The 135,447-nt window shown below is 39.2% G+C and overlaps 1 protein-coding gene across 1 annotated transcript; it reads right to left on the bottom strand.

Moving 5' to 3' along the window:
• Nucleotides 1–14,435: 14,435 nt before the first annotated feature.
• Nucleotides 14,436–109,024, bottom strand: ARHGAP20 (Rho GTPase activating protein 20). The gene is made up of 15 exons (XM_070943925.1): nucleotides 108,926–109,024; nucleotides 89,497–89,585; nucleotides 53,996–54,166; nucleotides 44,346–44,495; nucleotides 42,473–42,514; nucleotides 41,373–41,457; nucleotides 37,330–37,407; nucleotides 33,686–33,752; nucleotides 27,453–27,641; nucleotides 26,187–26,365; nucleotides 22,771–22,932; nucleotides 20,694–20,803; nucleotides 20,179–20,368; nucleotides 17,625–17,739; nucleotides 14,436–16,168 (listed from the first exon to the last, which is right to left on the bottom strand). Exons 1-15 carry the CDS (start codon nucleotides 109,022–109,024, stop codon nucleotides 14,436–14,438), a joined length of 3,459 nt encoding a protein of 1,152 aa, XP_070800026.1.
• Between the last annotated feature and the right edge of the window lie 26,423 nt (nucleotides 109,025–135,447).

The raw sequence follows: 135,447 nt of genomic DNA, 5'->3' as shown, positions 1-135,447 counted from the left end.
CATTTGATTCGCACCCCATTCCCAATGCTTCTAAATCAGCTTTCGCTAAGAGTTGTTGAACTCATAGTTTATCAGTCCACTCTTCAATAATGACTGAATCTGGAGGGTTTTCCTTCATTCCAAATCTAGTACATCCATTTTTGAAATCCCCTTGCTGAGTGGTTGGATTCAAAATAGTATTGTTCAAAACACGGTTGTTTCATCCTCTTTTGAACAATAGACTAAGATTTCCATTTTTGTTTGTTTTCCAAATGCTTTGCAGTTCCTTGCCCTAATTGATTAGCAGAGGGAATCATGTCCTGTAGCCCATTTATGACCTGATGCCCAAAAGCCATCATAACAGATGTAGCCCTGATTAATCAGTAAAAAGGAATCACATTTGCAAGATTCTGTTACTATAGCCAATATCAATAAGTTTGAGCCTTCTTGGTTTGGTCTACTTAGTGTAGCTCTCTACACTATGATATTAGAATAGCTCTCAACATCAATGGGACACAAAAACCTCTCACATAACTATATGGCATCCCATCATCATCATCATCATCATCTTCCTACACGTCAGGGAAACATATGCTTCGGAAATAGAACAGAAAAAAACATTCCAAGACTGCTTTGAATGTGGTTATACAATTAATAGTGGGTGACATTGTCCATTTCTGGTCTTCAGAAAGAGTTGCACGCCCATTCTAGTGACAATGCAACTGGGCAGAGTAGATAAGTCCTAAAAGATCTGTTATTGTCAGTAAATAATAACTTCCATTTTGCCACATGTCTGATTCAAACATCTGATTGGAAAATGCATTTGGTAAAACTTGTCTATTATCTTGGAGGTCCATAGGAGACAGCAAGGAGATACAAATAACCTCATATAGGTTATGGCACCATGGTGATTTGTAAGAAATGCATAGATCAGGTTTCATTATTCTTGGAGAAATAAAAGTCAGGAGCCATCATACATTTATCATATAGATTAGATTTAACACATGCTTCCCTAATCTCCTGGCTGTGCTTGGATGGTCATAATCAGATTGCAGCCCAGCACTTCTGAAGCCCAGCAGGCTGGTTGATTTAGAGGTTAAATTAAGATGGCAAGGCTGAGCTGAAGTCACATGTGCTGTTCTTGAGAAATTACTTCTGACTTTCAAATTGCTTTCCTCCTCAAATGCTTTCCTCCCCTGCTGCCACGTGCTAATGAAGGAAATATTTCCATATTAGAATATCAACTAACACAACGTATTATTTTAAATCTATGTTCTAAAATATGAAATTAAAAGGGGAGGCATTTTCAAAGATTTTGTCCACATACTTGTTTGGGAAGTAATTCTATTCATTTTGGTTGTATGGTCCCTGTCCCCCCCACAATATATTACATAGAAAGAATTGCATTTGCAGCCAAAATTAAGCTTTTAAAAAAGATCCATGCTACATGCAGCTGTAAACATCTGCTATGACCAAAAATACCTACCAGTTTATTTAGTACCTCTTTATTTCATAATGCAACACAGTTTCATACTATTTGCACACTTGGCAACTAGCAGTGTGGAACAATAGAACTTTGTGACAGTACAACACAAGGCAAGATCTACAAGCAGTTATGGAAATGCATACTCTTCTGCCTCATTTCAACTCCAGCTGGGTTAGCATAATTGCACTCTAAGTAGGGATTTCTAATGCTTAGGAGATAAATTTTCCTCCTTCAGCTAGAATTTCTGTTCCCCCGCTGTGCAATCACTATTTATGAAAGCCATGCATAAAACGAGAAGGCTGACAAGTTATGATACATAGTTAAAACCTAAAAACTCAGTATCACGACCTACTGAATCTATACTAAGATAATATATGGATTTAATTATTCAAAGATTAATAACTGTAAATTAACATTGACAATGTAGTGACATTGCAAGAAGAAATTGAAAAAAAGAAAGTAGACCATGGATAAGCAACTGGAGTAGAACCATTGAAACACTGAAATACTGTAGGAAATTTGAATGCCATTTCAGAAGACTGTTTGCGTGGCGTGTCTTCCCATTGTTGCTTTCCCATAGTTTGCCACTTACCATGTTTTATTCAATGAATCCATTTTTTAAAATGTTCATACAGCTCATTAAACTCAAAATAATTAGATTGGCTGTGTTTGCATAACACACTTGATTCCTGTGTCATACAAGTATAGTCCAAAGCATTCTGACATTATGCTAAGACTCACTCGCTGCACCTTGGCCATTATCATAAAACATAGCATAGCATAGCATAGCATAGCATAGCATAGCATAGCATAGCATCGCATCGCATCGCATCGCATCGCATCGCATCGCATCGCATCATCATCATCATCATCATCATCATCATCATCATCATTCAAGATTTGCCCTACGCTAAGACAAAGTATATGAGTTTTGTATATTAGCCCTGTTCACACAGCACTTATTTAATTAATGGTATGGGGAGTTAGCATATAAACAAGTATAATTAATGGGGTGGGGGTGGGAGTTAAGAGGATCTGATTACTCATTTTGCCCTGATCAGAAACAAAGAACTATGCAAACAGGCAAAAGTGGGTTGATGGAGATTAATTATCTTGCCAGGCTGTAGAAACATAGATGAAGTCGTTTGGAGTCACTGCAACTCTTATGTTCTACCTTTGGGCACCTGGGATGTGGATGTGACATCCTAACTACAACTGGGGTGATGCTTGATGGCAACTAGGTCAACACAACTAATTTTTTGATCCAGGGGAAAACAAAAGAAGCGACACTTTCCCAGCCTCCTTTCTGGTGCTTGCAGTGTTGAGGGAAAATGCCTTCTGTTTTTTTATTCTGTAAAGCAGGTCATGGATGACGCGATCAGTTATGTTATGAGAACATGGCTGAAAGATTGTAGGCTCAGTACAGGTAAACAAGTCCTCGACTTGTTTAGTGAACGTTTGAAGTTACAATAGCACTGAAAAAAGTGACTTATGACCATTTTTCACACATATGACCTTTGCAGCATCTCCATGGTCATGTGATCAAAATTCTGACACTTGGCAACTGACTCGTGTTTATGATGGTTGCAGTGTCCTGGGGTCATGTGATCACCTTTTGTGACCTTCTGACAAGCCAAGTCAATAGGGAAGCCAGATTCATTTAACAATTGTGTTATTAAATTAATAACTGCAGGGATTCACTTAACAACTGTGGCAAGAAAGATCGTTAAATGGGGCAAAACTTGCATCCCTGGAATGCCATATGGTATTAATAATTCTCCTTAAGGCAAATGGTACAAAAGGAAAAAGTTTTATCTGGATAAAATGGATTAATCACATCTAAATGAAGTAAGTTTGCCATTTATTTTAATACTGCATCCTAATTCATCTGTGAAATGCAGCCTTCTTGTCTTTAAATGTTTTCATTTGCTAAATTGAAAAGTCTGCACATATGGACCTAATTTCCAGTAGAAGACATATGTGTGGTCTACACCGTTGGGGAAAAAAAGTGGTGGTTATAAAAATATTAGGCAAAAAAGTGTATATTCTCTCTCTCTCTTTGTCTCTCTCTGTCTCTCTGTGTGTGTCTTTCTCTCTTTCTCTCTCTCCGTGCATGCATGCAATATATCTTTTTCGGTTGTAAATAATATTAGCAGAATTTGACTGTTGCCATGTATTTTTAAATTTTATTTATTTATTATTAGATTTATATACCGCCCTACTCCCGAGGGACTCAGGGCGGTGAACAGCCAAGAGATAAAACACACAGAATTACAAAATTTGAAAACAGTATAAAACCTAATTAAATAAATTTGGCCCAGAACAGATTAAAACACCCCTAAAATTTTAGACAAATTTAAAATTTACAATTAAAAATTAAAAAGGGAGGTTAGGCCAGGCCAGCCTGTTGGAATAAAAAGGTCTTGAGGGCGCGGTGGAAGATGCGTAAATCCGGAATCCTCCGGGGGGAGCTCATTCCAGATAGCAGGTGCCCCCACAGAGAAGGCTCTTCCCCTGGGGGCCGCCAGTCGACACTGTTTGGCCAACGGCACCCTGAGGAGCCCCTCTCTGTGACAGCGTACTGGCCGGTGAGAGGCTACTGGTGGCAGCAGGCGGTCCCGTAAATACCCGGGTCCTAAGCCATGGAGCGCTCTAAAGGTGGTAACCAAAACCTTGAAGCGCACCCAGAAGACCATTGGGAGCCAGTGCAGCTCGCGCAGGAGAGGTGTTACATGGGAACGCCACGTCGCTCCAATAACCACCCATGTGGCCGCACTCTGCACCAGTTGGAGCCTCCGGGTGCTCCTCAAGGGGAGCCCCATGTAAAGAGCAATACAGTAGTCCAGGCGGGAAGTGACGAGGGCATGAGTGGCCGTGCGTAAGGAGTCCCGATCCAGAAAGGGACGCAACTGGCGAATCAGGCGAACCTGATAAAAAGTCCTCCCGGCCACAGCCGTCAAATGCTCTTCTAAAGACAGACGTGAATCCAGGAGGACACCCAAGTTGCGAGCCCTATCCGTGGGGGGCCAACAACTCACCCCCAATAGTCAGTGATGGCACCAGCTGACTATATCAGGACACCGGAAACCATAGCCACTCGGTTTTGGATGGGTTGAGCCTGAGTCTGTTTCTCCCCATCCAGATCCGCACGGCCTCCAGGCACCGGGGCATCACTTCAAGGGCATCATTAGGATGGTCCGGGGTGGAGATGTACAGCTGAGTGTCATCAGCGTACTAATGGTACTTCACCCCAAAACCACGGATGATCTCACCCAGTGGCTTCACATAAATGTTGAACAGAAGGGACGAGAGGACCGACCCCTGCGGCACCCCACATATAAGGCGCCTCGGGGTCGACCTCTGCCCCCCTGCCAACACAGACTGCGACCGGTCGGAGAGAAAGGAGAAGAATCACCGTAACACAGTGCCCCCACCCCCAACTCTTCCAACCGGTGCAGCATGATACCATGGTCGATGATATCAAAAGCCACTGAGAGATCTAATAGGACCAGGACAGAGGAGCAACCCCTGTCCCGAGCCCTCTAGAGATCATCAACCAACGCGACCAATGCCGTTTCCGTGCTGTGCCCAGGCCTGAAGCCCAACTGGAAGTTTTCCCTTTCCTATAGAAGCCCCATGTTGCACACAGAAATTCAATATTAAACATGAATTTGGTGCAATTCTTTTAAAAAGGCACATAAAACAACCTAGCAAAATTGTGAAATTTAATTCAGTATTGCCATTGCTAGTAAATAAAAGGTAAAGTTGCAGGGTCATCTGCAAGATAACAAAAAAAAAAATCAAGATAGCAACTTCAGTTGTGATCTGGACACCATCTGGGCATCTTTTTTGACCCCCCTTGTATATGACCTTCACATCTGCTAGTTAAGATGAGCTAATTAAGTTCTGAAGCACTAAACATGGATATTTGTACCACACTTGTACCAAACTGCAGGTAGACCTCAACTTGTGGCCACAAATGAGTTCAAAATTTCTGTTGTTAAGCAAGGCGGTTGTTAAGTGAGTTGTGCCCCGTTTTACGACCTTTTTTGCCACAGCTGCTAAGCCAATTACTGCTGTTGTTAAATTCAAAGCAGATATGGATAAATAGCACCTCTTGACAACCTTTTAAATCAAATACGATTTTTCCCCTGATCACATTTTGTTTGTCTTCTCAAGAAAAGACAATCTCTTTAGGGAATTGACTTGGAGTTCACACAATGTCCAAAACACCCTTTTCTGTCTAACCCAGAATGCTATACAGCTCTAGAGTTTAAATTAGAACTATAACTTAGAATGAAATTAGAACTATATGTTAAATGACATGTTGCTAAAACTATGCTGATAGATGTAGACAAAGAGTATCCAAAAAGAATGTGTATTACTTTAGAAATAATGCATTTTGTTTATTAACTCCCATGTTCAATTTTAGTCTAGTGTTATCAAGGAAAATGTAGTGACTGAAGCAAAGATAAATAAAGTAATACTGCAGTATCTAGTAGTATTTGATGGGTCTTAGTACACCAAGTAATTCCTTAAAAAGTATTTTTAAAAACTTTATTTTGTTTCCTAATCTTTTCTAAAATGAGCTGTCCCTGAATTGGACTTTGAGTCCAAAACATTCAGTTCATTTTCTCAGCATTGTATACCATAAATGGGTGGAAGACATATTGATTTACACAGCCTATAAATCAAAAGTAAACAAGCACAGAAACTACAAGTTCAGGACTGTAATCTTGATGAACTGTTACACCTCTTTCAATTTGAGGATGTACTTTCAGTGACGATATCCATTCTCTGTTTTATAAGAATTCTGCTTTCTATAAACTGACAGGGAAATGGTCTTCTCTTGAAGGATAGGGTAGAGATTCATATACAGTAAATAAAAATAAATAATAAGACTGCTTAAAGATAGAGAAAATGAATGTTGCTTTTTGAAAGGTAAACGATCTCCTGATTTGTAGTTCAAGGTTCACAAGGGAAAAAAAACATTTTCCAGCATGTGAATCTCTTATCTAAGAGCTGTGGTGGCGCAGTGGTTAGAGTGCAGTACTGCAGGCTACTTCTGCTGATTGTCAACAGTTGGGCAGTTTGAATCTCACCAGGCTCAAGATTGACTCAGCCTTCCATCCTTCCGAGGTGAGTAAAATGAGGACCCAGATTGTTGGGGGCAATAGGCTGACTCTGTAAACCATTTAGAGTGGGCTGTAAAAGCACTATGAAGTGGTATACAGTCAGGTCCAGAAATATTGGGACATCGACACAATTCTAACATCTTTGGCTCTATACACTACCACAATGGAGTTGGAATGAAACAAACACAATGTGCGTTAACTGCAGACTGTCAGTTTTAATTTGAGGGTATGTACATCCAACTCAGGTGAACGGTGTAGGACTTACAGCAGTTTGCATATGTGCCTCCCACTTGTTAAGGGACCAAAAGTAATGGGACAGAATAATAATCATAAATCAAACTTTCCCTTCTTAATACTTGGTTGCAAATCCTTTGCAGTCAATCACAGCCTGAAGTCTGGAATGCATAGACATCACCAGACGCTGGGTTTCATCCCTGGTGATGCTCTGCCAGGCCTCTACTGCAACTGTCTTCAGTTCCTGCTTGTTCTTGGGGCATTTTCCCTTCAGTTTTGTCTTCAGCAAGTGAAATGCATGCTCAATGGGATTCAGGTCAGGTGATTGACTTGGCCATTGCATAACATTCCACTTCTGTCCCTTCAAAACCTCTTTGGTTGCTTTTGCAGCATGCTTTGGGTCATTGTCCATCTGCACTGTGAAGCGCCGTCCAATGAGTTCTGCAGCATTTGGCTGAATGTGAGTAGATAATATTGCCCGAAACACTTCAGAATTCATCCTGCTGCTTTTGTCAGCAGTCACATCATCAATAAATACAAGAGAACCAGTTCCATTGGCAGCCATACATGCCCACGCCATGACACTACCACCACCATGCTTCACTGATGAGGTGGTATGCTTAGGATCATGAGCAATTCCTTTCCTTCTCCATACTCTTCTCTTCCCATCACTCTGGTACAAGTTGATCTTGGTCTCATCTGTCCATAGGATCTTGTTCCAGAACTGTGAAGGCTTTGTTAGATGTTGCTTTGCAAACTCTAATCTGGCCTTCCTGTTTTTGAGGCTCACTAATGGTTTACATCTTGTGGTGAACCCTCTGTATTCACTCTGGTGAAGTCTTCTCTTGATTGTTGACTTCGACACACATACACCTACCTCCTGGAGAGTGTTCTTGATCTGGCCAACTGTTGTGAAGGGTGTTTTCTTCACCAGGGAAAGAATTCTTCGGTCATCCACCACACTTGTTTTCCGTGGTCTCCCAGGTCTTTTGGTGTTGCTGAGCTCACCGGTGCATTCCTTCTTTTTGAGAATGTTTCAAACAGTTGTTTTGGCCACGCCTAATGTTCTTGCTATCTCTCTGATGGGTTTGTTTTGTTTCTTCAGCCTAATGATGGCTTGCTTCACGGATAGTGACAGCTCTTTGGATCTCATCTTGAGAGTTGACAGCAACAGATTCCAAATGCAAATAGCACACTTGAAATGAACTCTGGGCCTTTTATCTGCACATTGTAATTGGGGTAATGAGGGAATATCACACACCTGGCCATGGAACAGCTGAGAAGCCAATTGTCCCATTACTTTTGGTCCCTTAACAAGTGGGAGGCACATATACAAACTGCTGTAAGTCCTACACCGTTCACCTGAGTTGGATGTACATACCCTCAAATTAAAGCTGACAGTCTGCAGTTAACGCACATTGTGTTTGTTTCATTCCAACTCCATTGTGGTGGTGTATAGAGCCAAAGATGTTAGAATTGTGTCGATGTCCCAATATTTCTGGACCTGACTGTATAAGTCTAAGTGCTATTGCTATTATTTCTGAGGATTCATATGAGAAGTTATCTTAGCTTATTGGAGCTGCTAGGGAAGTGAGTTTTAGAAGTAATGTGAGAGGGGTTGATGACATCCATCATTCTTAAAGGAGATGGCGATGGCATAGGACAGGACTGTCAAACTCACAGCCTGCGGTCCGGATGTGTCACATGCTGGCCCCGCCCTCTGCCTGGTTTAGCAAAGGGGAAAAAAGTCCTGATACATCACGTGACACTGCTGTGACGACGTGAGTTTCACACCTCTGGTATAGGAGGTTGTAGCAGCAATGATTCTTGCCACAGTGACATCACATTTGGACCATTACAATTTGCTATGCATGAGGTTGCCCTTGAAGATGACTTGAAAATTATAGCTATTATAGCAGGATAACAAAAGCTGCTGCATTGTCTGCCCATTGGCGTCTATGTCCAATTCATGATGTTGTTGATTACAGTACCAATATTGTGCCTTATTGGTTGTATTTTGGTTGTATTTGTGAAGGCTGGAGATAGAATTTGCATGCCCAATATGAGCAGGGTAAGAAAAGATGCTATATATATGGCTGTGAAGGATGGAGGGTGAAAACTGTTTTTGGTTGTGGCCTAATTGCCGGCCATTTAGTCAGTCTAAAATTCGACTAATTTTAGAAAGGCTGTCAATCCCTTTTAGAGACTTCAAAGCAGAAGGTGTTAAGTATTTGAGGATACTATTTGAAGGTAGTAGGCCATAGGACTTCTAGGGTTATATCTCTGTTGCTTTATGACTGAGATATGATTTACTATACCATGTTTAAAGAAATATTGCATTTTATTGGAATGAAGTTTATAATGGCAAATCATGTAAAACAAACTGAATCCATCTACAATAATGGCACCAGGCAATTCCTGAATTCAAGAGACATTTCTCATGACTGAAGTTGTGATTAAAAAGTCATAAAGAAGTATACATACTTTTAAGTCCATGCAGATCATTCTGTCCCACAAAAGGAAATCAGAAATGTCTGGGGTCAAAGTGGAAAGGCAACAAGTTCTTCTTTTCCCTTTGTAGACACCAAGTAATTTGGAATTCAAGCTGGTAACTCCTGAGAAACTGATCATCCAGAAGCTGTTGGCATACAACTGCTAGCATCTCTGTCAGTAGGTTTACTTTAATGTTCTGTAAATTGGAACTTGAGATCACAAGCATACTAGTTCAATTCCTACAATGGGTTTCAGATTGAGAAAGATGCTCTTAAAAAGCTAGCTATCAGAGGGTCAGCAACCCTTTTTGGGCAGTAATATAGCCATCTGTTCCTAACCATAATGGTGCCAGAAGGACAAAACGTGATGTCATGACACACACTCTGCCCAGGGGTGGGTTCTACTTACCTTTACTACTGGTTTGCACCACGCCTGCGCGCGCTCTACTGCACATACGCAGATCATCTATGATGACGTCCGGGTCAGTGGGCGGAGCCTCCCGCCGGTTTTACTACCGGTTCTTGTGAACCGGTCCAAACCTGGAGCAACCCACCACTGACTCTGCCCTTTTGTATTTGCATTGGCACATGACCTGCAAAGAAAGGGCAGAGTTTGCACTGCAATATCATTACATGCATTTGATCACTTGCCTTCCTTTAGATACCTAAAGACTGAGGATTGTTTGATGATGTGCAGTGTTCTAAAATTCCTCTTGGTAAATTTGAGTTTTATTTATTCGAAACATCTGCCAGTTACAGCTCATGAGGCTATAGAACTCACTGCCCACAGGCATTCTCTGGGTGAAAGAAAACCTTTCAGATGTCCGAGAAATGATGGCTCAGCTACCTTCCCACTTATGTATATGATCCGTATATTTCAAGTTGTAGCGACTGAGATAACATGTTGCACTGCCACATGATTTATTTACAAAACTTTAATTAGTTAAATCATGGCTTAGCACAATGTGTGAATGCAGTCATTCTCAATTAGCATCATCTGAAATGTCATAAATTCTCTAGCGATTCAGGATGGATTTGGGGGTGGGGGTCTTGTAACTGAAAAAAAAAATCTGTTAATTAATTCCAGGCTTTTATTGTGTCATCTTTTCATCCCAACAAAAAAAAATTCTGGTACAGAGATAATCGTGTCTTTTATTTGTTACCTTCCTGTTATTTTCTTCCATTTTTCAGTTTAGAAAAAATATATTAAAGTGGAAAAAATGAAACAGCTGTATGGTATCTTTTGATTCCTGGGCCTAAGCCTTCTTCTCTGGAAGTACTCAAAGTCTAAATTTAAAAATGTAACTAAAGGACTCTTGACATTCTGACATATGTCTGAGTTTCTGGAACAATAAGCAAAGTAGCAAAAATATGTGCACACTTTTGTGATATTGTCTCCCCCATTGTGAAGCGCGCTAAATTTAATTGTGCTGCGAGAGCAGCGGGCAGGCTATGAAGGTGGCAAAAGCAGCAGTGTCAGCCGCAGCCTGGCTAGTGTCTCGGGGCGGACAGCAAGTCATGCGCCTCCCAGAGCAACTAAGGTGCACACAGCACCAATAAGGGCCAGAAGAAGTGCCCGCAAGACCCAGCAAGTACAGGGGCTATACTCCCGCTCTGGAATATGGAGCGAGTCTCCATCCCCTGCCATCGCCCTTACCTTCTCAGGCCAGGCGAGGAGTGACTGGGAGGGGAGGATGAGGTGCGGGGCCAGCCAGTGGTGCGTTCAGCCGACAGGGAGCCACAGCAGGGGGACGAAAGAGCCGCATGCGGCTCTGGAGCTGCGGGTTGCCAACACCTGCCTTAGGTGATACTAGCATTGGTTCATTAACATAAAGATAAGTAGCTGTAGTATCTACTGAATTCAGCCATATTTTCTTGATCTTGTTTTTCGGCATCATGTGTTAGCTTAAAAGCAAAGAAGCAATTAATCTCTGGTAACATAATATGAAGTTCTTGAACAACACTGCAAATATTCTGCTTTCTGAATGAAGTCCTTTGCCTGAACTCATAAAAAAATGGAAGAATAAAGTTTATTATTTTTGGATATCCATTCTGTGAAACATTTTGAAATGTTCAATGTTTTTTGTGTTTGAATTATTTTTGGAAGAGTAGAAATTCACAAAGGATCCAGTTTAAGTTTGTTGAATTCCCTCTTGAAATGAAAAGAGCTTATGACATTTGAAAATTTTATTATACCATATTGCTTTTTGTTGACTGTTGTTATCTGCCCAAAGTCTGTAGCTAAGATGGATACACCATATAACTTTTCTAAATAAGTAAGCTTGAGATTTACTGATAGGGGTTATTTTATAGTACTTACAAGAAAACAAAGATAATGCCATCTCCACGCTATTAAAATGAGCAGTTTTATTCCTGCCACATACAAATCTGACCATCTCAGGTACAATGGATAAACAGTCTAATTGCCCTGGTCCCATTTTTGAACGGGATGCTTGTTAGTGAATCATAGGTTTTTAAGAGACAAGATACCACCTTCCTGAAGTTTATCCATCTGGTTTAAAGGAAACAAACAGTGGTTTAAAATCAATTTAAAAGCAAAATAATTTAAAATCCCAGATTGTGGGGACTCTCCTCTGAAGAGGCGTGACTACTTTTCAGTCGCTCAAATTTTAAAATTACCCAGCATGTTCCGTTATGAACAGATCAATAGAAGTTCCTTCCATATGCTCAGATAACTGTTGGGCGAGAAAACACATGGTATGTGGGCAGCCCTGAGCCCACAAAGCAGCACTACTTCTTGGATGAGAAATTATAATTATTCTTAAATTCTCAATGGTCTGAAGACTATGAGTTTTCCCCTCCACAACAAAACACCAAAGCAATAGGAGCCAGAATTACAGCTTCCCAATGTCAATGTCAGAGCTTTTGTCTTCTTTAGCACAACTTTAAAAAAAAAGAAACAAGCCGAGAAGATGTTGTTTTACTGGCTGATTTCCTGCCTCATCAACTGAATAATCCATTCAAGCAGTTCAAGGCAAGAGTTCACAGTAGAAGAAGAGCTATCCTGAAGGAAACTGGGAATGCAAAAGAAGAAATCACAGGGCTGCAAAAATTAAGACTGATGACCTATTTAAATCGACAACCAGCAAACACTCCATACTCAATAATTATTCCAAAATATGCTGCCAATTTGTAGTTTTCATGTGACCAAAAAAATGAGAATTTTTAAATGATTTACCACATTAACTTTAATTCAATTTAATTTTCTAGTTTGATTTGGTCTTGATTTGATATAAGTTGGCTATGATGGGAACGTCACTGGAAAAGGAAATGGGGGATGGTCGCAGAGGGCGAACAGGAAGTCGGCCATGCTGGGAGGGTCTCTGACATAGGAAAAGGAAGAGACAGAAAGTCCTTCCTGGCCAAAACAAAGGGTGATGTGGTAAGTCACATGGTTTGCTTGGTACTTATTTTTAGTACTCAGTATGACTCTTAGAACCAATTAACAAAGAGTACCAGGGTACCACTGTATTTATAACTGTCATAGCATCCCTGGGTCACGTGATCATCTTTTGTGCACTTCACAGCTGGCTTCCACAAGCAGAGTCAATGGAGAAACCGGCATTGTAATTGCAAGGTGCGGTCATATCAGGGGTGGGTTCTAAAATTTGTTACTACTGGTTCTGTGGGTATGGCTTATTTTATGGGCATGGCTTGGTGGTGGTGGGGGTAATGTGACTGGGTGGGCGTGGCCAACTTTTTAAAAAAATCTTTTAAAAGCATTTTTTCTACAACCTTAAGAGGTTGCAGAAAAAAATGCTTTCAGAAGCCTCTGACAATCCCAGCTGAGCCGTGCGATCATCAGAGGCTTTTTAAAAAAACTTTTACAAGCATTTTTTCGGCCGAAGAGGTTGTAGAAAAAATGTTTTTAAAAATAAAATTTAAAAAAAGCCTCTGATAAGGTGGGTGGGGTAAGCAAGCGGCGACTGGGCCGGGGACCAGTTCGGGGGCGTGGCCAGCCAATGTTATTACCGGTTCTCCGAACTACTACAAATTTTTACTACCGGTTCTTGCGAACCGGTGCGAACCGGGAGCAACCCACCACTGGGTCACATGATATCTCACTTAACAACCACGGCAGAAGAAACGTCATAAGTCTGTTGCAGTCCTGTGATGTTTCACTTAATGTCTGCAACACTTAGCATCAGAATTGCTGATCCCAATTTTGGTCATTAAGCAGGAGCTGCATGCACTTCTGTATTTCAGTGAATGATTTACACATCCCTGCCAGAGCCCACCCACTCAAAAGGTGAGTATTTTCCACATGTACAAAAATACACATTTATTTCAGAACATATACAATAGCAAAAAAAATAATATACCAAGATATATTATACAATCTTGAAGCTTTTGGAAGATAAATGCATTACTTTCAATATATTATAATAAAGACACGTAGAATAATTATGTAAGCTCTGCCTGCAATGCCATCACTACCACCACCAGCAAAATGTAATGCCATTGGAGAGCATCATCATAAAACAAAACAAAAAAAAAATGGAACAAATAAAAATTAATAGCCAAATGGAACACAGAATGGTGAAATACATATAACTTGGACTTTTAAGTTACAAAAAAGTTCAAAAGTCATCCTTTATTCCCCCCACCCCCTTCTTGGTAAGGGAAGAAAGTGACTGCAACTACTGAACAGATTCCTCATAAAACGTTTAAGACATCCTTTCTTGGAGAACAATGAAATGGACCATTGGCTTCAAAAGAGCAATACAATACCAAAGCTATGAAGGCCAAGCTGATCATAACACATTACAGCCAAATCACCATGGACACAAAACATAAATTTACAATGTCCAGAATATATATGAGCTATTTTTAAAAAGTTACGTAGCAAGCACGTACACAAGTGTTTGCTAGTGTTATACAATCAAGTGTTTCTCTTAAATCATTTCATGTGACCTTCCTAGATACCAGGAAATGCCTTTAAAAATTGCAAGAATATAGCTAAGAAAAATCATTCCACTCATCCCTCAAATAGCACAACTTCCCTCAGTTCCCTGATGAGACGATATCCCCTGGGATATTAAAGCAACACCAAGTTAAATTGAAATAACATTCTTTGATATCAGTTGCTCAAACATAGGATTCCTCTGTGAAAAATTTCTGGTCTGTGTCCTTGAATTTGGGATCACTGCACAACTTTTTCAGCCATTCCATTTTATTAGCATCGGTTCCTTCTGGGGTTTTGGAAAAGCTTTTATTACTTGGAGCCATTTGAAATGAACATTCATCCTCATCCTTGACTAAGTGTGAAGAAGCACAACATTCATTTTCCAAGTTGATGTCAGCATCTTTGGGCTCTCTGATCAATGAAGATTTATCAGTTTTGGAATCTGCTGCTTGCTGGACTGCAACTCCTGTGAAACGGGTGGTTTCATTTAACTTTCTCTCAATGACCCGCTGATGGTCAGCCCCCAAATCAGCCTCTGGCTTGGGTTTATTTTGAGACTGTGGTTTAAGACTGGGTTGTTGTTGCTTGTAAGAAACAAACACTGTAGAATTTTCCTCTTCTTCCTCTTCCTTGCTATGCTCTGCTAAAAGCTCCAAGGCCTTTAGCCGTTTCTCCTGGGCTTCCATGGCACAAAAAGGAAGGCTAGTGAGCTGCCCAACTTCCTGAGAAGATCCGCTCCCCAAGTGCCCCGCCACAGAATTGCCATCCATTGCGCAAATGCTGCCCGTTCCTTGTTGCCCCTGAGCTAAATTACTCTCAGAGGGAATTGTTGTTGACTCCAAAGTTATTTTCACAGAAGTGTTATTTTTCTCATTCTGCTTGGAGGCTCTTTCCCTTTTCCGTAGAGTCCAGTTTTTCATGGTGGAAGCACCACTTTTCAACCATGTGCTGGGATGCAGAGTGACCGGGTTTTTGTGAGGAAGCCATTCCAGGTTCTCTTTCTTAATAGGTATCAAGCTGCTGGTTTGGTTATTGTTGGCTTGGTTAGAAAAAGCGCTAACTCCGGATCCAAGGTGAATTCCTGAAAAAGGATTAAAATCAGGAGAAACCTCTCCAAATTTCCTCTGTGGCTGAAAGGCACAGTCTAGAGGAGAGGAAGCCTCGGTTGGGGTAAACACCGAATAGTCCGAAAACTGGGAAAAAGCACTATCAAGAGAGCTCATTGAAGACCCTGATGGGGAAGTTCCTGGTGATGAGAGGCTAGAGCAGCTAGTCCTTGAGCAAATATTTAACCTAAGTGGTGGTGGCAGGAGGAGACGGTTAGAAACATCTTTCTTTTCACCGATATGACTTTCAGGACCATCCTTGTTGCTTACTTCTATCCCCATAACCAAATTCTGATTTATAAGTTTCTGGCCTTCTACTTGGAGAGAACGAAACTGCTCAAGATAGTCTTCATTTGTGTGGGACAGAACAGCATCACAGCTGGCTTTGCGTACAGCGCTTTCATGAAACCCACTGAGTGGTGTAAACTTGGAGTCAAGAAGACCAATCGTGGGCTCTGAACAGCGCCTATGCCGCCTTGAGCTTTTCAGAACATCTGAGATGGCCGTTGATGAATAACCTGACGTGATGGAACACAGAGACTCATTCTCAGAGTGCTCCCGTGACGAAGATTTGTGATGGAAGCCCACAGAAATGGACACTGGCTGAGATTTGATTGGTAATTTAATCTGAGCATCTCCAGCTTCTGGCGAGTCCAAATCACAGTCGCTCAAAGTCAAAACGGAGTCTCTACTCCTGTTCTCTTTCCCTCGTTTTTTAAAAAGGTTGTTAAATGCGGGATCTGTGCAGTCATTTAATTCATTTTCCAAACTATCGTAGGAGGAGTCATTCAGGTGAAAAGAAGAGAGATCTGCAAGAATATGAAAACAGGTGTTACCAAATTTTAAGGTTTCGCCAGCTCAATCTAGAGCAAAAATACTGAATAAAACAACAGTAGGTTTGTTTACAACTTTTCAGAGGTCAATACTGGAGCATTTAGAAGCTGCAGCTGGTGCAGAGTGCAGGAGGGGTAGGCAGTTTTTGGGGGCCCAAGCGTGGCCCATATAACTCCACCGCTCTGCAAACTGCACTGGCTGCTGATTTGCTTCTGGGTGTAATTCAAGGTGCTGGTAATTACCTTTAAAGTCCTTCATGGGATAGGTCCAGGCTATCTGGAGGACTCTCATCCCACTGGAATTGGCCCGCCCCACCCATGCCAGCACAGGAGGCATGCTGCAGGCCCCATCACCCTGAGTATTCCAGCTATTGGGTCCAAGCAAAGGGCCTAGTCTGCCGCTGCTAGCACCTGTTCTCTGGAACATCTTAACTTCCCCTTCCTCTTCCCCCCCCCCCAAAGTGTTGGGCCTAACCCTTAAAGACCTGGTTCTGCCAGTTGACTTGGAGCTTCAACAGAGGGGCTTCATGTTGGGGGTGGCTGATTGATTAACAAAGATCCCACCCACTTCCCCTCTCATTTTATTCCCTCCCCTCATCTTTTTAACTAAGTTGATGTTAAAGGTAAAGGTAAGGGTTCCCCTCGCACATATGTGCTAGTCGTTCCCGACTCTAGGGGGCAGTGCTCATCTCCGTTTCAAAGCCAGCACTGTCCGAAGATGTCTCTGTGGTCATGTGGCCAGCATGACTAAATGCCAAAGGCGCACGGAATGCCGTTACCTTCCCACCAAAGGTGGGCCCTATTTTTCTACTTGCATTTTTTGCGTGCTTTCAAACTGATAGGTTGGCAGAAGCTGGGACAAGTATCGGGAACTCACCCCATTCGTGGCACTAGGGTTTCGAACCGCTGAACTGCTGACTTTTCTGATCAACAAGCTCAGCGTCTTAGTCACTGAGCCACCGCGTCCCTTTTTGTTATAGTGTGTGTGTGTGTGTGTGTGTGTGTGTGTGTATTATAGTTGATGTTATAGTATTATTAATTCTATTATTATAAATTATACAGTGTTATCTTTTAATAGGGTAAGCCAAGTTACCATGTGGCAAGATGGGCAGTTAATAAAATTTACAAACAAACAAATATGCAAATATGCTTTTCAGTTGTTAAACTAATTTTATCTATTCTTAGAGAAATCCTGAGATATGTTCCAGCAGAGTGATGGCTTTGTGTCACCTTCATGGGACTTGTTCCTAGGAATCTCTTGCATTTTTGACCACACACTGACTACCCCCTTTGTGTGATCTGAAATATATATTGCAATCCTGATTTTTAAAAAAATGCCAAAACAACAAGTTGTAAAAACTAGGTTAAAACGCTAGAATATTGCACTCCCCTCCCACTACACTTTTCTTTCTTTCTTTTTTTTTTTAGTTACCTGAACCGTCTTCCCGGTTATCATGTTTGGGCATAATATCTGCAAAGACAGAGATAAGTTCTTCCCCAAAGATCCTGCAGCAATTTTCGATGAGAAACTGTACAAGGACAGAAACCTGTGAACGAAGAAGGATGCTGAGATTAAGGCACGAAGGTCACCATGGCATTCAAGGTAAGTCAAAAGAATTCATTACCAGACTCCAGCTTGCCTCTGCTGGCCCGCCGGGTGGGAAAGTTCACTTTTATTTATTTATTTATTTATTGGTTCAATTTATATGCCGCCCTTCTCCGGAGACTCAGGGCGGCTTACAATCCGTTAAGCAATAGCCTTCATACTTTTATATATACCTGCTTAGTAGGGCTTTCGGCCCCCCCAAGTGGTGTTCTTTTTTATACAAAGTCAGCTTATTGCCCCCACAATCTGGGTCCTCATTTTACCTACCTCGAAAGGATGGAAGGCTGAGTCAACCTTGAGCCTGGTGAGATTTGAACTTGCAGTAATTGCAGGCAGCTGGTGTTACTTAACAGCACTTTAGTCTGCTGCGCCATTTTTACTTTTACTCCTTTCAATTAATGTCGCAGCATTTTCAGTATTAGTATTACATGTTATGAAAAAAAAAAGTGCAGTTATGTAAAACCTTCCAAATGCCCTTTAATGACAAACCTCATCCTATATATAAAACATGTTCTTTCAAAGAAAAAATAATAAAATAAATAAAACCAAGTGAGACTTCCTTCTAGTCCTGCTGTTCCCTTGGCACAGAGCAGGCTTTTCCCACAGATCTGTCGTCAGCTCAGTATTAGAACATTTTCCTTATTATCTCTTGTCAATTATGTGCTCTCTTATTTCTATGCCAGTTCTTTTCTTCCCACACAAATCCTCCTATTGCAACCTGTTAGTTCTAGGCTGCCACCCAATACAGGGCTGGAATCTGAAAATGTTCCACAATGATTACTGATCACATTGGCAAAAAAAGGAGAAATGTAAGAAGATGGCTGCTCTTCATCGGTTAGTACCTAGTGTAAATTCTTGTCCATGGATGACTCCACATTAGCAACTATATTATTGATTTCTGTGGGAAAGCAGAGGGTCACCTGCTTGAGGCAAGCTTAAATATTCGAGCAGATGAATATGGAAAGGCTACGACCTTGAACGAATTCAGATTGGATGCTTAATACAGGAAAGCATCTATGTCTTAACATGCACCAATGCTTGCCGGGAAGACAGAACAGTGCAATGTTGGATGGTAGAAAAAAGTAAGCTCTTTATAGCATGAGACATTTTGAAGCCACATCCCATATTACCTTTAACTATGTACTGTACAGAGCTTTCTAAAGTGGGAGGGATCCAGGTTCACTCAGAAATTGAGACCTACTGGCCTATTTCTTGAGAAAATAGGTTATATGTGAGTAAATCTGCACACTCCCAACCAGTGGTGGGTTTCATTTACCTTTGCTACAAGTTCGCTCGCGCATGCACGCTCACTTTGCTCCTGTGCGCTTTTCTGCGCATTTGCAGAGCATATTTGATGACGTCTGGGTGGGTGGGTGGAGCCTCCTGCTGCCGCTACTACCAGTTCGCCCAAACCGGGGCAAACTGGTAGCAATCCACCACTGTTCCCAACTCTTTTTTCAAAATAGCATGGGGCGCGCCAGGAGGTGGGGAAGGAGGCGGCTTGCCCCCGCTGCGTCCCGCCCTCGCTGCGTCCCGCCCTCACCCAGCCCTCCGCCACTGCCTCCCTTGCCTGCTCGCTCGCTCGCCTCCTCGGGCACCGCTCCAGCCTCCCCGCCCTGTCAGGGTGGCAATTAATCCCATTCAGTTTTTGGGTAATTGCACCTTGGTTAGAGAATGGATCGTGACCATTTCCTTGAAGTATACTTTAAGAAAATAAAACCCGAAGATATATTTTCTAAGAAAAACTCATTTATTTGTTATAAAGAAAATAAAACATCTCACTAGCTAATTAATTACATCTTGGCAAAGCTTCCCGGCCACCTCTCTTGGCCGGAGAACAAAGAAAAGTTTTAGAAAGTGAAGGAATGTGGACATGAGAAGTTAGCTTAAAGATAAGAACTTGGCAAGCTACGGTAAGTCTGAAAGTTCAAAAATAAGAGCTCATCTGGCAAATACAAAAATGCAGTGACATTCGCGCCAGCCTTGCCAGACGCCCCCGACGCCGCACCGGGAAGCGCTGCCAGCTTTGCCAGGGCAGCCGTGGTGGGGGGAGCCTTGCCTTGCCCAGCCGGCCTCACAGTGCCCTTGCCCTGCCTGCCTGCCGGATGCCCCTCCAGCCGCTGCAGCTGCTCCTGCTCCTCCTGCTGCTGCCAGTTGGGGCAGCAGGGCTGCCGGTGGTGGCCAGGGAGACGCGCACATGAAGTTGCTCTGAAGTGAAATCTATTATTTAAAAAAATAGCCTGTACTTATTGTATTTCCCCTCTTTGGACATGATCCAGAATAATTGAGAAGACGCTGTACTCTTGTTCTTCCTCTTCTACTGGTTCCTTAGAATATCTGAAGCGGTTCCAAGAAAAGAACCTGAAGAACTGTGGCTTACCTTCTTGGTGAATTCTCCTTCAGTCCCTGGATTTGCAGGAGCTGGAGGCCAGAGCAAGCTGGGTGCGATGCACACTGCTAAATTGAATGCGGTCATCTGGTTGCCTTCAGACTGCTTTTGTATGCTGTGTAATACTCCAAAGAGGTAACGCAACAGCACTACATTGGCTCTTGGAAGCTGTTCCATTAGTCTAGAAACACAAAATCAAACAGAAAGGGCTTCACAGCTGACTCTCAAAATTCTCCTTTTTAAAAAGCTGTGCTCTCCGTTCTGAAACCTATTTCCCACTAAGTGGAAGATTACTGGAGAAAACTACATATATATTTCCTGCGTCAGTTTTTCAGAAAATATCAAGGGACAGTGGTAGGAAGCCAAACTGTAAAATATGTATCTGTGCGTGTGTGTGGACACGCTCATACACACACACACACACACATTTTACAGTTTGGCTTCCTACCACTGTCCCTTGATATTCTCTGAAAAACTGACACAGGAAATTATACAAGCAATGTTACCTGTGGATGATTTTCATTTGCTGTTCATGGTTCCCTTCATCCATTAAGGAAACCCACTGATCACAGAGCTCGGATGAGAAGATGCTTCCTGGGATGTTACGAAGGAAATCCTTATTGAAAGAGAAGAGAAACATATACATGAGCAATCATTTCAACATATACATTTTTTTCAAAAAGGTTTGAGAGTCTACATGTTCTATCAATTATATGCAGGAGGGAGCCTAGCCTTTCACAGAATTTCAAAGAGAAGTTTCAAATCAAATATTTGGAGGATTCTATGATTGGGAAGATCAATGGGTTACAGAAACATCTCAGCACTAGACTAATACACATGTTGCATGTGCTAGGTCTCCGAATTGTTCGTTAATGTTGTCTTAAATCCCAATTTCAGGTAGTAGGGTTGGGAAAAACTTCCTCTTTTTTTTTTTTGAAAAGTTTTTCAGTTTTATTTCTTATACACGTAATATAAAATGTACATTTTCTTATACATAATTAATCATACATATACACGTTTCCCTTAAAGAAAGCATTAAAATAAGGCATTTTATTTACCGTATTTTTCGGAGTATAAGATGCACCTACCTTTTTTGGTGAGGAAAAGAAAAAAAAGAAATCTCCCTCTGCCTCTGAGCAATTTTGCCTCATTGCAGCAAACAGCAAACAGCCTGCTTTCCTTTCCTTTTCCTTTTCAGCATAGCTTGATTAGCACAAGGAAAAAAAAATCTGCTCCAGCAATTTACCTCTTTGCAGCAAGCAGCAGAGCTCTGCGCAAAACAGCTGAGAGCAAATCAGCTGAGAGTTGGGAGGCCGATCCAATCAACTTATGCTAATTAGGCTGTGCTGAAGCTGAAAGGAGCTGTTTTTTCTTGCTGTTTGCTTGCAAGGAGGTAACTGCTGCGAGGCAGAGGCCAAAAGGTGGGGGCCAATGGGTGGGCGGGGCTACATTCGGTGTATAAGACGCACCTAAATTTTCACCCCCTTTTAGGGGGGAAAAAGGTGCATCTTATACTCTGAAAAATACGGTACATTCGGAGTTGCTCTTCTACCCTTTCTTCCCTCATTTCGCAACAAACCTTCTTCTTCTCCTCCTCTTTCCCTTCCCTCCCTCCTCTCCTTTCTCCTTCCTCCTCTCCTACCTCATCCTACTTCCCCTTCCTTTCTCCCACTCCTCCCTTCTTTTCACCCTTCTCACTTTCTCTCCTACTCCTGTCCCTACCCTTCCTTCCTTTCCTTTTCCCTTTCTTCCATTCCTCTCCGTCCCTCTCCTCTTCCTACCCTCTATTCCTCTCTCCTTTCTATCTTCTTTGCTGTGGAATATTCTCCTTGTTTGGTATCCAAGCAACTCCTATATTCTAATAATATATACTTTCTTTCAATTTCTTTCCAGATTTATTCTATCTATCAGTATTATCATCATAATTGTACATTTATTCTTATTATCTTCTTTCTTTTCCCCCCTCCCATCCCCCTTTTTCATTTACTCTGGTGTCATCTGGGTTTCTATTTCTTTTTTATCCTCTCCCTCGTTTAACTTTCTATTATCTAAATCATTTATCTATCCTCTTATCTTCATATTTCTTTTCCAACCATATATAAAATCTTCCCCATGTCTTGAAGTACACTGATTCCCCTTTATCTCTTATTCTTAGAGTTAATCTATTCATTTCCACACAGTCTAAAATCTTTTTTATTACTTCACCTTCTGACGGAATTTTTTCTGTCTTCCAATTTTATGCAAATACAATTCTTGCTGCTGTTATTATATGTATAATTAAATACACATCTTCTTTACTATATCTCTCTGGGAGAATACCCAATAAAAAAACCTTTGGTTTTAATTCTATAGATTTATTTATGTAATATTTCTTCCAACCATTTCTGGGAATCTTAAATCCCAATTTCAGGTAGTAGGATTGGGAAAAACCTCCTTGTAAGGAGTTGTCTACAAGTTCCTTGAATTAATCTGCAGAGTTCTAGATTATTTTTTAAAAAAGGAACAAGATAATCTTCATATCCAGACAGGCAATTTCAACGGTCAAGTAATTGTTACACAAGAGTGAAAGAGATTCCCATCTACCTTAAACACAGAGGCTATCACAAACACAGACTCGCAAAATAGGTGTACGTCTTCACCCGAGTCAAGCTTCTCTTTCAGCTCTCTGCAGGATTTTGCATTTGCTGAACGTCTGAAAATACCCCGAGTAAACGGTCCCTCTTGATAAAGAAAGCAAAGCATATCCTACAAATGAAATATATAATCAGTACATGAAACATGGCAAGTGATTTTAGCAGATAAAAGCACAGGTTTTTCTTTAAAATTAGCAGGTTTTTCTCTGGCTACTTAATCTGTCCAAATTCTTCTCAGTCCCACTTTATTTATGTTAAATAAAATCAAGGCTGGGTTATATTCAGTTTATTCTTCACATTTTCTCTTTTCTTAGAACTTTGTACTCTTTTCTGAAAATCCCTTGTTAATGGCTTGCTCATTCCTTCCCCATCTCCAAAGTCAGCTCTATTTTTTTTTTATTTTTTTTTACAGATTGAATTACTATTAATTAATTTAGGATGCAGTATCTTTAAGACTTCTGGATAAATGTTTGAAGGTCAGAAGTGCAAATACGTCAAACACACTGGGTCATGCTGGCTGGGGGAATTCTGGGAGTTGAAGTCTATCCATCTTACATGTTGCTGTAGTTTAGAATGCTGCCTTAGGTGGATGTTTAAGAAGACTTCTGAAATGTTCAGTCTGCCTCTTTCTTCCGCCATCTCTTTATCATTCACATTTTGCTATTTGTGTTGAGGTATCCATTCCCTTTTCTTTTTTAAGTATTTGGTACTTTGCTAATCTGAAATCATTCCTCATACTGATCAAATTTTGCAGTGCAACAACCAAAGTAGACTTTATGACCATAATTTTTAGTTACACTTAACTTATCAGAGTTATAAGTTACAAGGTTGTTTAAAAAAAAAAACTTTAAATGTGATATTTTGGAAGGAACCATATGTTGAGGCATGTCTCATTTCCAAATATAGTAACTGTGGGAGTTGTGGTTTATGCACAAATTCCTGTACTCTTAAGGGGAAGATAAGCACAATGCATATGTGTATCTAATTTGTATAAAGCAACATCAAATGGTAAATCTTTGGGAGATCTATGTGTACATGAAAACCAGTAAGGTAAATGGCAAATGCTTCTTCTGCAACCATGGTTTGAAGCCACAGTTTTAAAATGTACAGTTTGAAAGCATGGTTTCAAAAGAAGTTGTATTAACTCTGATACACAAATAATGCAGAAATTTAGCATTTAGTATGAAGAAGAAAAAGGAATAAAGGTGCTCTAAAGGGAAGGGAAATATTTGAAGAAGTTCCTAATTAGTAAATTATCTTTGGCAGATACATGCCAACTTATGCTTTAGCCTTCACTATCTCAACAGAAAGCCTAAATGTAAGAAAATAACAAGTCATAATATTGGTTGCTTATTAAGATAATACCGTAGATATAGTGTACTGGTTTTATTATAGTACTTCTCATAGCTAACAGCATATATTCTCTAACTATGGTCTAAAACAGGGGTGTCAAACTCAATTTCATCAAGGGCCGCATCAGGGTTGTGTTTGACCTTGGGAAGTCCGGGTGGGTGTGGCCAGCTCAACGTCACTCGTGTCGGAGGCGCCTGTGGTGACAACCCTCTGCCAGTGAAAACAGAGCTCGGGAGTGCCAGCGGGCCAGATCTAAGTACTCCGCAGGCTGGATCTACCCCCTGGGCCTTGAGTTTAACACCCGATCTAAAATATTAGGTACAAGTATCAAGTATCTTACATGCTCCACTATCACAGCAATGTCCATGTGTTTATCGATTGGCCAACAAGGACTTTATATTTTAATGAAATGAACTGGGATCCACAAAGTCTAAGATGGTAATAAATTTGTTACTTCAATTTTTGATGTCAAACTTTTCCCCCTCCCCAAAACAGCAACAGAGTTTTTCTCTAGAAAGTCTAACATCCTAGAAATCAGATTTTGTTATTTGACACAAATATGGAGTGAGAAATCAGAAAATATTTATTCCATGATAATCTTATGATAGGAGATGCGATAGTACAAATGATTACATAAAATGCCCATTTACAATTTGAGTTGCAATTTGATTTGTTTCACCAAGTGGGACCTAAGTAAGGCTCCAAACCCCTATTGATTGTTCCTTTGCTCCTCCTGCCAGAATCTTCTTACTCCCTGCCTAGAACAGGGGTAGCAATCTATTGCCTGTGGTTGCCAATGTGTCTGCAGGAACTTTACTTGATGTTCACCATACTCTCTGTCCCAGATTGGCATGTCACATAGGATGCTTTTGAGCCATACAATAGTGGCCAAAATTGTGAAACCTTTTGGGAAAAGTGTATTGTCTAAAACTAGCTAATAACACCACTTGTTTTTGGAATAGTACCATAAAATTATATATCAATGGAGAGATAATTTAATCAAGAATGTAATGCAATAACTTTTATGAAGGATTTGCTATTAGAATAGCAGCTACAGTATAAAGAAGAAACGTGAAACACATAGAAAAAACGAGATCTACAAAAATGATCCCCATGTCAGTTAATACTTAGTTGGGTAACCTTTAGCATGAATTACGGCCTTACAATGTCTTCTCATGGAGTGAACCAAGTCTTTTAGTTCTGTAGCTGTTATAATGTGAAACCAAGATTGATTGAATGATTGCTTCTGTTAACTGGGTTTTATTGCTGAGTCGCTTCTGACTAACAAGTTTCTTTAATCGGCTCATTGGGTTAAGGTCTGGGCTATTCCCAGGCCATTCCAGCAGTGGAATATAGTTATCTTGAAACTCCAAAAAAAAGGGGGTGTTATTAGCCATCAAACCTCAAAAATACACTTTTCCCCAAGGTTTCCACAATTTTGGCCACTACTGTACATAAGGACCCACAGGAGATGGCAGAGCATTTGAAGGATCTAATTTGCCATCTACAAACTAGATTTCCCAAGTCTAGTTTCATGACTGGTCATGTGCACAATGGCAAATAAGGATAGCTCTCGACTTAAAACAGTTTATTTAGTGACCATTCTCAATTACAACGGCACTTATGACCACTATAGCATCCCCATGATCGTGTGATCAAAATTCAGACACTTGCCAACTGACTCGTGTTTATGACAGCTGCAGTGTCCCGCGGTCATGTGATCACTTTTTTTCCCAATCTTATGACATGCAAAGTCAATGGGGAAACAAGATCCACTTAACAACCATGTTGCTAACTTAATTTAATGGCGAAATTCACTTAACAACTGTCTTATTTAGCAACAGAAAATTTTGAGCTCAATTGTGGTCGTAAGTCGTAGACTACTTGTATTTTCTCAATGAAGAGATTGACTGTTACATATTCTCAACAGCCCAAATGTGTTCCAGGGCCACCTGTGCACATCTTTACCCAGAGAGTTGTCATCATTCCACCCGCGATGTAAAAGAGACTTACCAAGATAGGTTTGGGCAGATTATCATTCTCACAGATGGATGAGAGGGAAAGGCCGAACAGCTTTCCTGATTTGGAAGACGTTGGAGATGGCACTAAATGATCCACCGGAGCACCTGTTTCTCGCCAGAAGGCCCAGTTTATAATCGATCTTTTCCTTTTAAATGGCTTTTGGCTTAACTCTAAAGAAAGGCAGGAAAGAAGGAAGAGAGTAAATTTTGCTTTCTGTTTATTTTAGAAGAGAAAACTATTCCTGTTCTGGAAAGCCAAACACTGTGGTTAAGGTGTTAAGATGAGGGTACAGAGCCGTGGTGAGGAACCTATGGCACACATCGCCCAGCTCAGTTCCATCCCGCATGCGCATGCGCCTCCTGCCGGCCAGCTGATTTTCCGGTCTTTGCCGTGCATGCGCAGGGAGGTGACATGCATGCAGGAGTCATGTGCGCATGCCCAGGGTGGGGGGTCATGCGGGGGGGCAGAGGATCATGTGCACATGCATGGGGGGAGGGTGGGAGGTGCAGTGTGACACCCCCCCGCAGCCCATTTTGGGCCTAGCAGGCCTCCCTGCAGCCTCCTGGGATCAAAAATGGGCCGCAGGGGGGTCACACACGAATGCATGGAGGGGGTGGGGGAGCACAGGGGGTTGCACACACATTTGCAGGAGCATAAGGGGTCACGTGCCCATGTGTGGGGGGAGCACACGCATTGCATTATGAATGCAGGCACACACGCATGTTGTTGCGCGCACGCGCTGCTTTCAGCAGGCGATGACAAAAAGGTTAGCCATCACTGGTATGGACGATATCGATACTTGTGCATTTGATTTTTGTGTTCTAAATTAAGAACGTTCTATGTTGAATTTAACTTGAAGCCCGTTTCTCTATTCAGATTGTTCTGAAATTTGTCTTTATGACATCTGCAAATTTGACAAGTGTTTCTTCGAGCTATTGACCCAAATTGTTAATGAAAATATTAGAGGACCCGTTCTTGTGGCCTTGTGGTGCCCCACTCAATACCTTCTTCATCTGAAGCGAAACCATGTACTATTTTAGCATGTTTTAGATTCTCTTACCATTCTATAATATTATGAAATCCTAACGTCCTCGGCAATATACAACTACAAGAGAACAACTGGAATCCACTTGTCATAGGAATCGATAATAAACTCAACAGGCCTTCTGCATGACCTAGTGGGCTACACCTACAACACTACTGGTTGAGCTGGGGGACCCTTGCTGAATGAAACCTTTTGTAAGTGGGAACACTCACCATTCAACTGATGCCCAGTGGCCAGTCGGCTTGGCTTGAGAATGAACTGGCACTGAAGCTCACGGGGCAATTGTTCTATTAGGAAGGCTCCTTGAAGATCCAGAGGGCAATCGCCATCCTTTGACCCCTCTGTCTGGGGCAAAGTGTCACGAATGTGGTTCATTTTAATTCCAAAAGGATATTCATGCCCTGCTCATAAAAGAAGAGATTTTAATTTGCATATATGAAAAACAAAAGTAATACTCCGAAAAACAAGACCTACCAGAACATCACAATAATGTTTATTCTTTAAAAATGGACTGTAATCCCTAGAATAAATGTATCGTACTCACTTGATTTTACACTATGCTAGCCCAAGGGTGCTTTTTGAAAAGGCAACTGGGCTTTTTTTTGTTTTGCTTGAAGATGTTTCATTTCTCATCCAAGACGCTTCTTCAGTTCCAGAGTTCTTCTTCAGTTAAGCGTCTTGGATGAGAAGTGAAATGTCTTCAAGCAAAACAAAGAAAGACCAGTTGCCTTTTGAAAAAGCACCTTTGGGACAACCATGACCTGGATGACTGAAAATCTCCACAGACATTTACACCAGAGGTGGGATTCAGCCGGTTCCGTCCGGTTCAGGCTAACCCAGTGTTTCTCAACCTTGACAGTTTGAAGATATGTGGACTTCAACTTCCAGAATTCCCTAGCCAGCTATGTTATGCTATGTTGGCTAGGGAATTCTAGGAGTTGAAGTCCACACAATTTCAAACTGCTAAGGTTGACAAACACTGGGCTAACCGGTAGTGGCGACTGCAGGAGGCTCCGCCCACCCACCCGGATGTAATGCATTGCACATGTGCAGAAAGTCATGCGCATGTGCGGAGGAGGCACGAACGTGCTCACATTTGCGAACAGGTAGGGAAACCCACCTCTGATTTACATTATGTTATCCTTATGATCAATTATCTGGTACTCGGGATTTTCCAAATCCTGTCCTTCCCTTACTTTCTAGCCCTATTTTAGATTCTGCCTGCTAAAAATGGAAAATTTATGGTGTGCTTTATTTACTGACAGTGCCAAATATGTGGGCACAGGCCAACCAAAACGAAGGGCTGACATATCCAGTGACTTTAAAGTATATCCACTATTATTTCTTAGAACAGCCATTATTATTTCTCCTACACAGGGCAAATGCAGAGCATTATGTGTCAGTCAAATCACCACTGGGCATTGAAAGCCTCGGCTTTTGTATATCTCAAATGAACAGAAATAACAGATTTCTGAGTTTGTAGCCCGAGGCTTGCAAAACGACATCTGGATACCATATGAAAACATGTTATTCTTTTCCTCTCCTCCAGTTTTCCTTGATAAGCAGTATATCCCACAGCGTAGGATAAGTTAGTGTGTATCCTTACAATGGAAGGATTTAGAGTTAAGACTGCTTAAGGAAGCCAACTTTTGCTACTCCAGCATTCATAGCAAGTCTCACTGTTTTCAGCATAAGATTGAGAAGTCCTTATGGTGAACCAGGCAATTGGAAGAGGTTATTAGGAAAGGGAGGCAGATCAAATCATATCAGGGTCAAACCTCAGCATGGGGAACTCTATCTCTGCATTCGACTTATTAGCCTTTTAACTAGTTAAGAAGAAAAACAGTTGAATATATATATATATAAAATCTTCCTCTCTTGAAGGAAAACGTGCACATGTTATTTGAATATTTTCTCACATACAGCCAGCAGTAAATTCACTTCAGATTATTTGGCCCTATTTTGGTCTTTTACCAGAACTTCCAAGAACCATCAATTTGAGGGACAAGTACTTAGAATTAAAATACTGAGCAACAGTATACTCCAATTCAGAAAACAGAATCTGTATTCAGTAGCAGAACTGATCTCAATCCACAGTCTTCCTATGCAACACTTTCCTGTGAAGTTAAACCTAGCCTAGATTCCTGATTGCTGGAATCTTGACTTGTTCTTGGATATTTATAATACATTTGCTTTTAAAGAAGAGTTTAAAACACACTTTGTTCATTTCAAAAGCTAATTTAGGAGCTGCTAAATTTTGCTGTTATAATCACTACACAATTGCGTTTTAAAAATTCTTGCTAAACTTTTGCCAACCATCCGAACATCTACTGAGATATCATGATCTACACCTCTAAGTACCAACAACATTTCACAGCCAGAGGCCATACTTCAAAACAAAATTAAAAGCTGCAAGTGCAAGTTGCAGATAACATGAAAAATATCAGTAAATGAGAGTCTGTCCCTTGCAATGAGGATTGGGCTTTACTTTTAAGTAATAAAACAGATTTGTTAAGTCAAACAGAAACTTAACTCATCTATTTTGCATCTTATTTCACTGAAAAAATATAGTATTTTTGTAGTTCCCAGCTTTTTAATTTTTGGGGGGATGGGGGTGGTTTCCTGGCACACACACACACACACACACACACACACACACACACACACACATATATATAAAATAGGTAAAGGTAAAGGTTCCACTCGCACATGTGCTAGATATTCCCGACTCTAGGGAGCGGTGCTCATCTCCATTTCAAAGCCGAAGAGCCAGCGATGTCCGGAGACGTCTCCGTGGTCATGTGGCCGGCATGACTAAATGTCAAAGGCGCACGGAACGCTGTTACTTTCCCACCAAAGGTGGTCCCTATTTTTCTACTTGCGTTTTTTACGCGCTTTCGAACTGCTAGGTTGGCAGAAACTGGGACAATTGCTGAGCACATTGTAAGCCGCCCTGAGTCTCCGGAGAAGGGCGGCATATAAATCAAATTAAAAAAAAAAAAAAAAGTAACGGGAGCTCACCCCATTACACGGCACTAGGGATTCGAACTGCTGACCTTTTGATCGACAAGCTCAGCATCTTAGCCACTGAGCCACCATGCCCCTTCTTTAAAAAAAACCCATCCAAAATCCTAGCTTTATTTGTCCCACTTGAATCTTTTCAAATGTGTCTCACTGATCAGAGGGCTCCTTCAATTTCTAATTCACTCAAGGGGGTGGGGGCGCTACATGGATACAATTTATGGAATTGTATAGAAAGAGCACAGATGTGGTTTGTCACTGATTTCTTTTAGGATGTGTTATGATTTCCCAGCTGAGCATTCAGCCCAACACTGCTTGGAATTCTCCCACTCAAATATTAATCAAGCTTGACCTGTATATCTTCTCAAGTCAGTCAGGCATGGTTGAAAAGGCTCTGCCACCTGTTCACAGCACATGTCAAATAAAATTGCAATATGAAAAATCATAGATACAAAAGTCGAGATTGTCATTATTTTAGATGGCTTAATAAATTGGGGCAGCACAGTGTCTTGACACTGGGCTTGTTGGTTGGAAAGTTGATGACCCAGGTTTGAGACCCAAGTGCCATGCGACAGGGTGAGCTCCTGTCCTCGCCCCAGCTTCTGCCAACCTAGCAGTTTGAAACAATGCAAATGTGAGTAGATAAATAGGTACCACTTCTGTGGGGAAGTAGCAATGCTTCATGAAGTCATGCTGGCCACATGACCGCGGAAATGTCTTCCGACAGCCCTGGCTCAATGGCCTTGAAATGGAGATGAGCACCATCCCATATAGTTGGCAACGACTAGCGGAGTAAAATCTGCAGGGATTCCTTATTTTTTTGAATATATTGGGATTGGTTCTGTTTTATTTTTTAATAAGCCCCGCTGAATATGTTGCCCACTGCAAGTTCCAATAGATCCAATGGCATGGCCATGCTAACAAGAAGGGATAGTTGTGATTTGGTTTGACTGCTCCAATACTTGGCCATTGTTGATGTTCTAAGTTGGCCTGACTCTTCAGAAGTATTGCAACATCCCAATTACAATTACTTTTTTTGGATCAGAACAAATACGGCCACTGCTAAGGAACTTTATGATGTTGAAGAAAAAGGAGGTATTTCAACATCAAATTCAAATCCAGATTTGTCTTGTTTTAGAATAATCTACTGTAGCCAATGTGCTTCAGTGAAGCTCTACAAAGGCTAAAAATGTTAAAAAATGTATTAAGTCTGTCCGTGGGAGTAATGGCAGTCAAGGAACGAAAAGCCAAAAGGCAACAATTTGCCTTTCAATCTGCATCTGTGCAACACCCACTGCTGATCAGAACAGAGTTGAGAAGAAGAGCCTTTGCTTCCTTAAGTTCATGGGATCTTATCGGAAGATACAGCATCGTACTTTAGCACTTTAAGTGGGTTTCAGAAAGAAAAAACTATGTTCCCCACTTACAGTAGGAAAGGTTTTCTAAACTCATCTTCTTACAAGGCTGTCAAAATGAACAAGAATGCAAAAAAGACAAAAGGAAAAGAAAAGGGAAAGGGGGAAAAAAAAAGACTAAATCGAAGGAGGGATCTAGCATTTTCTTATAAAAATAGCCAGATTACTAGCAATCTGTAATTTGTAATGAGGGGGTTAAATGGGTATTTTCAATAGGTGGTTTATGAAAGCCAGGCCTATCTTTTTGAGCATAACAAAATAAGGCGTTATGCAGGTCGGAATTAGAAATACAGTTCTCAATAGTCTCTGAGATCGCATCTAAATCTACAATTACAACTGGCCACAGTCACATACCCTCATTCACACACGCTCCCAAGAAAATATCAAAGGCAGTTGATAAATTTTTCTGAGAGAACGATATAACCTCAGTCATTATCTGTATTGCTTCTGGTTTTAAAAAAATCCAAACCAAACCAGTCATCATAAAAATTTCTCTTTTCCTTTACCCCAACTTAACTAGCTCAATGTGCCAAAACCACAACACACATATATTTTTTTTAAAGGAAGTAAAAGTGGGATGTTACAGTAAGTTTTCTGAACTCGCAGCACACTTTTAAAGAAAAACATATTTGACAAAATCAGCCAAGAACATGTCATCTTATCTTCAGTAAGTGTGCCAAGAGCGATTGCAGATAAGAATCGCATTTGGAACAACTCCGTTGCTTTTCTTTTAATGTACTACGATAAGCCATGATTTGTCCACAGGTATTGTTGCTGATTTGCACAACATCTGAAGCCGTTTATCACATTTTACAAACCACAGTGGCTGGATATACATACAGCACAGCCAAACCCTAACCATATAATGGCTTCATGCAGTAAGTGACGCCTGTTTCGATTTTTCAAATATGAAATTAAATTCCTGATGAGCCTTCCTGATATTAATAGGCTCCAATTCCCATCCATCCAACAGAAAATCAGAGGTTTCAGAAACGGCGTCCCCAAAACAGGAGGAAATTCCATACTGTTGTTGCAATCTATTAATTAGTTTAAAATACATTTATTCTGATTGTCTACTTAATACAATGCTCACAGTAAATATTTTCTAGATCAGGAGTCTCCAACCCTAGTCTGAGGACTGGCACCTGGCTGCGACATGCCAAAAACCAGTCCATGCAAACAAGTGAAGCCCCATCCACAGGATGCAGGAAGCACACGAAACCACACCCCCTCCGGTCCACGGAAAAAACTTTCTCCACGGTACTAGTCCCTGGTGCCCAAAAGGGGGGGGTTGCTGTTCTAGATGACTTAAAAAATATCCTTATTTAGGCTGTCATTGAATAACAAAATCATGAGTAACATTTAATACTATTTTGTTTTGAGTTTCATCTATTTTGTTATATGTCCTCAACTTATAGCCATCCGTTTCATTACAGTTTGAAATTATAACAGTTCTGAAAAAAGTGACTTACAACCAGTGGTGGGATTCAATTAATTTAACAACCGGTTCTCTGCCCTAATGATTTCTTCCAACAACCAGTTCACCAAACTGCTCAGAAATTTAACAACCGGTTCGCCCGAAGTGGTGCGAACTGGCTGAATCCCACCACTGCTTACAACCAGTCCTTACATTTACCACTGTTGCAGGATCCAAATGGCCATGTGATCAAAATCTGGGTGCTTGGCAACCAGCATGTGCTTATGAAGGTTGCAGTGTTCTGAGGACATGTGATCGCCATTTGTGACTTTCTCAGCCAGTTTCCAACAAGCAAAGTCATTGGGGGAAGCCGAATTCGCTAAAACGACTGCATGAGTCACTTAACCACTGTGGCAAAAAAGGCTGTTAAATCAGGCATGACTGCAGTGGACATTCCCGTTGCAATTGTGGTTGTAAGTCAAGGACTACCTGTATGTTGTTATTGTTTAACTGTTATTGACTCTGAAACCTTTGAAAGAATATAACACAAAGCAAATTCTACACCGTTAGTATACGCTTTCCATACACTTACCAATAAGAGGATAAGGGGCATCTTCTTTTCCAGAATTAACCCACAGCTGATAATCCTTCTCAGAACCCTTTAAAAATACAATCCTACATCTGTTAGAATGAACAGAAAGCTGATTTATTTAACATTATAAATTAAAACATGTGTCCTTAACACAGCTGTTCTAGACTACAGCAGAGGTCACTGACTTTTAACAGAAATCAAATAGCAGAACACTTAAATATTTACACTATTGGCACATCTGTTGTAATATGTGCCCCGGCAGAGCTTCTGACAGGCTCCCTACACATTTGGGTAAAAACACGAAAGGCTGTATTTTGACCAGGCGTGACAATTGTATGCAATCTAAGTGCTGTGGAGAGGGCTCGACTGCAGCTGCTCTTTCCACATATGGAACTCCCCAGACTGTGGTGACATGGCATGACTGTGAACTGAAAAGGAAGGAAATGAAAGGGGAAAGGAGCGAAAAACAGAGCATTTCTTCCATCTTGAAATTTGTTTCCATTCCAATTGATTTCATGCTTCCAGCTCCCCCTTTGCAAAGATTTCCAATAAGCTGGAACATGTCAGAAAGCTCTTTTCTAAAAACAGTATGTTCACGAAGCCAAAACTGAACAACACAAAAGACAGCGAATATGGGGGTCACTAAGCCCCCAGAGAGCAGGAACTACGAAAGAATACAGAGCTACACTAATAACCAAACAAACGAACTCCTAGACTATACCCTGTGCCAATAACCTGCAAGGTTTAATTTACTTTCACTACCAGTGTTTCTATGCTATCCTACTCCAAGCTGGTTCCAAGTTAAACTCCTGATCTGTATCATTCAACTGGACTGCCCTTCTAGTTTTTAGATCAGAATATGAGTGATTGTGGACAGAAAATTAAACCATCTCTCTTTGAATGTGTCCCATTTTCCTCCCGGGCAAAACAGAATTGAAGTGGGAGATAAGGAGGGTGACATTTCTGCTTCTTCTTTTCAGGAAACAGCTGATGAGAATATGGATCGGAGTGTTTGGTGCTCACAATGGGGAAGCTTTCAGACAGTCTCACATTTGAAGCAATGCACCAACAGACAATGGGAGGCCTGGCCTATTTGGATCATAAGCGCTCCATGGCTTAGGGCCAGGGTATTTACGAGACCGCCTTCTGCCACCAATAGCCTCCCACCAGCCAGTACGCTCGCACAGAGTGGGCCTCCTCAGGGTGCCGTCCGCCAGACAGTGTCGGCTGGTGACCCCCAGGGAGAGAGCCTTCTCTGTGGCGGCGCCTGCCCTCTGGAACAACCTCCCCCCAGAGATACGTACAATATCAGACCTCCGGATTTTCCGTCGGGCCTGAAAACTTATTTATTTCAACTAGCTGGGCTGGCTTGATCCCACAGTTTTGGGTTAAATTTTAATTGATTTTAAATTGGGTTTGTTTTAAATTGCAGCCAGAAATATTTAATTATTTTAAACTGTTTTTAAATTTTGTATGTTTTGTTTTTATTTTGGCTGTTCACCGCCCTGAGTCCTATTGGAGAAGGGCGGTATACAAATTGAAACAAATAAATAAAATAAATAAATAAATAAAACTCTGTCGTGGTCCCCCGTCTCCCCGCAGGGATGGCCAACTATCCAGGGGTGAAATCTACTTACCTTCCTTAATGGTTCAGAAGCGCATGTGCATGTCATAGACGCGCGCAGACCTTCTGCGCATGTACAATAAAAAACACATCACTTCCTGGTTAAAACCAGGAAGTAATGACACCCGGCCGGGTGGGCGGAGCATAGCTCCGCCATCACTACCGGATTGTCGAACCACCGGCCAAGATCGCTACTGGATCGGGCAATCCGGTCCAATCCGGGAGCATTTCACCCCTGCAATTACTCATTGAGGAGTCCTTGGTGCTCTCTGAGCTTGGTTGTTTTCTTGCAGACGTTCCAGTACCCAAATATCAGTGCTAATGTTACTAGCACCAATGATGTTAATGACTTTGGGTAATGAAACGTCTACAAGAAAACAACCGAGCACCCCTAATTTTAACCCCGAGCTACAAATATTCTCCTTTATTGGTAACTACCCATTGTCCCAAAGGTGCTTCTTCCAAAAGGCAAATGGACTTCCTTGGTGGTTGTTTTGGTTTGGTTTGGCTTTTGTTGAAAATGTTTCGCTTCTCATCCAAGAAGCTTCTTCAATTCTTCAGCTTCTTGGATGAGAAGTGAAACATTTTCAAATTAAAAAAAGCAAAACAAGTAAATCCAATTGCCTTTTTAAAAAAGGCACCTCTGGGACAACCGTGACCAGGATGGTTGAGAATCTAACCATCCATTCAGAATGATCTGGAGTCTTTTTTTTTTCTTCTTCCTCCATACAAGAAAAATCCATAGTTTCTTAGCATGCCATAGCATTCCAGGATCTTAGGTGACACAAGCTACACTGTTTGGGCATTTTTCGGCACTGGATAAAAATGTCCTTTGAAAAATTGCTTACTTGTTTGAAATGGGGAATTCCTAGAAATTTTGGGGCGGGTGTTCCTAAAATAGAAGCATTATTGAAACTTCATGTAGCTAGCTGAAAGTGTTGTTTTGTATACCGCTGAAAATGGGTGAGTATCAAAAGTACAGTCATTGTACTGCAATCAAAGTCTCCAACTCTAATGCTGTAATCTCACATGTCTCCTTTAGCCTTGAATGCTATCAGCTAGAAGGCAGCAATCAGTTGAGGATCAAACAGCCCATATCTTCAAAAGGTAGAAGACAGCCCAATTCTGAATTTTCCACTATTTTCGAGAAACTATTTTAAAAGTACAAGATGGACTGATTGATGCCTACTGGTTAATCCACTTTTTCCAAGATTTCAGAAACACAAATTAGGTGTCTAGGAACCTGAGCTATACTTTAAAATTTGTCTGTGGATATGCGGGGAACTTCCTGACTTAATAGAGTTTGAGACAGTGGTGAAATCCAAATTATTTTACTACCGGTTCTGTGGGTGTGGCTTGGTGGGCGTGGCATGGTGTGGTGTGGCTTGGTGGGCATGGCTTGGTGGGCATGGCAGGGGAAGGATACTGCAAAATCTCCATTCCCACTCCACTCCAGGGGAAGGATACTGCAAAATCCCCATTCCCACCCCACTCTGGGGCCAGCCAGAGGTGGTATTTGCTGGTTCTCCGAACTACTCAAAATTTCCACTGCCGGTTCTCCAGAACCTGTCAGAACCTGCTGGATTTCACCCCTGGTTTGAGAGATATTAATAAGACAGCCGACAGCCAGTCAAATACTTCCCAAAGTGCAATAGACAAGAAATAGTTTTGGATCAAACACGGGGATGCTAATTGAAGAAATTGACCTTTTACTGTATTGTCCAATTGGCACAGGTTATATAGTAGGAGTGAGTTTGTTTGGTTTTTAGTGTAGCTCTGTATTGCTTTTAAGGAAAGATGGTTTATATTCTCTACTTAACAGAGGAGGGGGAAAACTGAATTCAAGCAATTATTTCCTCCTCGGAATTAAGTACTTTCTTTATCCCAGTAATTATTTTTCAAGCTGGTCAAACTTGTATAAAGCAAAATTATATTTTTCAGGCATCAGGATTATTTTTTAATACTGCAAACGGTGTCATTATTTGCCAACATAAATAAACAGATAAATAATCAATCTCACATTAATTCCAAGCTGTTGGAGGGCCAAGAGGATGACGTCGTTTGCCGTGTCCAGGTTAGTAATGGTTAAGGTTTTTGACTGTGAAGAAGAAAAAGAAACATTAAACCTCTATTGTTGCTCAAAAAAAAAAAAAAAAAAAAAAAAGGCAGATGAAAATGTCAGTCAGAATTTGGGTATGACAACTATATGTAAGCTCGAAGGATGAAAACAAAAACCAGATGCTCTAACTCAGGGGTATCAAATTCACGCCGTCATGGCAGCGTCATATGACGTATCGGTACTTTTTACCCCTTCGCTAAACCGAGCATGGGCATGGCCAGCAGATGACACATCTGGCAGGGGTGGGTTCTAAATTTTTTTACTACCGGTTCTGTGGGCGTGGCTTATTTTGTGGGCGTGGCTTGATGGTCATATGACAATTCTTTAGGATTCAGCAAAGGTACTGGTCTACGCTTTTAACTGCTTGCAGGGCTGTACCAGTCTACCCACTTGTTCTTGGAGTGTTCCGGTCTACCCATTTGTTTTTGGAGGCACTGGTCTACCCATTTGTTTTTCGAGCGCACTTGTCTACCACCACACTGCCTTTTAACACTGATCAGCTGTAGGGCTTCCCTTTGAAGCCCCGCGGTAAGAGTTTAAACAGTTTTTTTCCTTTTAGCCGATCAGCTGGGACTCGGGAGGCAGTGAATAGATTGGGGGTGGGGCCAAATAAAAGGTAAGAATAACGCGGGGGCCAGCAGTTCCCGAACAAAGAGAACCGGTTCAGTGATGTCACCGCTACCGACTCGGCCGAACCGGGAGGAACCCATTACTGGCATCTGGCCCATGGGCCAGGAGTTTGACAGCTGCGCTCTAACTGCATGTAAATTAGAACTAGATCTTGGCAAAGGGTGTTTTTCTTTTTAATATTCTTATTCTGAAATTTTAAATAATAAGGGATTTATTTTACACATTGCCTGTAGTTGCACCTCATGCTATATTTCAGACCAAAGTATAGAAGTAACAGTGGGTTTAGGGCTGGTAGACGTTTTCTACTCTCTTTACAGAAAAAATAAGGAACGTGAAAGTTTTCCCTTTTACCTTCCCTTAAGTAAATGTTTTTGTACCGTCTACTATGACAAAATGCGCTAAGCACTAATGTTTTATTTTTAAAAAATTAATATTATTCCAGGATTTAGCCACAATATTAAGCTTCATTCCTAGTTTGTACTGCATGACACAAAAAGCTCTAGTTAATTGAAAACTTGATTCTGAACTCCTCTAAATTGGTGGAGGTCTCTTCTTTCTAGATTCATTAAATACAATCTTGTAATTGCAGCCGATAGGAGTCTGTGAATACTCCTTCAAATACCACGATCCATAATTTCAATCCCTCTCAGAAAGAATCTCCAACGAGTGCAAAACTCTTAACCAGGAGCTCTTAAGAGGGTTCTTTAAGGCAGAAACATTTCTTTTGGGAGAAAGATTTCCTCTTTTAAATCAACATACATATTAAACGTTTCATAATTAACTTCAAAACCAGCCCTCAAAACTTCCAATTCCAAAATCTCTGTGAGTTTCCTTTTCGCCAGCTGCTCAAAATAGTCTTCCGCCACAAGAGATGGAGAAAATTATACAGTCCGGTGCCACAGAAGGTAAACTGAAGCAGTATGAACTCAAGTCTATTTTTGTTCCAGGATGCACCTGAATAATTATGACATGAACAAAACAAAGCTAACATTTCTGCAAAGTAGTGATATCTGGCACCCGGGAGTAGATCAGCAGATTTGCATACAGCTTGCCTTTGGTGAGAATGTGATAAAAGTAATTTGGGTTGCTTATGTCACCTCCCCCTACACTTAACCCCAATTTGCAGATAAAATGAAGCTGATCCCCTGGGATGTCCAGCTGTTCTAGCTAGGGAAAAAGCAATCCACAAACCAAACATATTTTCAAAAGCCATTCTATTGTCTCCTCACTAGTATTTCTGGTGTTATTACTGTATATTGCACTTTTAAGAATGATCAGTCCTGGAGAGAAATATGCATCTGTTTTGCAGTGTTATGAACTGTTGTGTTTCACAGTGCACTGCCCCACAGGTGGCAAAGGTTACCACCTTTAGAGCGTTCCATGGCTTAGGACCTGGTTATCTACAGGACCGCCTACTACCACCAATAGCCTCCCATCGGCCGGTACGCTCTCATAGAGAGGGGCTCCTCCGGGTGCCGTCGGCCAAACAATGTTGACTGGCGGCCCCTAGGGGGAGACCCTTCTCTGTGGGGGCACCTACTATCTGGAACAAGCTCCCCCCAGAGATACGGAGGATCCCGGATCTGTGCACCTTCCGCTGTGCTCTTAAGACTTTTTATTCCACCAGGCGGGCCTGGCCTAATCTTTTCCCTCTTTTTAATTATGCAAATTTTAATCGGTTTTTAAATGATTGGGGTGTTTTAATCTGTCTGGGCCAAATTGTTTAATTCGGTTTTACTTTGTTTTTAAATTTTGTATCTATGTATTTTTACTGTTTGGCTGTTCACCGCCCTGAGTCCTTCGGGAGTAGGGCGGTATATAAATCAAATAAAGTAAGTAAGTAAGTAAGGTGCTTTTACAAGAGGCAACTGGACTTTCTAGTTTTTGTAGCAGCCCTCTCTCAAAAGAGGGGGAGGGATACGACATCATCTATCTCCAGTCTACAACATGGTCCTTTCAACAGTTCAAAGAAGGCTCCACACCCATTTGCACTATTCAGGTGACCCTGACGACACAGAGAAACCTCCAGGTGGCCTCAACTATTCTCTAAATCAGGGGTGTCAAACTCAAGGCCCATGGGCAGGATATGGCCCGTGGGACTGGCCTGGAAATAATAGGCCCATTTTGGCCGCGGCGCCTCTGCCAGCCAAAATGGGCCACAGGGGGAGCTGCATGCAGCCCCTGCGTAGTCAGTTTTCGGCCTCCACGGCCTCCAGCAGCACTCTGCCAGTCAAACATGGGCCACACAGAGGCCTCGCGGGGCCTCCACATGGCCTGTTTTTGGCTGGCAGAGTGCTTCTGGAGGACTGGGGTCTCCCCACGGCCAGCAGAGCGCTGCAGGATGACTGTAGGTCCATTTAATCTACAATCAACAATCTATATCTAGATCATATCTGCACATGTGAATACCACATTATATCGATCCCTTGCTCACTCATTTCTTCTTTTGTTTTAAATGTTAAATTACAGGGCTTTTACAAAGAATTAACAGTGTTAGATAAAATCCTAACAGGAACAGAAAAGAGGGTAATAAAGAAATTGTATAATTATCTATTGGGTATAAAATTGGAAGAGGAACAAGTAAAAGAGACAATGATAACATGGGCGAAAAACTTTGGTTACACGATAGAATTAGATAAATGGCAGAAATTGTGGGATAGGAATTATAAATTAACAATGTCAACTGCATATAATGATAATTTGTATAAGATGTTTTACAGATGGCATTTACCACAGGTGAGGTTGGCCAAGATGTTTAAAGATAAATCAGGTAAATGCTGGAAGTGTCATCAACTACCTGGATCTTACTATCATATATGGTGGAGATGTGAAGAAGCAATGAAGTACTGGACAAAAATTAAGATATGGTTGGAAGAGATGATACAGCAACATATTGACTTGAAACCAGAAATATTTCTGTTAGGACTTTTACCTGAAGCTTATAATAAAGAGAATGTATATTTAATTATTCATGTATTAACTGCAGCTAGAATTGTATTTGCACAACATTGGAAAAGTGGAGAGATTCCCATTGAAGAGAAGAAGATAAGGAAAATATTAAAATGTGCAGAATAGATTAACATTAGCAATTAAGGAGAAAGAGCAAACTGAATATTATATGATATGGGAAGTATTTTACCAATGGTTGGAGAATAAAAATGGAGTTTGGAAATGAAGGAGACCAAAAAAAAAGCAGAAAATATATTAAGATAGAGATATAAATAAGATGAAAATTGTTAGTTTGTGTATGAAGAGAATAATGATATTTGGGTTAGACACACTGCTCATTCAAACTGGGAGTCAGAAACACTTACATATACACAATTTCCAATATCCTTTGCAAGAATCTTCAACGGAATACTCTTGGGATAGTCTTTTGCTTTCTCTTCTTTCATTCGACTATCGAAGCAAGCAAAAATCGAAATTAGCCTTTATAAGTAAATTCACAAAGCAGAAATGACAATGCATTCAATAATAGCTATAAATATTAAGGGGCAATTTCATCTTTAGCAAAGCTAGCCAAGAAGCTTGTAGGATCTTTCCTTAAAAAATATTATTTCCTTTAAATATATATTATTTTCATGTTATGTAACAAAATAGTATTCAGTAAGAATTCAATCAAATTCAGTCACCTTATTCATCTCTCAGTCTTTCTCACTTGGCTTTATGATTGCATTTCTGAAGACCATAAAATAACCTCATTTAGACTAAATTTAGGGACTACAATGTATCCGCAGACATTTCTCAGCATTTCCCAGATGTTTTTCCCCAACTTGATTTTTTATATTTTTCAAAAATATAGAAGCTGACATAGTACAAAGCAAAGCACTATCCTCAAGCATCAACTTCATTTCTAAGAATGAGCATTTCTAAGAATAAACTCCATACTTTCTCTTCCAGAATAAGAATAATGGAAAGAATGTCTAAGCCCTTTTAGTTTTAGTTTTTAAAGGAAATATGCTTACTTGCCTAGAAAAAGAAAGTAAGCTATGGTAGTACAGAGTAGAGTTGGTGGCAAGAAGCATTTGTTAATTCAGTTCTGTATAACTCTATTCTACCCAGATTTTGAAAGCTGTTCAGCAAGTTCCTATATTCTCAAAATTTCAAATGTGCCCAACTAGCTTAAAAAAAAGCTGTATATCTCTGAACTATACTCACTAAAATGAGAAACTGTCTAAAGTTTGATCTAAATTAGATAGACAAGATTTTGCAACAACTGGTTTGAATTCTGACCTTGCTGGAAGTGTTCCGGACTAGAATGTTAGACAGCGTCAGAATATTTCCAGTTAAGTTAAAAGCAGCTGTTTCAAATTTAAATCAGGATACTTTGTGCTTGAACCTTTTCAAATACAAATTTTGCACCTGGCTAACTTAGCAATGACTTCCTAATATGAATACAGAAAAAGCAAAGTACCTTTGAAGGGAAGTGAGCCACTTCTCTTTTTGCTCGACGGAACTGAAATAATTAAGAACACATTTTTAAACTTTAGCAAATCAATTCCAAATGGAATCTCTTTACAGTGTATAAGCCAACTTAGATAACAGTTCAGAATAGTTGAATAGAGTAGCAAATAAACTACCAGAGTAAAATATGCAAATCTGCTAAGCAGGGAACCAACAGGCCAAGTCTCTTTGAAAATGAAAATGAAAAAAAAAAAAAAAACAGTAAACCCAGACTGCAATTTTATTTATATAAAAAGACCTTCTTTAGGTTTTTCATCCAGAACAGAGCCTTGTTCTGCTACTGAAATGCCACTACAGCTCACACAAAGTGCTTTGTGAGTGGAACTCCACTGTAGAAGAATTTTAAACATTAAAGTGAAAACAACGAAGAATCAAAATATATAATGAGTGGATATTTTGGAGAATGTAATTAATTTCTATGGTTCATTACTATATTCTGCATTGGTTATGACACATTCAGAATGTCCTTTTGACAGACATTCCAACATTTTTAAAGTTGGACTATTTCAAAGTCAAGATGAAAGTCAAGCAAGAATATCCATTAAAAGGTATTTCTTCATTGATACAGGAGATCAAATAACAATCACATTATCATTGTAAATCAGTATATATTTCCCCAAACTGTGAAATAAATTGAAGTAAATCAAACTGTGAAACCTCTTAGTGTAAATAGGTTGTAGATTGTCTCTCTCTGTGTGTGTGTGTGTGTGTGTGTGTGTGTGTGATACTATAGAATATGTATAGTAGGCCACATAGAATGTTTTTGTAGGGACTGACTCTTTTTTCTTACATTCAATCATATCCAATTTATGGAAACTGCCTGGACAAATCCCTGAAGCTTTTTTGGCAAGGTTTTTCAGCTGTGGCTTGCCATTGCCTCATTCTTAGGGCTGAAAGAGATTGATTGGCCCAAGTTCTCTGGGTACTGATATAGTCACACATTAAGCTGTTTGCCTGACTACCAATTTATTTCAGTGTTTTGGTTGTTCAAATCCTAAATGTTATGAAACCAGAATACCTCCAAAAAGCACCTCCTTTCAATTCATATATTGCCCTAGAATTTCACTCATACTTTGATGTTCCACTGTCTTTTCAGACCTTTAAAAAGCTTCTATGACAAGCTCTAGTTTTCATGGGTCTCTTCTGCTGCACATATTGTGTCTCTACTTATCTTTTCCCAACCATCTATCTCAAATAGTCTGGGAGGATAAAGAAGCTTTTAAAAATCTGGGAATATGGCAAAATGAGATGCTTTGATTTGAATCAGCATAACTGCATTCTGCTAAAAGTTAAGCCACAGCTGAATGCAAACTCTGATCCTCATTCTAAATTTTCAGTCATAAGATCAGGAGTACGGATCCACTTTTCTTTAAACTCAATAATTGAATATTAATATGGCTTCAGAATATAGTTTTGACACCCAAGATAACTCTTAAGTGGCGACTCAGTTGGATATTTGCAAAAAGGTAAAGGTAAAGGCTTCCCTGTCAGTCATGTCCGACTCTAGGTCATGGTGCTCATCTCTGTTTCTTGGCCAAGAGAGCCAGCGTTGTACAAAGACAATTTCTGTGCTCATGTGGCCAGCATGGCTATAAGCCGAGGTACACAGAATGCTGTTACCTTCCCACCGAAGTGGTACCTATTAATCTATTCGCATTTGCATGCTTTCAAACTGCTAGGTGGGCAGGAACTGAAGCAAGGAACGCACGGAACTTGGGTCTCGAACCCGGACTGTCAGCTCTCCAGTTGACAAGCTCAGTGTCTTTAACCACCCCTGGATATATGCAACAATAAGAGAAATCAATTAAAAGAATCTCTTGTACCTGAAACTAGCGACGCAGTTGGTTGTGGGCCATCCCAAAACGAAAGATCGGTCAGCATTAGTGCTGCTCTCACAGACCTCTTCCAAGCAAGAAGCAGTCCACATTTCAGACAGGCGGGCCTGGGTCTTCAGTTTGAAATGCAACTGGGACCTGCAATTACAAAAAAAAATAAAAAAATAAAAAAAAATCCACATTTTTTATAGGTAGAAAAATATAAAGAAACAAAAATCTGGATAGCTCAGCAGACTAATGCATTGTAATTTAACTCCAGCTGTCTGCAATTAGTAAGTTCGAATCTTGCCAGGCTCAAGGTTGACTCGGCCTTCCATCCTTTCTAAGGTAGGTAAATCGAGGACCCAGTTTGTGGGGGCAATAAGCTGACTTTGTAAAAATATACAAAAGTATGAAGGCTATTGCTTAACGCATTGTAAACCGCCCTGAGTCTCTGGAGAAGGGCGGCATATAAATCAAATAAAAAAAAAACATACAAGGCCTATGTGCACTCTCTCCCTCCCTCCTCCCTCCCCCCCTTCTCTCTCACATACACATACACAGCTACAAGGCATTTTGGTTGCTATATTTCAATATCATCCACAACTAGTCTATATTGATAAGTAATTCATCTTGTTAAGTTGATAACACTATCAATATAGCAGAAAATCTACATGCAAGATCTCAAACCATTCTTAAAATATACAAATAGGAGAAACATACTTCCCCCTCTGGTGGAGAGCCATTATACATAAAACGAAAATATAACTCTTGACATTTTAATTTTTATATACTGTTTTATATTTTGATGTTTTATTGTATATCGCCCAGAATCCTCCTTTGAAAGAGTTGGGTGGTTCAGAAATGTGAAATATAAATACATAAAAACAAACTGTTCATTGCTGATTTTTAGATTTTTGTTCATACGTTCCAATTTTATAGTTACAACATTAACACAACTCTTATATTATATACCACATACCACAAATAACATGAGGGTACTCATGTTATTTGCAATAAATTGTTTTAATAAATAATCAAGAATGTTTCCTCTGGGCAAGTGAGCATAAATGGAAAACCACATGCAGTAAGCCTTTCTATGTTGTTCTCCTGCCTCTGACCCTTTAGACCAGGGGTGTCAAACTTGTGGTCCGCAGGCCGGATGCATCATGTGCTGGCCACGCCCACCCCCAGTTTAGTGGAGGAAAAGTTGTGATACGTCATGTGACGACAACGTGTCGTCGTGAGCTTGACACCCCTGCTTTAGACTGAAAGCTCACACAACTGCAAGCATGGATCCTGTTTGCCTAGATTTCAGTTAGAGGTCATGCTTTAGATGCTGGCTATTGAATAAATGACAAATAGCTGCAGGAATGCTTCTAAATTTTGGTTTTGGTTACCACCTTTAAAGCGCTCCATGGCACAGGACCTAGTTATTTTTGGGATCGCCTGCTGCTACCGATGACCTCCCATCGACCTGTGCACTCCCACAGAGAGGGCCTCCTCGGGGTGCCATCAACCAAACAATGTAGGCTGGTGACCCCCAGGGGGAGGTCCTTCTCTGTGGGGGCACCTACCCTCTGGAATCAGCTGCCCCCAGAGATAAGGAGAATCCAAGACCTTGGTGCCTTCCGCCGTGCCCTTAAAACTTTCCTTTTCCAGCAAGCCGGGCTGGCTTAAAATTTTTTTAAAATGTTTTTAATTGGTTTGTCACTTTTTAAATTATGGGACCAAATAGATATATATTCTTTTAATTGTTTTTAATGTTTGTATTTTATGTTTCTTATTTGTGGCTGTACACAGCCCTGAGTCCTCCGGGAGAAGGGCGGTATATAAATTCGAAATAAATAAAATAAATAAATAAATGTCAGCTGGCGGGCCCGCAGGGGAGGGCCTTCTCTGTGGCTGTCCCAGCTCTCTGGAACCAATTACCTCCTGAGGTCCGGACCGCCCCCACCCTATTGGCCTTCCACAAAGCGGTGAAGACCTGGCTCTTCCGGCAGGCCTGGGGCCGTTGATCTCATTATAATGATCTTGCGAGACCCAGCCACGAATTGGATAAGGTGACCAGACGTCCCGCTTTTGGCGGGACAGTCCCGCTTTTGAGCAATTTGTCCCACGTCCCGCGGCGTTTCAAAAAAGTCCCGATTTTTCTTGAGCCCCAGCTGATGGCTAGAAGAAAAAAAAACTGTTTAAACTCTTGCCCGGGGCTTCAAAGGGCCGCCCTACAGGCAATCAGTGTAAAGCAGTTTTTTTTTCCCCTAGCTAAGCTTCAGAAACGAAAACGAAACCGAAACCAGGGTCTTTGGTGCAGCATGACAAAATGAGGCAGAGAGAGATTTATTTTTATTTTTATTTTTCCTCCCCAAAAAAGGTAGGTGAAAAACTGCAAACATGGGAAATTTAGGAGGAGAGTTCAAGATTTTAAAACACAAAGGAAAAAAAGCTGTATTTAACTAGGGAATTGTAATAATTGAGATACTATTAATTGTATATTGTGTTGAAAGCAGAAATGGTTAAGTTGTGGTTCGGAGGAATATATGGGAGAAATTATTTGGTTTATTATTATTGGTAAATATAATTAATTGATTTGCAAGAAATTGGATTGCATGGAAATAATTGGAATATTCATGTTCATATTGATTAATATACAAAAAAGATAGTTTTATAACTAATTGATTTATATTAAAATGTTGAATTTGTATTAAACAACTGTATTACATAATTACATAATTAAACAATGTGAGGATGGATATAAAAATAGATGACAATGGGAAGGGGTATAATATAGAATAGAAGGGAAAAATTGAATTTGATTAAGATTAGAGATGAGGATGAAGGGTAATATTGGTTTTTTTAAAAAATAGATGAGGAATAAATATGGCAAAAAGGAAATATAGAAATTGTAAATTTAATTGAAATGACTAACCGCTGTTTAAATTTGTGAACCAGCCAAATATTCTGTTCAAAGAAAATACATTGTATGTTTGTATGTGTGTTTCTAATTATTGCTATTTATTCATATTTGTTCTCTTTTATTCTTTAAAGTTTAACAATTCATTCTTTATCTTAATATCTTTATATTTGCTTGGGGTTGGCTTTCTTCCCTTTCATCTTTTTTATTGTACAGCAATCTTTCTCCTCAAACCTACCACCTCTCTCTTTTCTTTCCTTCTTACTTTCTCTTCCCCCCACCCTCTTTTTCTCCTCCCTACTTCCTCTTTCTTTCTCCTTCTCCTCCTCTCTTCCTCCCTCTCTTACCCTCACTCCTACTCTAATTTCCATTCCTTCATCCCTCTCTATTGCTGTAATCCTTTAATGCATATGGACTACTCAGAGGGCTGAAAAAGTTATTTTTGACTGGTCCTCACACTTTTGACCAGTCCTCGAACTTATGACTGTCCTCACATTTTACATTTTTGCCCTATCTTGTCATCATGGGGAAGAGAAGCAGTTGTGAAATGAGTGACATGGTTGTTAAGAATGCTGCACGGGCATAAATGTGAGGATGGTCATAAGTGTGAGGACCAGTCAAAAGTGCGAGGACCTGTCAGAAATGACTTTTTTCAGCCCTCTGGTTAATCCTTTTGTGCATATGGACTACTCAGAGGGCTGTAAAAGTTATTTTTGACTGGTCCTCGCACTTTTGACCAGTCCTCGAACTTATGACTGTCCTCACATTTTACATTTTTGCCCTAACTTGTCATCATGGTGAAGAGAAGCAGTTGTGAAATGAGTGACATGGTTGTTAAGAATGCTGCACGGGCATAAATGTGAGGATGGTCATAAGTGTGAGGACCAGTCAAAAGTGTGAGGACCTGTCAGAAATGACTTTTTTCAGCTCTCTGGTTAGTCCTTTTGTGCATATGGACTACTCAGAGGGCTGAAAAAGTTATTTTTGACTGGTCCTCGCACTTTTGACCAATCCTCGAACTTACGACTGTCCTCACATTTTACGTTTTTTTCCCTATCTTATCACCATGGTGAAGAGAAGCAGTTGTGAAATGAGTGACATGGTTGTTAAGAATGCTGCACGGGCATAAATGTGAGGATGGTCATAAGTGTGAGGACCAGTCAAAAGTGTGAGGACCTGTCAGAAATGACTTTCCAGCCCTCTGAGTAGTCCCTATACACATAGCCATGGCCACCCGGTCACATGACCAGCTAGCCACGCCCACCCAGTCACATGGCCTCCAAGCCATGCCCACACAATAAGCCACGCCCACAATGGTGTCCCTCTTACCAATGTTAAAATCTGTTCACCTTACCCTATACACATAGCCATGGCCACCCGGTCACATGACCAGCTAGCCACGCCCACCCAGTCACATGACCAGCTAGCCACGCCCACAAAATAAGCCACGCCCACAATGTCCCTCTTTACCAATGTTAAAATCTGGTCACCTTAGAATTGGAGTGCATGTGTTTTAAGGTTTTTAAAGTTTTTAATGTTTTAATGTTTTTCTTTTTAACATTTTTTATAGGATTGTTCGCATTGTTTTATTCTTTGTTGTAAGCAGCCCAGAGTCCCTTGGGAGTTGGGCGGCATAGAAATGCGACAAAATAATAAATAAATAAATAAATAAATAAATAAATAAATAAATAAATAAATAAATAAATAAATAAGTAAAATTTCTAGAGCCCCCCTGCCCTAAACTGACTACTAGTCTCTTAGGAAAGACTGAAATTCTTTTTACCAAAGTATGTTTCATTATGTTTATTGTAGCTTCCTATTTTAAATTCCAGTTAAAACCTTCTTATTTTGGAGTTTTTAAAATTAATATTAGCAGGCCAGAAAGAAACAGGTGCAATCTGAAACAAAAATCAAATTATTCATCCTTAGAGTTATGGATGAATAACTCAAAATGTGTTCTAAGCTACAGCATAGATCTACCATCAATCACATGCAGCTCTTTAGGTCTCAAATATGGATGCATTTAAACTTTAAGGATTTCAGAGGACTGGCTTATATTGATAATGCTTCTATTTTTCTATTTTTCTAAACAATCTTGTTGTAAGTAGGTTCTACCACCCGGAGAAATTGGCAGTAACCCAAATATCCACAGATGCAAATACTAGTCTGCACAAAATTCACTGGCAGCTGCTGCCTGCATGAAATAAAGGAAGATTCAAATACTTTTCTTCTATGACACAATTCCCCTAAATTCCATTCTGGCAATTCCAAATCAATTGTTTTTGGATTAGAAATTCTCCAGGGAGGGGGAGGTGAAGTGATGCAGAATCCTATGCTAATACCCCAATATGGCTTTTACAGATCTTTACTCTGTATCTCACTTATTTGACCATGTAGAAAATCACTTAGGGAAACTTAGGTGAGATGGACGGTTGAGCCCAAAATTTCTGTTCTTAAGTGAGACATTTGTTAAGAGAACTTTGCCCCATTTTACGACCTTTCTCGCCACAGTTGTTAAGTGAGGATGCATTTGACAAGTTAATAGAAATAGAATTCTTTATTGGCCAACTGTGATTGGACAGACAAGGATTTGGTCTGACTTGCTTGTCAGAAGGTCTCAAAAGGTGATTGGGATACAGCAACTGTCATAAATATGAACCCGTTGCCAAGCATTTGAATTTTGATCACATGACCATGGGGATGCTGTAAAGGTCGTAACTGTGAAAAATGTTAAGTCACATTTTTCAGTGCCGTGGTAACCTTGATCACTAAACGAACTGTTGTAAGTCTAGGTCTACCTTGTACTCACTCCATTAGGACAATAAATGATTTTCAAGTCCAAATAAACATTGATGAAGCACGTTCTACAATTATGGGCCAGAGGAATATAATTTTCTTGTAATCTCTCAAGGATTTAATCCCTTTTTTAGGAAAATAAAGGGTGAAAATTCAAATGAAGCGCATGCACTCAAATAAGTAGAGGTTAAAAGCAGGGGTTCTATGAGATAGATAGAAAAGATATGGAAAAGTTTTGCCTCATAGAGCTGTTTTGACTTCCAATCATTGGAGTGCCTATCTTTGAGAGGGGGGAAAGACCCCCTTCCATTGTCTACAATCTAAAGCAGGGGTCTCCAACCTTGGCAACTTTAAGCCTGGAGGACTTCAACTTCCAGAATTCTGGGAATTCTGGAATTTGAAGTCCTCCAGGCTTAAAGTTGCCAAGGTTGGAGACCCCTGGTCTAAAATGTGGAAACAGACTATTTTCTTCCTTCCAAGGTTCCCACAATTCATGTAACATGGCAGCTTTAATGCAGAACCCAGACGTGGCCTCTTGCTTCATGAAGTTGCACTAAAACACTGCTTTGTTGAAACCTTGATTAAAATATACCATTTAAGGCTTCACATTGGCTAATTATGAGGGCTCATGTTAGCAAGGTTGGAAGGAAAGACCATTACATAAGCCAGAGTAGATGTCTTCTGCATTCCAGCATGGGAAATTAGCAGCCAAAAATCCATTTTCCCAAAAGATACAAGAAAAAGATTTAGGATTTACACTCTTGAGCATGACACATTCTAGATTCTGTAGCTATTGTTCTCCTGTGTAGATATGACTCCTGCAATAACAATTAGCCAGTTACTGAATGTGGAGTCAAATAGCTGGAGAATTATGAACGAAGCTTCATGCTTCCATGAAGTCTGATACTTATGAATTAAAACATTGGTGTCATTATATCTCCTTCTACTTTCACAAGGCCAAGGGAGGGAGGCTCATTTGTCTTTAAGGATAATAAGGGAGGGAAAAAAAAAACAACTGATTGTCTATCCCAGGGGTATCAAACTGGTGGCCTACGGGCTGTATGTGTCACGCACAGGCCACGCCCACGTTGGCTCCACAAAGGCAAAAAAACATCATGGTACGTCACGTGATGCGGTTGAGTTTGGTCTATCCCCTCTTGGAGGCTGCAAGGAAGATTTCTGTGTTGAAAAGCACAGGAAAGCCTGAGTACAGAGATATGGCCTTCAGTTGCTCCAAACTGGTCATGATGGAATGAGTCTGCTTCCTTTTCTGGCATTCTAACTTACTTTGTTTTCAACAAAACTTTGTCTTCTGGATTGAGCTGCTGCACAATGTCTTGCCTAGCAAGTCAACTATAGGTATTCCTCAACTTACAATCATTCATTTAGCAACTATTCAAAGTTACAACTGCGCTAAAAAAAAGTGCCATACCACCATTCCTCAGACAAGCATCGCAGCATTACCATGACACATGATCAAAATTTGTGCAACTGACACAAGCATTGTAGCTTTCCAGGGTCATGTGATCACCATCATGTGACCTTCCCAGCCAAGCTTCTGACAAGCAAAGTTAATGGGGAAAGGCAGATTTCCCTTAACAACTGCCGCAATTTACTCACAACGAGTTTCAGTTGTGGTTCTAAGTTAAGGACTACCTATACCGCTCAGAATTGGAAGATCTGATATGAAAGGAGATTAACCTAAAAAAAAATAATAATTTATAATACTTGAGTAAAATGTTCCAAGAGGGAAAGAAGGCAAAAGAACAATGTTTATTAGCATGCAAATCAGAGAAAATACCAGTTCTTAAAATAAAAACTGTGAAAACAAAAATGTCTGCCTAGAAAGATCATCCAGTCCTGTTAACATAACAATTTTTTTTTCACAAAGCAATTTATTAATACTTTGTTAGCAAAGCCTGTGAAGGATAGGGCTCTTATGCTTAGTGCTTCATTGTATATATCCAGTCATTGCTTTAGGAGATAATTACATGTCATTAGACATCAGTGGCTGATTTTTTTTTGCCCAAGGAAAAGCAGTTTCAGGAATAGCACTGGAACCAAAAAAAACCCCCAATCCTTCTGTTCAAATGAAATTGGAGTTCACTTATGGAAAGTAAAACTGGAACAGGGAAAGTAAGCAGATATATAAATCAGTTCTTATTTCGTTTGAAAGAAACAAAACCCTGGTCCTTAACACTGATTGTATCTCAGAAACAGGTTTCTTGGAACTGCAGTGTTTTGTAAGCATGTACATAATGTTTTGTCTTCCTTGTGCTTCTGAATTAACAGAAAGTGTTTGGAAGATGTTACTAAACACAACAGAGCCTGAATAAGCTGTTTATGTGCATTCAAGCTTGACACTGATCTTACGATTATTCATCTGACAATTCAGAATTAAATCAAAGTTATGAACTGGAACTCTGACATATCAACCTCATTGTACTGCAATGTTTATAGCTATAGACAAACTTGGGCGACAATTCATGTGCAGTTATGCATAAAACCTATGAAGGAAAAGCCATAAAAAACCTCTTTTTTTGCCAAAGAATCAGGAGAGGTAGGCTGAATGATTATCTTGAACTTGTGGCCATGCATTCTTCTCTATGAAAAAGCAATTATGTAAACCTGGGGACAGTCGAAATAGAAACTTTCCATGATTATTTGGGGGATAGATTAATAATTAATCTACTTATAAGCTTCATAAAAACATTTGGAGGGCCACTGTTAAAAAAATACAGGACTAGACAGTACCGATCCAACAATGCAATTCTTATTTTGTTCAGTCAACTGAAGGAGAATGGTGTGTACCATGAGTACATGGGGACGAGCCATGCATTCAACACTCCCAGCGTATTGAATTATATGTAAAAATATTTGAATGATGTGTATTTTCCAGTGATAATCTCAATTGCCAAAAAAAAGAGCAATCTGAAACATCTTCCCAACATCTTCTCCTCTGGTTTCAGTGGTAGGTGGTCAAAGTAAATGTTAAAGCTACTTGGGTTTCTCAGTTAATCTAATATCTCTGTTTAGTGAATACCTGGTTGCCTTTATAAAAGTTTGGGGAGGGGCGAAACTTCTCTGAAAGGATGGAGAAGACGTTTGAGCAAACAGTGCTCCCAACGATATGTGACCCCTTAATCACAGTTAAACATCTAACGTGATGTTACCGATAAGACATATTTTCTGAAGCCCTGAAAATATTTGTAATCCTACAGATAAATGCCGAATCTAAATTCTTAGCAGAACACAGCTAGACTGACTCTCTTTGCAAACCATAAAAGGATATTTCCATTTCCAGTAACTTAAGACTGTATAAGGCCGTACAACAGCAAGAGAAGAATTGGTTTCTTTTTTCATTAAGCTACAATTTATGAAGTTACTACCAGTAGTTACTAGTTTGAAGAAGCATTCTCAAAGGTCACGTTAGACACAGATAAATGAAGGGGCTTTTTTGGAGCTCCACATTCAACTACTTAACAGCACTAGCATCATTTAATTTTAAAGCCAAACAAAGTAGAAGGAAAACTGAAAGGTGACAGGCACTGGAGTCCTCCGACTTCCCAGTCCCCTGCAAGTTAATGACCCAGAATTTCACATTGTTTGATTATTTACCTTGTGAAGAAGCAAAAACATTTCACAGCATTCACTCAATCTTTCTGCCCTCGTCATAAATCGAATGGGGCTCCTCTCTTTTTCAGATGAGCACATTGGTTAGTAATGAAAACCCACACAGAATAACAAAGGTTATTCATTTTTGCTAACTTTAGCCCCTCAACCACCCAACCTTCTGCTTGCATCTAATGTCCTGTTGTATAATTTAAAGAAATCTAAATGTTAGTAAGCAAAGCAAAGCAACTTTGAGCCTCCCGCCAACCCCATAACATAAAATACAGTAAGGGATGTTGACTGTTATCAAGAGGACATATTCCGCAAGGAAACTTACTTGGATTTAGCAACCACAAGGATGTCAGTAAAGAGGAACAGGTGTCGTTCCTGAGTCTGCAGGCCCGTCTTCAGTTGTACATGTCCTTCCAATAGGAATGCTCGAGCTGGAGAAAGGAAGGACTGTACCAGTGGACATGTCTCCGGACTGATTGGGGAGAAGCAGCCTTCCCTGTTGCAAAATCAAAAGGAATAATCTATGAGTCAAATTGAAGCCTGTTTCCACCCCCTCCCCGCAGAATATAATGCTCTTATCCAGTGTTGGTCTTCTACAGAAATTTATTAATTCACCTGCATTAATTATCGGCATTTATAACATCTACGGATAAAGATTACAGTCGGTCCTTAATTTTACTGCCTAATGGGGAGGAGCCCCAGTTAACCAATTGTCTATTAAATATGAATAGGATTTTATTCATGGATATTTGACATAGATGTGCGATAAGGCAAATTGATTTTTTATGTAGGCATAACATGGCAATGCGCAGAGGTTTCATGTCTGCTAAACTGGAGTCCATAAAACTGAGAGTTAACGTCTTAACTTTTTTTTCTTCCCCAAATCCCCAAAACATTAACCTTAGACTGTCTACTGTAGACCTCATCCCATTCCTAAGAGGTCTGTACGGGGTGTGCATAAGCACACCAGCGTGCCTGCCGTCCCTGTCCTAATGTTTTCTTTTCTTCGTATTCTTTTCATGTATTTATAATTATGTTTACACTTGTATCTTTCATAAAATACATGCTTGACGAAATAAATAAAATAAAATAAAAATAAACTGTATAAGACCAATTCTAAGTAGTCCATGATGCTGTTACAAATTATGGAGGCACAAATGGATCTTGAAATTTAACCAAAGATATTACACTCTCTATATTAGCTGGAAGGTTAGGGTTAGCTGGATTCCATGAATTTTTTCCGGTTTTCTCCTTCCCCAAAGTTATAAAGAAATCTTCCTCAAAAACAAGCCAGATTCTAATCTAACTTTGATTTGGCTATTGCTACCCTGTAAGACACACAAAATCAAGCGTTATCATCGGAACAAGCCAGTTTTATACATAACTTTCCTTTCCTTTTCTTGCTTTGCATCTGACTATTATACATGGCTCCCAGACCCCTTAAACCTCCCTTGCTTGCTCCTGCTTGTTGGAATGACAGCAATGGGAACAGCTGGCCACCCAAAGAACCTTTCAGGATCTGGGTAGAGAGGCTCATGCTGTGTTTGGCTGCTTCCTAGCTTCACCATCTCCGTGTTTGTTGCAACCCTTGCTGAGTGCAGCTGGAATATTCAGGGGGTCTAATAATATTGCTGACTTGGGAAACCCTGACAGCTGGTGCTGGAAGGACATGAACTTCAGCATGAATATGACTCATATCCACTGGCAGAAAAGCAACTATCTGCAGCCGCCTTGCAAGTCAGCAATAATCCAGATTTATCATCTTGTTTCTGCTTTGTAAAGAACACAGTGCTTTATTATTCAATAATTCCTACAAATGTTTGATTATCTATTGGCTGTTTCCACTAATAAACAAGTGAAAATAAAGGACTGTGAGATATTACTGTAGATCGATATCTATTTTACACTCCAGATACAGTACTGAAATTAAGTGAAATAATCAAATTTGTACTGAAAGTGAAGTCGTTGATCTTTGATTTGGATACAATCTGGATCCAAATCATAGATCATATGATCCTAACACCTATATGCTATGAACCCTTTCTAGTTTCCTTCAAGTAGATAATAAGGAGGTGGGGAATCAAGAAATATTGCCATTTGATTTTACTTTCTTCTCAAAATCATAATGTGAATTAAGAGCAGAGACAATTTCAATGGATGATCAGAATTTGCTTAGACAAAACAAGAAAGTTCTAAGTGGCCCATATATTTCTACAAGAAAGTGTGGCTAAAACCTACATGAAGAACTTTATAACTTCTGAACCTGGTTCATGTCATGGGATTGAAATGTTGCAACATTTTTTTCCTGGTTCTTGCCTCTTGAAATTCAGCCGCTAGAGCACTGCAAAGATCTAAGGAGACACGTTCTGAGGAATACTCATGGTCCTTGGATACTTAATAAGTAGTTGTATTTAATTTGTTGTTAGTTGCGAAGTCGTGTCCGACCCATCGCGACCCCATGGACAATGTTCCTCCAGGCCTTACTGTCCTCTACCATCCTTTGGAGTCCATTTAAGGTCACTCCTACTGGTTCAGTGACTCCACCATCCGGCCACCTCATTCTCTGTCGTCCCCTTCTTCTTTTGCCCTCAATCTTTCCCAGCATTAGGCTCTTCTCCGGTGAGTCCTTCCTTCTCATTAGGTGGCCAAAGTATTTGATGTATTTAATTATTAACTATTAATATTGGTTCTTCCATATTCAGATTTTTTTCTGGTAACTTAAAGATAGTATATATAAGTGGAGGATTCTCCTCACTTTAACAGAACTAGAAAAATGTCTAGACTAGAGGATCAGTAAACTACTGGTTTTATGGGAAATCAAATCTCCTCAATCCCAGTTCAAAACCTTAACCACTAAACCACATTAACTCCAATGATGATTTTTTTTCCCCCTTGGGGGAAAAAAACCCCAATTTTCTCATTATGCATGACACTCCCCTGCTATATGCAGCTATAAAGGTATGTAAAGTTTGCTTTAGGTTATAGTTTACATGGGTCAATAAGTAGGCCAGCAAGCTTGGACAGTATCCTGCATATGCTAAATGTGCCGCCTTAGATCATGTCACTGAATCTATAGTTTTCATCCCAGATGTTTAAAGATTCCTTGGCAGAACAAGGCTCTATTCAGAAGTGAAGTTCACATTTTGAATCGGCGTATATTAACAGGGCTTTTCCAGTTAGTCCTGCCCTCTGCTGTTCACAGCACAGAATCTTCCTGGATTATGATTCGAAAGCATTCCTGACCTAGACATCTGTTCTATTTACAAGGATGGCAGTAATTTGATTTACTGAACTTGTATTTAATTTAAAACTTATTAAACCTGTATGCCTTTCGACTCTCAATGACTCTGGGTGGCGAAGGACCACACTAATGGGCATATCCCATTACATGCCAATTGAAGCTGAAATGTCTTTTTTTTCCCCCCCAACCAGCCTGAAGGCAGGGTCTAACAAAAATTGCAGACTTGCTTGAATCCTGCAGTTCAAAATCTGCAGTAGAAAACTGAAAGTGGCAATCTGAAACATAATCCTCCACTCACTACTGCTAAAAACAAGGTAAAAATACCCTTACCTGTAGCCCCCATATAAACTGCTTCTTAGATAATGTTATTCTTGTATATACAATTTAATCTTATTTATTCTGCATTGGAGGCAGTGGTGGGTTTTAAATTTTTTTACTACCAGTTCTGTGGGTGTGGCTTGGTGGGCGTGGCATGGCTTGATGGGCATTGCAGGGGAAGGATACTGTAAAAACTCCATTCCCTCTCTAATCCAGGGGAAGGTTACTGCAAAATCCCCATTTCCTCCTGATCAGCTGGGACTTGGGAGGCAGAGAATAGATGGGGGTGGGGCCAGTCAGAATTTTTACTACCAGTTCTCCGAACTACTCAAAATTTCCGCTACCGGTTCTCCAGAACCGGTCAGAACCTGCTGAAACCCACCTCTGATTGGGGGTCTTTAACTCAATCTTACATTTCTGCCCTTGCTTGTCTGTCCGTCTGTCCATCCATCAACCCATCCATCCATTCATCCGGTTTAGAGTTAGCATCACATTTTGTGTGACAGCTAAAGACATTTTAGACTGACACATAATTCCAGTGCTTTGAATTCAGTGGTGGGTTTCAAATTTTTTTGCTACCTGTTCTGTGGGTGTGGTTTGGTGGGCATGGCATGGCTTGGTGGGCGTGGCTTGGTGGGTGTGGCAGGTGAAGGATACTGTAAAATCTCTATTCCCTCCCCACTCCAATGGAAGGTTACTGCAAAATCCCCATTTTCTCCCAACCAGCTGGGACTCGGGACACAGAGAATAGATGGGGGCGGGGCCAGTCAGAGGTGGTATTTACCGGTTCTCCGAACTACTCCCCTATCGGTTCTCCAGAAGTGGTCAGAACCTGCTGAAACCCACCTCTGTTTGAATTGATGTCATCTTGCCAGAATCAAAATCCCTTTCATGATTCAGAAAAAGGGTGTGGCCATCAGATTTTTTTATTTAAATCGGATGTTTTTTATTTAAATCGGATTTTTTTGATTTTTATCGAATTTATTTTAATAAAAAACTTTTGGGGTAAAAATCTATCATAAGATGGTTTTCTATTTAAGATACATAAATAATTTAGTTTATTCAGCATGAAATGGAGCTTAGTTATGTAGCATGAGGCTGTATATTCTGCAACACTGGGACTATCGGTGAGTCAACAGTGGGTCAAAGGAGTAGCAGAGATGACAGTTGCTCTTTAAAAATTATGATTTAAATCGAGTTGATTTAAATCAAGCCTTTTTACTAGTGATTTAAATCAATTCGATTTAAATCAAATCCACCCTGACACAGATTATTCTCCCCAAAAAATAAGGCTGTATTACCCAAGCTAATCGTTCTCAAATAGCCCTACTGATTTCTTTTGAGAACAAGCAGCCGCTTACTTCAGAAACAGGAAGTATCCTTAAATAACCCTTATTATGGCTTCTTTTTTTTTTTTAAAGTACATGCATGGAATATTCTACTGCTTCATTTGTGTTGTATCAGGGCCGTTCAGTTCAGATGATTAAAACCAAGATTTCTAAAAAGCATTCACAACTCTTTTTATTATACATTTCTTAGTTGTTCAATATGTTTAAGTATGTATTTTTAGACTTTGCTTGACAAATTGTTCCTTCCAGTATTAATCAGAAATTATAAATTATGACCAGCTCTTTCTGGTTCAGCACAACACTGGATACATGAATAATTGACTCCATGCTGAAAGGTAATGGAAATGAGGCCCTTCCCCTTTGCCTCCAAGTAGCCTCTCTCATATAATCCCCTTTGAACAAAGGAAGTACCAGGAAAAAAACAGATTTTTAATTCCTCAAGAAACAATAGAGGGTGGACTCAGTCTAGATAACTCCCGATTTGTTGGCTGGATCTAGGACAGAGGTCTTCCACCTTGGCAACTTTAAGCCTGGAGGACTTCAACTCCCAGAATTCCCCAGCCAGCATAGCTCCAGGTTTAAAGTTGCCAAGATTGGAGACCCTTGATCTAGGACATCATATATGAAGTTCTGTTCTTGACTGGGCAAAGCAACAATAGGTCTTTCCAAGGCTTTCAATAAAATCAAAGGTAAGCATTCATAAAAAAATAAACAATGTGGACAAATATGAAAGGCAATGTGAATGTCCAACCACACTGACCTAAAAATAGCTCCCTCTAACTTTCCTTTCTATAATTAATACACATTGAAACCAAAGAACATAACCAAGGAGATTAGTAACTACTTTGATTAATTGATTATAGTACATGCCATCAAGTCACTGTTGATTCTTAGTGACCACAAACATGGGAAACTGGGAGGGGGGACTGTATGGAGCAGGGGTGATATATAGTCATAATAACATTCCTTTCTCAGAGAGTCAAGGGTGTGACTAGGAGGCATCTCCAGATGGGAAGGTGCTTTGATTGGACTATGTGATGGACATGTGGGTGCTGGGTAGGGACCTGGACTTTCCTTTGGGTGGGGAAAACCTGGAAGCTTTCAGATTCGGGTTTTCCCAGTTGCGCCAATATGATATTTCTAATAAAATGGAACTTTGAGGAACTTCAAGCCTCGGAGTCTTCTTTCATTGGGGGTGTTACTTGGAACCCTGACATTAACCCGAATCGACAGGTATATGCTCAGATATTCTACAGTTGTATGTTGCCATTGTTACTGATACTATCTGTAAACATAAAATGATTTCTAAAAATATTTTCCAAATAAATAATGGAAAAAAGGGTTGAGATGGACTCCTAAGAAACATATTTTCTTAAAGCCAAAGCCAGAGAACATGTTAATTAGTGAAGCGTCTGCATGCTTTTTTTTTTTTAAAAAAAGCCCCCAAATCAGTACGAGTTTCACCTATCAGCTCAGCCAAATTAAGTCAGTCGTATCAATGGTCTTACTGCAGGAGTGTCAAACTGGCAGCCCGTAAACCAGATGTGTCACACGCAGGCCATGCCCACTCCACAATGTTCCACAAATGGGGAAAACATCGCAAAATGTCATGTGGTGACAACGTGACACAGCAAATTTGACACCCATGTTCTTAAGCAATCCAAACCTTCCTTTCCTACTGTTTCATTCAACCTTGCGCTCTCATTTATTATTTGCACAAGTGTCAGTTTTCATGCTATTGCAATAATTAGCATCTGAATCCCAAAATTAAAGATGGACATATGCTGCAGCTTTTGATGTAATCTATTCCTGTTGTTCCTATCCAAAACATTCTGCCACATAAGCTTTGTTTTTTTTTTTTTTTGTAAGAATACAAAAGGCAAAGTTGCCAGATTCCAGTATTAAGCCTAAAACCATAATTTGGTCACAGGGAGAGAAGGAAAATGAAGAACAAGCATAGGAAATAAAGCATGCAATTCAAAAATATATAAAAACACACACACTGTATCTTCTGCTCTTATATACCCTCTTCAAGAGAAGAAAAGGTTAAGTCTTGACAGAAAATGCAACCTTGGTAGTGGAGCAAGATGACCATTCAATGGATTATGCGACATTGCAATGCTGAGCACATTCAAAATATCTCTGTATTGATGAGCAGGAAGCCGCCATTTCAAGGTCATGAATGCTGCAAAGTTTTGTGCTTGGATGCTTTTAATGAAAGGATTCTGGGATCCATTTATGGCAGTATGCCTGCATGATTAGGCAAAGAAGTCCAAATGCTGAATTGCGTTAAAAGCTTGGAAAGCAGTAGAGCTCTTGCCAATAAACACATTAATTGTTCTCTTTTATTTTTGTGAAGGAGGAAAGGGAATACATGTTTAGGCCCAGTTTGGAGAAGGCAGGATGAGGCTCTGCGCCATAGTCCAAAATAGACAAGTAATGATTGACTTGTCGGTTCTCTGGGAGTTCTGTGCACAATAAGCATGGTTGTGTTGATGGATCTGAAAGTTGTCAAAATAGCCCCTACAATCTTGGGTTCAGAAGGGTTGAGAGTCTAATTGTCTGGAAGAACCTTGAATCCTATAAGCTCAGGAGAAGTAAAGGAAGCCCAAGTAGAAAGCCCAAACAGATTATTATTTATTATTTCAACATTATTCAGCTTTATCTAATCCATGGGAAATACTGAGAAGAAGCAGAAATAACTGACGTGCAGTCTTCTTCTGCAAAATATTAAACATACCCGTGTAGGGAGCAAAACTGGATGCAAACTCTTTAAGCCACTCAATCACAAATATTAGTGATTCATAAACAAAAGACCTCATTAAAGGAATTAACGGTGGAAAAATGAAGAAACAAGGAATATGAATCAATAAATTATTAACTAAATCGCCTTTTAATGAACCACTCCTAAAATTTAATAAGTGTGCAACTGCTATGTTATGTTTTTCAACAGCAGCTGCGGCTTGAAACTGAACCAAGGATATCTTAGCACTTGAAAAGTTTACCGCAGCACCTGGAAATAACCCAGAATCCAGGCACACGATTTGATTCCACAGCAACGTGGCTTTCAGCCAATAATTTTTTTAAAAAAAAATCACTCGGAGAAACCAAATTGTATGATGTCATTGTTTTTACTGATAACTTTTACTGATAATTTTGGCCTCATGTATGACTTTGTCCTTATTTCTGGAATTACATCAATCTAGTAGGACCATTTAGAAGTTAGACAGCACGAGACGGCCTTTTACAAGAAACGATCATAAAGTACCAATATATCAGAATATTCTTTGACATCTCTCTATCTCAGGGGTCTCCAACCTTGGCAACTTTAAGACTTGCGGACTTCAACTCCCAGAGTTGAAGCAAAGCTAGCTGAAGAATTCTGGGAGTTGAAGTCCACAAGTCTTAAAGTTACCAAGGTTGGAGACCCCTGCTCTATCTCCCCACCCAGCAGAATGACCCTTTGCACACATTTACAAAGAAATGTGCAATTGCCATCCATTGTTTATTTTTCCATGGAAGTTTAAGGGTTCCAAGACCCTTCTTAGAAATAAAGATGACACCAATAGTGCTTTATAGCATGACAACTTGGTTTCCTAATTAAGCAATTAAAAGATTTTTTTAAAAATGAATGGATCAAGAAATTATCCGTGTCCATGTACATTTCTCATCATGTGTTCTTAAATACAAACTAAGCGTCTTGCACAGAACAAGGATTTCCACATAATACATCTTCATGGTAAAGCAACCATTGTCTTATTAAATTCATTCCTTTGCGGTCTTGTTGTCATGCAATATCCTGACCTTTGACTTGACTACCTACTTATTTAAGTTACCCTGAAAGCGTTTTCTCAGCTGGCATGCAATTCCAAGAATTAGTTGCTCAGCGGTCAGTATGAAAAAAAAAAATCTAAAATCAAATACTGAAAATAAAAAGAAACTTTCAAAAAGGTGTTGTCCTAGAAATGATCATAATGAAAGCATTAAATAGCAAACAAAAGAAAACGTCTATGGTATCGAGTGAGAATAAACCAGCAGTGAAATCCTCTGAAGTCTTCTACCTGTTCTGTGAGTTGCTACTGAGCACGTGCTTCGCGTGCACATGCGCACCTGAGGCGCACCCACACAGCACTAAAAAAGGAACATTTTGAAACCTTCCGAGTCTGCAAAAGTAAGTAGAACAGCAAGGGGGGGGGAATCCACTCTGCCACGCAATTTAGATTAGCTAGAAAGCAGGAAATCTGAAGATTCTAGCTAATATAAATCGCATGTCACAGCTGATTGTCGCCCAGCTGATCGTTGGAAATACCGGTTCGGTCAAACCAGTAGCATTTTTTACTACCAGTTCGCCCAAACTGGTCCAAACCGGTAGCATTTCACCCCTGGAATAAACACTGTGGTATCATCTGATCAAGGACATTAAAATAGAAGCCAATTGTGCAATAGAGCCCTTCCATGTTTCTAAATAAATGTCATGTTTGTATTATGTGCACTAATGTGTTTATTTTCATCTTGTAATTTTAATACCTATCGCCAGATGGACCAATATGAAGCAATGATCACTTTATTAATCTAATGACATAATGCCAAAACAAAGCGTCAGTGATAGTTCTACACCCACCTTTGTCAAACTACAGGTCTCTTGGAAATTGGGTTTATAATCCACAAAGAATGGAGAATAATGCAGTGAAATGGGACAAAGAGACTGCTAAAAAGAAGAACAAGAACAGGACAAGACTAACTACTGCATTTTTAAAAAAGAAGGAAACATGACTAATGACTAACCTGAACTGTTTGGCATTAATAGTTCTTACAAGTAGTTCTCAACTTACAATCATTTATTTAGTGTTGAAAAAAGTGAATTATAACCTTACAGCATCTTTGTACTTACAACCATTACAGCATCCTGTGGTCACATGATCACAATTTGGGCACTCTGGCAACTGGCATGTATTTACAATTGTTGCGGCATCCCAAGGTCAATGATTGGCATCTACAACTTTCCCAGGGAACTTCCGACAAGCAGTCAGTGAGAGAAGCTGGATTCCCTTAACATCTCTCAATGACTGTAGTGATTCGTTTAACAATTCCAGAAAATAAGATCGTAAAATTGAGCACAGCTCACTTAACTACATCACTTAGTGGTATAAATTTCAATCCCAATTGCGGTCATAAGTCAAGGAGTACTGCATAGCAGCTAAAAAACATGCCTGTTATTTCCATATACCGTAGTAAATAAAAATATAGCTAAATAACTTTAAGAAAGTCATTATTTCTTCTCCCTCAATATAATGATTTTATTATTGCCATCACTACTAACTCTTTTTTTTATTATTAAAGAAAAAGAGGAGCCTCTTATAGAACACTAGAGTAAACTAGTGAAACTTTTAGGAACACTTGAAATCCATAACACATTGATTATGTTTGAAGCAGTCCCTTTCTTTGTACCAAAAAAAAAAAAAATGCTGACTCCCATGCAGTCTTTGAAAATGTCCTTTGGGAAGATTTTCATTTCCTCTATAAACTTTCAGAAATAAGGAAACGAGTAACATCAGTGAACACACAAAAAGCTCAGTGTTTGCCAAGTCTCGGCATTAATCAGAAACCTTCTATAAAAAGAAGTGCAGTTTGGTCAAATCAAATATAAAGCTGATCTATTTGCTGATAGCTTCATCCAGGCAGACACCTCACCCACACAGATGATTAATAATAGAGCCCAGCAAACAAGCAAACAGATAAGGGTCATTGTAACACCAGCTGTCACAACGGATTCAATCAGAGCACAAGTATATCAAGCATTGGATACTGTATGGGAAGGTCAAGGAGAGCCTAAACTAGCAAGAAAAATATACAATGAGCACAAACAGGCCATATTTATCTAACTGTTAGTGCATGATCATTTTAAATCGGGAAAGAATTGTGTACTCATGAGGAAACAAGGATTCCTAAGCCTTTGATGTACAATAAAACAAAATGTTCTTTTACTCTTAGACAAACCATACTCCACCAACAATGCCAAGAGCTGCGTTTGTTTCCATTGCTTACAATATCAATACAATACAAGCTACAAGATGGTATCCTAATGCACAATTTAATGAACAGCCAGGTTTTGTCCAGCACAAGTCAGTACACAAAAGAGGATTTCATGATTGATTCTGAAGGTGTTTGCCCAATACTTTCATCTGGCTAGTGAAATCGTTTCGCTAGCCACATTGTTTCGTCAAAGTTTGGGATACAATTCAGGGGCCTCTCTGATAAGAAATAAGTCCCTTCCATGGCTTATGATTACTAAAATAGAACTAATAGATATCACCTCCAGTGGCCATGCCTGGGTCATTTGCCATATTGGCAGCTAGTGAATAACTAGGCCTAATACAACTAATTCATTATTTCCTATGCATTCATTTACAGTAAAGGAAATAGTGAATCTCCCCAAACCCAGCTCCAGTCAAATGTTCCCTATAAAAAGGCTTTCTATTCTGACAATCAGCTAACCTCATATTCAGCAACAAGTTATCTGTCTTGGAAGCAATCAGCCCACCTATCAATATGAGCCAGTTCCCAACAAGTAACAACACGCAGGCAGGTAAGCAAGTAGACTAACTGCTATTGGCATACATGGATCTTATTACAGTATTTGTTCTCCTAAAGACAATTTTGCAAGGAAGTAGCTAGTTATAGCCCCCTAAATTCCATAGGATATACTAGAAACAAAAATAGAGAAGAAAGGGTTGTTGGTTGTAGAGGTAGCCTTCAACTTACAACCATCAATTTAATGACTGCTCTAAGATACAACAGCCCTGAAAGTGATTTATGACTGGTCTTTGTTCTTATGACTGTTGCAGGATCTGAAGCATTCAGGATGCTAATGTGCAATCAAACACTGGACCCTCAAGACCAATAATCAAGGCTTACTGTAGTATTTATTTAACAATGTTCACCGTAGGATCTCCTCTACAGACAAAATAATGCACTCATATTCATATATTTCAGGAAAGGGTAAAAAAATGAAATAGTCACACATATGCATAGGTAATAGATGATGTAAGCATGAACATTCATAATCAGTAATCCGCAGGTTACAGGTAACAGTTCATTTAAGTGACTGAAGTTACAACAGCACTGAAAAAAAGTAACTTATGATTGTTTTTCACACAACTGTTGTAGAATCCTCACGATCATTTGATTAAAATTCAGATGCTTGGCAATCGAGTCATATTTACAGCAGTTGCAGCGTCCTGAGGTCATGTGATCGTCATTTGTGACCTTCCCAGTTGGCATCCAACAAGAAAAGTCAATGGGGGAAGCCAGATATGCTTAACAACTGTGTGATTCACTTAACAACTACACTGATTCGTTTAAAAGCCATAGGAAAACAAGTCATAAAATCAGATGCGACTCACTTAAGAACTCTCTTGCTTAGCACTGAAAAATCAGGTTCCAATTCTGGTCGTAAGTTGAGGACTACCTGTATGTCCTGCTTGTATTCAGAGGTTCTCACTAACCAAACACATGCCAAAGAAATCATTACTTTAAAGGCCCATGGAAACCTGATGCCTACTTTGGAGCACACTCTCACCCCAAAAGCAAATTCTACTTTCTAAAGCAGAGGTCTTCAAACTTGGCAGCTTTAAGACTTGTGGACTTCAACTCCCAGAATTCTCCAGCCAGCTATGCATTTGAACTGAGTTTGAGTTGAATTTGAGTTGAAGTCCACAAGTCTTAAAGCTGCCAAGTTTGAAGACCTCTGTTCTAAAGGTTCCATGTAAACAAGTTAACTAAACTCTGAAAGACAATATATATATTTCTTTTATTTATAACACTTATACCTTTTCTAACTGAATACATTTCAGACAACTTACTTAGTGACCTTATTTGTATTTTTGGCATTCCTACGAGGGAACAGCAGGTGTATTATACTGCTAGAAACTTGAGGAGCCTCAAAGGAATCAAAACATTTCTAGAAGCTTTTGAGAAAGAAAAGGTACCAACTGAACCTTCTGTTTTTAAAAAATGGAACACATTTTCTTTTTGACAGTGGAAAAACAGCGATGAGAAGAAAAAAGATGAGGATAAGCAAGAGAGGAAATAAATGACTAATACAATAATTATACCTACATTTATTTGAAAAAATAAAAATGTCAAAACATGTACAATGAATTAGAAGAAAGGGCTCTGCTTCATTTTAATATTTCTATACTTTCCCTGAATTGCAACTCGATTTTCATATTTGGAGAAACAATGGCAGCAAAGAGGCAAGTTGACCAGTTCTCTTTGAAAACTTCAGCCCATTGTTTGCATGTGTGCAGTTAATATAATCAGGGGTGAATTATCACAGATTATTCCTCTTATCAATTCAGGCAATTAACCAGCCACAGCAGACAAAGTGGTAGCTTGCAGTTACATCATGTGTTGGCTTTCACTCAAGCAGTCAGAGGCAAGAACCAGAAACAAGAAAAATCCTAGGAGATACAGAAAGAAAAGATGTCTGCTATCTCAGCACTGTCACCATGGCCTTCTAAATTCAAAACATCTAATTCACAACTTTAAGCCACAACAGCAAGGAAAAAATATATTTAAAAAGTGTTTGCATTCCCATACTTATGTCTATACACATTCCATCCTAAGACTATTTCTCACTGGTTTGGCACCAGATTTTTCTGGTCCTACCTAGATATTTGAATTATTCATCCCCAAGCACTAGCAATTGATTCTGCTTAAACTGACCTTGTTAAATTACCCATCATATATTAAGGATAAAATCTGTACATGTCATGCACATTTGCAAATCCATGAACTGGGTGGTTGCAACACACTTAGGACTGAATTTATTTAATGAGATTTTTTTCCAGATGAATTAGGAACCTTAACAGCTGTGAGCTGTGCAAATTATGGCACATATGTTACAGGGCAGAAGGGGGAAATACTTTCATCAAAAATCCATCTACTTTTTCCCATGGTACAACCATGAAAATATTATGTTAGAGCAAGACTTCAACTGAAATCATTAAAAGCTAGCATTTCTACACCGATAGTATCCCACAAATAACCATATGTTGATACATCATGATTATTGACTTTTTCATTTTCTCAATTTGGTCTTCCTTGTTGAATTTAAAAATATATAGGGGATTCATAACAAGCCAATCTAAAGACCATTATCTTAACACAGGCTGAATGAACAACTCATATATTAGTTTTAGCATTGCTTCAATTCTCCTATTAAGCCATCTGTATTAAATATTTTTATCCTGTATATGTGCTTTCAGTAGCCCTTATACCAAGATGGCAAAGTCAAGATCCTTTTGGAAAAAAAAAAGATATAATTCTATCAAGCAGATGGCTGCCTTCACTTTTTTTATTTCATTGCCTAATTTTCAGATTCACAGAACAATTTCTCTAAAAACAAACCTTCTGAACATGATTAATTCAAGATTTGTTTGATGAAATGTGACTTATACATGTAACTAACTGGATCTTAGCAACCAAACTGAGTTCTCACTATTAGTAGACTTCAAAGCGCTGATTAGTCAATGCCATCTGTCTATTTAATTTGCACTTCAAGTTCTTATATTGTTCTGAACAATTCAGAGGCTTTCCCACCCTCACATAAGGAGAGCAAAATGTATCAAAAGTATTTACCACTTTTATTTGTATAGCACTCAATGCTGCAAGAATATACAATCAAATTTCACCAGAGATATCATATACTTCCCCTGATATTGTACACATGCTGGATAGTATGTTCAGCACTGAAGTTCTTGGAGAAATGCTTGGGCAAGCATCTGTGCAACTATAACATGGATTTTAAAATGTATTTTAACAATACAAGTTTAGGGCTTACTTTTTTGCACAAAGAGGGAATAAACAGAGAGGCATCATAGAACCAATTCGTGCCATCTCTCTGGGTGCATACACTTCAAAGGGGCACCTTTTCTTCTTTCTTTGCCATGTATAGCTTGCTTGAATGGTAGAAAGCAGTGGTGGAATTCAACATTTTTTTTACTACCGGTTCTGTGGGCGTGGCTTGGTGGGTGTGGTGTGGTGTGGCTTGGTAGGCATGGTTTGGTGGGCATGGCAGGGGAAGGATACTGCAAAATCCCCATTCCCTCCCCACTCCTGGGGGAAGGATATTGCAAAATCTCCATTCCGACCCCACTCTGGGACCAGCCAGAGGTGGTATTTGCCGGTTCCTCGAACTACTCAAAATTTCCACTACCGGTTCTCCAGAACCTGTCAGAACCTGCTGAATAGCACCCCTGGTAAAAAGTGTATTTCTGTTGAAACTTGGTTGGCCTACTGTTTCTTCTCTTTCTGTATGGAATAGTTATCGATGTTGTAAAGTTGCCTTTGTATGACTATGAGCAGCATATTTGTACTAAAATACAAATTAGAACATTTAAAAATGAAAACCAAAATGGTGAGTATTCAAATTGAGTAAAGCCACGCACTCTCTTACACAAAACACTTCCCAAAGGGGCCATCCACCCAGACACTTGGAGAGAAAACCAATTTTAAGAGGTCCTTCAAACAAGGTCAAGGTAGAAACCACACAGATCTCTGGTGGGCAGGCACTGTTATAAAGAAGGCCCACTTCTTGGATCCCATCATAGATGGTTCTCACAAGACTCCACCTCTGAATCAAAAGCAGCTGGGAATCAGAAAGGAAGAGTATCTGGCTCTGAAAAATTGGCAGATCAGAAGAAGCCATCCTTGAAATGAGATTTAAAAAGAAAGGAGAAGTTCACAGATTTGGGATAGGAGAGAGAAAAACATGAGAAAGGCTGAAATACTTCAAAGTACAAGAAAGAACAAAGGAAAGCTGAAGCAGTAAAAGTAAGGAAGTATTAATTTATCAGATTTATAATCAAACATGCCTTTTATTCAGCAGTTCAAGGCAGTGTATACAGTTATCCTTCTTCCCATTTCTCCCACAAGAACCGCTCTGTGATACAGGTTGGGCTGGGAGAGCATGTTTAGTCCAAAGTCACCTGAGCTTCTATGCTGAGGAAAGGAGTTGAATTTGATTCTAGATCTCTCCAGTTCAAGAATCATACAATTGTTGAGTTGGCTTCCTTTGCCAAATTTTACTTGCTTTCCTTTCACTTGTCGATCCACCTAATGATTACACCAGAGTTGGTTTCATGGAAGCACGGCATAATACAATGCAATTTTGATTCCTTTTCATCCAAATTATTTTATCTTAATTATCTTAATCACACGGAATATCTACACAAATGCACCAAAATTCAAAGTCAGCCCAGCATGAGCTTGTTGGCTATGGAATGTAGAAGCTGTGATTCACTGCAGATCTCCATTTGGGAATGTATCCCTATTGTACACTTATGTTTCTTGGGTAAAACTCATTTTGTCCATGAACAGAAAATTATTGCCCATTTTTCTGGCGTTTGACAGCTTTTGCCCATGAAGCAGTTCAACAATGTAAGCATATTCTTCACTCCCTAAATCTAACTTTCCTTGATTTGAATTGTAATTTGTTAAACTATTGCTAATGGGCACTTTTCGAATCCTTAAAACCCAAATTTTGCCCATCAATCATATTTTGTGATTTTATTGCACAGTGACAGATAACCAATAAACATACATTGTTATATCCCACTGGGGCAACAATTAAATATATGAACGATTTTTAAAAATGATAGATATGAAGCCAAGGCTTAGAATCAGGGGACTGTCACCTCTGAGACAGACACCAAATTAATCACACAAAGAAACTGAGGATTTGAGATCTGAAAATTGGTATTGGGCACTACAATGAATGGAATAACATTAGGCAAGAATCACAAAATATGGTCAAAATTGTGAAATTGGAAGAAGTTGGCACAAAGGCACTTGAGATGGAGAAGACAAGAGAGGAGAAAGTTTAAGGGCTGCTCTCCTAAGGAATCAGAACAAAGCAAATACAGGTATTCCTCAACTTATGACCACAATTGGAATCAGAATTTCCATTGCTAAGCAAGGCAGTTGTTAAATTGCACCTGATTTTATGACCTTTTTTTTGCTTTTTAAGCACATCTGGCTTCCCCATTGACTTTTTTCATCGGATGTCACCTGGGAAGGTTGCAAATAACAACAATGCTGAACAGACGTAAATGTGAGGACTGGCTGTAAGTTACTTTTTTACAGTGTTATTCTAAGTTTGAACAGTTGCTAAATAAATAGCTGTAAATCAAGGACTACCTTAGCCATCACGTCAGCAATGAAAAGAAATCTCTGAGGGCTTACTAAAGCTTGATTTAGTTAAATAAACTCTTAAAAACAAGATTTAGAAATTGCCTCTGCCTGTTGAGAAAGTGACAATGTTAGGAATCCTGCAAGAGTTTCTCTGAGCATAGCAGAGGCTTGCAAACAAACAGAGATTTGCCTCAGTCTGAATTTTTTTTTCCAGAAATCTCCCTTAACATAATAGAGTATAACCTTTTTAAATTCAGTCAAGAAGAACATACTTAAACAGTAACAATTAGTAGTCTTTTCTACCACAAGCTTCTATTTTCAGACTTCTTTTCCAACATACTGTGGGGATTTTAAACTAAAATGTTGAGGCAGAGATTATGAAAAATAAAGCAACATGTACAAGAGAGGGAGCACATCTGGCAATTTCTAACACATCTATTCAAAAATGTCAATTGAATTCAACGATGCGCGAGGAGTAAAAAATAATAATCACACTGTAACCAATGACATTTCCCAATCAATATATACACCCTGGCTGTTGTTTTGATATGTTCCTTTGAAAAGTTGCAAAAGGAAGTCTTCGGTGAAGATGAAAAATTATACTTATATATTATGCTCATGTAACAGCCAATAGAAAATAGACAGATAGAGGAAAAAGGTAACCGAAGCTTCGTTCTTTTAAAGATAGCCAATCCTCTTTTGAATTTTTATCATCCGCAGAATCTCTTCAAGTGCTATGACAGCCGGATTCCAAGAACGAAAATATTCTGTTAACAATGGAAAATGTTTTTTTAATAGTTCAAGCGTTTTTTGAAGTTCAGGAGAAAAAAGCAGATGTTTTGTGAACATATCAAACTTAATGTTACATTATTAACGAGTTTCAAGTTATTTTTAATTTATTTACTTTGGGGGGGAGGGGAAGGATCTCACCTATCCCAGTGCTTGCAGGGAAAACTGGATCTTAAGTCCTTTTCAGAAGGCTAGAAGGATGGGACTTGCCAAACCTCACGGGAAAGGTATTTCATGATACAGGGTCTATCAAAGAAAAGATATACTTTCTAGCTCCCACAGAGGGCAATGTTTAAGTGAGGGCACTAGGAGCATAGCAATAGCATTGCATTTAGGCTTATATACCACCCCATAGCACTTTACGGCACTCTATGAGCAGTTTACAATGTTGAAACATTATTTGCATATTGCCCTCAACAATTCGGGGTCCACATTTTACTGACCTCGGGAGGCTGGAAGGCTGTGTCAACTTTGAGCCTCCGTCAGAATCGAACTTCAGGCTGTGGGCAGTTTGCCTGCAATACTGCACTTAACCACTGTGCCACCAGGCCTCCTAAGTAGAGCATCTCTACTCTATCTAACATAGTAGGCTTTTAAAGGTAAATAATGAGCACCTTAAATTGCACCTGGAAGGAAACTGGGAGCTTTTTAGTTCACAAAACGGAAGTGTAACATAGATAAAACAACGGGGCCCTATCACTGGGCATTCTGGACCAGCTGTAGCTTCCATGTGGCAGTAATCCAAAAGGGAAGTGACCAAGGCATTCCCCACCCCATTCCCTGCATAATGAATCTCTCTCTTATATACCTACACAAACAGACACACACAGGGAGAAGTTTAAGTTCCCTTAAAGAATTGGTTATTTCCTCTGTAGATCTTGATCACAGATTCTCAGTTGCTTTTTAAATAAAAGAGGCAACTTAATCATCCCTCAAATTTTACAAAAAAATATGAATAGTACTTTCTATTAACACCTGTCTGCAGTAATCAGACAAAAGCCAATCAATATTTTAAAGCTAACATGTTGTCATCGTTAGTTTGCTGGTGTTGCAACAGAACAACCTTTCTCAACCTGATATCTACCTCCAGTATGTCATAACTCCCACAATTCCTACTGACTGGAGATTTTGATTCTTGTCATTCTAGTGGCTTATTGATTCTTAGCAACCGCAAAGGTAGATTTTCTCCAAAGCCATATTACCCCAATATGGCCCTTCAGGTACTACAAAGTTGGTCACATCACCAGTGTAATCAAGTCCATCTACCTTGCTACTGGTCACCCTCTTCTTCTCTTCCCTTCCATCTTTCCCAGCATTACAGATTTCTGCAGAAATCTGTAATGCTAGATCTTCAAATAATATGTCCAAAATGTGGCCAGTGGTTGCTTGTGCCTTAGTGAGAACTTTGGGTTAATTTGTTCAATGACCCATTAATTTGGCTTTGGCTGTCCATGGTATTCTCCTGAGAGAAGATTTCTGAGTCTTCTCCTAAATCAAAGTTCAAAAGTGTTAATATTCTATCTTGCTTCTTCAAAGTCTATCTTTTGTTTCCATAGAGGATCACAGGAAATACCACTGCTTGCATGATTCTGAACATTGTAGATATAGATACTTGGTAGGATTTAAGCTTTCATGGCTATTCTCCAGGTAGTAGTCTGTGGCATATTTCTTGTTTGTTGTTTCCCTCAATGTAGACATATAGCAATAGCACTTAGACTTATATACCACTTCACAATGCTTTCCAGCCCTCTCTAAGCAGTTTATCGAGTCAGCCTATTGCCCCCAACAATCTGGGTCCTCATTTTACCCACCTCGGAAGGATGGTAGGCTGAGTCAACCTTGAGCCTGGTGAGATTCGAACTGCCAAATTGCAGGCAGCCGGCAGTCAGCAGAAGTAGCCTGCAGTACTGCATTCTAACCACTGCGCCACCGGGGTTCATGATCCTAAAAGACAGAAACTATCCACTACATCAATATGTTCATTGTCAATTCTAAGGTTGGTTGCTATACCTGTTGTTATTAGTTTGGTCTTCTTTATAGTCTCATTTTTTTTTCACTTTGCATCTTCACTTTCATTACTAGAGCTTCAGATCCTTTGCATTTTCAACTATCAGTGTAATGTTATCACCAAACTGCAGGATACTGATGTTTCTTCCTCCAACCTTAAAATCACAATCCCCTTCTTCCAAATCACCTTTCATCAATATATATTTCACATATAGGTTGGATAAACATTTGGAAAGAAAGAGAAGAAGAAAACAACCAGCAGCAAATAATGCTCTGTTGAAAGACCTTACGGACTAGATTGGCAAGAGACTGTCCTGGAGAAAATCTATGCGGTCACTATAGTTCAGCACCCAACTTCATGGCACGCACTGTAATTAATCAGTGAAAAAGGCAAAACTATAGTTTGCCAAAGGTCAATTAACAGCCATTGCTTGTTTTATTTCTTCTAATTCATCAATGGGTTTGGGTTCAGAAAAAAGTGCAGAGTTTGGGTCACAAGACCACCTGTGATTTCCTCTGGAACCTTTCCAAAAATTGCCATCAGTTTCTAACTTGCGATGTGATGGGAAAGGAGAATCATCCAGTACTTGGGAAATAAATATGCCAACAGCTGGAGAATAAGCTGGAGAAAAATTGGTGCCAAGAGATTATATGTCTAAAATAATACACCATATCTTGTAAAATAGGCATTATACACACTTCAAACTGCAAAATGAATGACCCTGGCTTTCAACAACTTTCATTCACAGCAGAAGCCAAAATGAGCCGCATTCCTATTATTTCATAAATTAAATACTATTTTGTAAGAAGATGGTGTCTTGATAATAACAAGGTTTAAAATAAATACATACACACATAAACACACATACACACACACATAATCCAATTCCATAGAAACTTCAATAGTATGCATTCTATTCAATAGGCAACAGGATTCAAATACTTCAATTGCCACCAAAGATAAGATATAAAATGGGTAACTCTTTGCATCCCATACAAGTTCTCTTAAATCAGTTGAAGAGAAAGATATCAATCAGTTGAAGGACACAGATATTATTATTTTATTATTATTATTTATTGGATTTATATGCCGCCCTCTCTCCAAAGGACTTAGGGCGGTTCACATCAGCGAAACAATCCCAATAAATACACATTAAAACATACTAAAACAGACTAAAACCAATTTAAAACAGTAGGTCCCATCAGTTCAGGCTAGGGTGTTTAAACAGACATGTCTTAAGCTCGTGGTGGAAGGTACGAAGATCTGGGGCCAATCGAAGACCCAAGGGAAGTTGATTCCAGAGGGTGGGCGCGCTCACAGAGAAGGCTCTACCCCTGGGGGTCACCAGCGACATTGTCTAGCCGACGGCACCCTGAGTAGTCCTTCTCTGTGAGAACGCACTGGGCAATGGGAGGTCGATGCTGGTTGCAGGTGGTCCGACAGATATCCTGGGCCTAAGCCATGATATCAATTACTATTTTGCCAATGGCTATATACCATTTCATCAGTAAAGGTAATCATCATAGGAAGAAATGTAATAGTCAAGGTGTAAGATTAGGAGCAGAGACAGATAAGCTGATGGAAACACTAAGCAGGGATGTCCCTCAGCCATGGAAGCTTGTTGGATGATTTGAAGGTAGCCACTCTTTCTCAGCCTAATGCACTTCCCAGGCTTCTTCTTGTATGGAAAAATAGGACAAGCAAGAAGTGTGTACACTGCCACCGACTCCTAAATAATAGATGGAATATAAACCTACAGTACAGTAGAGTAAAAGCTCCTCATTTTTGTGAGAAAGATTTTCTCCGGTACCTCTTTACAATAATATTTTTCCTTAATACAAAATTAATTACTCCAACTGGTCAGAAAATCAGTTATAAAAATTTCACGGTGCAAAACCAGCACACAGATGTTTCTGTTGTACAGAAATGCCAAATGGAAACCAGTCTTCAACAAGACAAAGAAAGTGGAAAGGCTGTGAAATGGACAAAGACCGGTGAGATGTCCAAGCACTTTCACAGCAATTCCCACCATGTCATCAGCTTCAAAATCAAGAAGACAAGAGATTATTTGGCAACTTGCAAGTAGCTTAGATGCAGAGACGGAAACAAGTAAATGTCGTATGTTATTAAAAATCCCTGGTGACTAAACCTTGCCAAAAGTTTACAATCCTCATTCAGAAAGGAGGAAAACGCAGTAACTGTTTTCAATAGTTTGCAAATTCTGAATATTTTCTTGTTCCATTAAATGGGGAGATAGCCTATGGATGATTGGTAGGATTCTTCCTGGAGCTCCAACAACAGGGTGGGCCAAAACTTTCGAACTTTTTTGAGGGACTGTTTTACAGAAGTTGAAAATACCCTCAGTACCTGTTAATCTTCCCTTCCCCAAGTTGGGCTGATTTGCCGTGTTAGGGATATTAGGGTATTAAAAAAAACTCCAAAAACTGTTAATTTGTTTTTATTTTTTTTACATCAACAGCTATAGCCACCTGTGAATTCCAAACAGGGCATATGGGAGAAATGCAGCTTCAGGCAAAAAAATAAACAAACGTTTGCTCGCCTCTACATTCATTGATGCAAAAATCACCATCTTGAATCTTAAATGGCAGAACCAGTTTTACAACTTAAAGCATATTTTGTCTAAAACAATGTTCACATTTTGGGAGTGCCATTAACTGGAGCTACACATAACTTGAGTTTGACTCACTGGAGAAGAGCCTAATGCTGGGAAAGATTGAAGGCAAAAGAAAAAGGGGACGACAGAGAACAAGGTGGCTGGATGGAGTCACTGAAGCAGTAGGCATGAGCTTAAATGGACTCCAGAGGATGGTAGAGGACAGGAAGGCCTGGAGGAACGTTGTCCATGGGGTCGCGATGGATCGGACACGACTTCGCAACTAACAACAACACATAACTTGAACATTTCCACCAAAAGCAGTGTATCAATAACCACACTTCAACAGCAGCTTAATCAAATGCAAACATATGTGATTATTTGGCAGTGTGGGGAGAGCATGTTAAAGGACAGGGTTGTTTACAGTGGCTTGGAGAACCTTTTTAGGATCTGGCAAGTTTCACTGTTTCAATGAGATATCAGACAGGCAGGAGTAGGCCTTCTTTGCCAGTTTGGTGTTTAAAAGTATTATTTTCAACACTGTGCAGCTTAAGCACCTCCAAGTAATTATGCAGCTGCCTGAACTTTTCAGGCTAATAGATTCCACATGTCAAACTAAGTTCTACAAATGAAATATAAATTTCCTGGGTATCTATTTAAGATAAAGCTGTGGCCTAGTCTTCGGAGGTCAAACAAAACCTCAAATTGAAATGCTTAAAACACCAGATAGCTACCAAAAGATTAAATCTCATTAAAACCAGAGTTCATTGAAGAGCATAATCTTGATTTGCATATAAAAATTTAGCATAGAATAGAATAGAATTCTTTATTGGCCAAGTGTGATTGGGCACACAAGGAATTTGTGTTGGTGCCTATGCTCTCAACGTACATAAAAGAAAAGATAAATTCTTCAAGAATCATAAGGTACAACACTTAATGGTAGTCATAGGGTACAAATAAGCAATCAAATAAATCAAATTATATTTTGAGTGTCCCACTGTACAGAAATTAACCTCCGCAGGTTAACCTCTTTTTCTTTATTCTTCTGAATTTGACCGCTGTGACAAAAGTACAGTACATGCACAATGACCCAAATTCACTTAAACTAGCACAGTAGATAGATAAATACAGTTGGCATTATCTTCTATAAGCATCATATTGTTCACTCGAAAGGCAACTCTTCCACTTTGCTAAGCCTCATGGTCAAAATCTATTTTGATTAGAGACTATGGGATAGCCTTAGCTGTATTTGTCTACTGCTCTAAATCTGTTAATATCTTCCTATTCATCTGTTAAAAGCCTGATGATGAAAGCCAGGCTTTCAACAGAAAGTATAAGGCTATTCATGGCAACTAACTATACAAAAGTTATCATGGTAGGCAGTATGCTTCTGAAAACAAATTTGACTTGATTGGGATTATTAAAATGTCCTTCCCGGGGACACGTGACAGGCCACTGTGAAACAGAAAGCTGGACTATATCAGCAGTTGATCGGACAGATATTTTATTTCAAAACATTTAAAATGGATAAATCAGTACAGACTCATTTACTTCTGTCACCTCTCATTCAATGCAGATTATTTATATAATTCATTTCTGCTAGAAGTAGAGAACATTTATGGCCTTCCGAATGTCACAAAAGGACAATTCCAAAAGCCTTCAAAGTGACAAAGCCAATGGTGAGGAATAATCATAATCATAAGTTTATTTGTCAAGCATATATAAGATAACAGGTAAAAGTATAAACATAATTTGAATACATGAAAAAAGTAAGTAAAAAGGAATATTAGGACTGAATTTTAAGGGCTGAATAATACTGAGAATTATATATAGTTCAGCAAATCTGGAACCCTGTAGGATCATCCCTGCATCAGAAGATAATTTTATATTAATATAATTACATTTATATAATCATGAGAAAGCTAAACCTTGTTCCACACCCATATGAGGAAAAACTGTCGTAGCAAACCCATCTGATGAATGCCATTAGACAGAAAGAAGCACACTGCTCACTTTTAGTACCTCCACAGGTTAAATTAATAGATAAATCACTCTCAAGGCATTAAGAGGAAATTGTACATCCTAGAATGCAATAGAATATTAAGATAACATTATTCACACTTTGGAAATGATCTGAAACTACACCAAATTGTTGTAGTGAATCTGGTAAAAGTTAAAGAAGATGTTTGGTCAGTTTTACAGTAGGTGTCTTTGTAACATGGTTTATTCATTCAAACCAATAATGAAGACCTGAGGTAATCTCTTCACAATACTTCATGGACCTACAAAAGCTACCAGAGATAAGCACATTTATTTATCTTATTTATCTCTGTTGGGTAGTTTGCATATCCAGTGAAATGCAATACTTGGCTTTATCAATGTTAATCACATCAAATTTTATGCATCACTGCTTTGTTGTAGCCAAGAGTAAAGGTCACAACAGATTTTAATCACATACATTCAAATTTTTGCTCCCCAAAGTATGTTTAGTTTCTTAGTATTTTGAGGTATACAAATTATTTCAGTTAATTTTTCAGATCTTCCAGAGTAATTGCTTGTACGCTGAGAGAGAGATAAAAAGGCCACAAGATTTTACAGCAGTTTCTTTTCATATGAGTACAGTTTGCTCACTAATTTCAACCACTGAGAAAATACTGTAGAAGGATAGGCAGAAATTCTGTTCTCCTCACAATAAAAATTATTACAGGAATTTTTGGCTTTGGACTTATTTTCTTTACTGGAAAATAAATCTCATATAATTAGAATCACCCAAGTAGAAATTCACCAGTTCATTGTAATGAATAAGGAAGATAATATTTGGAGTGAGAAGTGCATCAGGATACAATATGATGAATCATATTAATTCAATTAAGAGCTATAAAAATATAAACCACATCCTGTTTACAAAATGATAAAGTCAGTTATTAATTGGATGTATATTAGGACATATTGCTTTAAATAATACAAATCCCAGCTGTAATTTGTGTTTCTTGAGATTCCTGCTCTCCTTTCAAATTACTCTATGAAGTCTGCAAACGTTTGAAAACACTCTTCTGGAATCGCACTGCCTATTTCTGATGCAGTGGAATTTTTAAATGTCTAACTTTGCCCCTTTCAGATATTCTAGCTTGCTGGGATCATGAAAAGATAATTTGCAAATAGGCTACAGAAGAACTTTTCTTTACTATTTCTATTAAGAGGTGTAATAGTAATTAAAATTAAATTATTTTTGCTTAAAATGCATACAAATCTGCAATGCAGTTCATTAATATATAGAATGTAACAAAAGCTTCATGTATAGTTTATTATATAAATTACATTAAATTGACAAATGGTTGCCATTTTCTCCTAAACACTTCTTAGTTATCTGATGCATGTGTCAGAAATCCTCAGTAAGTCCATATTGGTTTTTTATTAATTACCATCTGAGCTATTATTATAAACAAATCAAAAACTCTTAAGGTTTTGAAAAAGAAAAAACATTTGCACCCAAATCATTTAAAGGCATGAGGAAAAGTCTTCTTTGAATCAAGCTTGATTCAGGATGACTTCATAATCATATTCTTAGCGTTTTCGTGAAAACAATACAAAAGCAGTTTGCAACTCCTGCTTCTAGGATGTTTTCAGAGTTCCTTATCTAGCCTACAGTCCTGAAATTTCTCAGAATGCTCCCATCCAATTACAGGTAGTCCTTGACTTACAACAGTTCATTTAAGTGACCATTCAAAGCTACATCATCACTGAAAAACGTGACTTAATGACCATTTTTCACATTTACGACCATTGCAGCGTCCCGATGGTCAAATGATCAAAATTCAGACAGTTGGCAAGTGACTCATATTTATGACGGTTGCAGTGTCCCAAGGTCATGTGATCATGTGACAAGCAAAGTCAATGGGAAAATGAGCAAAACTCACTTAACAAATGTCTTGCTTAGCAACATCAATTGTGGTCTTTCTGGACTGGTAGGCACATTGTGAAATGTGTTTTAGGCTCTCTTGCAAAATACTTGAAACAATTCATGCATATGAAACAGGGAACTTCAAGCATTTATATTTTGTGCTTTCTGTCTCAGGCAAAGCAAGGGCCATTCTCTCTAGTTTTTATAAACCACTATTACCCTTCATCCTAATCTCTATCTTAATAAAATTCAATTTTTCCCTTTTCATCTCTAATTTAAATCCCTGAAATTTAAAATCTCATATCAGAAAATCCCAATATTTCCTTAAATCCCCTTATTATAATCATAAACATTTTTCTTTATCAAATAATACAGTCCAACATCTTAATAAAGCTCAGTTAAATATATAACATTCCAATCATTCATTTCTTTTATTTTTCTTAAATTTTAACTCCAATTTTCTCTGATTACAATCAAAAATATTCCACCTATTACAATTCCATATATTAAATTTATTCATATTTCTAAATCTTATTTTATTCCAAATAGTACAATCCAACATCTTAATAAAGCTCAATTAAATATATAACATTCCAATCATTCATTACTTTTCTATTATTTTTTCAAATATATGATCTCTTCTTATTAAGTAACAAACCAAATTACTTTGTACAATACATTTTCTTAAATTTTAACTCCATTCACTTTGAAAATTGACCTATTTATTTGCTGAACGAATATGCACCTTGAATGATTGCTATTTCCAAAGCAAGTAAGAAGTTGGAGGTTGGAGGAAACCCAGAATAATATTCAACAGCAGAATAAAGCCCAAAATCAAATTGTAAAAGGCCATGAAAAACAAAATCTCTTCTTCTCCTAGGAGCTGGAAAGAACTATCTGCCAGTTAAGACTTCCAGAAAAGGTATTCCAGAAAGCATGGTTCTGTTCTGAAGGTGCAGCCACTTCAGTTTCACCAGTTTTGAGGCAACGTTTGAGGCCAATTTCAATTCATAGCAATGTTACAGGAAAAAAATCACAGGATGAAAGCACCAAATAACTCTTGCATGTCCTGATCCTTAGACTAACTGGGATCAAAAGCAACATGGACATATGTATTGCACATAACTGGGTTCCTAGATCAGTGACACATTCCAAGCTTTGGCTGAGAGAGCCAAAAAGGAAATTTTAAGAATTTGTGCCAAGTGACATTCATAGAAGAAAAATGGAACGAGAGAGGCTATGAGTGGATAAACACAGTAATACAAATGGAAAGCAAAGGCTACCTCTATCTCACAGTTCACTACCTTAAAACAAGGAAACACTGCTTATTTGTCATGTGAATGACAAAGGAATGTACTTTTTTTCAAAGTTTTTTCACCTCCCCATGGCTGAAAAATGTGAATATCTCTCTTCACTTTGAGCTGAACAACAAGCATCTAACAGGGAAGGGTAGACCTTTTGCCCGATCACTCAATGACAAAAGGACTTTCCACTATCGAGTGCTCCATAGAGAGAGCTGAAATAAGGTGTTTTCTCAGGTGTGCATATCCTTGTTTATTCTGGGACTGCTCCATAATAGCAACAGTGTTTGCCCTCATAACTATGAGGTTAGATGGTTTTAATTCTCCCTCAGTAGAACGCTCTGCAGGGTCTATCCATGACTTGCAGCTGAAGATACAATAGCACAATTACTCAGTATGATAATGTTACACATTCAACTACTTGCAAAACAGTTATAGGGCACCGATACATTTTCAAAGCTTTACATTCTGGAGGGCGATATAGCCATGCTGGTCTTGCAGATTTTTAGAAATGAAGTTCTCAATCTCATCTCTTTGGGTACAGTTGTTATTGAGGAGATCAACTTCACCACATCCTACATTTTCAGGTTTTTTTAAGAAGGGTAGACTAAGTTAAAATATGAGCTGTTGGAACAAGCATTCAGTTAGGGATGAAAAATTAAAAAAAAATAGTGAAGGAAATGAATTTCATGATTATATGTAAGGGATCTTCGAAAATAAATACCGTATTTTTCAGAGTATAAGACGTACTGGAATATAAGATGCACCTACCTTTTTTGGTGAGGAAAAGAAGAAAAAGAAATCTCCCTCTGCCTGAGCAATTTTGCCTCTTTACAGCAGACAGCAAACAGTCTGCTTTACTTTCATTTTCCTTTTCAGCATAGCTTGATTAGCACAAGGGAAAAAAAAATCTGCTTCAGCAATTTACCTCTTTGCAGCAAGTAGCAGAGCCCTGCGGAAAACAGCTGAGAGCAAATCAGCTGAGAGTCAGGAGGCCGATCCAATCAACTTGTGCTAATTAGGCAGGGCTGAAGCTGAAAGGAGCTGTTTTTTTCTTGCTGTTTGCTTGCAAGGAGGTAACTGCTGCGAGGCAGAGGCCAAAGGGTAGGGGCCAGTGGGCGGCCGGGGCTACATTCGGTGTATAAGACGCACCTAAATTTTCATCCCCTCGGGGGGGGGGGAAAGGTGCGTCTTATACTCCGAAAAATATGGTACTTGACTTGGGACCATTTATTTAACAACCGTTCGAAGCCATGATGGCACTGAATAAAATGACTTACAACAAATTCTCGCACGTACAACCAGTGTCCCCATGTGACATGGTCAAAATTTGGGTGATTGGCAATTGGCATATATTTATAACAGTTGCAGCATCCCGGGGTATATTTGAGTACCATTTTCAATTTTCTCAGGGGGCTTCTGACAACTAAACTCAATGTAGGTTAATGATCACATTATTCAATTAATGACCATGGTGATTTGCCTAACAATTGTGTCAAAAAGCTCATAAAATTGGGCATGACTCACTTAATGGCTTCATCAGAGACAGAAGTTCTTGTCCCAGTTGTGGTCATAAGTCGAGGACTACTATAACTGTAAGTATCCATCTTTTATGGATAGATAAGAACAACATTTCTCTTCAATCAATTTTGACTTTATGGCATGTCTAAGTCATCTTCTTGGCAATAATAGTGCATTGCTTAGTCCCTGCCAACCTTCAGATTCCTGGAGATCTCCTACCCACATACATTCACTTCAACTCTGAACACTGCTTCATACTTGTTTCAATCATTGATGAGAAACAATTATGATCTTCCTTTAGAGATTTTTTAAAAATGTGGCTTCAGTCCTTACATGACTTGTGAATTCACACTGTGCTAACCCAAATTTGTTTTACTTGTGGCGCGCTGAACAAGCCACAGGAGAATTATTCACACTTCACACCAGAAACTGCAACAGTATTGGCTTATTTTAAATAATTATATATCAATTGCTTCTCACTTCAAAAACTGTGTTGAGTTTTCCTAGTCAAATTTCTAAAAAAAAAAAAAAAAAAAAGCTTCATAGAAAAAATGCTTTCATTAAACATCTATCTACATTTCACTTTTTCTGAAGATTTGACTTCTAGCAACAGTCTAGTGTTCACTGCTCACTAGGCCCCAATCTCTAGCCCTGTGTGTTTTCATTGGCCAATGTAGGCAACTGCAGAGGACAAATTCAATCTTGGATTTTGTGCTTAGTGTTTCAGAGTTTGACAGTGCAACCATCTACAGTAGATGATTTCACAGAGAATAAAGATGCTTCATTGATTTCAAAAAGCTAAACAGGTTCAGACCTGATAAGTAGTTAAATGGGAAGCTTCCTGGAAAATCCCAGAGCTTTAAAACAGATTGGGAAACTTTATAAAATATTAGAAGGTGACAATGGCTGGTCACTTCCACAATGTTCTCAAGAAAAAGTCACCACAAGCAAGTTCATTTTGGGATTAATCTTGTTGTTTTGCTTCTTGGTTTCATCATCCCAGATAAGACCTTAACCATAATGTGATCTGGAAACTTGGGTCAAAAACTGTAAAACAAAACATCAACAAGCCACTAATTGATGCTACACCCTTAGCCCAAAGAACCAATTAATCCCAGGAAACAAGGAGAGTTTGTTAGTTGTCTGAACTTGGCATGCCTTCTCTCTGATAATTATTTTGAAGTACTGAGAACTAATTGGGACATATAAAATGGGGGAAATTCATCAAAGGATTGCTGACTTGAAAACAGAAAATCTGTTGCATTGATTAGAAAAGGTTTTTTTAGTTTGAAACACATCCAGGTCTTCTGGTGAAGATGAACAGCAGTTAAGTGTATGGGCCACATCTCTAGAAACTTAAAGGTGACACTGGAAGTGTGGTCATGTTTTTTTGTTCTCCCATGTGGAGATAAAAACCTATGCACGTTAAAAACTAAAAATGAATGCAGGGGATTAGCCAACGCTCTTCTTGCTTTAGAAAACAGCCCATGAGGCATATTTTTATGAAACACTGTCTACTGGAATTGGATAGTTACGTTCTTTTCATAATTTATATTTACTAAATCTTCTACTATCTCTCAGCTATATAACTCAGACAATCCAAATTAAACCCTCGAGGACACAGAGTACAATTCTTTAAGGTACAAACTGTATTTCCATATTGAAGCTAAACTGATTGCATTACCAGATAACATATGTGATCAGTGTTATCTAGGAATATTTAGCATTTGGCGCAGAGCTGGAAAATAACATGTCAAAATCATTTACTGTGATTTAGACAAGAGGAGAATTTCCATGAAACATGGAGCTTTGGTATTGCTCATCATGGATAGACGAAATGCCTTAAAAACCGCATCTTTTCCTATGTGCCTGCAAATCTAAAATTAGAATTATGAATAGGATTTTAAAGCAAAACTAATTGTCGGGAATAAAAGATCAGGTCCACATGTGAAATTCCAATAAAATTGACTTATTGCTACTTATGCCTGTGCACAGGAATATTGTAAACTAAGGTTTAGCACCTGCTAGGTGTTACAAAGGGTCAAAGGAATTCAAAGGGGTGGGGTTGGGTTTAGTCCGCTTGTGGCTACATAGAGTTTTTAGGTTGATCCTTCTTTTAACTCCATCACTTGGTTCTGCCATTCCTTCCCCTACATTAATAGAACACAAAATCCATGTTGCTATGTGTTACGAGTTTTATGATGGTCATCTCCATTTTAAAAAGTATCTAAAACCTGTAAATTATATGGAAGTTCAAAAATAGGTTATAATTCAAGAAACGCTAACTTTATGTAGGTGTTAGATAGAAGCAGGCGGAAAGTACAATCCTGAAGCATCATATAAATCAAGGGTACCAGCTTCCTTTCTGCCAATACCAACTGATACTGCCCTTGGAGAAAGGACCAGGCTTTCTTGAGCTGGTTCAGAAGGTGCCGTGAATGATGGTACTGAAAGTTGCTGAAAACCAAGAAAGGTCAGGATCACTCTCATTCCAGTCCAGCCAGAGGCCATCCACAAATGTAATAAATACCATCTTGAAATTCAACCATAAAAGTACAGATAATCTCCTTCCTTCCTTTAAGCCTTCTGGAGTTGGAAGCTGATCACCTCCTGAACAATCTTCCCTATGGCAATGCTGATGTCTAGGTTGAAATTGTCCTGTTCCATTGAGTCCAGCCATGGCTTCCTGAGGAAGGGGGCAGACAACTTCCTCTTTTAAGTTGGGTGGAACCACTATCTCTTACAGAGAACCATTCACCAGCAAATAGACACAACCACATGTCACCTCCCAGGAGACTTTGATCAAGTACCGTAGGAGGGACATGGATCTAAAACCAAGTGGCCAATCTCACAGTTCCAAGAATTCTGTCCAAATTAATTAATAATGCTCACATGTTCAAACTTTTCCCAGATAACTATGAAGGGGAGGGACACAATTTGCAGATGGTCAGCCACATCTTCACCAAATGAGTTCTCTCCATCAGTAGCCAATTATCTACTAGAATCAACAAAGAACCATCAGAAAGCTGTACTTATCTTTAGCCCCTTAGATTTGAAGTCAAAAATTTTATCCCTTTTTAACATTTTTGTTCTGCTCAAAAGCAGAAAGTAATACAATATAGTTTCATGCTTTATGCAAACAAAGGTCTCTTCAACTCATACTAATATAATTGTTTGCTAGTCTTGATTTCAATTATTATCTCACCACAGAAAAGCAAAAATAGACATTTTTGTTTCAGACAAATCTAAAATATTGCATGAAGAGTCACCATGAGACACTTCCCACACAATAAAATTTCAACTAAACAAGTAGAGCATAACTGTATTTTCCATATTCACAAATATCTTCCTCAATAAATTTTTAGAGGAGTTAAATGCAAGATCCGTTTTTTTTAAAAGGCAGATCATAAGTGAGCAGATGCTGCTTGATGTTACCATTTTCAACATTTCACTCATATAATTATGACAACAAACGAACATAAGAGAGAACAGGATTGTTTAGAGATCAAACTGATTTGTAAATGCCAGAGACAGGAAGTGATCAGACACCATTATTAGTGTTCTATTTTTGCTTCAATTTGTGATTCAGATTGGACTAGGATAATATTAGATATAAGAACACTAATGAATCCAGTTAGTCTGAAATAACAACTAACAAATAACAACCAGGAGTCTGCACCCTTTCATGCTAACACGTTTTATTAAAATGTGTAAGACTTTGTGAACTATAGCTCACTTCATCAGATGCTCAAAATATCTTTTAATAAAATTTGTAAGCCTACCACAGACTTAACACAGCTCTCTTCCCGCACAATTTTAGATAGAATGAGTTGATATCACTATTGTACTTTCACTTTCCATCATCACTTGGTTCATGGTTCTCAGCCAAGAGAATTCATCTGGTTTTAACTAGGTTTTCATTTTATATACAAGAAAACTGTTTTGACAAACAAGAATGAGAGATCAAAGAAATATCAGTTCTAGGAACACAGGAAGAATAGGGCCTAAAGAGGAGGTAGATAATACCTCCAAAAAGAAGTGTTATTTTTACAGAACTATACACTTCTAGCCCTATTTTTGGATCACAGGAGAAGGAGATAGTTACTAAGGAATGCCTTAGTACTCTGAATACTTTGTTTCAGAAATAATTATGAAACCAGTTTTTGAGAGATTCACAACTAAGGGGTAGCACAGGTTGATCTATACAAATGCACAATAGGAGTTTGATTGTATCGCCCTTTTTGAATAAAATCACAAATTTCATTCTGATTTCACTTTTATACAAGTTTCTTTTCAGTAAAGCTGAAAACTACTTTAGATTTACAAAACAACTGTGCAGAAATTAATCACAGCAAAGTAGAATGGCTAAAGGCTCACAGTAGTTGTCAGAAATGCTTCAACTCAATTCAACGATAGCTATTTTGCAAAGCATCAACTGCACAATTATAAATCAAGTTTTTAGACCAAGAAATATTTTTTAAAAAAACAAAAGTTTTAAAACAAAAATGCCACTTTGAAATATTCAGCCTTGTTTCCTTGAACATTTAAATATTATTTTAAATTAGTTACTGTATTTTAACTATTTTAAATCAGTAGCCCATGGCCAACATTATATTTTAATATGATTGTCATGCATCAGGAAAAAAGATACATCAGAATTGCCTATAAAAGGCCATGAAAATATAAATATGCCAGCTTTTCCAAGTATTTCCTAACTAAACTCTCTTATTAGATTAAGGTCAATAAATACAGAGATGAATCAGCTGCTAAAATAGGATATTCATATAAAACCTCTGCAGATATAAGATGGAGTTGGGAAGGAGTTTTGTAGTCATTAATCAAATACTCATAAGGCATTGGAGTGACTGTCTATTAACATTAGTATTTAGAACCAAAAGAAAACTGTAATCTATTTAAACTTGAACTTAATATTTTGTTTAAAAAATGTGAATAAGTATTAAAACAGCTTTTACAACAAAACATTTAAGGTGTTAAACATACCACTCATTGTTCTTTCAGAAGAAGAAAAAGCAAGCAAGAGTTAAGCATTTTCAGAACACACGGAGTAGAAAATCCAAACATGATTTGTTTATTATTGATGAAGAAGAATGATTCTTGTTAATACAGAAGCGATTTTGAGAAGGAGAGAGAACCAACTGAATGGAGCCCTGCGTGTTGATTTAAATGAGCTAGTTGTGTTTGCTTGCAATTTTGCCAATGACTTGAATAGCTGCAATTCCAATAAATTATAAGAGTAGGAGAGATTAGTTATAAACATAGCATTGGAAATTTATTGGATAATAATTAAAAACAAAGATATAAAAAAAATCAGTTAATCTTGAGATGGCCAATGTAAAGCACTTGGAGAAAAAACTTTGCAGAAAATGCTGTACCCAGTAATTTTATCATCTGTTAACCATTTTACAGTGAAATGTAGTTTTGCAGAAGTTGTTGCCAAACACTACATCTTGCAAACTGTCCAATGAAATTCTGGGATTTTCATACCAAAGATTTATTACAAAGCAGCTTTTTAATTCATATTTCTTATTATCCTGGATGCACCCATAGTGCATTCATTTCATGCAGTTGAAAATTAATGTCAAAATATCCTGACCTGCATTTTGGGATAATTAACTGAATTTATAATTATAATCTACATAAGTAGCAAAGAAATGCTATGTTGGCTAAAAATTACTCCTAAACAAAATTACTCCTATAATAACTTTATTATAGTTGCCCAAGCAAAGATTTTGCTGTAAATCATTTCTCCACAAATTCATGGTGATTTTGTTCTTGGTCTGTAAAATATTAAGTCTTTTTTTCTGAAAAATGTCACCTGAAAAGGCAACCTAAATTAAAAACATTGATGAAAACAATTATTAAGAATGAAATTAATGCATAGAGTAAACTCCAGTGCCTTAGCTTAAACTAGAAGCATCTCAATTACAGATTTAACTAAAATTGTATTATTATTAAAATCTTTATAACATGTGTTGTGCATGTCTAAGCATTTATGGAAATTGGAGCTGATTTAGAAAAAAAAGAATAAAACTTTGTTTTCCACTCACGCCACGTCATTTATGGCTACAGGAAAACAACTGATCTAAGAAGCCAGAATTCAGATATAAAACCATAGTTAAAACAAGCCAAGATTTGTAAATAATTAATCCTGGTACCAAACTCTGCTTTACTGGCAGAAATAAAGTACTCTTTGTCTTTTTGGGGATTGAATTTCCCATCATGTCATGTTCTCAAGAAGGAAACAATTTCATTATTGCTTTGCAAAATACAGACACTCTTTGCAACTCTCACAAACCAGGGAACCTCAGGACACAAAGTCCTTTTTCTGGGTCAGGGTTGGGTAATCTAAATCTAATCTAACAGAGATGGAATTTTGGGGGCAGTCTGTTTTTCTACTAACTTTGCTTTCTTCGCCACACCTCCCAGTTGCCCAAGGCAAGAACATTCTAAACATCAACCTGCTTACAGTTTATCCTCCAGATACTAGTTTAGCCATGTATGATACAGTTACTCATCAAAACCACACTATGATGAAAATGGAGCCAGAAGGAATAAGAGTCCGTCTTACCTGGCACTTGTTCTGGCTTTGTTCAGAGCTTTGCTGAGAACCAGGGATGGTGCTGACTGACGTCTTTGGGCCAAGCTCTTCATTTTCTGCTGAAACATCAAAATCAAATGTGAATGACAAACATTAACATAGATTTTTTAAATTATTTTAAATAATTGAACTGTTGAATTGTTCTGGGATGAATTGTCCCATGGTGTGTTGGCTGCAACGAGTTGTCCTGCAGTGAGTTGGCCGCAGCAAGTTACCCCATTCTTTGACTTATGACCACCATTGGGACCCAAATGTCCATAAGTCATTGCAATTGTAAGTCAAGTGAGATCTGATTTTATGACAATTTTTACAGCGGTCATTAAATGCATCACAGCCATTAAACAGATCACATAGTCATTAAGCAAATCACACATGTTTAAGTGAATCCCCAATGGGCATTTTTTTCCCTTGGAAATCAGCAAAAAAGGTCACAAACTGCTATCACGTTACCACAGGATGCTACAAGTGGTTGAAAATGCAAGCCATTTGCCAAGCGCCTGAATTGCAATTATATAACCGCAGGGGTGGTGCGATGGTCATGAGTGCGAACATAGGTCAGTTTCTCCAAGGCCACTGCAACTTTGAACCATCATTAAATGAATGGTTGTAAGTCGAGAACTACCTGTATGTCATTGTCCTGGTTGTATTTAGCAAAACAGATTAACAGAGTTGGAAGGGACCTTGTAGGTCTTCTAGTCCAATCCCCCGCCCAAGCAGGAGACCCTACACCATTTCTGACAGATGGCAGTCCAGTCTCTTCTTGAAAGCCTCCAGTGATGAAACTCCCACAACTTCCAAAGGCAAGCTGTTCCATTGGTTGGTTGTTCTTACTGTCAGAAAATTTCTCCTTATTTCTAGTTGAATCTCTCCTTGATCAGTTTCCATCCATTATTCCTTGTCTGGCCTTTCAGGTACTTTGGAAAATAGCTTGAGCCCCTCTCTGTGGCAGCCCCTCAAATATTGAAACACTGCTATCATGTCTCTCCTGTTCTTCTCTTCACTAGACTAGCCATGCCCAGTTCCTGCAACCATTCATTGTATGTTTTAGCCTCCAGTCCCCTAATCATCTTGGTTGCTCTTCTCTGCACTTTTTCTAGAGTCTCAACATCCTTTTTATAGTGTGGTGACCAAAACTGGAAGACAGCCTATTTGAGACAACCTGCTCAAGTAGAATCCGTCCATTCAATACAAGCAGGCCAAAAAGGAATAATATAGATTCTACCCTCTGACCAAAAAGGAATATAATATTGTGGATTCTACTCCCCAGGAAGACAGGAGGACTGGGGCAGCAGGGGCAGGCCTTCTCAGTCAAGGTCCATTCATTCTGGGACAGCCTGCCAATCAAAGACAAGAAAGTTTCCTCCCTACAATATTGCCACTCAGAAGAGTTGTCAGGACGTCTTTGTGTAAGGTATTAAAAAATAGGGCACAGATGACCAGGAAATGGCTGGTTTCAAGACTGGCATCTACATTAAAATAACTAAGATTTTTTAAATGAGTTTATTTATGCTGGCTTTATGAAATTTGGATTTGTCTGTTTTACAGTTTTATTGTTTCACTTTCACCCTTGGATAGAGGTAACATACTAAATAAATGATAATACAGTACTCAATATACAAGCAATAAACTATAATTAAACTTATTTTAATTAACAATTCATCCCATTCTTTTTAGTTTTCCTCAGGAAGGTTGTGCTTGTTATAACTTGGCTCATTCTTAATTTAATTTAATTAAGGGCAGTTCTATTTCATACTTGAGCCAATTCAACCATTAACAGAATCAGCACAAATTGCATCAGTTGAAACAAGGTCCCTCTGAGAGTTTGTTTTTTCGTATAGGCAAAAGTACTAGTGGTTGCACTTAATAACTGTTTACAAAAGCCGCAAACGGCTTCTAGCTGAAAGAACTTCTCAAAAAATTAAACTCAAATGACAAATATTAAAAGAGAAGTATAAAATACACAGGGTGGATTTGATTTAAATTGAGTTGATTTAAATCACAATTTAAATCATGATTTAAATCACTAGTAAAAAGGCTTGATTTAAATCAACTCGATTTAAATCATAATTTTTAAAGAGCAACTGTCATCTCTGCTACTCCTTTGACCCACTGTTGACTCACCGATAGTCCCAGTGTTGCAGAATATACAGCCTCATGCTACATAACTAAGCTCCATTTCATGCTGAATAAATTAAATTATTTATGTATCTTAAATAGAAAACTATCTTATGATAGATTTTTACCTCAAAAGTTTTTTATTAAAATAAATTCGATAAAAATCAAAAAAATCCGATTTAAATAAAAAAAATCTGATTTCAATCAAAAAAATCTGATTTTTTTGATTTTTTTAAAAAAATCATTGATTTTTATCCACCCTGAAAATACAGGTTAAAACTTTCCAATTTTCAAATTCAGACACTGTACATTTGGTTGCTACCGTGTTTTCCCGAAAATAAGACCCTGTCTTATATTTCTTTTGAACCCTGAAATAAGCGCTTGGCTTATATTGCCATGTGCTCAAAAGCCCGATTGGGCTTATTATCAGGGGATGTCTTATTTTGGGAGAAACAGGGTACTCTGAACGGTTTTACCTCAGGACACTATAAAAGTTAATGTAATAAACTTGTATTTACGTTGTAGATGTTTTTATTGTTTTTAATTATTTTAACTGTTTTGTAGTTTTAGAATGGCAATCTCCCCCTCCAGCCCCCCCCCAAAGTCACTTGGCAGAGATGAGTGGCTATAGAAACTGAATAAATAAATAAATAAACAAACAAACAAACTAAATATTGATGGCACTTTCTGTAAAACAGACATGAAACAGAATGCATCCTCAGAGAGATTCACGTGCAATAGACTGCCTTCATTATATTGGCTAGTGAATGCCCGTTAAAAACATTGACAAGCTATTTTTAGAAAAAGTATTATAAGACCTGCAGATGGTGAGCAGCATGTTTTGATACAGAATAAGGATAATTTAGGTTTATGTATGTTTCATCTAAAGCATAAGAAGTGCAGGTAGTCCCTGGCTTATGACTGTAGTGGAGTTTGCCCATTACGGTCCTAAGTCTTCAGGGTGGTAAAATGAGCCATTATATGACTGGCCCAATTTTACAACCTTGTTTTTGTAGCAGTCATTATATGAATCATCATCATTATTAAGTGAATCCCCAGTTCTTAAGCAAACATTGTAGTCATTAAGCAAACCTATTGTTCATTTTTGCCGAAAACCAGAAGGAAACCCCGTTTTTCAGCAAAACACTGTAAATCGTGGTCCCATGAACATGGGACACTGTAAACCACTGTACCTAGAGCTGACTGCCAAGTACTCAAAATGAGTTCACATGACTGTAGGAAGAGGAGCTGTCTGAACTTTAAAACTGATTCGTAAGACCTTTTGGAGGGTCTATCACCGCGATGGCGAACCTATGGCACGCGTGCCACAGATGGCACACGGAGCCATATCTGTGGGCACGCAAACATTGCCCTAGCTCAGCTCCAGCACGCATGTGCGTGCCGGCCAGCTTCCGGGCCCACCGGAAGTCAAGAAACGGGCCGTTTCCGGCCTCTGCGGTGGGGGTGGCTCAAAAAGCCTCTTGAGCCTGGGGAGGGCAAAAAATGGGCCTAACGGGCCCACTGGTAACCTTTTTACCGTTGCGTACCAAAAGCGGGGAGAGCGCAGGGGGTCTCGTGCACATGCGCAGGGGGCGGGGCACGAGTGGAGCATTGAATTATGGGTGTGGGCACGCACACGCATGACCCCCCTGTGCTCTCCCCGCTTTTGGCACGCGACGGCAAAAAGGTTAGCCATCACTGGTCTATCACAACTTCAAATAACAGCTAAGCAACCGATCATAAGTTGGGAGCTACCTGTATGCTTCCTTTCTTTCAGTCAATCAATCCAATTTAGCCCATTATTGATTTTCAATATTCTAATTTGCCTCCAGGCTGATGGACGCTACACAGTTTCTTGTCCTACCTGCAATGTTGGAACGATATATAGATATGAAAAACATATTTTTAGGATGAATTTATATACACATATTCCAAGCTATAGCATGAACTCATTTTAATGCAGCCTCTCGTTCCTGGGTGGAAATACAAAGCTGTACTATAAATCTAAAGCTCTGCCATTATTTTTATGGACAACTTGCATTTCTGCCAAGGAAGAAAAAAAAAAACGTAAGAAATCAAGAGGTTTCATTTTTAGACAAATGGATTATTATTTCTCCAGGCTTAGTCGAGATCTATTTACAGTATTCAGTCACGAAACAGTGTCTTGTGTCCTGTTTCCTGAATGAAAGGAAAAAATTCATAACGTCATAACAGACAACATTCCAGGCAACTATTTAAGAAATGTCTGAATTGGGATTTAGGTTTATATGTTGGATGAATTGAAAGACTTCTAATCCCTACCCCAAAATAGATTTATATTATAATTCTCTATAGGATTTGTGTAACAGTTAAGAGAAAGATATAGAAATAGAAAATGGTTGGGAGAAATTAAATCTGATGAAATAATACACATTTTTAACAATGTATTTTTAACTATTGCAATTTCTATTAAAGTCTATAAAGACATGCAAATAAAAAAAAAGGAACACAGACTAGAAATGGGATCTATGTTCCCTTTTATCTTTAATATCTTAATAAAGAATGCCCAACACACATTCCATTTTTCCTCCACAATCATAAGAACTGGGAAACACATGAGGTGGAATACAAGTGTGTATGTATGTGCATGTTTCTCTCCTGCACCAACACTCACAAAGAAGAATTGTTTGCTACAATTCAAAATTCGGCTTTAAAATAATCATAGCCACTAAGATATGACCCACTACTTCCAGTGTTTGTAATGTCCAAGATGTTTATCATGGTCACTTAAGAGTTCTTCAAAACTATTTCAAAGAGGTTAGTGGCAATTGCAAGGGAACATTTTAGTCACCAAAGCAAACCAAAGCAGACCAGACTAGACCAGAGCTAGAATGGGAAGGATTCTAAGTCTTCAAAGATGGCAATGATGTCCTCACAATATTATAACACTGCAGCTCTCCACCATGCAAGAGTTGCTTTAATGGACTCCTTAAAACAGCAGCATCTTTTTTCCAACCTGACAGAGAAGGCTGTTTTAATCAGTGGTGAAATCCAAAAATTTTTATTACCGGTTCTGTGGGCATGGCTTGGTTGGTGTGGTGTTGCTTGGTGGGTGTGGTGTTGCTTGGTTGGTGTGGTGTTGCTTGGTGGGTGTGGTGTTGCTTGGTGGGTGTGGTGTTGCTTGGTGGGCATAGCAGGGGAAGAATATTGCAAAATCTCCATTCCCACCCCACTCCAGAAGGGTACTGCAAAATCTCCATTCCCACCCCACTCCTGGGGGAAGGATATTGCAAAATCTCCATTCACACCCCACTTTGCGACCACCCAAAGGTAGTATTTGCCAGTTCTCCGAACTACTCAAAATTTCCGCTGCTGGTTCTCCAGAACCTGTCAGAACCTGCTGGATTTCACCCCTGGTTTTAATGAATCGCAGGCATGTGCAAGAGCTCTCTTTCAAATCATGCCCAGTGTATCTTTTTAGGAACTCAATTCTCTTTCAGACACCACAAACAAAAGAACGTTTTTGAAACATTCTCTTGGAATACTTAAAGTTAGGCAAAATGTTCATCTACTAGTGTGCCCTAAAAATAAGAAATACAATAAATAAATAAACAACGTGACTAAGGGCTATTGTGATTTCAATTCTGTAAAACTTTGCCACAACATCCCCCATATGAAGGAGAAAGCACAGGGTCAAATAAACTTGTAATCCAAATAAATATAGGACAAATCTACCTACTAAAAAATTCAGTATGGCCAAATTTTGGTCATAAAAAGAAGTTCAAATCTATGTCTAGAGATTTGATACAGAGATTTGATACAGCCTCATTTTTCCATGTAAAATTGAATTATAAGGATTTCATTCCCCCCAGCTGTCCCAAGTTTGAACGGATGGGATGCCTGTAAAACATCATGTATATAGTGAAAATTGATGGTAGGTATAGACCAGGGGGGGTCAAACTAGTAGCCCGCAGGCCGGAAGTGTCACGCACAGGCCACACCCACCCCAGCTCCGTGAAGGGAAAAAACTTCGAGTTTGACTTTGACACCCGTGATATAGATGATCAATAAAGTGAAAAAAACTACTTGATTTAAATTAAATATAGAAAATAATAGAAATGTTACAACTTGCTATTCCATCAGACAAGAGTTTTTTAGAAAAGAAAAAAAAACCCACTTTGGTTTTGGTATGTTTAAAAGAAATCTTCTCCTGCAGGATATAATGCCTAGATTACTTTACGGAATTTCAGCATAAATCATCTTCTTTAAAAAATTCCAGCTATTCAACCAAGAACTCGCATAAGTGCACACAAATGTACATAAATAAAGCAAGCAGATTAACACTTAACAGAGTATGCCCATCCTCTTTTCCAATAGGATGTAAAAAACTGACCTGTGTTAGACAGTCCTATGCTTGTTGCAAGCACAGATAAATCTATACAAAATGTGCCAATTTCTGATGTCCACTCAGATATCTCACTGCCATAGAGAACAGCTGGGTCTTAGATACTATTATTCAGCAATGTGCTCTCAAGGTCATAGAATTATCACAAAACTAAATTTATCCCTTTGCCTAACATAAAACTCTAAATAACTTGAGTGACTTTGGATTAATTATTGGATATAATTATGAAGCATAGAAACAAAATCACAGCAATGGTAAAGAGGCAAAATTCTAAACATCCTTCCTTTAAAATAAGTCTATGATTCATTCACATCACAGTACACCTTGTCTAATGTACAACATCCGGATGATATATGACCCACTTCTATCACCCAGGAATTAGCAATATACATTTTGCAGTACAGTGAAATCATAACTGGACCAATTTGGGTGGGGGGGGGAGGTATTCATTAATGTTAAATAACAAATTGCTTCATTTACATTAATCATGTCATTTCCTGCAACTGGCATAAGTGATGTCATTTGCATAATAAAGTTATTGTGCAACTGCTACAAACTGCTGCAAATGATTCATGTAAAATTAACATACATTTAATTGCCTTACACGGGCTGATTTGGATACAACTCTCTTGTTGTATCCAACAACAATCTGTTAGATGGGGCAATCAGTAGATAGAAATTTGGACCACTGTGCTCAAATTCATATCACATAAATTAAGGCTGTATGTATGGTCAGGACAAATCAGGACAAAAATTTTACATATCACACCAGGGGTGAAATGCTCACGGTTCGGACTGGATCGCCTGATTCGGTAACGATGGTGGTGGGTGGTTCGGAGAACCGGTAGCAAAAATCCCTGCACACACACACACCTCATGCCCAGCTGAGCCGCGCGATCATCAGAGGCTGTGTTTTTTCCTTTTAAAAGCATTTTTTCTACAACCTCTTCGGCCGAAAAAATGCTTTTAAAAGTAAAAAAAAAAAAAAAAAGTCTCTGATGATCACGCGGCTCAGCTGGGATCATCAGAGGCTTTTAAAAGCATTTTTTCTACAACCTCTTCGGCCGAAGAGCTTGTAGGGAAAAAAATGCTTTTAAAAGCCTCTGACGATCCCAGCTGAGTTGCCTGATCATCAGAGGCTTTTAAAAGCATTTTTTTCTGCAACCTCTTCGGCCGAAGAGGTTGTAGAAAAAATGCTTTTAGAAGTTAAAAAAAAAAAGTTGGCCATGCCCACCCAGTCACATTACCCCCCCACACCAAGCCACGCCCACAGATCCAGTAGTAACAAATTTTACATTTCATCATTGTATCACACCCTACCCTGCAGAAGGGGTACACACAAATGTATTAATCCCTATTGTTTGGGTGCTATATGTGAGTGAAAAAAAGATAGGAAGAAGTAATATTTGCTCAAATTCAACAAAACTTTTTCATCATCTTAAAATCTGGTAAATTTGCTTATCAGATAGGGAAAAAATTCCTATCGGCCAAATATGCTTTTGGGTCACCAGCTGCTTATTCACACTCTCGATCACGGGTGTCCAACTTTTTGGCTTGCCTGGACACCATTGAGTGAAGAAGAATTGTGTTAGGCTGCATATAAAATATATAATATAGTTTTAATGTATATAAGTATCACATAATGTTAAATGTTTTATGATCATGTGGGGCTGCATTACTAGCTCTCCAGGGCTGCATGTGGTCGACAGGTTGGACCCGCCTGCTCTAGATAAACTGAAATTATCCAATTAATTTTGGGGATAGCAAAACAACTGCCAACTTTTTTAAAAAAACTAAAGGCCTAAACCATGCTCATTTTCTTCATTGATCTTCCTTACAACTTGGGGTGGTTGTATTTATCTTTTAACACTTCATATGTATCATCAGTTTATATGGTGCTTTATAAAGATGTAGCCTAGCATTATATTTTGGATGGAAGGGATCCAGAACCTGGCAACTATAGATATCTTTTATTTATATCTTTTATATTCTTATAGTTTTCTGCTGAGCATATATTCGGAAAAATCAAATATAATTTTATTTGCTTTGTAACCTCTAACTTTTCAGGAAAACAATGAAGCAGAAAACATTTTAAATTTCATTCTGATCTCTACCCCAACTAAACTATAGCCAGAGATCATATAATCAAGGTTGCATTTTTCAGACTAGTAATTTTGGGCATCACAGTCATATCTATATGAAGGGTATCAGATCAGTGGTGGGTTTCAAATTTTTTTACTACCGGTTCTGTGGGTGTGGCTTGGTGGGTGTGCCATGGCTTAGTGGGCATGGCTTGGTGGGCGAGGCAGGGGAAGGATACTGTAAAATCTTCATTCCCACCCCATTCCAGGGGAAGGATACTGTAAAATCCCCATTCCCTCCCGATCAGCTGGGACTTGGGAGGCAGAGAATAGATGGGGGCAGGGCCAGTCAGAATTTTTACTACCGGTTCTCCGAACTACTCAAAATTTCAGCTATCGGTTCTCCAGAACTGGTCAGAACCTGCTGAAACCCACCTCTGTATCAGATGGAGAAAGGTATCTAGATAGGAACTTTTTAAAAAACCGTGTCTCACTAAAAATGTAGGAGATTACACACAGAGGTTACCTTGCTATCCTAATTATTTTAATCATGGAAAATTGAAACATGTCTGCACTGCAAATCAAAGCCACTTTAATCATATAAAATCTCAGTGAAATGGGCAGCAAATAAATAAGCATAGAGTGCCCACTTCTAAGAAATTATTAGACCTTGAGGTTCACTCTGTGAAGGGAACTAAAGCAACCAACTTCATTTTTTACAATTCTGGACAGAAATTTTTCTTTGTGAAAGAAAGAAAAAGAGATGCCTTCTAAGTACCAACAAGTCTTCAAACACAAGTTTGACATTCGATCATCTTAACATACTAGTTCTCTATTAAATCAAGATCATAAAATTGGAAGAAACAGCTGAGAAGTTAATTTAGTTGAAAAGATCGGCCAGCCACATGCAGTCGAAAGTGGACATAAGGAAAGAGATTGAGGAAACCACCTGGAACAGTTAAAAGAGGAATGTTACTATACCAAGCGTGAAATTATGCCAAAGAAAGAATGAAAAAAGGATGCCCAGTGGAATGATGAAATAGAGAAACAGTAGCTGAAGAAAACAAAATGCATGAATGGGAATGATTACTGTAAAAATATAAGGAGCTAAAGATATTGTATAATATCTTTATAAAGGGGAAAAAGTTGATTGTAACGAATGTACATAGTCAAAGTGAGCATGAAATAGTTCGGATTAAAAGAAGCAGAGAAAACACATAGCAATTTTGCTAGAAATTATACATACATATATACATACATACATACATACATATAATGGTGGTGAAATCCAAATTATTTTACTACCGGTTCTGTGGGCATGGCTTGGTGGGCATAGTGTGGCTTGGTGGGTGTGGCTTGGTGGGCATAGCAGGGGAAGGATACTGCAAAATCTCCATTCCCACCCCACTCCAAGGGGAAGGATATTGCAAAATCTCCATTCCCACCCCACTCTGGGGCCAACCAGAGGTGGTGTTTGCCGGTTCTCCAAACTACTCAAAATTTCCGGTACTGGTTCTCCAGAACCTGTCAGAACCTGCTGGATTTCACCCCAATACATATACATATACATACACATACACATACACATACACATACACATACACATACACATACACATACACATACACATACACATACACATACACATACATACATATACATACACACACACACTTTTGGAAGTACAGTAGGTTAAGAGGGCTAAATAAGGAGCATCCTGCAGACTGTCTGGAATTAAATTGAAGAAATGAAACAGCTTGGGATGAAATTCAAGTGAGGGAATGCAAGAAGAATTATTTCAGACAAGTATATGGAAATGATAGTGATATGATGAAGGGAACTGAAACAAATGCTATAAATTCAAGCATGCTAAACATTCCATTTAATTCCTAAAACTAATCTGACTGCTTAGTAAATGATTCAGCATACATCAGGGAGTAAAATAAGGGTGAGCGATGTCCCTTCAGTTATTTATTACAGCAAAAATAGTTGTAGTAAGAATAGAGGTTCTTGAGTTGGGAATGTGGGTGCTGTAACTATACCTCCTGTCTTTTTTTTTTAATTCATGCTTTAATTCCTTTGCTTATTTTTTCTTACTCCCTTTCCATACTCTGCATACAGGTGTTCCTCGACTTACAACCATTTGTTTAGTGACTGTTTTGAAGTTACAACAGCACTAAAAAAAAAGGAACTTATAACTGTTTTTCAAATGACCATTGCAGCTTCTCTGTGGTTACATGATCAAAATTCGGACCCTTGGCAACTGGCATGAACTTATAACGGTTGCAGTGTCCTGGGGTCATGTGATTATTTTTGCAACCTTCTGACCAACAAAACCATCATCATCATCATCATCATCATCATCATCATCATCATCCAAAATCTACACACAACATTCTTAGGCCAACAAAAACATGATAAACGAAGGATACAGGTCTCCAAATTCTCTCAAACCCTTTCTCAAGGCAAATGCAGAATCTGAATAAGAAGTGACAATTTTGAAGCCATAAAGTTGATCTTTAGACATAGTCTGATGGAGAAAATTTGTAGCCATTCAAATCAAGTTCTGCTAAGGTTTGTGATAATTTCTGGTTACGTCTTAAACTGTCCCTAGACCTGGTAAAATGAAGAAGCAAATTCATAACGATTAATTTTAAAATGATATTTATTGGAAGCAGCTTCCTCCAATCCTAACCCAAGGTCCTTTAGATGTGTTGGACTAAAGCTCCTACGATCCCCAGATGGAGATCATCAGACACCCATGTTTAGCAATAATATATTACCTGATAATTTCTGACAGATATGATCATATGATGTCAGAATAACAAAAACGGTAATAAAAATGATTTAAATAGTTCAAGACATCAACAAATTCAGGGGACTGTGGGGACTAGCTCTAATTTCACCCTTTATTTTGGAATCATTTTCAGCTTAACAAACCCATGTAAAACCTTCTAAATTCAACAGAGCATAAATTTAACTCTGCAGCCAACCCTAACCCATTGAATCCTTTTTCCAGCATTCACATAAACTACATATAAAGCTGGAGTAATATTCCTTAATGAACTTTATCAGGAGTGTCAAACTCAAGGCCCGGGGGCTGGATGCGGCCTACGGGGTGCTTAAATCTGGACCGTGGGGCCGCCCTAGAAACAGCAAAGGACCAGCCCATAGTGCCTTTGCCAGCGAAAATGGAGCTCGGGAGGGCCACACATGGCCCTCCCAGGCTCCATTTTCAGCTGCAACAGCTTCCTGCCACCCTCTTCCAGTGAAAATGGAGCTCGGGAGCCAGTTTTCGCTGGCAGAAGTCTCAGGCCACCACAGACGCCCCAACACGAATGACATCAAGCTGACCACGCCCACCCTGGCCATTGCCACCCCAGCCCCTGAGGTCAAACACAACCCTGATGCTGCCCTCAGTGAAATCGAGTTTGACACCTCTGAACTATATTAATAACTGAAAATAGCTTGAATCCCAAGTCCCGTAAGAAGTTCTGTAATATGACGATTCAGTATACAAAGGCTCGTTATATGACTTCAGGGCATTCAACATAGTCATCTGATGCAAGAGCTAGACACCCAAAGGCAGAGCATTTTATAACAAAGAGTTCTTAACTTCAATAGTTTCATGTAAAAAATGATTTATGAACAGGAACAGCTTGTCATACCAAGAGCAATGTTCACAAGTAGCTTTTCTGGCAAGTCTCCCAAATACAAGACAAGCAGAAATTCATGCAGCTCTTAAGATAATAATCTGTTGTTGTATTAAACTTTTATTCACCTTTTGAACTTCTGCCTGCTATGCAACTACAAAACACACACACACAGAAATGCTACCAGAGGACTTTGTTCTGTTCATACCTTCTTCATGCAACTGCATCGTACTGAACATGTATTTTTGGCTTTGACTTGGTGTGTGAATCTAGCTACTGTAGATTTGCAATGCAAATAAATCATGATTTATTACCTATCCTACTCAAACTATTTCACAATTGGCTGATTTGCACAAGAATCACAGAGTTTGCAGCCAGCATTCCTGCATTTCTGAAAAGTACAGTATGGTATCTTTGAAAAGCACTAAGTTGAAAAAAACATACAAACAATAATTCTTCGCTTAATTTAACCTAACACAACTAACATGCTAGTCAGTGGACTACTGTATGAGAAGAGAACCTCTAGAGCAGGTGTGAAATATAAAATTTGTTACTACCGGTTCTGTGGGCGTGGCTTGGTGGGGGTGGGGGGAGGTAATGTGACTGGGTGGGCGTGGCCAACTTTTTTTTTTTTTTTAACCTTTCAAAGCATTTTTTCTAATGCTTTGAAAAGCCTCTGATGATCAGACAACTCAGCTGGGATCGTCAGAGAATTTTCAAAGCATTTTTTTTACCACCTCTTCGGCCAAGAGGTTGCAGAAAAAAATGCTTTGAAAAGCCTCTGACAATCCCAGCTGAGTCGCGCGATTATCAGAGGCTTTTTTTTTTACTTTTAAAAGCATTTTTTCGTCAGAAGAGGTTGTAGAAAAAATGCTTTTAAAAGTATTAAAAAAAAAAGCCTCTGATGATCGTGCGGCTCAGCTGGGCATGGTGGGGGGTGGGGGGTGCAGGGATTTTTGCTACCGGTTTTCTGAACCACCCGCCGCCATCGCTACCGGATCGGGCGATCCGGTCCAAACCGGGAGCATTTCACCCCTGCTCTAGAGGACAACAGGATGCATTACAGCTGTTAAGTGAATCATGTGGTTGTTAATGAATCTGGCTTCCCCTACTGACTTTGCTTGTTGGAAGCTGGCTGGGAAAGTTACAAATGGTGATCACATAAATTTATGCCAATTGTCAAGCACCCCAATTCTGATCACGTGGCCATGGGAATGCTGCAATGATCGCAGTGTGAACAGTGGTCATAAGTCATTTTTCTCAACTTTGAATGGTCACTAAATGAATGGTTATAAGTTGAGGACCACCTATATACAGTGGTGTCAAACTGGTGGCCTGTGGGCCGGATGCGTTACGCACAGGCCACACCCACCCCGGCTCGATGAAGGGGAAAAACATTGTGGCACATCACATGATGGCAATGTGACACTGTGAGTTTGACACCCATGGTATGTATGCCACTGGACAATCATCTCACAATATTTACTATGCCATCTTAGTTATACATTTTCAGAAGCTAATTTGCTGAGACATACACACCCCAATCCAAGATCACCGCAGATGGGGACTGCAGCCAAGAAATTAAAAGATGTTTGCTCCTGGGGAGGAAAGTTATGGCAAATCTAGACAGCATACTAAAAAGCAGAGACATCACCCTGCCAACAAAAGTGTGTATAGTCAAAGCAGGGGTGAAATGCTCCCGGTTTGGACCAGATTGCCCGATCCGGTAGCGATGGAGGTGGGTGGTTCAGAGAACCAGTAGCAAAAATCCCTGCCCCCCCCCCCATTGCCCAGCTGAGCCGTGCAATCTCAGAGGCTTTGATTTTATTTTTAAAAGCATTTTTTCTACAACCTCTTCAGCCGAAGAGGTTATAGAAAAAATGCTTTTAAAAGTAAAAACAAAGCCTCTGCCAATCAGGCAAGTCACTAGGATCGTCAGAGGCTTAAAAAAAAAAAAAGAAAAAGCCTCTGTCGATCAGGCAAGTCAGCTGCGATCGTCAGAGGCTTTAAAAGCATTTTTTTAACAATCTCTTCAGCCGAAGAGGTTGTAGAAAAATGGTTTTAAAAGTTAAAAAGAAAAAAATGTTGGCGACGCCCACTCGGTCATATTTCACCACCACCACCAAGCCACGGCTATAGAACCAGTAGTAACAAAATTTACATTTCACCACTGAGTCAAGGCTATGGTTTTCCCAGTTGCAATGTATGGCTGTGAAAGTTGGACCATAAGAAAGGCTGAGCGCCAAAGAATTTGAACTATGGTGCTGGAGAAGACTCCTGTGAGTCCCTTGGACTGCAAGGAGTTCAAACCTGTCAGTCCTAGAGGAGATCAACCCTGACTGCTCTTTAGAAGGCCAGATCCTGAAGATGAAACTCAAATTCTTTGGCCACCTAATGAGAAGGAAGGACTCACTGGAGAAGAGCCTAAAGCTGCGAACGATTGAGGGCAAAAGAAGAAGGGGACAACAGAGAACGAGGTGGCTGGATGGAGTCACTGAAGCAGTAGGTGTGAGCTTACCATCTACCAAAGGATGGTAGAGGACAGTAAGGCCTGGAGGAACGTTGTCCATGGGGTTGTGATGGGTCGGACACAACTTCGCAACTAACAACAACAACAAACACCCCAATAGGAAGGGGTCTTCTTAGTCATGACATTCCAGTGGTCATGAAAACTGAAAATCTTATCCTCCAATTGGTTCAGGCTTTTAAATTTGTTCAGCCTTTTGGATGTCCTGAACGTTTCTATCTCCCAGTGCAACAGACCCAACGCATTTATTCCTGTGAGGATAAACTAAAATGATTTCTTGTTGAAATGAAACATTCGATTGAATGCCAAACTGCAGAACATTTCAGATGTTCAAATGTCCTTGACTCCAGTGAACTGTTTATTAGTACACCACTCTCACATTGGGCTTGAGGGCTGACATCCAAGAGAGAAACTACATATATGGTGTTCCCATTTTTCTCCTCCCGACGTGATCGGGACTGGAAATATTTATGATGTGCTCTATAATAACCCAGGCAGGCTTTAAAATCCCAATAAGCATCTGGCAGCCTGCTGTACTAATTCTCCAAGGAGAATGTGCTGGCTGGGATTTAATCACATTTTAATGCAAACCCTGCAAATAGGAGATTTCCTTCTTAGCTTGGTTCCTCTTTTACTCTTCCTTCTATTTATTCTGGAATAGTCTCTAGGAGGAACAGAGTTTAAAAAACTGGGGAGAAGGAAGAAGATGCTGAAGTATTCAGGATCCCAATGTATCACTGACTCATAAATCACACTTCTTTTTTTGCCAGATTTCTTACACTGTGGCAAGCCCACACACATTAAGAGTGAAAGGGAGGAATTTTGTACAAGGAGCATACAAGCACTAAAACACCATCTTAACACTTGGAATATCTTAATTACTAAAGTGATGGTTTCCAACCTCAAGGATCACCTTATTGGTTACCTCTTCTTAACCCAAAATTTCCCTGCCTGAGGTAAAATTCAAATGCTCCTTTTCCTACTAGATTCTGTCATCCTTTATTTTTAAAATCTTGCTGCACCATCCAGATAACAATTCTAGTCTTTCTCACATTGCTGACTGAAGCTGGTCACTCATCCTTGCTTGTACTATATTGCTTTCCTAGAAATCCTGCTGAAAATTCCTGTACTCAAATTTTCTAAGTGTGGACACTGAAGCTTGAAACTTTAGTTCTTAAACTGAGGCAGGCAGACTTCGGATATGGAAAATCTCTTTTCTTTTTCTTTTTCAGAGGACACCTAGACATTCATACTCTGAATCCAAGTGCAAGCCAGTGTTTCATGCTTGCAAACCTAAATTATTAAGAACTTGCTCAGCCCAAAATTTGTGATCAGTCCCAGAAGCAAGTCCACAAGTCTTTTCTTTTTCAAAAAGAAAGAAATGAAGAGGGAGAAAAATGGCTTCTCCTCTGTGACAGGAAAAAAGATACAATCGCAAAATTTACAGATTGAGTTGGAAGGGACCTTGTAGGTCATCTAGTCCAACCCCCCGTCCAAGCAGGAGAACCTACACCATTTCTGACAAGTGGCAGTCTCTGGTATCATCACCTCTACCTGAGGCATTCTGTTTTGGCAACCAAATTTATGATCAGTGGCAGGGACAGCTATTAGTTATTACTTTTGTAGGACCAATACAATCATCTGAAATTTTACCCATCCACTGTAAATCACTCAAAGCTCTATCCACCTCCATCCCACTTTTATTAGACCCATCCTTGAGTTCACAATACACTCCATCTGTAGTTTCAGGAACTCAAGTCTCAGAAACTCTCTGTGGCACGCGTGCTGTCGCCAGCCGCTCTTTTGGTTTCCAGCCAGCCACCTGGTCTTCGGGTTTCCGGTGCACCCACGCAAAACCAGACGACCAGGTAGCCGGTGCGCACATGCACATTCCAGTTTGGGAACTCGGTGCTGAAAAGGTTCGCCATCACTGTTCTAGAGTACGCGACTTTGGAGTCAGAAAACTGGTGATCTGGAAATACTTTTTAAAAAGAACTCATTTATCTGCATTCTAATTGTGGTAAAGGTTTTTGCAATCAATAAATATGACAGAAGCCCACAGAACAGATTGTATAACAAAAGTATGGTCTCAGACCCATTTCTATTTATATCTACAAGAGAAAAAGTGATCCAGATTTCATAAATGGATGGCAGCAACTAATGAATACTCAGGTCTGTAGAAGAGAGCTGATCTCTAAGGTTCTGACAGGGACAAGCCATTCATTGTCTTGGATGCCAAGGTAAAAATATGCACAAGAATGTGGGGAAAAAAATCAAAAGAATGACTAGCTCCAAGTGTAAGAACCACTAGCCACTACAAACAACTAAGCTATATACTATGAAGAAATTCATTCTTTGAGTTTGCATCCTTAAACAGTCCAAACAAGCACCTTCCACACCTAAAAGAAAGGCTTGGGAGAATCTTAAGGTTTAGAGAAAGACAAGAACAAGAACAAGAATTGCATAAATCCAGTAGGAATTGAACATTACCAGTGGTCACAAAATTTATTTATATCCCACCTTTATTATTTCATAAATAACTCAGGGAGGGAAACATACATAATATTCTGACCTCTTGTTTTCCCAGCAAACAACCCTATGTGGTGGGTAGGGCTGAAAGAGTGTAACTGGGCCAAAGTTACCCTGTTGGCTTTCATACCTAAGAGAGAACTACAACTCACGGTCTCCCAGTTTCTAAGCTTGGAGCCTTTAACCATAAGACCAAACTGGCGAAGAGAAGGAAAAAATGCAATATTTAGAACAACGCAAGTCTGGCCAAAACAAGCCAGTCCTGAATCAGACTATTCAACATTACAAAATTTTGTTAGTTCTCTACACACCACTCTAAGAAAACTGTTTTGAAATGCAACATGATCTATTCCTAAATAAAGTAATATTGAAAAGGAGCTCCAGGTCCGGCATGTGTCATAATCTAGCTGCCGTCAAGGGAAAACAAATATAGAAAGAAAAGATAACATCCCAATGTCCTGTTTGGACATCTCTAGAATTCCTCGGCTGCTGGAATCTAGTACAAAAGACCCAACACACACACATCGAGAGTCCAAATAACTCACAGTAACACACTTATTGGTTGCCTTATGCTCAGAGTTCTCACCCCAGTCTCTTTCTTCTCTCCCGAAATCTAATTTGGGAATATCAACACTAACCTTCCTTACGTAAAGTAATTTTAATGGCAGCAGGAGGAAAGTATAGAAAGCACTGGGAGCCTCCCCATTAGCATCACCCCATGCCTGTGAATTAAATCTCACCGTTCAAGTTCCTACCCAGGGCTTGTAGTTTAGAAGGGGGGGGGGGGAAACAACCTCAGAATTAGATCTCCAAGAGGAACACTTTCAGAGGAGGAAACCACTCAAACCAAAACGAGGTGCCAACCTTTCTCGGATTTACGCCTCTTCCACTGAAAAAGCACCGAGGGAGACGCGGCTCCTGTTATTCCAAAGGCGATGCCAGCAGAGCACCCGGTCCTTCGGATGAAACCATCTTCAGGTTAGTGGATCGTGGACTCTACATACATACATACATACATACATACATACATACATACATACATACATACATACATGTATGCATGCATACACACACACGCACACCCCACTCAGAAAGGTAATATTTCTAAGCCACGAGCGCGCTCCCCGCGCGGCTGCAAAGAGCGCATGGTCTCTCAGTGCGCTCGCCTCCATCCATCCATCCCCGGTCGGTCAAGTGCAGGCACCCGCGAGAGCCAAGCGAACCCGGGCAGGGGGAGTCAAACCCTCCCGCTGGAAAGAAGGTGTGGGGACGGAGGGAGGGGGGGTGGTGGAAATAACGCACCTCCCCTTCCAACCACGCGGAGGGTCCCTCGGATGCTTTGAAAGGAGGCGGCGTATTGCGGGCACAAGCGCGCTAGAGATCGGGGCTCAGCTGTGGGCGGGCGAAGCTCCTCCGAGTCACGACTCACAGTGACCGACGGCTGAAAGTCCTCGGAGGAGGGACGCGGGCCCAGCGTGCGTTTCCCACCCACCCCCGAGGTGACTGCAGGCTGCAGGCTATACGGGAAAAGGTTCCCGGGAAGAGCCGGGATGGCGATCTTCATAGGGTCGCGTTCTCACGTTTCATTTCTTTTCCCCCCTGCGAGACGCGGAGGCAAACGACTCCATTCAGGAAAAGGGGGATATAAACGGGGCATAAGCGGCGGGGAGAAAAACCCCCGAGGGAAAGGCAGAAGGGGAAAGAGGGAGGGGAGACACGAGCAGCGCCCGGGGAAAAAACCCCTTTCCCCCCCCCCCAAAAAAAACCCTTTAAAACAGATCGCAGCGCCAGCCTTTATTCCCCTGAAGGGAATCCCGACGGTCTCCGTGGGGTTTTGCTCCCTCCCAAGTCAACCCGCCAAAAGCTTTCAGGTTCTGGGGCTGCACAACGACCAGCCCCCATCCGCCCACCCGGCCGTGGGAAAAGGTTGCAATGAACCGGCCCGACTTCCAAGGAAACGAGCAACGGAGCGACCTCCATCCACCTGCAAGGGAAGGAAAGAAGGAAACCGCGCAAGCCTCTCTTCCCCGCCCCGTTTGCCTAAGGAAGGAGCCGGCTTTCCATTCCTCCCCGGTGGGCGATTCTGCACGCGGCGTCGGAGCTCTCTCACCTTTTTGCCCTCCGGAGCGGCGGAGCGGCGATTCCCTCCGGTCAGGGAGGAAGATCGCCCCTGGCCGACGTGATCCTGTTGCGGGGACATCGCTTCCATTAGATTCCCTTGGACGGGGCCGCGCTGCTCAAACAGCCCAGAGCAAACCTGAGGTCATCCCAGGCTGGTCCTCGATCCTGGGCCAAAAGAAGCAGCCCTCCTCGGAGCCTCTCATTGGAGAATTAAAGGCAGCAAGCGCAACGGGAAAGCGCGCAAAAAAAGCAGCGCCGCCGCCGCCGCGGAAACTGCCAGCGCCAACAGCGGATTCAGCGCAAAGCGAGAGGCAAAAAAGCGAGTGCGGCAGACAGCGGCACGGCTGGCCCCGCCCACCTCGAGGCCAAACGCTACCCGAGTTTCGCGCCGAGGCTCCACCCAGAAATGGAAGCCGAGGCACAAGCCCCACCCCTTCTCCTGCGGAGGGGAATCGAAGCCCAGCCGGCATGCTTTGTAGCCCCGCCTCTTATTTTAATCGCACCCTTAGCCCCGCCCACAACCGAGACTGCAGAATTCCGAGGTGGGGGGTGGGCGCGGTCGTCCGTTTGACTTTTGTGTTTCAGAGGAAACGAAGGGATCTCTTCATAGTCATATATTATTATTATTTTTTAATCCCCGATTATCGAGTCTTTGGACTTCCTCTACTGCGACCGAAGAAGCCCTTTGCAAATTAAAAACAACAACAACTGTCCCTTCATTTGATCTCAATATTACTAAAACAACCGTAATCCCTTCCTCCTCCGCTCCCTACTAACGGGGCACGTTTTTTAAATTAATATATTATATTGTACCATATATCGAATTGATTAAGAAGTAACCTCACTTCGTGCTTCATCTGGAATCGATCAACCCTGTACAAATATTTTGTCAGACCCCATGAAATGGCGAAGGGCGCAAGGAGAAGAGCTCGTTGGCAACTCTTGATTGTGAAACTGAAGTGGAGAAGGCAACAAGGAACAAGCCAGATCTTGTATCAGTTTCCTAAGAAGGCCGTTTAACTCAGGTCATTGGGTCTTGCTCCAAACAAGTACAGCCTGCTTGGAAATAACAGATCTGCTCCAGTCCAAAACTGGAGAGAGGAAAAAAAGATGCTTCCATACAAAGCATTTATTGAATACTTTGCCACCTCCATACGACCTCATAATACATAGAATAGGTCTGGAGTTGTATTTCCAGGCAAAGCTTTTATAAATTGGAATGGAATGGAATGGAATTCTTTATTGGCCAAGTGTGATTGGACCCACAAGGAATTTGTCTTTGCTGTATATGCTCTCGGTGTGCATAAGGAGAATAAAATGCATTCATCAAGAATAAAAAGATACAACATTTAGTCATAGTCAATGTTACTAATAAGCTATCAAATCATACTAGGAAACAAAAACAATATAAATTGAAAGATATAAGAAACAGTTATAGTAATAAGTGGAAAGATAATTACTAGTAAGGAAGAGAAGAATAAATGTTACTTTTTCTCTGCTTGGCATTTTATGAGACGCAAAGAACAAATATCCGGTAACCCATACTTCCCTATCATTCCTTCTGCTATTTTCTTTAAAAGAAAAGAGCACCTCAGCTATTAATTTTGAATTAAAGCACTGAGGTTGAATGGCTTAGATTCATGTCCACACGCTAAATTACAGCCAGATTATAGTATGGTTTACTATAATGTGGAGAATTGACCACAGACATTATTTTGAAGGTGCTAGGAAGCATTTGGCTAGAATGGGGAGGGGGGATGTCCCCAGGATATGCTCAAAACAGTCAAAACTGTACAAGGGTTTAGTGCACCCTATTAACACAGCTGCCTGCAATTTCTGCTGGTTCGAATCTCTCCAAGGCTCAAGGTTGACTCAGCCTTCCATCCTTTCTAAGGTAGGTGAAATGAGGACCCAGTTTGTGGGGGCAATAAGCTGACTTTGTATAAAATATACAAAAGAATGAAGGCTATTGCTTAAAGCATTGTAAGCCGCCCTGAGTCTCCGGAGAAGGGCGGCATATAAATCAAAATTAAAAAAAAAAAAAAAAAACGATGCCCACAACATTGAATTGAACTTTTGCCCATGTCACAATGCAAATAAAAAGGTTGAAATCTGATCACACCATTGCAGCCTCCATCTTGACTATTTTAACTATTCTGTGCTAGAAATTACCTGGACTTGAATGCTTTGTGAAATTGTTTCTCACAACATATTGGACTGTGAACTAGATGGATTTGCACAACATGCTAGACCAAAATGTCTTTAGCAAGTTTGTGATTCTTCTGGGAGATACCTGTACAGTATATGCATTGTACCTTAGGTAGGACTAGAACTGCAAAGTCTCCTGCTTACTAGCTTGATGCCTTAACCACTATGCCAAACAAGCTCCTGTCTGTGGCATGTACCGTATATGTATGATTTCTATCTAGCCTACAGTTTTGAGATTTATCAAAATATATATAGCCTGAAATCATGCATCTCCAAAAAATGCAGTGAGTATTTAAGGTGAAGTAAAGAAGTTGCCACAAAAGGAAATAAAATGGAAAAATATATTGACCAGACTTACATATAATGCAATTTTTTTCTGTTCTGACAAAGTTTGTTGTGTAAATCTAGCCATTATGGTTTGCTTTACCTCCAGGTAAAATCCAGTTGTAGTTTATTCAATAAACCATGGTTAAATAAATTGTAATTATGAGTCAGTCAAACTTGGGTGGCTACAACAAATTTGAATAAATAAAGCTCCTTTCACCAATGACAAATCAGAATTTATATGTTAGTATGTAAAATAAACTCAGTCTTCCATTCCCAGTATTTTTAATTGAAATATTTTAAAACTATTGATTAGAATGAACTTTCAGTTTAAAACTTTCTTTTAAAAAAAATCCATATTCACACTATTGGAACAAATAAAAAGGCTTATGCTGATGTTGTATGAAGATTGTTGGCTGGATTGTTAATTTTACAGTGTGATACTGCATTCTGCAAAATTACAGAAATAAGGGGCTCTGCAAGACTTGTGATGTGAGGAGAGAGAAAATGGTTTTTTAAAATAAGAAACATCTGTAATGCTGTGTGGGAGACTAGGAAAAGAAATCTAGAGCCAGAAATCTTAAGTTTATATTCTTGTTTGTCTTATCTTTCTCGCATTCAAACTCATTGCTGATTTAAGGGAATATTAGATCTCATTTTAAAGCAATTTTAGCTGAGTTTTCAAGTTAAACATTCTCGTACTATGACAGCAAGCAGCTTGTGCATACCTTTGTACTCCTTGCTATTACTCTTATTATGTATATTTTATCCTATCTTTCAACTTGGAAGAAACTCAGTTTTTTTCACATAACTTTTCTGAAATCAAAGAGAACACTCCCCTGTATATCATGCTGAACTTGTAATTCTAGGACAATAGGATAACCAAGTGACACCCATCTAATACCTTCTCCATAAAGTTTTTGTACATACATGGTGTTTTCTACTGTGATAACCAAATTTATGCTGCTTATCAAGTGTTTTATCAGGTGGTTTCTCAAATAGGGATTATATAATTTTAAAATGCAAGCACATTAAAATGACCAGATATTTTTTTAAAAAAAAAACCCATGAGAGTCAACCCATGTAGCTAATAAGGTGTCGAGCTAGGAACAGGGCCTCAAGAGTTTACCGTCAGCCCTGGAAACTCAGAGTGACTTTAATTAATTTTCTTCTTTGGCAATGTATGGGGTTTTTTTCCCCACCAACATGGTTGTGTGTCATAAAAATAGTGATAGTTACAATTTTTTTAAACTCCTAAATCTTGTAATCTGTACCTGACCATATCCCTTCCACAGAATTAAAAATATTGAAAAACTTGTACCCTGGGGGAAAAAATAACCTCCAGTACCTACCTGCCTACAATTTTTTCTGCACAATTTACTTACTTTAAAATAACTTTTAATGAAGTCATTTTCTGGTAGCTGTATGTAGATTTGCACTGCATTTCCTTTCCTAGACTTTTGCTGATATGTTTCTATCCCTGATGTTAACTGCCAGAATTCTCCTACATGCTGGCTGGAGAATATTGGGAGTTGAAGGTGCCATGGTTATAAAAAAAGGTTGGATATAACAATTATCAGTTAAACCCAAGTTGCTTCTGAGGTGATTATGGTAAGGAAACTTTCATGAACCAGTTTGTTATGATGATTGTAAAACAAGGGATTCAAGATACCTTACCAATCTTCATCACAAAAACCAGCCAGAAGTACATGAATAGCTTGAAAAATAAGGTAGGCTTATTTTTGCTGGTCAACTGTAAAAAGGAGGGAATTGTGACAAAAATTGTCAATATTGCAAGACCCTATGCTTGTTTATTTTGCCAGAATAAGGAGAAACAAGGCTCCTTCTCCAACACAAAATGAAGACTATCCCTACATGGCTTGAACATTTCCATTAAGAAAAAATCACTTGCAGTGTCCCTCCTGCAAATTAGCCATAGACAGCTACGGTCAAACTGCTGACCCAAAGGAATTGAGTGAATCAATGGCTAGTACATTACAGGTATCAGGTTGCTCTGATTGAGGATATTGAAACAAGGAAACTGTGATTGACTTCCATTTGGGGGGGGGGGGAAACATTTGTCTCCTTATGGGTGTAGAATTCAGAAGCCCTTGGCTTTGCAGAGAAGAAATTAAAACAAACATGAATGCTTCCCATTTTAACTATCATTTAATCAGTTAACCCCAACCATATGGGTTTTCATAACAATTGAACCAGAAAATGAGCCACATGGAAGGGTTCAAACAACATATTAAACTAAAATTTACTGCGGTTTAAGATGCTATACAAACAAGGCCATTGATGGTCTTCATAGTTAAAACTGAATATTAGAATTAGTATCTTTATTACATATAAACATTGACTAGCATATTGTAAATTCTGGGGGGAAAGTTTCAAAGATTCTGGGGGGAAAGACTCAAATACATAGGCATTTTTGAATGATTAATAGAAATAAGTAGCATGGGTCAAACTACAAAACCTTACAAGTGGTAGAATACAAATTGCCTAAAATTATAAAACTAGTTTGAGAATCAAATACTAATTTATTAAATTACTAAGTGTGTCTTATATAAAGCTTTACTGTGGTCAGTAAAAACTGAAATGTACTGTAACAGAAAGATATAAATGCATAAAATAGCACAGACAGCATAAGAAAACACTATATATACACTTGCAAAGTCCCTCTTCGGGAATTAAATGGCCAGATTGGGTAAAGTTATATTGTATTGTATTGTATTGTATTGTATTGTATTGTATTGTATTGTATTGTATTGTATTGTATTGTATTGTATTGTATTGTATCGATTAAAGAAAATGTACTATTAGATTTTTAGTTCCAGAGTTTTTCAAACTTGGTGACTTTAAAACATGTGGATTTCAACTCCCAGAATTCCCTAGCCAGAATGCTGGAATTCTGAGAACTAAAGTTCACATGACTTAAAGTCACCAAGTTTGAGAAATACTGGATACTTTATTCCCATTATATATTTTGCTCTTTGTGCATTAATTACAAATACCAGAAGTTGCTGAATAATCTTTGTCTTTAGTAATCTAGAATTTAGAAAAAATTCTATTCTTTTGATGATAGAAAATGAGCAAAGAATTGTGTATTGACCCCAGGGTGAATGGAAGGTGAATTTAGGGTGCACTGAATTATCTATCCATTTATATTTAAATAGGACTTAAGTATGTCACTTAATGCTCATTTAATGAAATATTTTTGAAGATTTTATTCCTATTTTTTCACTACTAAAAACTATCCCAAAGCTAGGCACAATTCCCTGAGGGGAAAATAGTTTTAAATAATTATTATTCAGTAAAATTATAACAATGTTCCAAATTTTAAATGAATTTTGACTATGATATTGTGACACTGTTCATATAACATACCAAATCACAAGCCAACTAACCATAGTTTAACTTCTGGTGTTACGCAAAACCTGCTAGCATAATGGGTTCATTTGCTGCAAATGCAGAAAATAAGGTTAATTTTAACATGGCTAAGTAAAAAAAAAAGTGTCTTTTGTTTTCACAAAAGGCAGATATCCAGCTTGTGAGTCCTAATTTATCATTTGCTTGAGCCACTAATTAGAGGCAGGTGCAGAGTAGCAGTGAAACAGCAGTGAAATCTATTAACTCCCACTTTCTATAAACTGTATACTATTCATTCTGCTAATTCCTCCATGAGCTTTATGCAATATATTAGTAACTCATAATTTTCCTTAATGAAGTACTTGGTTAGGTTCACCTACATAGTCAATCATAAATTAACCACACTGGCTGGGCCCATACAATGGACTGAGACAAACTAGCCAACTGCATATTAGCCTTAATGTGTTGTGCAAATCTATCCTAATTCAAGGTTTGTTTATAAACCCTTGTTTATAAACCTTCAATTCTTTACTTAAAAAGCAAAAAATTAACACCCAGCAAAAGATGGAGGATACTTGACTTGGCAAAATAGAATTCAAGATAATTGCAAATGGACTATGAACCAGCAAATAATGAAGCCAAAAATGAGTTTTATTTCCAAATCATGAAAAGTAATTGTTTCATTTCATTTGATCAGACTCTGAATTAAATATTCTGTCCAATTCTTTGGCTCAATACTTTAAGAAAGGTTCAGAGAAACTGAAACAGATCAAGAAACAGGTTTACAGGATGCATAATATATGATCAAAGGAATAGAAATTAAGTCCCATGAAGAAAAATTTGAAGAAGTCAGACATGCTTAGTGTTGGAAAAGATGACTTGAGAATGCAGGAGTATCTTCCAGAGAGAGTGATTTAAAAAAAATCAAGATAGTAGCTGCAATTTTGTGATTGATCTATAATCAATTTTGTGATTATAGATCAGTTGCACAAGCAATGCACATGAAAAAAATGGAGATTCAGTGTGGTGACTGCAATAGCCATCATTTTTATTAAATAAATTCCCCCAAGCTGATTGACACCCATGGATGGTAGATATATTGTATTTGAAAGGATGTCACAGACCCATTCTCCTTTGTTGAGTGTAAGCAGGGAATAAAGGACTTTAAGATGTAGAAAAACGGATTCACATTCAATGTTACAAGAGCTTGTTAACAATATTAGTTTAACAGTGGAGCAATCATCCATAGAGGTGGATGATTGGTTTTTTATTTCCTTTATTTGATTTGCTGAAGTAGATGCTAGACACACATCAAACTAGGATGCTTTAATTTTTATTTTTACACTATACAGTGTAAAATTGATCTTTTGGCTGAAATGGCCAATTTTGTCTTTATGATTCTATTAAGCCACAGTTGGCTTGCTTTGTATAACATATTACATTATAAATCATGATTTGTAAACCATGCTGCCTGGATTCTCAAAATATACTAAATCAAACAACATTTTGACCTAGTATGTGTGTATCTAGCCATTGTCATGTACCAAAATTGTGGTTAAAGAAACATGGCTTAGCATGGTATGTGACCCTCATACGGAGGCTTATTTCTGCAAACAACAGACCTCTGGAGGTTTGTGCTTGATTGATATAAGCAGACAGAGACTAGTCAGAGATTGAGATTGAACTGGACATTATGAAGCTCAATAAGTGGTTCTCAGTCAAGTTTACCAATAGAAGAGACTATATGTAGCTCAGTGGTGAAATGTAAAATTTGTTACTACCGGTTCTGTGGGCGTGGCTTGGTGGGGAGTAATATGACTGAGTGGGCATGGCCAACTTTTTTTTTTTTTACTTTTAAAACTATTTTTTCTACAGCCTCTTCGGCTGAAGAGGTAAAAAAAAATGCTTTTAATGCCTCTGACGATCTCAGCTGACTTGCCTGATCGGCAGAGGCTTGCTTTTTTTTTTTTAAGCCTCTGACGATCCCAGCTGACTTGCCTGATTGGCAGAAGCTTTTTTTTTTTTAAGCCTCTGACGATCCTAGCTAACTTGCCTGATTGGCAGAGGCTTTTTTTCCTTTTAAAAACATTTTTTCTATAACCTCTTCGTCCGAAAAGGTTGTAGAAAAAATGCTTTTAAAAGCCTCTGATGAGCTGAGCCGCGCAATCATCAGAGGCTTTTTTTTTTAACTTTTAAAAGCATTTTTTTGGCCAAAGAGGAGGTAGAAAAAATGCTTTTAAAAATTAAAAAAAGCCTCTGATGATTGCGCAGCTCAGCTGGGCAAAGGGGGAGAGCAGGGATTTTTGCTACCAGTTCTCCGAACCACCCGCCTCCATCGCTACCGGATCGGGCGATCTGGTCCAAACCGGGAGCATTTCACCCCTGATGTAGTTCTAGGTTGAATTGTGGGGGTCCTTGGTGCTCTTTGAAGTTGTTTTTATGCAGATGTTTCATTACCTGGCTAGGTAACATCCTCAATACTACATTTGAGGAGGTTTGCTCCAGTGGTGGGTTGCTCCCGGTTCTGTCTGGTTCTATAGAACTGGTAGTAAAAGCGGCGGGAGGCTCCGCCCACCCACATAGACGTCATAATTGATTATCTGCGCATGCGCGTGTGCTCCCGTTGCAAACCAGTAGTAACGGTAAGTAGAACCCACCCCTGGTTTGCTCTCTGTTTATATACTGTAGCTTTCTCTATCGTTGGTGGGAGTGGTGTTGTTTTCCTTGGAATTTCCTTGGTTAAGCTGTTGCTTACTGCTTGTTTGTCTGAGTTGGTAATTCCTTAATTATTGTTTTCTGCTTGATTGTTTGTTGGATGTTAATCCTGGTGTTAATTCCTGCTTATGAGTTAAGTTTGCTGTATTCTTTTGTTGCGTCTGTTTTAATTCACAGACATCTTTTTTTAAAAAACAAACAAACAGTGAATTATTTTGAGTTTTTGGACAACAGCTTGAGGATTTTCTAGTTCTTTGTGTTCTAGAAAAATCTTGGAGAGTCTCAAGAGCGGAAGCTCCTTTGAGGGTGAAACAAACATGGCATAATTATAGAGATGCTACAAGTTAAAACCAAGTTCACATATTTGACTTTTCTCCAAGCTCCGTTGGAATTAATACCAGAGGAACTGAGAATCATACACCATGAGAACCAAAGTAACTAAATACTCCTTTTGATGTTCTTCTGAAACTTCATTATGTGTAAAAAATTCACACAAAGTTAAGTGAACCACAAGCTCCAGGTGTTACATACTCATACCCTGTTAGATTCCTGGGATTGGTCTTAACTTTGAGGGTGTGCCCACAACATATTTTGTCACTTTTTTTGTTTTTGTTTTTTGTATTGACCCAGAATCAGTGTTCTTTACCCCATGTTTTCTTCTCCAGGAAATGTAGAGTTCCACTTTGATTTTATTTCATTATGGTGATAGTTCATGCACAGCACAGCACACTTCTCTATATAAGGGAGTAGATGAGGGATTAGAACAGTGTTTCTACAACTTTAAATTATATGGGTTTTAACTCCCAGAATTCCCTATCCACTGTGGAACTGTGCAGGGAAAATGCATTGGTGCACCTTTAAAAGATGGTGAAGCATACTGTTATAACTTATGTTCTATACTATTAATACAAAGTCTTTTAAGATGTTATCCTGGAAAATGCTAGAGAAGAGATCTGAGTTATATACTATTATGATGGAATAAGGAACATCTGGTAAATATTTTTTTTTTCCAACTTCCCAGTCTAGTCTACAGTCTTGAAAATTCCTGGTGATCTCTCGCCTGACTATTAACCAGGTCTGATCAGCCACGCTTGGCTAGATAAAAAGGTAAAGGTAAAGGTTCCCCTCGCACATATGTGCTAGTCGTTCCCGACTCTAGGGGGCAGTGCTCATCTCCGTTTCAAAGCCGAAAAGCCAGCGCTTTCCGAAGACATCTCCATGGTCATGTGGTGATCTCTTTGTGATATCTTGAAAGGCATTGCTCTTCATTCAGGCCTTGACAATTAGGTGGAAGAAGACTAAAAAACATAGATGAGGGTCAGGGGTGGGTTCTACTTACCTTTACTACCGGTTTGCAGCGGGACTGTGCGCACGTGCTTGTTTCCCTCACGTGCGCGCACACTCTTCTGCGCAAGCGCAGAAGCTTCTGTACATGGGCAGAAGCGTTTTGATGACGTCTGGGTCAGTGGGCAGAGCCTCCCGGTTTTACTACCGGCTCTATAGAACCAGTGCGAACAGGGGGCAACCAACTACTGATGAGGGTTACTCATAGTTGTGAACCATACCTTGGTTTATCCACAAATAAACAGAATAAACTTGGTTAAATTTCATACAGGATATTCTAAGTCAGAATCACATTAAAACATACCCTATTGTTTATAAATCATAGATAGCTGGGTATTCATACTATATACTATAGTATATATTTGGTTTGGGATTAGAATATTGTGTGAATCCAAACATTATTTAAAATAATGTAATATGTGAATATTACATATTATATATGTAATATTACATATTACATACGAGAGAGGACGAGTTAGCTGGATGGAGTCACTGAAGCAGTAGGCGCTTAAATGCACTCCAGAGGATGGTAGAGGACAGGAAGACCTGGAGGAACGTTGTCCATGGGGTCGCGATGGGTCAGACATGACTTTGCAACTAACAACAACAGAATATGTGAATCCAACCAGGCTTATAAACCAAGGATTCAAATAAGTGTAACATACCGTGTAATGCTCCCCACTGGCTGGAATAAAATATTGTCACTTTTGTACATCTTTATTGGCTTTTACTGCTCAATTACTTTCCCTCTTTAGTCAAGAAAGCCAACAGAATGCTGTGCACAACAGCTTTGCAACTACTAGACATGACTCAGAGGAAACGGGACTTGATGAACTGTGCTTCCTAGAAGTTTCAGAACATGTAGTGCTTCAAGTCGGCGGAGAGAATAGGCACAGTGTACACATCCTAGGAACATAACGGCAGTCTTGTAAGTACGTAAAGGCAGATCCTATTAGAAAATGTCACACCTTACTTCCGTGAGCTTTGTGGGATGCAAGCCAACAGAAGCCACCAGGATTTGTACAGCATGGAGCAAACAGTAGCAAACTGTACCAATACAGGATTAAGGATTTAAATAACGCTGGTTTATTTTGTACCTCAATCAGAGTTTTTCTAGCATTCGTATGACATGTGCCTGAAAAGCAGATTAAAATATTGGTTCCAAATTAGCAAACTGATATTCCTGTTCATGTAGGATGTGTGTGTGTGAGTGTGTATGTGTGTTTCCCAAGCTTTCTCTTTTCACTCTCATGAGCATGGAATGCTGGACCCACTGCAGATTCATTAAAGGCAGAACTGTCTGAAGCTGTAGTCACAAGCACATTTTCTAAAGACTCAGTCCCCATGAACATTTTGGAATTCACTTTTGAATAAATAAATTTAAGATTACAGCCTGATAGGATGATTCTAAGCATACTGATTCAGCAATAGGTTGCCCTGAATCCAGTGGTGGAATTCAAATTTTTTTACTACCGGTTCTGTGGGCATGGCTTGGTGGGTGTGGTGTAGCTTGGTGGGCGTGCTTGGTGAGGCGTGGCAGGGGAAGGATACTGCAAAATCTTCATTCCCACCCCACTCCAAAGGATACTGCAAAATCCCCATTCCCTCTCCACTCCAGGGGAAGGATACTGCAAAATCTCCATTCCCTCCTCACTCCTGGGGAAAGGATATTGCAAAATCTCCATTCCTACCCCACTCGGGGGACAGCCAGAGGTGGTATTTGCCAGTTCTCTGAACTACTCAAAATTTCCACTACCGGTTCTCCACAACCTGTCAGAACCTGCTGGATTTCACCCCTGACTTATTCTCTATCCAATGGGTTTAGGATGCATAATAAATCTGGGAATCCTCTATAATCAGAGATTTAGAAGGTTGCTCTGAAGCCATCAAATCCACTTTCACTTTAGTACTGTACATAAACTGAATTCTGCTTTCCCAAGCAGAACACATCCAAACAATCTCTTCAGTGTTCTCATTGGATCCACTGCTCTTATTTTAGGACATTATTCCTAATATCCAACCAGAATCTGATTTTATTACTGAAGACTATGATTCTGTGTCCTGAAGTTTGCAACAATAATAAACAAGTCATGCCTTCATTTGTGTGAATGCCTCAGATGCTTAAGGAATGTTACTATGTGCCTCCTGAGTCATCTTTGTTCAAGGTTAAACATACACAGTTCTTTCAATCTCTCCCTACAGGACTTAATTTCCACTCCACTGATAATCTTTTGCCTGCCTTTATCTTAATCCCCTGTAGTATCCAGAACTGGATTAGCTACCTCAGGTGATATATGCCCAATACAGCTCCTCTTCATTAGGAAATTTTATATTGCTAATGATTTAGCCAAAGTTGCAGTTGCATTTTTTTAAAGTCACATCACATTGCTGATATGTTCAATTTATGATCAATTAAAATACCAAGATCCTTTTACAAATACTATTATCAAACTGCGCACTGTGTTTCTTGTTCTTTTTAATTTCCTAAATGAACAAGTCTGCAAAGCTTGTGGTTGCTTAGTAAACTCTAAGCACTGTTAAAGACAGTGGGAACTGGCTTTTAGCAAACCTGAGATTCTGTTTGTATGAATGGGAGTTTTATCTTTCATCATTGGGGAGGACTAGCCATGTGGTTGCAACTTCTTCAGCAGGGCTCATTGGTGTAAAAAAGCAATATCTTAAATATTTTCTAAGGAACGTTTTCCAGCCATCACCAGTAAAAGAACTGTTACATTATTATCCTTCTCACAATTAGAATCTGAAATTGCTCAACAATACTGAGTAGAACGAAGTAAAGGAAATAAAGTTCACCCAATACAAACTTAACGGATGGCACATTTTGCTGGCTATGGGCTGAATTTGGCCCCTTCAGTGAGGTATCAGAGGAGTTACAAAAACTATTTTTTAATTTAAGAAATGTTTATGTTTTATTAAAATTAATTAAATGTAGTTAATTTGAGTTTTCTCTGTACATATTTTCTCTCTTCTGTCACAATATGTTACAGAGTGAAAAGCCACATCTCAGAGTGTGGTCGTTTTGACCCACTTGCCTTCCCCTCTAGTTTCTATCCTCCCCTTCCCCAACTATTCAGAGAAGGAATTGATTTACATGTTTTGTTAAGACTAGGGCAGAGCTGGGCAAATGTGGCCCTTTTACAACCTGTGGATTTCAACTCCCAGAATTCCTGAGACAGCCAAGCTGGCTCAGGAATTCTGGGAGTTGAAGTCCACAGGTCATAAAGGGGCCATATTTGCCCACCCCTGGACTAGGGCTATCAGATCTGTGCTACAAAACTCCACTACATCAAAGAGTTGGATATTTCATTGTTGCTATCTGCATTTTTGGGGGCCCAGATTTCACAATCACAGGTAGTCCTCAAGTGCAACAATTCCTTTATTCACCGAAGTCACAATGGCACTGAAAAAACTGACTTGTGAACATTTTTCACACTTATAACCATCACAGCATCCCCATGGTCACATATTCAAAATTCGGAGGCTTGACAACTGGTTCATATTTATGACCATTTCTGTGTCCCAAGGTCATGTCATCAACTTTTGTGACCTTCTGACAAGCAGAGTCAATGTGGAAACCAGATTCACTTAACAACCGGGTTGTTAATTTAACAACTGCGATGATTCACTTACCAACTCTGGCAAGAAAGGTGGTAAAATGCAGCAAAATGCACTTAACTGTCTTGCTTGGCAACAGAAATTTTGGGCTCAGTTGTGGTCGTAGGTGGAGGCATACCTGTATATCTTAGCACATTTTGCCAATGAAACCATTAATTGTCTGCTGGGTTATTATTAGCTTATAGCACTTGGGATTATGTGATTATTATTATAATCACATAATGGTTGGGATTATTATTAGCCCAGGAATTATGGCCATTCATTCCTGTCCCATGACATCCAGCAGGAGGGACATGTGGCAGGTCCTGTTGGCCTAGGAGTTTTGTTTGGCGTGACCCAGGAGAAGACCCTTTTCTATGTAGCCCCCACTGTCTGGAACATCATTCCTCCCCCCTTAAAGTGAGATTGGCCCGACCCTATTGACTTTGCAGAGGACCCTTAAAACTTGGTTCTGTCATTGACCTAGAGGTGCCAGTGTGGTGGAGCCCATTAAATAGCTATATTGTATTAGGTTTAGAATGCTTTCTCCCCTGTTATTTTTTTTAATTGTATTTTAATGATTTTGTTTTAATAATGTCAATTGTTTGGCTTTATTTTTTTTATTTGTGTGCTGCCCACACAGCCAATTGTAGTTTATTTAAGAAAGTATTAAAATGTGTCTTATTCTATGGTCACTGAAACTTGCCAGTCTTCATTTCATCTTGTTCTCTTGGATAAGAGTTTGCTAAAAAAAAATAAAATGTTATATATGCTATAAGCCTTTAAATTCCTGAATCCTACTTCTTACATATGGGGATGTTGCAATCATAATCATGTATAGCTGGCAGCCATAAAACGTCACCTAATCACCAATTCCTCAGATCCACTTAGTTACATCATTGCTCATTGGAACTAATTTGCATCCCCAATTCAATAGAAAAATCACTTTAAAAAGAATTTGTGTAAGAAGAACATTGTTGTTTCTCAATAAAAGATTCTTCCAGGTGAAAATTTTAGTGGGCAATTGCCCTGCCTTTTTTATTTATACAATTATACAAGTTGGAAGGAAAGTCTAAAAAAGACAAATTCTGCTTCTTAACTTCCCTGTGTTTTCTTACTGCTAATCATGTATTTGTTTCTGTGTTCATGTACGTGTATTTTAGATGGTGATGTTAGGAGAACTCCATCTGAAAGTCCTCAAAGCGTCTTTAGATCTTCTGTATTGCTCCTTTAACACCATAAAGAGATTAAATCCAGCACAAAGCTGCTAAACACGTACACTGAGCTATAGTAAGAATGCTTACATGAGTCAGAACACTAGAGATGAACTAAAGGCGTGACTCACTGGAAGACACCTTTATGTGCTGACATCACTTGGGGAAAGGGATTGTTTGTTCAAAAAAGCTAAACAAAGGTCCTGGGTTACATTGGTACATCTTGCTTGATAGCCATGTATGGTATAAAAGTGAAGGGGCTGGATTAGGGAGGTCAAAGACCCGATCAACTATGGAACGTTTCTAGGTGATTTTGAGCCAGCCATTCATTGTCACAGAGTTGTCATAGAAAAAAAATGGAGGGGAGAACTGTTATGTATACTGCCCTCACCTAATAAGTAAAAGTAAGATATGAATTGTCAAAAGTAAGGGACTAGATTTTGTCCCAAATGCTCAAAAAGTCAAAATCAGTCAGTGCAGACTAGCATTTTCCAGATCTCTTGGACTGTCAATTATTATTGGGATGATAGAAATTATAGTCTAACAATTCTGGAGAGCACCAGGCTATATCAGGGATGGGCAATCTTAAATTTTTGGGAACCACACTTAGCAAAGAGTTTGGTCTTCCTATTTTGAGAAGATAAATGTTTGGATTTTTCTTTAAAATAATGCTAAGTCTCTGTAACAGCTCACTCTACATTTGTCATCAGTTTCCTCACTCAAAAAAGGAAGAAACTGCATCAAGTTTTGCTAATCTCTATGTCAAAATTCTGCAATGTGTTGCAAGAGGTTTCAGGGGCTGAAAACAGCATTGTGACCTCCATGTGGTCCTTGGGGCCACAGATTGGTCATTTCTGAACTGGATGGGTAAAGAATGAAATTCAATGCAAACCATTTTCTATACTTCTAAGAACCCATCAGCAGTGGTGGGTTGCCCCCGATTCACACCGGTTCTATAGAACCGGTAGTAAAACCGGCGGGAGGCTCCACCCACCGACCCTGACATCATCAAAATGTTTTTGTGCATGAGCAGAAGCTTCTGTGCATGCGCAGAAGAGCGTGCACGTGGTCCTGCTGCGAATCAGTAGTAAAGGTAGTAGAACCCACCCCTGCCCATCAGGGAAATATTTGGAAGGAGAATAAATTGAAATATGGCTGTTGTTATGGCTGTGGAAGCAGGGACCATTGCCATCCTTTGGGTGGTTTCTTCCATGTGGTAGGAAGATAAAAATTGTATATTGTCAGACTAAAAAGCATTTTTAATAGATAAAAATAACCAAATTCCTCAAGAAGATCAACTTTGAGGTGATGTCCCTTTCTTTGCACTTGACCTTCATTGCTGCTTAACCAAATTCCTTGTCCAGTTGTTGCAGTGCTTCGAGTTACCAAAAGCATCAGATGTTTTAGGTTTGTGAACATGTATACTTTGGTGCTTTATGTTTTGTGTCACATTACCAAGAGACTTGGTCTTAAGACTCCAGTTTAGGCTCCATTTTGTTTTGGAGAAAGGTGGCACAGCAGGAGACGTCAGAGACAATCAGGAACAAGAGAGACTTGATTACTTTGTTTGCTTGCATGTATAATTGGATTAAGAAGAGGTGCCTGATTAAATTTCAGGAAGTGAAATCGTGCATTGCCTATCAAATTAAGAGCCACCACCCTGCCAATAAACCCACAAAAGCAATCCTTTGCATTGGCCAATTTAGAGCAGTCTGGTAGAAAAATAACCCAATTGTGAAGCATTAGCACATCTGTCCAGGTCACCAAAGTTCATGGCAATTTGACAGCCACAGTAATTTTCTGACAACCTTCTTTTATTTCTAGACTCTAGTTCTTTGTGTGTAATCAAATAATCCATCCAATTTCTTGTTGACTAATTGGGACACACCTATTTTTTCTGTGTCTTGAACTATCCTGAATATAATCCAAAATCATCAAGTCTTGAGGTTTTGTCTGGAAAGCTATAACTACTATAAACCCAAGCCCAATTATTTTTGTTTTCCTTTGCCAACATTTGCTTCTCTTGGCTATTATATTTTGCTATCTCTGCCCTTTGGTTTTAAGAAAATGACTTAGCTTTCATTTAGATTTTCTGTGACTGCTACCTAGCAATCAGTACAACACTTGTATATTCTTCATTTGTCAAATCAATCATGCCCCCAAAAATGAAGGATATGAGACACAAGAGAAAAATTAAGTCCAAAAAGGTTAGGTACAGACTCAGTTAAAATCAAATTCTATATAATACAAATTTACCTGATAATTCACATTTTGTCTGTGTTTATCTTCTCTTGCATTTATCTTCTCTTGCAGACCAGGAATTTTAGAAACTCACTGACACTGCCAAATAAGTATACACCAATTGTAACAACTTCAAGCTGGTAAAATAAGAGAATGTGTGTAAATTTTAAAAATGCAGTCATTCAGATCCAGGTGCTCCTACCTGCTGGGCTTTCAAGAATGGGGAAATGGCTACTAATATGTTAAGAAGCACATAATTTCCACATGTGTGTTACTTGAAGATTCTGAGATGTGAAGTCTAACACAACGACTCTCCACCCTGACAATTTTAAATATGTGGACTTCAACTCCCAGAATTCTCCAGTCAGCATGGAATTCTGGGAGTTGAAGTCCATGCATCTTAAAGTTGCTGTGGTAGAGAAACACTGGTCTATCATATCTGCTGTGTGTCTGGTGGAGCAACTTGTATTAAGGTGATATGTCTTCCCTTTGGAAGACTTCTTTCTGGTTTCAATCTCTAATCTTTCTCCTTATTAACCATTCATCCCTTACTGAATCAGAAACAAACCGATGGTAGGGTCTTTGCAAATCACCAATTTTACCTGCATCATCTCCTGATTGATTTTTCCACAGAGTTTAAACATCCATGGTTATTTGATGTTCTCACCAGAGCATTAAGATATGACAAAAGACCATAAGGAAGCAATGACACCATCCATATTATGTGTTGCATGGTCTTGAATCATAGAAAGAAGGAGCTACAGAATAACTCATTTCTGCCCAGAGCATGTGGCAGCTCCACTTAAATCTAGTTCCAGCTGATATGTTGAGTGAATGTAAGTTATTTGTCCTAACAAGGCAATTTAATGTAGGACAACAGAGGGGACATCTCAAAAATCAAGCTCAAAAATATCACAATTGGTTCCAAACTGCACAATAGAAAGAATGCCCATTTCCTGAGTGCATTGTAGCAGTCCTACAATTGTAGATGCCTTTGATTTTTAGACACCCCCCCACAACACCTATGACAACAAAATAAATGGGTGCTACATAGCTATACCACTAGAATACTTCATCCAGGAGGCTAGTGTATACTGCTCAAAAAAAATAAAGGGAACACAAGCAGAAGACATCTGAGATCTGAATGAATGAAATAGCCTTATTAAATACTTTGTTCTTTACATACATTGCTCAAAACAACTAAAGGGAACACAAAACTACTGTATGTAATGAACAAAGTATTTATTAAGGCTATTTCATTCATTCAGATCTCAGATGTCTTCTGCTTGTGTTCCCTTTATTTTTTTGAGCAGTGTATATATTACCTAACTGTATTTTACATGACTTGATTATTTTCTGATTTGGAAAAATAGACTCATCATTAAGTGAACCAACACAACACATTATTATGTCTATGGAGATTCTCAGTGATCCAGATCATGGTTATCCCAAAGGTGATTTTTTTTCCAAGCAGCAACTGGACTTTCTGGTTTTCCTTTGAAGATGTTTCACTTCTCATCCAAGAAGTTGCTTCAGCTCTAATTGGCTCTAATCCTTCCATTCCCCCTACCCCCCATCCAGTTAGAGCTGAAGCAGCTTCTTGGATGAGAAGCAAAACATCTTCAAAGAAAAAAAAAGGACCTTTGGGACAACACATGATTATAAAAGTTGATATCTAATGGTCAAAGGTACTAAGCAAATGCAGCCATTGCCAAAGTTTGAAATAACTCTAGATTTGGGTGGATTCTATATTTGGGAAGAGGAAGAGGAAAAACATATCGTTCATCTTACACAAGAAATCTTACACAAGAAATCTTACACAAATTGACTGGGATATCTGCAAGGAGGGGGGTTGAAAATCTGTAGGAAGACCAGCATGATGTAATGATTGAAGCTCTGGTCTTTTTTGTAAACAAATTTGCTAATTTTGACCCACATGCATCCTTTGTGGATTAGCATGACTCCGCCCCACACAGCTGGTACGGACTATTTGCTGAGGATTTAGCAAAATTTTGTGGGTTTTTTCAACATCTCATTGTAGCATATTGCACAACAAAGCCTTACGTAAGTGTTGGGGTTAATAAGATACTAACAAGACATTTGTCTTAGCATAAGATGACAGCTAATTAGATAACTCATACAGTGTTGGCAATTCAGCCGATTCTTTTAGACATCCAGAACATAACCTATGGCTATAATTTAGAATCTAAAATTATAATGGTATCTTCAGATGACTGGAGCGAGGGTTTGCCCAAGGCTGTCAAAGTGTTCCATTGTGTCAAAATTAATATTTTTCATTAGTATTTCAATTTCAGCTTTCCTTGGCTCTTTGATAATGGGATGTAGGAATGTAGGATGAGACACCTTTAAAGGGAATGCAGCCACTGCTAAAGTTTTATTTTTATTATTATGGTTGGTCACACAGTTAGCTAGATGTTTGGTCTACATTTGACATTTTGAATCACTAATCAAATCCTTCCCAAGGACAGAGGATAGGCAGATATTCTTGTTTTTCATGATGTTAAAGGTAATATCTCCGGGAGTAAGCTGTTCCAAGTAAATCTGCCTTCTGCGTGGTGACTAATGGTGATTTTATCAATATTGATAGTTTTCAAGTGGTACTCCAGATGTTTTGGGATTGTACCTAAGACATCTATTACTATTGGGATTGTCTTTGCTTTCTTTTGCCACAATGTTTGCAGGCCCTTATATTGTGGGATTTTCTTATTTTTAATTTAAAGTCAGGGCAATTTGTGAATTTTGGATGAGAACATGTAGTTTCGAAAGTAACTCAAATAAAGGCTTGCTTTAAGGATTTTATGAGAATAAGCCAACATTTTTGTTCAAAAATAAGTCTCTCAGTCTCCTCGAACCATGAGATGGGTGGCAAATAAATCCTTTTTTTTATTATTATTATAATATATGTGTGTGTGTGTGTGTATAATGTATGTAAAAAATGTACGATGTTCCAAGTACCACAGGGTTTTTTTGCAGTTCTGCTGGTGTTATTGCAGGAAGCTGCAATATATATATATATATATATATATATATATATATATATATATATATATTTGTTTTCTGAGGTTTTCACGGGTGTTTGTATGTAGGTCTTTGGTTATTCGGGTTTTCTCCCGCGTAAAATTGGAATTGTCATACATACATACATACATACATACATACATACAGTGGTGGGATTCAAGTAATTTAACAACCGGTTCTCTGCCCTAATGATTTCTTCCAACGACCAATTTGCCAAACTGCTCAGAAAGTATATATATAACGGAACATCATACATTTTAAGAAGATACTTGGTCGATACCTAGGATGCTGGCAGCAACTCGTATCAACCATCAGGGTCAGTTAATTAAAATTGTTGTATATTTTTAAATGGTCAGTTGATTGAGTTTCATGTTTAATGAATACAAAATAATAATAATAATAATAATTTTGTTAAGTCTTGCACACCTAAGCTTGACAGTGCTGTTTATTATTCAGCACATACATTGCTTAAATAGAAATGCTTTTAAACTTATGCAAATCTCTTCAGTAAAGTAGGGATTTTGAATAAACATGCATAAAACTTGTAGTTATAAATTCTGGAGCTTTCAGATATGTTTATATGCAATTATTGTCTTCTCACATAATACTAAGCCAATATTTTTGATGCTTGGTTGCTTGAACAAACCAGAACAGCCTGATTCACATATCACACTAAGCCAAAAACAAGCAAACAACATTAAGGCTTAATCCAATGTTTAGTTAGTCATTATTTCAATAATCCTTGCAACAAGCCATCACGAGGATCAATATTATCATTCCCATATTGCACAGCAGCAGAAGGACTAAGGGCTTATCGGCACTACCAGTTGACCCATCACCAGAATAAACAGGCAACCATTTGAAGAGACCAACAATAGGCATTTTGGCTTTCTACTCACCCTCCCATCTCCATCCCCCCATCCCCAAAACACAAATGCTACTTCTGGACACATTTTCCTCCTCCAATTCTGTAGTATTGCTTTCCTCCTATCATCTCAAGCACTCCTGTCTGGGCTGAGATGTTTTACTTCATACCAGGCTAACCTCAACAATCAATAGTTACCATGGTCTCGAATGTCTTCTATATTTATCTTGAATGTTAAAATAGCACCACATTTATAACAATTACTCCTTAAAGAGAAAATTGCTGGTTCAAAACACTGCAAGATTATCTTTTTAAAAAAATCCTAAGGGATTTTTTAAAAAAATAAAAATAAAACAAAGGTCCTGGGAAAAGTAAAGGGAAAGAAAAAATAGAGATCGAAAATGTTTTCTGCCAACGTAAGACCAACAGGATAAGGGACGTGGTGGCTCAGTGGCTAAGACACTGAGCTTGTCATTCGAAAGGTCGGCAGTTCAGCAGTTCGAATCCCTAGTGCCGCGTAACAGGGTGAGCTCCCGTTACTTGTCCCAGCTTCTGCCAACCTAGCAGTTCGAAAGCACGTAAAAAATGCAAGTAGAAAAATAGGGACCACTTTTGATGGGAAGGTAATAAAGGCATTCCGTGCGCCTTTGGCGTTTAGTCATGCTGGCCACATGACCACGGAGATGTCTTCGGACAGCGCTGGCTCTTCGGCTTTGAAACGGAGATGAGCACCGCCCCCTAGAGTCAGGAACAACTAGCACATATGTGCGAGGGAAACCTTTACCTTTAAGACCAATAGGACAATAACAAAGGATATTTTTTAATATTAAGGCAGATTGTTTTGCTTGACTGCCTGTGTCTTTTGATGCTTTTACTATCACTATATAAACTGAATTCAGCTTTGTAAGATAGATATATCCAGGAAGAGGAAGACATACAGTTAACAACTGCTTTTTGTAGAAAGTGAGAAAAGAGAAAAAAATGGGGGAATTAACCAGGGGAGGTCATGTATTGACTTCCCCCATTGAATACTTTACAGGCTGTTGTCAGAGTGTCTCAATTTTGACAGGATTTTCTTAAGCTGACAAGCTGGTAGGAGCACAGGACTGGAGCTTCTTAAGAACACATTTCAGATATTCTCTAAGACTGGGCTGGGATATTATTCAGGGACTTTCTGGTCCACAGACCAGCCCCTATGCTATAGCACCACCTGTCAGTTAACTCTCATTATTATGCCTGCTTTCATTTACAAAGCACTTCGGGATTTAACTTCTTTATCTTCAAAGAACTGTAAAGTAGTTTCACTATTATCCCAATCTTACAGATTAGCCTGCTGGTGTTAGAAAGTATTTATAGAAGCAAACTTTGAACCGTTGCTTTCCCCAAACCATTTTCTATTCTCAGCCTGATTTTAAAAGGTTAGAAAAGAAGATAAATCTATTAAATAAGTAAATAAAGTTCCCACATCTTCAACTGTTGTAGAAGACAGAATTTCAGTTGGCTCATGTTGTCATGGACATTTCACCTCTTGAAATTTTCTCATTTATGAAACTGTCAATGTGCAATAATTTTGTCCTCTTTTGCACGTCTTTAAAAACATACTGTGGGTGTCATCATAAGCCTTCCAGCAACATCAACCTTCATCCATATGTGCTGGAAGGAGCTGAAGAAACTACAAATTGAGATTCTACGATTAAGATGTCAATACGTCTCTTTTTCTGAAACAGTATGTCTTTAAAAAAAATTGTGCCGGACTTTATTGCTTATAACAACATTACCCAATATATGTTTGTGATGTGTTGGGACTGTACCAGTGGTGGGCTTCAAATTTTTTTACTACCGGTTCTGTGGGTGTGGCTTGGTGGGCGTGGTGTGGCTTGGTGGGTGTGGCAGGGGAAGGATACTATAAAATCTCCATTCCCACCCCACTCCAAGGGAAGGTTATTGCAAAATTCCCATTTCCTCCCGATCAGCTAGAACAGTGATGGCGAACCTTTTCGGCACTGAGTGCCCAAACCGGAACGTGTGTGCATGTGCATGCACTGGAGCGCCAGAAATCCAAAGACCAGCTGGCCGGAGAGAATGTGCGCGCTGGCCAGCTGGTCTTCGATTTTCTGCCACGCACATGTGCGCCAACCAGCCGGTCCTGGCGTGCGCCGGAGCACCGGAAACCCGAAGACCAGCTGGCTGGTGTGCGCATGCCTGTTTTTTAGCCATTTTCAGGCCATTTTTGGCCCAAAAACCGGCCCCAAAACAGCCTGTTTTTTGGGCCATTTTCAGGCCATTTTCTGGCGCTCCAGCAAAGACCAGTTGGAAAACAGAACAGCTGGCGATGGTGCGTGTTCCCACAGAGAGGGCTCTGCGTGCCACCTCTGGCACACGTGCCATAGGTTCGCCATCACAGAGCTAGAACTTGGGAGGCATAGAATAGATGGGGGCGGGGCCAGTCAGAATTTTTACTACCGGTTTTCCAAACTACTCAAAATTTCTGCTACCGGTTCTCCAGAACTGGTCAGAACCTGCTGAAACCCACCTCTGGACTGTACTTGTAAAATTCCTAGACTATATTGACTATACTAAGCAATCTGGAGGGCATTAGGATGTGAAATCTGACAATGCAAAAGCTGCCAAACTCCAAACCTAAATGGAACAGGATTGACAACAGATCAATAGAGACAGATATGTTGTAATGATAATTATTTTTTTCAGCGCATCTTACTAACAAATAAAATACCTGGTGTTTACAGTTAAAATACAGGTAGTCCTTGATTTAGGACTGTAAAAGAGCCTGGCAATTACAGTCATAAGTCATGATGGTGGGTGACCTAGGCCTGTTTTTACAACCTTTTTTTGTGGTGGTCATTACACAAACCCAACAGTTGTAAAGCGAATGCTTTACAGTCAGTAAGTGAACATGGTGATTGTTTAGTGAAGCCATTGTTGATTTTGACCTGAGTTTTGCCAGATAACAGAAGTAAATACTGACTTCAAACAAAATCATTGTAAATCGTGGTCATGTGACCACGGGATGCTGCAAACAGCCGTAAAAGCAGGTCAATTGTCAAAATATGGTAATGTGTCTGTGAGCGGTGATGTCAGAACTCCAGCACCAGATTGTAAATAGCTTTCTTGCGGGGGGGGGGGGTCCTTCATAACTTTGAACAGTCACTAAGTGACAGGCCATAAGTCACAGAGTACCTGTAAACAAATTTAGACACCAAAAACACTTTAAACATCAAGTTCACAAGTTCACTTTTATATGTTTTCTAGTTTGCAAAGCAAAATTTTACCTTTATTTTGAAAACTATCCATGTCTGCTCAGATTTATATCTTATTGTGCACTATATAGTTTTGACATTAGGCTTTTTTTCCTATCTTCTTTGTTCCAGTTGTCCATTCTGTTGCCAATTCATGTACCTTCTCCCTAAATAGTTCTTTAAAATATAGCTGTTTCTCTCTGTAAATTGGTTCCTATCTGAACTGTTTGGAGAATCCATAACTATCTATTTATTGCTTGTCTGCAATTTCCATCATCCCTGTCCTCCAGCTATTTTACTGTGGCTGGTGAAAAATTGAGGTTCTTCTTATTGTTATGATGATTTATTTTTTAAATAACTAAATCACGGTGGCACTGTGGTTAGAGTGCAGTACTGCAGGCTACTTCTGCTGACTGCTGGTTGCCTGCAATTTGGCGGTTTGAATCTCACCAGGCTCAAGGTTGACTTGGCTTTCCATCCTTCCGAGGTGGGTAAATTGAGGAACCAGATTGTTGGGGGCAATAGGCTGACTCTGTAAACTGCTTAGAGAGTACTGTAAAGCACTGTGAAGTGGTATATAAGTCTTAAGGGCTATTGCTATTTTGAATATGTAATGAGTAGGCTTGCATGAATGCCATGTAAAACCTATTCTGTCTAGTAAAAAAAATGTGTACATACAATCTGCTAAACCATAAAAAAACCCTACAAATTCCAGCCATTTAAAGCCATGGAACAGTGACTCAGCACAACCTAGTTATTTTGTTTTTAAAATTATCCAACTTCAGAGAAACATATGAAAAGTGGAGCTTTGGTTCTGAAAGGGAATAGGGAATATTCTTAAGATTTCACTCAAAACCCAGTTCAAATTCCTTTGGGAAGAAGCTATCCAATTAAAAAGTATAAAAATGCAACAGCATAGTAATTACATTAACATCACTGCAGACAAGTCTACAAGGATTTGCTTATCTCCTAAATATCCATTCTTTAATTAAACCTAAGTATTGCCTAGAACAATATCCAAAGGACTAGTATCTTGGTTCTTCCTGCTGTTTTGAGGTTTACTACTTTATTCTGTTCAGCAGGAGTTCCCTTTTGGTTGAAAAAATAAGTGGGAATTGATGTTCTCTTGAAGTCTGACAGGAAAATTAATGCATTTTGGATTCTGGACAAGTTCTGTGCCTACGGGGCTAATTTTGAGCAGTCAAAAAATAAAATGTCATTGTCCATGAACTATAATTTAAACATGTGAAGATGTATGTCAGATCTTATAGGAATTCTGATGTCTTACATATAATCTGTGTTTTTTCAGGCCCTAAATGCTGTTGTGCTGAATGGTTACAATCCATAGTAATAGCATTTCTCAGAATAAGTGGTTTGTTTTAGATATTGTAATGAATTTACAGTAATATTTGCAATGCCACATTTTAAAGGATGTCATAATTTCTATGTTACCTCATTACATTGCAATGCTGAAAAACAATCAGCAAGCTTCCAAAAGACAATTCTTCCATCTGTCAAGTCAATCCTCGGGTGCAGTTCCTTGTCAAGTGTGCAACCACAAACTTTCAAGCTAAGACATCAAAACTGAAAATGCACCTGAGGCCAAATCTGCATCATCTTGAACAAAACATTTTTTGAGCAAAATATTTTTCACAATTGAGGGGGGTATCTTAAAAGTCTCATTTTAAAATTTGCATTTGCAAAGACAAATGGGAATTTGGGATGACACCGTTCCAACTTCTTTAGAAGATGCCAAAGCTAGCTAAGACTTTTGAGCAATATTTTTCACCTTCTCAGCAATAGTCTGCTACCAGGGTGGCCCAAAATCTTACTTCACAGATCAACCTTTACTGAAAACATTGTTGATTCCAATCTGATGGAATTTGAGAGCACAACACTGAAGATGTCTATCAACAGCATTGAACAACTGACATAATTCATTCACAAGTCATCAGGTTACATGCTGTGGTTTCTTTGTCATACCGTGATATATATATATATATATACTGTATATTGCATTTCTATTTGAAATGTTTCCCAATGTTCATATTTTAGCATATAAATTTATATATTTATATCTTTATCCTCCTTGGGTCTCTCTCTCTCTCTCTCTCTCTCTCTCTCTCTCTCTCTCTCTCCCTCTCCCTCTCCTTCTCCCTCCCTCCCTCCCTCCCTCTTATCTAGTCTTAGTATAGCACAGGAGGACATAACTGTCCCTGTACTACGTTCAATCATTGGTAGTATTCTCCCTCTTTTTGAACTATGAGCCACACAAAATACAGGGAATGTTAACCAACAGCACAAGCATATTTCCTTGCAC

Source organism: Pituophis catenifer, unplaced genomic scaffold, assembly GCF_029215685.1.
Source record: "Pituophis catenifer annectens isolate HBS135680 unplaced genomic scaffold, rPitCat1.0.hap2 SCAF_4, whole genome shotgun sequence".
In the NCBI taxonomy this organism is placed as follows: domain Eukaryota; kingdom Metazoa; phylum Chordata; class Lepidosauria; order Squamata; family Colubridae; genus Pituophis; species Pituophis catenifer.
Note: the sequence above shows the minus strand (reverse complement) of the source record. Positions and strands in the feature narration are given on the sequence as shown.

Coding starts and splice junctions, on each gene's coding strand:
- ARHGAP20 (XM_070943925.1), bottom strand. CDS start 109,024: ATGGAAGCGATGTCCCCGCAACAGGATCACGTCGGCCAGGGGCGATCT. Junction 33,753..37,329: donor TCCAACAGCTTGGAATTAAT/GTGAGATTGATT, acceptor GTATTTTTAAAG/GGTTCTGAGAAGGATTATCA. Junction 20,369..20,693: donor CAAATGAAAATCATCCACAG/GTAACATTGCTT, acceptor TTGTGTTTCTAG/ACTAATGGAACAGCTTCCAA.